General features: G+C 49.1%; 7 protein-coding genes and 1 long non-coding RNA gene across 11 annotated transcripts; 4 read left to right on the top strand and 4 right to left on the bottom strand.

Moving 5' to 3' along the window:
- Window positions 1–39,377: 39,377 nt before the first annotated feature.
- RAD54L (RAD54 like) lies at window positions 39,378–58,725 on the top strand. Its single transcript, XM_065841912.2, has 18 exons — window positions 39,378–39,463; window positions 39,552–39,632; window positions 40,631–40,750; window positions 41,505–41,565; window positions 43,286–43,421; window positions 44,179–44,248; window positions 46,579–46,867; window positions 47,332–47,456; window positions 49,261–49,411; window positions 51,252–51,378; window positions 53,457–53,531; window positions 53,935–54,065; window positions 54,172–54,282; window positions 54,424–54,547; window positions 54,858–54,936; window positions 55,028–55,207; window positions 56,566–56,729; window positions 57,824–58,725. Exons 1-18 carry the CDS (start codon window positions 39,461–39,463, stop codon window positions 58,023–58,025), a joined length of 2,229 nt encoding a protein of 742 aa, XP_065697984.2. The 5' UTR covers window positions 39,378–39,460; the 3' UTR covers window positions 58,026–58,725.
- LRRC41 (leucine rich repeat containing 41) lies at window positions 58,723–68,384 on the bottom strand. 2 transcript variants are annotated; one of them, XM_065841911.2, is made up of 10 exons: window positions 68,035–68,384; window positions 67,868–67,954; window positions 67,252–67,322; window positions 64,810–65,953; window positions 64,144–64,389; window positions 62,818–62,982; window positions 62,382–62,480; window positions 61,779–61,901; window positions 60,808–60,883; window positions 58,723–59,655 (listed from the first exon to the last, which is right to left on the bottom strand). In XM_065841911.2, exons 1-10 carry the CDS (start codon window positions 68,210–68,212, stop codon window positions 59,421–59,423), a joined length of 2,424 nt encoding a protein of 807 aa, XP_065697983.2. In that variant the 5' UTR covers window positions 68,213–68,384; the 3' UTR covers window positions 58,723–59,420. The 2 variants fall into 2 exon arrangements, with proteins under 2 accessions (XP_065697983.2, XP_071665997.1); XM_071809896.1 differs by lacking the exon at window positions 67,868–67,954.
- Window positions 68,385–68,435: 51 nt separating this feature from the next.
- On the top strand, window positions 68,436–69,823 carry UQCRH (ubiquinol-cytochrome c reductase hinge protein). Its single transcript, XM_065841913.2, has 4 exons — window positions 68,436–68,581; window positions 68,673–68,696; window positions 68,936–69,097; window positions 69,560–69,823. The coding sequence occupies exons 1-4, from the start codon at window positions 68,540–68,542 to the stop codon at window positions 69,590–69,592; spliced, it is 261 nt and encodes an 86-aa protein (XP_065697985.2). The 5' UTR covers window positions 68,436–68,539; the 3' UTR covers window positions 69,593–69,823.
- Window positions 69,824–70,875: 1,052 nt separating this feature from the next.
- On the top strand, window positions 70,876–74,662 carry NSUN4 (NOP2/Sun RNA methyltransferase 4). 2 transcript variants are annotated; one of them, XM_065842268.2, is made up of 6 exons: window positions 70,876–70,997; window positions 71,643–72,046; window positions 72,207–72,361; window positions 72,521–72,675; window positions 73,335–73,459; window positions 74,236–74,662. In XM_065842268.2, the coding sequence occupies exons 1-6, from the start codon at window positions 70,896–70,898 to the stop codon at window positions 74,507–74,509; spliced, it is 1,215 nt and encodes a 404-aa protein (XP_065698340.2). In that variant the 5' UTR covers window positions 70,876–70,895; the 3' UTR covers window positions 74,510–74,662. The 2 variants fall into 2 exon arrangements, with proteins under 2 accessions (XP_065698340.2, XP_071665996.1); XM_071809895.1 differs by lacking the exon at window positions 74,236–74,662 and adding an exon at window positions 74,096–74,228.
- A 1,197-nt stretch (window positions 74,663–75,859) lies between these two features.
- LOC136103733 (vitamin D3 hydroxylase-associated protein-like) lies at window positions 75,860–86,589 on the bottom strand. 2 transcript variants are annotated; one of them, XM_065842119.2, is made up of 15 exons: window positions 86,090–86,585; window positions 84,625–84,738; window positions 84,179–84,322; window positions 83,125–83,258; window positions 82,534–82,740; window positions 82,253–82,293; window positions 81,913–82,037; window positions 81,145–81,270; window positions 80,024–80,118; window positions 79,750–79,849; window positions 78,646–78,689; window positions 78,190–78,229; window positions 77,602–77,710; window positions 77,107–77,252; window positions 75,860–76,463 (listed from the first exon to the last, which is right to left on the bottom strand). In XM_065842119.2, exons 1-15 carry the CDS (start codon window positions 86,297–86,299, stop codon window positions 76,338–76,340), a joined length of 1,761 nt encoding a protein of 586 aa, XP_065698191.2. In that variant the 5' UTR covers window positions 86,300–86,585; the 3' UTR covers window positions 75,860–76,337. The 2 variants fall into 2 exon arrangements, with proteins under 2 accessions (XP_065698191.2, XP_065698192.2); XM_065842120.2 differs by having other exon boundaries at window positions 76,421–76,553; window positions 86,090–86,589.
- Window positions 86,590–90,561: 3,972 nt separating this feature from the next.
- Window positions 90,562–102,757, bottom strand: LOC136104063 (vitamin D3 hydroxylase-associated protein). The gene is made up of 15 exons (XM_065842701.2): window positions 101,762–102,757; window positions 100,699–100,812; window positions 100,218–100,361; window positions 99,753–99,886; window positions 99,221–99,427; window positions 98,636–98,676; window positions 98,064–98,188; window positions 97,169–97,294; window positions 96,336–96,433; window positions 95,616–95,715; window positions 95,009–95,052; window positions 94,321–94,360; window positions 92,155–92,263; window positions 91,153–91,298; window positions 90,562–90,864 (listed from the first exon to the last, which is right to left on the bottom strand). The coding sequence occupies exons 1-15, from the start codon at window positions 101,969–101,971 to the stop codon at window positions 90,736–90,738; spliced, it is 1,767 nt and encodes a 588-aa protein (XP_065698773.2). The 5' UTR covers window positions 101,972–102,757; the 3' UTR covers window positions 90,562–90,735.
- Window positions 102,758–104,561: 1,804 nt separating this feature from the next.
- LOC136103964 (fatty-acid amide hydrolase 1-like) lies at window positions 104,562–114,502 on the bottom strand. The gene is made up of 15 exons (XM_065842508.2): window positions 114,253–114,502; window positions 112,899–113,012; window positions 112,034–112,177; window positions 111,568–111,701; window positions 110,348–110,554; window positions 109,896–109,936; window positions 109,203–109,327; window positions 108,844–108,969; window positions 107,599–107,696; window positions 107,131–107,230; window positions 106,797–106,837; window positions 106,105–106,144; window positions 105,424–105,532; window positions 104,992–105,137; window positions 104,562–104,900 (listed from the first exon to the last, which is right to left on the bottom strand). Exons 1-15 carry the CDS (start codon window positions 114,418–114,420, stop codon window positions 104,772–104,774), a joined length of 1,722 nt encoding a protein of 573 aa, XP_065698580.2. The 5' UTR covers window positions 114,421–114,502; the 3' UTR covers window positions 104,562–104,771.
- On the top strand, window positions 113,949–135,769 carry LOC139828258 (uncharacterized). The gene is made up of 6 exons (XR_011739661.1): window positions 113,949–114,170; window positions 116,945–119,020; window positions 133,843–133,927; window positions 134,058–134,139; window positions 134,223–134,350; window positions 135,391–135,769. It is a non-coding gene; the product is annotated as an uncharacterized lncRNA (long non-coding RNA).
- Window positions 135,770–138,191: the final 2,422 nt, after the last annotated feature.

Genomic DNA, 138,191 nt, shown 5'->3' with positions numbered 1-138,191 from the left:
TTTTATTGCTGGATGGCAACAAGCTATTAACAGGAAAAGATATGGGAACACCCCTTGCTACTTTAGATTTATTTTTACTTGTCTCTCTGGGCCTGATTTGTCCTTTTGTCTCACCTGGGGCTGTCAATGGACCCATCACCAGCACCCTGCTCTGTTCAGGTGCTGGGGCATCCTGCCCACTCTGTGAGGGCCACCTCTTGCTTCCCTTGTTCCCCCCCAACACCCAGCCTGCTCTTCTTCCCAACTGGATTGTGACTGGCAAAATGCATAAATATAAATGTTAGCTTGAGTATTTACTGAAGAGATTAAGTGTCCTTCCACCTCCTCTTTCTTTGGCTGCTTCTATCCCATTACCTGATATAGCTCGAGCTAAGCCCCTTCTGTCAGTTAAATGTGTGCTGTCCTGCCCCTCCCTTGGGAGCAGGAGCTGGACTTTGATCTCCAAAGCTCGTTATTCTCCTTTGGGAGCTGATAGTACTTATTTTTTCCAATGTTCCTCTAGAATCAAGCGTGGGATGGGTCCAACCTGATTGTTCCTGGACTGATGGGAGTGGGTGCGTGCCTGGGATTGCAGGATGTGGAAGGTCATCACTCCCAATTCTCCTGTTTTCTTCACTGAGCCTTAGGCTGGGATCAAACATTGTGGCTGGGGCTTGTTCATTCCCACATGCCCTTCCCAAGGCTATGGAGCTCTAAGCTGGCCCAAAGTGCTCTGTGCCTGCTAAGGCAGGGGAAAGAGGTTATAGGCTGACCTCTACAGCTTTTGTACAAATAGTCTCTGCTGGCAGCCTGATCGCTGCTTCCTCTGTCCCAGAACTTGGTGTTCTTAGAGCATTTGGTGCCATGCTGATTTGTTAGGAGACAGATCACTGAAACACAGACGCTCCTGTTCTACCTGGGGAAATCATTTTGTGCATTCACACCCCCCCGTGCTCGTGGGTGTAGCTGTGGTCAGAGCCTCTATACGCTTGCACACATTTGGATTGAGTCTTTAGTTTTCCACTATCCCAAAGAGCCCTTCATATTTCTACACTCCAAACCTAAAATGTCACTTTTCTTAACTGAAACTTCCCAAACTGTCCCCTATGTGTAACGCAAACTGAGTTGGTCCCAGTCAAGAGGTTCTCCCCACATTCCTCCCCAAAGCACTTGCCTTTCTCTCAAGTTTACTTCTGTCCCCTGGTGTCCTTTGATCCCCACTTCCAGGGGATGCTGAGAGTCTGTTTTCTGCTCTTCTTTTTTCTTGCTATTAAATAAGTGTTTTACTTTAAAGTGAGAAGACAGGAGTGAGCAGAAAGGTTAAACCAGTGACTCTGGCACCTAGTGAGAAACCCATTCCCTATCCAGACCAGGGAGTGTATTGTTTTGACAGTTCGTTTCAGGTTGCTTCCCTTCCTCATTCCCTTCAGGGATCTGGCAATATGATTAGATGCTGCTTTGCAGATTATTCTGCGTGGCTTCCCTCTGGTCCCTGTCTCATAAGGTCCTTCATAGCTCGCAGCTGCAGTGTGACAGGAGGGACCGTGCACTGTGCTGTGCAACATGGCAGTCGGTGGGCTCTGAGTCACCAACTCCAGGCTCTTTCTGCTGTTGAGTGTATCAAACGTGGTGAAACAGAGGACCCCATCCAAAGCACAAGTCCTACACTTGAGCTTAGCTCTAAGCATGTGAACAGTGGGTCCAAATCTTTTTGAAAGGACCTGGGGGTTCTCCTAGAAGATGAGTTTGAGTTCAGACCCTACTCACTGGCAGCACAAGTGGGTGGCTTGGGGGAACAAGTTCTGCCTTTTTGGGGGGTGGGTTATGACTTTTGATAGGGTTTGTCTGACCCACCTGTTGGGCAAGCAAATTCTGTCTGCCTGGGAAAAAGTCCTGGGGAAAGGGGCAAGTGGCAAGGTACAAGTGGCGCTGAGGAGCTCAGCTTAGGGTCAGTTGGTGGCACATTGGTTTCCACGCATTGTGGGGTCGAATTCTTACAAGCCCTGGCTCCAGCGCTGCTCTCCAAGAGGCTCAGAAGGAGCAGATGTCATTTCAGTCCCCATAATGACCTGAGGGCATCTCCTTGGAGCTGACCTTAGAGATGCTTGTGGGACATGGACCACTGACTGCTACATCTGAGCCCCGTTGCCTGCCAGGTGAGGGGTGACCAGGCTGCCTGCTTGAGGGAGAGTCCCCGGAGAACTGGCTGCTGGCCTTATCCTGCCTATGCATGAGGGTAAGGAAATGTTATCTCCATCCTTCAACCATGCCAAGGCTTCAGCTCTCTGGAGTGTAGGAAGTGCTTCTTGGCTCTGAAGACCTCGTGGTGTGGCTTCTTGGTGCAGAAAGATTCTCTTCCTAGGGCTGCAGTCACCAGGTTTTAACAGGGCTGGAGCTTTTCTTCCTCAGGTTCTCAGCTGTTCAGGCCACAAAGACCACTGTGGAGATGAGACTCTTGTGCTCTTTTGTTCCCAGGCAGGTTATGTGAGGATCTGCAGACTTTTTCAAGTCAGACTCTGTCCTCGCTGTCTCTTATTTGCACCCAGTTGAGTTTATTGCTCACAGGCTCTCTGGTCTGAGACTCCTATCTGATTTTCTTTGTTATCCCCCACCGGGTGCTTTCCAGTGCCTCCCCAGCTCACTCTATAATCAGATCAGCTCCCTGCAGGGATCCACGGAGGGACACTCATTCTCAGTGACTATCTGATCGGGTTTGTTTCAACACAGGCTGATTGTGAAGGGGTTTTCTCAGGGCTGTGCTATAGCTCTGCCTTTGGAAATGGAAATTCTCTGCTATTTCAGCAGTTAATCACGGCCTTTTGCTGATGAGCCCTGGCTGTGTTTCGCACTGAGCTTTTTCTTTGGAAGGTTTTTATTCCGGGGGATGTGTGATTTTGTGTGTGTGTGTGTGTTTTTTGTATTGTTTTTCCCTTGTGTCCCACACTGGCTGCAGGATGAAACAAGAAAAGGAGCAGTCACCAACCTGTGGCCAAATGTCTTGGCTTGATTTCTGTGGTCACATTCCCCCTTTGGGAAGATGTGCCCCTGAGTCTGACTTAGTATTTTCTTAGTTTGCAGCTTGCATTTTGAAATGGCTCTCATCCAGATCAGAGTTGGTCGGTCACCTTTTTAGCGATTCCAGTGCAGGTTCCTTCCTGGCTCTGTCCTCGCTGGTCTGTTTTAACAGGTTTAATTCATCCAACTGCATCCTGACTCAGTTCCTTCGCATTTTCTGTGACACCTCCATCTGCTTGCTCACAAACCACCCAAAGGCACTAAGTGGGGACAACAGTGTTGAGCTATAAGCCCAGGCTCCAGCTGGGTAGAAGCTTTCTGGCAGGGTGGTTGAGCTCAAGTCCATGGTAGGTGACCAGATCCCACCTCAAGGGTCTCTTGGTGTTCCATGTGTAGTGGACTTTCTTCTTGCACTGGAAATATTTTGGTCTTCTAGAGGGTGGCAGAAATTCAGTCTTTCCCCCAAACGAGGATGTGTTTATTAAAACAGACTGCTCCATGCTCAGTCTCCAGCCAGATGTATTCCCCTGATGGGCTTTCCTATTGTTTAAGCCAATAGAGTCCAGACCTTCCCCCAGTAGAGCTCAATCTCCTATCTGCTGTTTCCATAGCAACCTGTTATCCTAAAAGAGCCTGAAATCCCTTTGTAAACACAGCTTGAGGATATGCCCACAAACACACGTGGGAGGGAGGATGGCAGGTGCCCCAGAGCCCAGGGGTGCACCCAAAAAGAAGTCAAGAGTCATCTTGTACCACTCAGGTTTTGCAGGCAGATTTGAGAGGTTTATTTTTGCCAGCCCAGCTGGTGCTTCAATAACTCTACTGCTGATCTGCACTCGGAGGAAAAGGTTCAAAACACCTGTTGTGCCTGTAAGTGGCTCTGGGCCACTGGAGGACCTTCATGGCCCGGACCTGGGCCCTGGCTCACAGCCCTTGGCCTCCTCCTGACAGCCTTGCATCTAATGAAGCCTTGATCCCGCATCCCTGGGCAGCAATGTAGACGTCTCCTTGAGTCACCAGAGATGGCTCACATGTGGTATGAGCAGGGCCCAGTCTGCTTTCCCTGCAAGATTGCGAAGCGAAGAACAATATGTCGTTGGGATAAAAACACAGTTAATAAACTCAAATATGATCCCCTATTTTTGATGGACCATAAATCCTTGTAGCTCCCCTGGTTAAATCCAGCATGGAGCATAATTCCTCTGAACACAACTTTGCTGCTGCTCTCCTGTTCTCCAGGGATCCCCAAATTCTTCCTCTGGCTGAGTCTCTGCATCACTAGTGCTAATAGTTATTATTCTTTATTTGCTTGACGGTGGCACACAAAGGGACCAAGGTTGGTGGCAATATCAACAGTCAATCAGACAGGTCTGCCTTCAGGGATACACACATTCATCTTGCCTTTGTCCATGTGTACCTGGTAACTACCGAAGTCCTTGAGTTCCTCAATGGCTGCATAGGACTTAACTACTCAAGGATATTTTTTTACCTTTGACTATGGTTTTTTTTGGCCTGGAATTTTCTAGAGGAAATCTCATGGCACAGGGAGCATGTTTTCCTACCTTCTGCCTAGGATAGGCAAAGGGGTGGCATAAAGCCCACACAAATGCTCTGAAGAAAACTTTCTGGTCCCTCATCATCACTGAAACTGGTAAGGAATGGATGGACATCCACAATATGTTTCTGGAATGGTTTCAGTGACACAGTAGAGGGCAACCAGTTTTCTTCAGCATGCAGGCAGTCCAAACCATCTGAAACTCAAAGTAAGTGTATGATGGCGATGTTTTCAGCATAAGCCAGAAGAGTAAATTGTCCTTCCTTGGGCATTTCCCGATAGCCACAGTGAGGACAGCTGAGAATGTCAGGAAAATGCATCTATGGAGATGTCAAATTCTGCTGTCCCCATGGTTGACCACACATGTGGGTAAGCTGATGGAGTCCTTTCAGAGCCACCTCAGAAGAGGTGTCCAGCCACAACCCCGTCTCAACAAGTCTTTCCTGGAAGTCCTCAAACACTGTGCCCAACTTTAACGTGCCGGTGGCCTTCTGAGGATGAGCTTCTGCCTCTGCCCGACCCTGTTGCAACACCAGTTGTGTGAACGATTTTGAGGATGTAGAAGTTGTGGTTTAGCACTTAATTTCACTGAAATGAGCAGAGGGGTTGGGTGGTAGAGCAGCAGAGAACCTCTGCGGTGTAGAAACACAAAACAATTGGCATGAAATTATGCTGATTATTCATGTATTAATTGGAAAAAGAAAAAGCTCTGGAGGTGGATCAGACTGCTAATTTCCCTTCTGAGACAGGCACAGAAAGGTCTCTTAGGGCAAAATCCCCCCCTGGGAAGCCCTCCCTCAGCCTAGCTGGGGCATTACTGATAACACAAGCCCAGGGAAATTGTCCTGGCGTTAATGTGACCGGTTAGACAGAGTGAGATCATGGTGTCTTCTCACATGTTCCATCTCCCCTCTCAGGATAAGGTCCGGGTGTAAACCTGCCTTGTTGACACTTGGGCATCAGCCCAGACACTGTCACCAGCTGCTCAGCGCTGGAATGGGGCTGGGGATCCTCACAGTCGGGGGTCTGAGAGATGACGGTTAGAAATAAACTGAGAATCATCACCTCTGCAGGTGAAGGGATCATCCTCACGCTCGACTGAAGCATCAGACCTTCCCAGGCAACCCTCGCTGCAGGGAGCCTTGTTTGTTCATCAGATCCCTGCCAGCTGTGAGAGGCTGGAAGGGCAGCAAGGAGGAGAAGACAGGGTTGTTGCTGGGAGACAGGGAATGACAACGGTTGAAGTCACTTCCCCGGCTTTTGGCGTGCATTTTATTCTCAAAAGCTTGTGACTGTTTGTACCTGTGAAAAATGGACTCTCAAAGCCAACACACAGGAGAGGGAGGTGTGAAAATCCTGACCTTGGAGATGCTGGGAGTGTGACTGTTATCGGTGACTTCATTTCTTTTGCTGCTTTACTTTAAGGGCGTGCTGCTGTGATGTTTAAACACTGGTCAGAAGTTCAGCTGGGTTTTAAGCCTTTGGTGTGGATTGATCTTTCGATTCCACTCCTTTTTCTTTATAGCTGTTTATTGCCAGTCCAAAGGGCCTGGTACTGGGACGTTATTTGGGCACTTGTGGTTTCTCACCATAAGGAAGCCGGTTAATCCTTGAACACTATTGTTTGTGCACAACACACAGCAATTTGACGTGGGTCGGGGATTAAATTGCTGGACAGAGTGAAATCATGGCAGTAACAAGTGAGGTTTTACTAGAGGAGGGGCAGTTATGAAGGTCTTAATCTACCTCACACAGACTCGCATCAGGGCAATCTTGCTTTCGACAAGAATCATGTGAAGTAGAAAGAGCAATGGCCCTCTGCTTATTTAACCAGATTATTTGCCTTAGTAATGAAGGAATAAAATATGAGCAAGAACAAACTGCTCCAGACCTGCTGTTTAGCTAAGAGCCTCTGTATGCATATTGCTACACAGTGATCCCATGGTGAGAAACCTGGTCACAGCTGTGTGGGAGCGGGCTGAAGTGACAAACACACGTGAGCTCCAGGTAATGGGTGGAGAGATCTCCCGGCTCCTCAGGGTTCTGCAGCGTGAGGCACAAGGATTCTTGGCTGAGTTGTGCCCGTGGCTTGGACTGACTTCAGCTTTCCATGGGAAACCCTCCCCGTGCTTGCCAGGCTGGCTGCTTGCCTGGGTTAGCGCTGGGGTGATGGATGGCGCTTTGGATGTCACCCAGGCAAGGAAACCTTGGTCTTGCACCTCTGGGCATGCAGCATTGCCTGTGGCTGTGTGTGAAGGCTCCATTCCCTGCTCATCCCCTGGGCTGTCAAAGGGGACCTCCCCACTGCTTCCCTGCTTCCCCAGGCAGCCCATGAGAAAACCGACTGTCCTCGGGGACAATTAATTGAAGAATATGGAGGGATGCGATGGAAAGCCTTTGAGAACCAGTGCCCAAATAGGTCTGACTGGGAACTGTGGTGTTAGCAGTGGGGCTGAGTTGTGTGGGGTTGGAGGAATGGCCATGAAGATGGCTGCTTGATTCTTCAAACCAGGACTGGGTCCCTGGAGGGGAGCTGCTGCGTTTGGGTTAGGGTGACTGGTAATCCCTGTTTAGCCAGCCCCATCTAGAGGTCCTGAAGAAGACCTCAGGGGTCTTTCCAGGGCATTGGACATGTCAGTACTTATCTCTAACCAAGGCTTTGGGAACTGTCTGCTGCCAGCACCATGGCAGGACAAATGGGGACAGAAGGCTGAGCTCCAGCCTCCCCTGGGTCTTGTAGCTTGATGCTGGCTCCATCCCAGACCAGAGAACAAGCAAGATGTTCCTTGAGCCGCACAGCTTTAAACAAACAAAGAACACATTCTGCTTCTTTTTATGTTTCCCTGGGGTCTTAAGAGGTATGAGGTGGAGCATGGTACCTCTCCCAGGGTGCTCTCTGGTGTCTAGTAAAGGGGCTGAGCTCTCCCTACAGCTCATCTTAGCGGGGTGGTCGCTGGGGCTCTGCTTCATCCTGTTCTACTGGCACAAACTGAGTCTTCTGGAAACCTCCACCTTTTGAGCTACGTGGGTTGAAATTAGCTGACCGATTCAAAAGTGGCAAGGGTGGGCTGACACACAGGTAGTTACACGTGGTATGCTGTTGCCTTTGTTTAGAAAACCTAGTTAATAACAGTAATAAAGCCAGTGGCTTTGCGGCTCTGGGGATGCATCAGCATGCTGTCATGCTCTGATGGCAAGACACTTCAATCCAAGCAAGCAGAAGGTGATGGTCCTGCAGAGAGACATATGTTCCTGCTCTATTATTTTTATTGCTCTTAATAGTAGTGTTTTTAAAAGCCTTCCATTTCCTGATCACACCTTTAAGTGACAAAAGCCGGTGTCTGTGTGGTGAGAGGGTAGGAGGGGTGACCTGGAGGAGGCAGGCAGCAGGGACAACCTCTCATGCAGTCGCCGTTCAAGATCCATGGGCAAGAGGGGGTTGTGCTGTAAAGATTGCAGTGTTCCTGAGAAACCATTTGCTTCACGCTTAACCCTCCCCAGCTACGAGCAGCAGGTTGTGCTGAGGAAGCCCTGCCACACTTGATCAGCTCCTCTCGGCACAAGCTGCCCTGAGGATGACCCAGCTCTCCGTGGGTTCCTGATGGCCCATCTGGACTGACTTGCAGGCAGAAGAAGCACCTGCGCTGGTTTCTTTGCTGTCATCCCTGAAGCCATCCTTGACACCTCTGTGATATCTGGGTACCCAGCTTCAGCTTGAGCGGCATCATGGACTAGAAGGGGGATCATTTAATCTCAGCCTGCTGCCCCCAGCTCCTAACCAAAGCAGAAAAGGGGGGTACAGCCCCCAGCAGTCTGTTGGAGTGGGATGCTCGTGGAGGTACAGGGCTAGCTTCCCCCTAAAACTGTATCTTTTGCTGAGAGTTGACCAATTCTTCCCTGCGAGGGGTGACCAAATGATTTAGCTGATCCAGGGGCTGGGGTCCCTCCCCACAGCGTCCCACCAGGACCCAGACACTGAGGCTGTCACCTCGGTGGGGCAGAAACCTGCTCTGTGCTCAGAAATCCTCAGAAGCTGCTAAATCTGGGATCTTTGGAGAGATCAGAAGGAACCTGTAACTTCAGCGCTGAGACTTCTGGTCTGACACCTTCTGCTTCTAAGCATTAGAGGAAAGTGCCACCCTGCAATGGCACCAGCGACTCACCTGGCCCTGGGCTGGTAATGGATTGCAAAACACTGGTGTTTTGTAATGGGGTACCTTCTCTCTCTTCTCTCCATCTGTGGGAAGAGACATCTCTCCTGCAGGTCAAAACCGATTGAAGAAAGAGTTAAAATGATGAAGCCTGTTCAGCCAGGAAACCCTGTAAATTGCTCTGCCACCTCCCTGGGAGAGCAGGGGGATACACTCATGTATTTGCTCTCCATTTCCAAAGAAAATATGATGCAGGGAGGTTCGGAGGCAGCGAGACGGAGTTCAGGAGAGAGCTGCCTGTGTGGGTGGAAGCGCTGACAACCAGGAAACCTCCAGTCTAATAGAAAATGCAACCTGATGGATGCATCTTACAGCAAAGAGATTTGGGGTTTCAATGCCTGACGATCAAATGTGTGTGTGTGTATGGATGGGGAATGCTGAGAAAAGAGGGTTCTGATCTAGCAGCTCCTGTATGCATGTGAGAGCAGGTTTAAAGCTAAGCCTGTGCTTAAGTGATGGTTTAAGCAGAACTGGCCATTGTAAGTGGGGTAGATGACCCAACCTTGCCCATCAGTGATTACTCTCCGCCAATAAATTCAGGTTATTTCCTTTCAGATGTGCTAGTACAGGGGTCCTTGCCCTGCTGCAGTCCCTCCTGATTTGCACCACTGCATCTGGGCCAAGCCTACCTGAGCCCAACATGCAGCATCTTCTATGTGACTTCTCTGACCTTCATGGGTCACAGCCAGGGTGTTTGGCTCTGTTTTTCCACTGGCCAATGCAAAAAATGACAGGTCCTTTGCTCTGCAGAATGCTCAGAGCACCAGCGGGAAGTGCTGAGGGAGGACAAAAATGACTTTTGGCTGAATGGAGAGACGGAGAAAGGGACAAAATGAAAGGACGCATCCCTGCCAATCTGTGAGCTGGGTTGGTTTCAGTGATCAAAGGTGACATTAGAGCGGTGATGGGAGAGGAGCTGCTTTAAATAAGTGGATTTCATCTTAATTGTATCTCTCTAAAACCAGTGTAGCTGCTGTGAGAGGAAACCGTTCTGAGCCGGAACCTGATTGACAGGATGGAAGAGGGAGGGAAAGGAAGGGGGGAGCACAGCCCTGTCCCCAGCCTGCAGTGAGGAAGGCTGGAGGAGGCTGAGACTTGCCAGGACACGCTGGCGCATGTGTCCCTGGCACTCTGCTGTGGTCTCGGTTTTGAGACCTCCTCAGGGAGAGCTGTCAGGGTGATGGACCCAGAGGGAGGAGCAGCAGCTTCTGCAGGGAGTCCCCAGGGACTGCAGGCAGCGCAGGGGGATTTTTGTCCCTTGTCACATCTGTGAAGGAGGAGCAATGAGACCAGTGGTGTCTCTTCTGCCTGCCCGGGGCCTGGCTCTTGGAGCTGCCACATCCATAGGGACACGGACAGGAGCTAAAGCCTCCTTTGGCTCCAGCACTGAGGGTCCCTGCTCCCTCCAGCTGAGGGGTCACGCCTCTCCAAGTGCCCATCCCAAAACATCTTGTAGATCTCCCATGGAAGCAGAGGTGTCCCACTCCATTGCTGGCAGGAGTGGGTGTCTGGGTCCCCCCATTGCAACCAGGCTTTGTGGTGCACCAGGCAAATCACCTGTGTCACCGTCCCCTAGCCCCCCCACCAAACCTGCTGGGGCTCTGTCCCTCTGCTTGATTTTGAGATGGCAATACACAGGTGCTCTGTGTCATATCCCTCTCCCTTCTTCTGAGATGTGAAAGCAGCTGATGCAGCACTTGTTAATTATCTCGTGTGAATTAGCAGGGGCTGGCAGGACATGGGGGTGTGAGGACAAGGGGAAGGATGGCACCTGCAGAGTACAAGCGTCTGGCTCAGCCTTCTGAAGATCCTCTTCTGGCTCCCCTCCTTGCAGGCAGACTGTTAGACCCAGGGTTCAAGCATTCTGGAGCAGCTTTGATGCCACCACAGACCTGGGAAGGCTGGTGGTGACAGAGGCAAGGTGGTGGCCACGTGGACCAGCTGCCCGGAGGGCTGTTTAAGCCGAGATGCCGTGGAGGTAGGTGGGGTTGGTTTCAAAGTGTTTGTGAGCGATGGGAAGATGGAAGAGGAGACAAGACAGGAGAACACACACTAGATGTGCAAACCAGGAAAGGAGCTGAGAAACAGGAGACACATGGAGACATGAAGGGAGTTTTGGACAGGTTATAAAGTATTTGCTGGCTTTTTATTTTTGCTGATTGGCAAAACTCTCCCTTACCAACAACACTGGTTTGCAGCAGCTGCACTGTCACTGGGGGGTTGGACTCAAAGCTGCCATGGAAGTGATGGTGCTCATGCTGCTCTTCTATGACCATCTGGCTTCTCTGCTGGCTGTTTTTGGGGTTAGAGCTGTTGGCTCTGTGGCTATCTACAGGTCCCTACAGGCTGGGCTGAGGGTGACCCATGGAGGCTGTGCTGGTAGGTAAACAAAGCGGCTCTTGTAGACCTGGCTCTGCCTTAGTACATTGAGATCTGTAGCACCTCTTGCACAACTCCCAGGCTTTGGTGACAGCTGTCCCCTGGAAGCCTCTCAGGGTCTGAAACTCCCTAGCTGAGACCCAGGGGCAAAGTGCTGGAGAGCCCTTCTCCAGCTGTGGGCAAAACCAGGTGAGGACGGCAACAGAGTTGGGGAGCTTCAGCATCCCCTGGTGTCAGAGGCGGCTGTGTGCCATGGGGCTGATGTATGATCAGCCGAAGCCAAGTAATACTAATGAGCAGTTGATTAACATAATCAGAGCTTCACCTATTCATCAGGGGAATGGGGCATTTCCTAATCAGCTTCAGGAGGGGCCCTGGAGCGTGGTCCAAGGTCGAGGAATTTGAGAAATAATTCAGCGAGGAGGAAGGGAACACTGTTCTTTGCACATGTTGGACAGAGTTCCTCCATTTTATTTTTGTTTAAGCACCCTGATAATGTTGCTGTAAAATTATTCCCTGGGTTAGGAACTGAGTGTCTACGTGAGTCAGCAGAGAGCATGGTGGGGCTTCAGAATGAGGGCTCTTTGGCAGGTTTGCGATGTTTGCTGGGTTGTTGATGGGGTGTGGATTTTGAGCTTGGAGCCAGAGATACTCCACAGATGACCAAGAGCATGGTGTTGGTACTTTAGGTTTGTTAGCAGCCTGGGAAGGTTTGGTCAGAGAGCACTTCTGCTGCTCTGTAACACAGTTTTGCTGAAGATGTAGCTGTGATCTGAAATGGGAAATGCTTTGCCAGCTGCAGGAATGCACCGCATTTCACATCACCAAGAAGCACTCAAAAATTGCCTTAAGATTAAAGCCACAGCACAGGCTGTGCAGTGTCCCCGTGCCTCAGTTTCCCCACGGGGTTTGATTGCTCCTAGAAGCTGTCCAGAGCTGGCCCTTCAGTCGACCCCACCAGACCTCCCATCCCTTGTAGCTGCTGCCCCAGGAACCCCTAAACTGTGCTCTGCCAAAGCTCAGCTGGGAGGGATGTGATGAGCCTTTTTCCCCCGGAGCAGCTTCCAATGCCTTCGCCCTCAGCGGTATCTGCTTTTCCCATTGTTTTTAGCTGCCTCTGGCTTTCAAGGCCACTCGTCCCCTGCCAGCCTGCTCCCCAGCCCCGCAGGGTGCGCCCTGCCAGCCCGCGGGGGAGCACGGGGACGGGGACAGTTGCATAAGCCACACGCTCTCCTCCAGCCCGCTCCCGCATCGGCATTCACGCCACACAGCCCCTATTATTGGGCTTGCAAATGACACTAATTTCCCTTCCCAAGCCCTCCCTGTAATTTAGCAGCAATGTCCTGTACTCAGATATTATTAGCTGCGTCTTATGCGAACAGTTGCCCTCTTCCTGTTGGCGGGGGGAGATAATGAATTTGATGGGGACAGCAGACCCGGACCGAGCAGCTTCATCTTTATTCTTTAATTGACCTGGCTGGCTGGGGTTGGGGTGGCATTACACAAGCTCTGCTTAAGCCAGTCTCATTCCTCCTTAGCTATCACCATCAGCTCAGAGGGGATCCCCAGACTTCTGTATCACAGGAGCAGGGTGTCTTAGGAAGCAGCCCACAAAGACAATGGACATAGGGCTTTCTAACCTCCAGGTACCTGTGATCTATTTCAAGATCCATCACTCCTTGAGAGGCTCAAAGCCATCTGGCTCTTTTGTTATACCCCGTTCATTTAAGGTTTTATTGTGCTGGGCTGAATACAAGGTGACCTTGAACCTGAGACACACCACACATGGACCCGCGCACGTTCTGTCAAGAGCAGAGAAAAAAACGAACTGTGGAAAGATGAATTCCAAACACAGTGACCTTCCCCAACCCACGGGTGTCCGTGCTGGGAGCAGCTCAGCCCATGCTGTGCTGCCTGCCAGTCCGCACCATTTCCAGCCCAGTACAAGACGCTATGTGGGGAATTCCTGCTGCCTCCACAACCTCGTAATTAGATTTGGCTTGGCCTCCAGTTCCTCCTACTTCTCCATCGTAGATCAGACATACACAAACAGCCACAGCGTCCCCACTTTCCAAGTGATGCTTTGCCCTTGCCCCATTAGGCAACAAGGTGGCCATGAGAGGTTTCTAATCCAGAAGAGTAGTCACTGGGATGCTTTTCTAGTCCACATCAAGGAAAATAACCTCCAGGCAGCAGGTGGGAGGAAGCAGGATTGTCTTCACCAGGGAGAGGATACCCAGGTGAGGGGTCTATACACCAGGCTGCTGTTACACTCTCCCATCTGCTCCTGACCATGCTTGGAGATGGTTTTGCACTTGATGCCGTTACTGGTTTTCTAAAGATCTCCTGCCTTAGCAAGTTTGCTGGCAGTGGGTAAACTCTGCTGCTGGGTATGGACAAGGGCAGGACTTGAACCCTGGGGACCCAAGCAAGCAGCAGCCCAGGAGGAGACCAGGGAATGAGGGAAGCCAGGAGAGAGAGGGAAGCAGTGAAGTGCTGGGCAGGATCTCTTGGTTAAGAACTTGAGACACTCAGCTTCATCTCCTCAGACACTGGGGAGAGAACACTTTCCTTCCTCTATGAGTTTGTAAAAGGGATTTGCATCTGGCTAAGTAAATATATTATACTTTCAGTCTAGTCTATATGGGAAGACTTAGAAGATCATCTTCTGTTGACCCCTCTCTTCCTGATTACCAACCTTTCCTTGAGCAGATGCTCAGCTCCACAGCAGGGATCAGTTGCTGGCTTTTTTATCAGCAAAGTTTCTGCAAGACTGTAATAGTCCTGATGATAATTAAAGATAAAATCCAGGGCTTTGCTACAGGCCATCTCTGATGGTGACCCAGGAACTTAATCTGAAGCTTAGCAAAGCTTTCCTAATTTAAATCCAGGAAGGGCCATTGGGCTGGGCTCAGTAACAAAGGGAGGAAGAAACCCCCAGCCGGAGTGAGTCAGATCAGCTTGTGCTGTCATTTCTTCTGGCTTTGATTCAGTTCTCCTGGGAAGACACCCAGCCGGGCCCTGCTCCTTCTCCATGTCACCTGAGGTCGCTTCGCCAGCTGGCTTCAAATCTTCAGTGTTTGAAGAGATCTCTTTGAAATATCCTGTGTTCACCTGAGACCACAAAAAGAAAAGAAAGGAGGAGGAGGGAGAAATCAAAGAGAAGAAAAAAACTCCATGAGCTTTTGGAAATGTGTGATGGACACGGTGGTGGTGACATCTCTTTTCTGGCCAAGATGCTGCTGGGGGTGTGGATTAGCACTAGTTTCACTGGTTCTTGGTATATTAAGAAACCTCCAAAATAAACAAGTGAGCAAGCGGAGGAGGTGAGCTCCCCTCGCTGGTTATCACCACTCTGATCAGAGACACTACGTTAACGAGGTGATTTTTATCACTGCTGAAATCAGCTGAGGTGACCAGTGGTGAGGGGAAGGATTGGGCAAACCCTGCTGCCTCCAGTGCATCTTACCCACTGGCCAGCAAAAGCAATTTGCACATGGAGTGCTCCATGTCCGGAGGTGCTGTGGTGTCCGTAGGTGCTGTGCATCCCTGTTCCGATACCTCCCACCCACTACCAGTGCCTGGCCCCTTCCTCCGGCAGCTGAGTTTTATGCACCAAGTTCACACTGCCTATTAACTTGTATTTTCCCACCAGTGCCGTGATTACCGATGCCTCCTGTCTCCTGGGAGCGGAGGTGGATATGCCTTCTCTATAATTTTTGGAGAAGGGATATAAGACAGGCCGCTACCAGGTGTGCATGGTGTGGGCCCTGGTGAAGGACAGGAGATGTCGCAGGGATCCATTGCAGATCCCCAGGTTTTACAGTTTGATGTCAGGACTAGGTAAACCAGAAGGTAAATCACCCTGACTCCAACTCTCTTTTCAGCTGGGGGCGTGAGGAAAGGAACGGGTCCCCAAGCTGGGGCTGGTGGGACAGAGGTCCACCTGCCCAGGGACAGCTGGAGCAGGAGGTGAATGAAGGCTTCCCCTCCTGCTCATTCCTCCACTCAACCTGGTGGCAAGGTGGTCCCCTTTGAGGAAAGCTGCTTAGAGAATGAATCCCTAGGAGCAGGGATGTAAAGAGACAAATGAAGGGAGCAGTGAGAACAGAAGAGTGTGGATTTATGCACTGAGGATGTGTCAGGAGAGCACACCAGGGAAGGGTGGTTGGTTGATCTCTCAGGATGCCTTCCACAGAATCACAGAATGTTTGGGATTGGAAGGGACCTGGAAAGCTCATCCAGTGCAATCCCCCCATGGAGCAGGAACACCCAGCTGAGGTTCCACAGGAAGGTGTCCAGGTGGGTTTGAATGTCTGCAGAGAAGGAGACTCCACAACCTCCCTGGACAGCCTGGGCCAGGCTCTGCCACCCTCACCATGAAGAAGTTTCTTCTCAAATTTAAGTGGAACCTCTTGTGTTCCAGTTTGAACCCACTACCCCTTGTCCTATCTGGTTGTCACCCAGAAGACATTATAAATATTATAAACATTAATGAGGTCATAAAGCGGTCCTCTCTTGCTTTTTTCTGTGTGCTGATACAAAGACCCTTCCCCTGTTCTCCTAATGACCAATGCAATCATGATCAACCATTAAAAAAAATATCTGATGACCTGGATTTTTTCAACAGCTATAAACAGGTTTTAATGTAACTCCAGACATTTACAGCAGAGTTTGGCCTTGTGTATCCAGAGTGGGGAAAAATAAAATAAATCCAAGCTTGCGAATATCGCTTCTTCCTTTGGTTGGAGGAGAGCAACTCCTCTCAAAGCAATCAGTGCCGTTCTCCTGCCAAAAGACTCACAGCAGTGTATGGGTCTTGCAGGTTGTCTTTTGATCCTTCTGGTCCTGACTTCTAAGCAAATATTTGGAGAGTGAAAATTAAGGAGAGGCCAAGAGCACCAAACCATAGGGGTGAGATGTGTGGAAAGGGACTGTTGTGCTGATTCCCAAACCCTGACATCTCATGAGCCTGCCAAGATTTCTGATAGCCTGACAGCAGATCATGCCCAGGAATATTGCTAATGAGACACCTTGGAGAAGTGTGGAAGGATGGGAGCTGCTGCATCTTCCCTGGGGGCTTCTGGAGATTACAGAAGCTGTGGGGAAATGGTCCTGAAACATGAAGTGACTTCTGCTGAAGTCAGGCCTGTGAGCTTGGGACTGGATCTCAACCCTGCTCCGTGGCCCTGAGGAGCTGCACGTGTTTGCAAAACACTCTTGTGACCTCTCCTGTTGCTGCATGAAGATATTAGGAAAGGACAAAAGAACAAAGCAGGGAATGTCTCTGAGCCTGTATAAACCCATGAACATGAATCTACACGATTGTGTTTCAAAGTCCTTCATCTCCAAAGGCATGGCAGAACTGGGAGAGGCAGCAAGGATGGCCACTGGTGTGCAATGTGCGTGTACAAAGAGCGAGGGGGACAGGACTGTGTTTGGCTTTGGAGAGTGTTTGCTGCACGCCGTGGTTGCACCTTGGCTGACCCCGTGTCCATTGTTCTCAACAGATGGGCAGAGTCCGTAGTGTTAGAACCGCAGATGGGCAGAAGATTCTCATCGCAGAGCTGGCAAGGGCAGAAATGGCCACCAGGCAACCAAAACTGGCAGGTGAGATATTATCATGGATCTCATTTGAGATAACAAAAATTCCAGCTGGGGAGGAGAAGGGGTCCAAGCGTGGCAGTCTTTGCGAGCATGTGCTTCTCTGTGGGCTTTGACACGTGCCATGTTCAACCTGAGACCTTTTCTCTTTTCGATGAGGAAATAAATCTCTCTCTGACACCTTCCTAATCTGAAATCAAATGTGTCTTGATTGAGCATAACAAGGAGAAAATGGATAGTGCATGGCACAGGACTGATGATAGGAAATCTCTCTCTTGCTCTGTCTCAGGGACTTATTTCCTCAAGCTTGCCAAGTACTGAGCTCCTCTGGAGAGGTGGTAGATGGTCTCTGCACCAGTCAGACAGGAAGACCTTAATGCCAGGCACATGGGTGCCATGTAAACAGCCCCATGGTGTCTCTGAGCTTGTCCCACTCAGGAGATGATGTCTGCTTCCCTATTCTGCAGCCAGAGTGTTTCAGGCAATGGAGGCCAATTACCATACACGCTGAGCAATTTGGGAGTGATTTCACGCTTCTCGGGTGTACCAAAGCCATGCCCGGAGAACCCGTCCTTTTGGAGCATGGATGCTAAACATCAAACAGGACTTGAAGTTTCCGGCATTTAATTTCCCATTTAGCCAAGGCAATTAAAAGCATCACCACGTAACACAGCTGATTTTCCCCTGCATTTTTATTTGCCTGTGTCCTTAAAGAGAGTGGCTCAGAAGCAATAACATCCATCCCACAGCAGTGTCCTACTGCAGCATGGTTGAGCCTGGCTGCTTGCTTTGTCAAGGGTGTCTGAATGTCTTCTCCATGATCACACAGCCCTGAAAGCCTGAGTTCTAAGACAATGCCCTAACTCACCTGGAGAAATGCTGTGCTAGCACATCTCCATACGAGATGCCTGTTCTGATGTTGGTGTAGGCAGCAGGGGACAGAGGATGAAAACGAACTTTGAGGAGAGGGCCAGTGACTGAGGTGGGGGAATCCTGAGAAATGGAGCCAGGCTCTTCTTGGAGATGCCAAGAGAAAGGAAGAGAGCAATGGGTGCAAGTTGTGACCCATGGAATTCCAATTGGATGTTAGGAAAGAAATTCACTGTCAGGATGGTCACTGGCCCAGGGGCCCGAGAAGTGGGGGAATCTCATTCCTTAGAGACATTCAAGACTTGGCTGGGTGAAGCCCTGGGCAACGTGATCTAAATTTGCTCTGCTTTAAGTGGTGTTGGACCAGAGACTTCCAGAAAGGTTCCTTTCAGCCTAAATTATTCTGTGACCCAATGAACAGGTCATGTCTGGGCATGACACCAGCAAGACCGAGGGACACAGTCTTGGTGTTAATGGGCAAGGATGTCCACAACTGGAGGACATTTGGGAATGTTTGCCTCAGCATCCTGCTGGTGGATATGTCCCACTAGAGAGAGGGTTGGAGTTCTCCTGTGCCTCTCTGGAGCTCGTGTGGAGTACCAGATTTCAGAGGGCAGAGTTGTCGCTGAATCTTAGTGGAGGCCATGGGATGCTCATTGCCTCCCTAACCAGTACCAGAGATGTGATGGGTGCTGGCTGGTCACCTTCCAGCTTTGCTGCCTGGGCTTGGGCAACGCTGCCTGTTGTCTTGTCTGGAGGGGGAGTGGGTTCAACCGCAGCACCAAGCAGGGTGATAGGGTTACAGGGACAGATGCCTGAAGATGCTGGTACTCCTGTTTCAGGCCAGACAAAGCAGGAGTGTCTCAAGGCATCATCTTCTCTCTAAAAAATGGAGTACAGCACAGATAACTAAAACATGTGATAGGTATCTGAATGGGATGGTAAAAGTCCTCCTGCAAGCAGGATACAAATAACCCAGCTCTAAACCAGTGTGTGAAGTTTGCTCCCAGTGCCGGTCATCCCTCCAGTCGGCCATTCCCCAGTCCCTGAGCATTCCTCAGGCCATGTCCAGGTATTTACTGTCAGCCCTGGCTCCTGGGGGACTTGGAAGTGTGTTACCTTCCATTCAATTATCTCTGAGAGCTGTGAAGTGCAGCAGCAGAGGTGACTGTATCATTCCATTTGTTCCCTGGCAGCCAACAGGTTTTTAACCAAGTAATTAAGGGTTGGTTTCCCTTGTACCTGAGAACCAACCAGTGAGGCAGAGATAAGGTAATAGCAACGCAGCAGGTCCTCTGCTATTATTTCTGGCTATGAATTAATCACAGACACTACAGCCCTGTGAATAAGTGCATTGATCATTCGCTACAATAGGGATTTCAGCCAGTTAGGCTCTTTTCCTCTCTATAAATACTTTGGAGACTGCAGACTTAATGAGTCCGGGCTCTTCCCAGAACACTAATAGCACCCATTAAAAAAAATCCCCCAAAACTCAGCCCTTTATCTTGTGTTTGTTGAAAATCCTGTCGCTGTTAATGTCCAAGTGCGGAGTCTACCGAGGGAGACTGAACTCTCCAAGCCACAGAAGGATCCGCACTGTTCCATGAGATAGCCTGGAAAAGGTTAAAAGCAGCTGAAAGCCAACCACGTTGGCGTGATGAAGGCTGTTTGGATGCAGTCGTGTTGTGGCTGCTGGCGCTTTCCTCCTTGAGAGCTGCCGCGTGGGTCTCATGAAACCTACTGCTTGGGGTGAAGCCTCAGGGAGTCATGGGGTGCACTGAGAATTCCCATCTTGTCTTCTAGTTTGGTTTTCACAGCTCCACAGTGATGGGAGAAGAAGACTGAAACTGGGAGATGAGGTCAGATGGCCTCAAAAGGATTGGAGGAAAAAAATATTGAAGCAAACTGGATTATTAGCTTTTGAAGGCACAAAATACACAGGCTAGTGTATTTTAAACCCTTGACATTCACTCTCTGGGGTAAAGAAAGGGAAGAAACTCAAGATTGGTTGTTCCTTTGCCCAGAGCAGGACAAGCCTGTATCTTTGAGGCTTTAAGGCCATGTATTGTTTAATTAATCATCCTGCTGCTGGTACAGGGATGGTCAACACAGCGTGAGTGCCAGAGGGACAGGATGACAAGTTATTTTCCCTCTTGGAGGAAGGATGATCTACTCAAAGGTAGAAATGGATTCAGAAAATCAAAGCCAAGTTCTGTACAGACTCTCTAGCTCTCACTGAAATAAATTCCAATTTTTAAGGCTTTGGGCTTTATTACAAACTTGGTGAAACGGATTAACAGTCCTTGGTCTGTGTATACACACCATAAACTCCTCAACACCAAGACATCATCCTGCTGGGAATTGGTGGTCTAATTTTCAGATGGAAACTCAGCACATGCTGTTTTGAAACAAACAGTATGAAAATTGCCGTATATCTCTATATGACTCGAATAGGCAGGACTATTCACTGTGGTTTCCCACCCAAACAAACAGAGGAAACAGCTGTCACAACCTTTCAAGAGCTGAAAAATCTTTCCAAGCATGGGCTGGATTGGAAAGCTCAACATTGACTTTCATTGCACTCCCAAACTGCTTAATTCCCAGCATGGGTTGAGTAGCAAGTTTCCTTTAGATAATCTGATAGGTTTAATTTTAACCTCTATTTGAACTTCTGTTTTCTAAATTAAATTGATTAAATGTAAAATCATTCTAAAAAACCGCTGATGTATGAAACTTTTGGCCCACTTTTCCCACCTGCAGATGGACCCTCATTACGACAGCTCATGGAGTTAAGGAGAATGAAGGTGAGTCCGGTCCTGGTAGGATTTACTGACTCACATTACTGATGTGAAGTTATTTCCTAGGCTTAACCAGAACTTGAACTCAATGCTAAATAAGCTGCCTTATTTGCCAGACAGCACAACCCAGCAAATTCCTTCACATCCAAGCGGTAAATATTTAAATACTGGTTTCACTATCAAATAGCCCCTGTGCCAGAAAGGGATTCCTTGGTTTATTTGTTAGATGTTTTCCTTTATTAAACACAGCTGCACAGAGAAAAAGGAGAGAACATGGTGATAATAAAGAGGTAGCTGCCCAGACATCCCTGGATGATCTGGACTTAGAAACTCTCTCTTATCATCAAACAGGAGGGATTCAAATGGGAAGTGCAGGTCCCCAAGATGCGGTTTTGACTTAGAAACTGTGAACACAGAGCTGAGCTCTTCCTGGTGACCGAACCAGGTTTTCCTCAAAGCCCATACTCAAATACATTTCTGACCCAAGAAGAGCAAGGAACTCGGATTTTCTTGCTATTAAGAGACAAAGAAGCATCAGATCACTTTATATCCATGTACCACAGGCTCCTAAATGCCACCTTGAACCAACCCAACTCCTCTCTGGCTTAAGCCTGCTATCCAGCTCCCAGTTGAAGGCACCCAGAGATATCGAATGCCGTTCTCCTTGAGATTGCTCTTCCCATTTATCTCCCTCACTGCTAAAGAGATGCTCCCTATGTCCTATTTGCATTTGTCTGGATCCATCTCTCAGCCACTGGCTCTTGTTCCAGCTTTCTCCGATAGATTAAAAAGCTCTTTAGAAACTGGTGTTTTCTTCCGCTGACAGTACTTATGCACTGTAATCAAATCACCTCTTGACCTCCTTTCTGATAAGCCAAATAGACTCTTTCAAAGCCTCATTGAAATTTTTTCTCTTGCTCTCAGATTCCTTGCAAGCTCTTTGCTGCAGCACTCAGTCTGGATCCAGCCCTCCCGGCCTCCTCCTGGCATGGGGAGGGGAGAAAATGGGTGTTTTAAAGAAATGGGAAAAGCTGTGTTGTAGCTGAGACTTTGGCTTAGGGTCTGGCTTCACCGCAAGGGCATCTACCTGGTCCACAGTCTACCTGGTACCCATGGCATGGTCGCCCTTCATCTCCACATGCCCAAGCTCACCCTTCATCAAATCAATGACGCTTTTCCCTCCTAGTTAGGTTCACAAATGGTCTCAGCACACAGCAGCCCTGACTCCCAGGTGGGAATGCTTCTCTTCAGAAAATGCACAAAGACTCGTGTACACCCGCCAAACAGAAGGGACCTGATGAAGTGTCTCTTGTGGACTTGGGACGGAGCACTTCTCCAACACACCTGGTGCCTGCTGCTCCTCTTTGGCTGTCCCCTTCAAGAGCACAACTTCTTCCTCGCTTCTTCTCTACCCTTCACTACTCCATCCCTTTATGGATGTGCAGCACTTTTTGGGACAGAACAGCAGCATCCTCACCTTGCATATATCCCCTGGGAGGTGTCTCCCCTCCCTCAGAGCCCTTCCTTTGTCACAGGATGGCCAAGCATCTTCTCTGTGGTATTACAAGAACTGTCAGGATGTGGACGATCCTCCTTTCCACAGCCAGAAGTTGTCGGCCTCTAGTTTCTAGCTCCATTGTTATTAGAGATCATCCTCTGCTCTGTGTTTTTTTGGTGATGAAGTCAGGAGCCCCAGATTTGAAGCCGTCCCTCTGTGTGTCAGACTTGGAATGACTCCACCATCTTTTCTGACTGCTCAAAGGCATTCAAAAGGTATTTAATTAAACCCACATCAGAGAGCTATTAGCAAGTTTTCTCCAATTAGCAAGGTGGAGAGTACTACATAGCATGGGGGAAAATGAGCAGACATGAAATGGTTTTGTTGCCTGTGCCTTCCTCAGTGTTGGATTAATTGGCACTTTCCTTCCAGTTTAATGCAGAGCTCTGAGCACAAACAGGTCACAGCATCGTGCTGCAATCCCATCCCATTTTCTAGTTTACTCTCCCTCTCTTTCTCTCTTTAAATATGATTGAAATTTTCCTTAGATACCTGAATCACGTTGGGCTCTGTCTGCCAGGGCAAAGAAAGAAGGAAAATTAGTGGCACTCAGATTGCTCCTAGATGTATAGTTCATTAAGGATTTCCACTCGTCTTCCTTACCTGTTCTGTGCACGTGGGAAACAATGGAAGAGTTGCAGGTTTCAGACTTGTCTGCTTCTACAACTAAGGCTAGAAACGTGTCATTTCAATAGGCTCAGTTCTTGTGGTGTATTTTGTCATTGGCACATTGCTGGTTTAGCTCTCCTCTAGAAACCTGGACTGTGATCATACACAAATACAGGCTTGAAAGGTACAGGAGCCTTTCCAGACCTACGCAGCTTGCTGTGTGGCCAGCATGACAGGGAGCAAATTTAAGGAGCGAACAAGCTGGAGTGTGATCGTGACAGCATTATGTGACATCGCGTGACGTGACATCACACCCCACAGCCTTGCATCCCACTCAGGACCCAGCTCATGATGCTGGTGCCAGGATGACTGGTGGTCAGCACAGGTACAGAGCAAGTTATGGACCTGTTGCTCAGGGGCTGGAGAGAATTATTTGGTTAAATAACCCATATCCTGCTCCTCGGGTCACGCTACATGAGTAATGACAAAGATCTGCCAAAGAGGGTGCATCCTTTGGGAGGAGAGGGAACCGACTCTCACTCCAGAGGATATAGAAACAAATTTAACAGCTCTTTCCTTTGACTCACAAAATCAAACTCAGACCTAGTCTGCATTTTCATCCTTGGAAATCCTTACAGAGCTGTCCTAAGGGTGTTGACAATCAGGTCCATTTTTCCTCCCACACTTCAATGCAGTTACAATTGCACCAACACAGCAAATCCTCTTCTATCAAAGCAGGGCACTGGGTTTTGTTCACTATTTGCAAATTGCAAACCAGCACATACAGAAGAGCCCTACCTCAGTGTGTGAGCCCACGATGGGGACGTGCTGCTATGACAACACCATGAGGCTGAATCATCCAGACAGACAAGACCCACATAATTGTGTGATCACCTGTTCCCGCTTGTTAAAAGGAAGTTTTATTAGTGCTGCGGAAAGTACATTAGATAAAAAAGCATAAAGCATCCACACATCAGTCAGGGCTCAGCGAATCAATGCAAGCAACCGCCTGAGCCCAGTGCCGTACTGTTCGGCCATTCAGCGTTTCACAGACTTCAGGACAGCACTTAGAGAAACTTGTGTCTACCTGTGAAATATTAAGAAAAGCTCCATTTCTACTGAAATGAAACATTTCTGGCTTTGGGGTCTTGCTGAGAACAGCAGAGTTTTGACTGTAGCGTGTTTGTGGTTTGTGGAGGGACAATCTGGATCCAGGATGGTGGTTTGAGAATGGACAGGACTGATGGAAAACATGCCTTTTATTTTATTGTATTTTTTTAAAATAATCCAATAATTAATAACAGCAGGTGGGAGAGGAGAACTGGTCTACTGTGCTACAGACAAACTGGGATACACAGGCTCAGAACTCAGCCACACATATAAATCCGTAAGTGTTTCTGCTGTGCAGGTGTATGAGCCACAGCATCCACTTCCAGCTGCTGAGAGAGCAGTTCCACTTGTTTCATTGCTCCCTCCTTTCTCCTAACATGAGGGTGCCAAACCATGACTCTAATCATCGGACTGCTTTGAATGTCCTTTTTTAGCCTTATAACCCCTGGGCAGAACAAAAATGACTTAATGTCAATTCCAGAATATCCCCAAATGTGAGTGTCCTGCACTCCTGTTTATGCTCTGTCCTTTCTGAATCTATTGGTGGTTTTCCTTCCTGAAGTCTTTCATACCTTAATGCCATTCACCCAGAAGACTCCAGCAGGTAGAAAGGGCTACTCAAGTGGAAAGAAGTCCTTTGTATTTATTAACTGCACTCAAGCAATTTCAATAGGGTATTTACAGCACTTGAAGGTTTTCTACCAGAAGCATCAATGGCATTTTTATGCAATTTGGGGAGTTTTCCGCCAATGCACCTTTCTGATACTGCCCAAATAAATATCAGTTGAGTCCACCCAGAAGCTGACGGGCGGCATTGTTGGCAGCAGCAATAAGAGCTGAGATGTTTTCCTCTGTAGGTATTGCATATGCATGTGTGCCTCACTGAGGACATTTCCATCTGCTCCGTGGTGAACGGAAGATGTGGGTGTTCCACAACAGCCATGCTGAGACCACTCAATCAACCACTAATAAAACCAGCCCCGGAGTCATCTGAAAACAAGAGGTTCAGATGCACAGACATGAAACGCTGCTGAACGAGCCTGTGCTACAAGCCGGAGCTATTCCCTTCAGTGACAGAGCAAATGATGGAAAGCAGCATCTCTCCCCACGTTCCTCTGGCAGTGGCACCAGGGTTCAGCCAGGTGCCAGCAGGGATTGTTTGAAAGCCAGCTTCAAAAGGCAGTGTGGAAGAAACAAACATCCCAATAGGGAACGATAGTGAAGTGTGACAACAGATTTGCTGACAAAAGCAAGACCTCCCCATCGCTGGAGGAGCAGACAGTGAGGTTCATTGCAAACTGGCTGAATGGCCATGCCCAGAGGGTGGTGATTAGCAGCACGAAGTCTAGTTGGGGGCCAGTAGTTAGCAGTTGTACCCCAGGAGTCAATATTCAGCCCAATCTTGCTTGGCATCTTTATGAATGACCTGGATGTTGGGGCACAGTGTACTCTCAGCAAGTTTGCTGGTGATACAAAACAGGGAGGAGTGGCTGATACACCAGAAGGTCCTATACGACCATCCAAAGGGACCTTGACATGCTGGAGAAATGGCCCAACAGGAACCTTGTGGAGAACCTTGAACCTTCAACAAGAAGTGCAAAGTTGTGCACCTGAGGAGGAACTACCCCAGGCACCACCAGTAAATCATGGTAACAGAGCACTGGAACAGGTTGCCCAGAGCAGTTGTAGAGTCTCTGTCCTTGGAGATGTTAAAAAAAATGACTGGACAAGGTCCTGGGCAATCAGCTCTAGGTGGCCCTGCTTGAACCATCTGGACAAGATGACCTCCAGAGGTCCCCACCAACCTCAACCATTCTGTGATTCTGTGGATGTTTTAAAGGGCAGGTAGAATATGTATCTTTTCAGACACTGTCAGGAGGATGGACCAACCTTGTTAAGGCTCCTCCAGCCCTGCCAAGATCCTGTCTGGAGCTGAGGGGACAAACTTCACACCAGGGCTGCACCAGCTCACAGTGTCTCAAAGTGCCGCTGGACCAGACCTGGCTGCTCAGTTTGCTGAATGACTCTGGGCTGTTAACAGCAATCTTCAAGATTGGATGGTGCTGTAAGATTTCTGCTTAAGAATGGGGGAAATCTTGATTACTCTGTTAATAATTAAACCAAAAGAGATGTGGAAAAAACAACAACAAACAAACAAAAACCCCAATAATCTGCCCTCTTTCTGATTTTGGATCCCCACGCAACTTCACCTCCAGTCAGGAGATCATAATCTTGCCGCACAGGTGCAGAAGAGCTGGGGGACCTGTGGGCATGGCTGTCACCTCTTTGCATGTTCTTAGCACTACAAGTTCCAGTTAGAGAGACAATTTCTAAAGCAGGAATCTAAAAAAACAACAACAAAAAAAGCAATCCTATGACCCTGCACTGCTTAGAAATCTGGGGGTGCCTTTGGTGGTGTCCCCTTGCCACAGGTGAGGAACCCTTTTTCATTAGCCTTTAAGCTCAGTTTCCTTCCAAGGCTTGGCAGATGGATTTCATGATTTGGAAAGGGCTGACTGAGCTGTAGATGACGGATCTGCCTCAGGTCTCGTCCTTGAGCCCTTCCCCTGGCAAACCAAGCTGGTGAGGGTGCAGGTGATGGACACAGCATGACATGTGGGGTGGTTGTTGTTCCGCTATGTCAAGTTATCAGGTCACCTCCTCTCCTCCACCACCCTGACTTTGGAGAGATGGGCTCCTTTCTACCTGCCTCAGTGAACAGAGACACACGCATACAGCAGAGAACAAAACCAACCCAGCCTGGCAGAAGGCAGACACACTGTCACACCTCCAAGGGGAAAATTGATACAGCCTCTTGCTTCTGTTTCAAAATCAATTTTGAGCCAGTTCCATGAAAGAAATGGCATAAAGGGCATTAGGTCTGGCAACAGAGCCTGCTGTTCCTGGGATGATGGATGGGAGATGAGTACAATTACCTGGACGCCTCGAGCTGGTACACAGCCTTTTCTGTTCAGCAGGCTCTGGCTGTCCTACTCCATCAGCAGAAAGATCAAAACAAACTCTGCAGAGCCTCTTATGGGGCTGGGCTTGTCTCTGCTCCAGCTCCCTTGGAGAACACAACAAGGAGCAGCAGTGGCAGCTGCTCAGAAAGGACCGTCTGTTATGTTGTATTGAAGATGCTCTGCTGCACTATTCCCCCGCAGAAAATGCAAGAGCAATTCCTACACACACCCTCTTGCAGGTGCCACTTTATTTCCTTTGGATGTTCATCTGGAGTTGGTGTGAACAGCGGGGCCACCGCGGGTTTGTGGGGAAAGAGGTGCTGAGGTCTCGGCATCACCCATGCTCCCAGTGTTCAGTGGGACACCCACGAGATCACAGGATGGGGACGCCTGCTCGGGCATTGTGTGATGCCCACAGAGTTGGCCGTACAGCAGGGAGAACCAGGTGCCCTGGAAGAGGCCGACATGATAGCAACAAGACTGGTGAAGGGACTTGAGCACAAGACCTATGGGGAGAGGCTGAGGGAGCTGGGCTTGTTCAGTCTGGAGAAGAGGAGGCTTAGAGGTGAGCTCAGCACTCTCTAGAACGACCTGAAGGGCAGTTCTAGCCAGGGGGGGATTGGGCTCTTCTCCCAGGCAGTCAGCAATAGGACAAGGGGGCATGGGCTTCAACTCTGCCAGGGGAAATTTAGGCTGGATATTAGAAAGCAATTCTGTGCAGAGAGAGTGGTCAGCATTGGAATGGTTGCCCAGGGAGGTGCTGGACTCACGGGCCCTGGAGGTTTTTAAACTGAGATTGGCCATGGCACTCAGTGCCATGATCTGGTCAATGGACTGGAGTTGGACCAAGGGTTGGACTGGATGATCTCTGAGGTCTTTTCCAACCCAGTCCATTCTGGGGTTCTGTGATAAAACAGCTGAACACCTTCAGTCCCTGGGTTTCACTTCTGTGGAAGAAGGAGACATGAAGGGGCACAGGAGGCAAGGGGTGATGATTGCAGCTTTCCCCCCCGATTAGCAAGGGCCTTCCACTGGCTTCTTAGCTCTGCTTTCGTTTGGAGGTCAACTGTGAAAGGAAATTCCAGAAAGTGGTGACTCAGAAGCTGTTACCAACTGCTGGCCGTGGTTTCTCTCAGGCTGACAAAACGGCAGGGATCTGTAGCCAGCTTTAGGAGAGATGGGGACCACAGCATCTCCTATTATTTGATAAAACTAATGAAGTCTAGTCTTTTTTTTTTCTTTTTCACTTGAAAATTGAAATGCTTTGGGAAAACTGTATCCTCTGCCTCGTGGCTGCAGGCAGCTCTCCTGAATAAGCTATTGTCAGGCCTCAGAGCTGTGAGTCAGAGCATCTTTAATCTCTGGGCGGGAGCATTCTCCATGGCTTTCATGCTTTGGAATAAATCTTCAGAGACATTCCCAAATTAAGCACGATTCCTTTCTAATCTCCTTGCACTTCTTCCACTCCCCATTTTATCAGCCGGGCTTAACCACATTCAGCATGGCCTACTTCGAAGCAAAGTGATTAATGCAATTGCTTCAGGTTTTAGGAGGGATCAGTGCTTACGGCAGGGGAAAGGGCTCCTACTGTTGCCAGCAGCCCCAGCTCCACAGCAGCTTGGGAGGCTTAGAGAGATCTGTCCATGAGCAGAGCTGACAGCAGAGGGTGGCAGCAGGGATCACACACTCACACAAGCATCTTCCAAACTCCAGCAGGAGCCTGCTCAATGTCCCAGTGATTCTCCGAGCCTTGAGAAGAGTCACACGCTGCACAATGTGGATGCTGCCTCCTGGGCTTGGAGGAGAAGGAGCGAGGAGCTGTCGGTCTGCAGAAGGGACGTGCTGTGCTACTCAGCATCATCTCTTCCCCTCCCACATCAGTTGGGTACCATAACCAGCCTGCTCCTGCAGCCAGAGGCAGCTGAGCAGGGGATCACAGCTCGTGCTGCTCAGCTGCAGCTGGCACACATCTGGCGTAGGACAGAGGTTCGGGTTTGCATCACCGCCAGATGGGATTCAGGCCTAGTGTGGGATGTGCAAAGCCTGAGCTGGGGAGCAGCTGTCTGGATGCCACGCTGCTGCGGGACAGGGGTAGAGAGGGATGTTGAAAGGGGGGCTGTGAAATGCTGAGGGAAAAAAAACCTAGCTCTGGATCCATATGTGTGTATTCATGTTGCGTGCTGGAGAGAAAGCCGCTTCTCCTGGCTTCTGTGAATCGATTTTTCTGATAAAAGATGCCATCTCTCACTGCCAGCCTTGCCTGGATTCAGCTCAGACAGGTCACCTTCTGTTTGTCTGATAGAGGGGCTTCTCACACCCCGTGTCCTTAGAGAGCCCCCAAGAGCTCACAGCCTAAACAGACAAAAGCTGCACAACGATGAGCTGAGCTTTACAGACAAGAAGCTAAAATGCTGAACTAAGAAGTCAGTACATTTTGGGTGGCTAACACCAAAATGGGACATTGCCTACGGAAAGCTGAAGCTCATGGAGCTTCATGGAGCTCATGAAGAACAGTGGATGGTGATGGTGGAGGGTGCAGGAGGGGCACAACTAAACCAAGGAAAAAGCCTTGAGAGACATGGGCCTCTTGAAGCTGCCTCACCTGCAGGGTCTCTGCCTTCACCTCCTCAAGTGGGTGGCTGGAGCTCTACCAGCTCCTTCCTTTGCAGTCTGGCCCGTGTGTCTACAGTCTTGTATTTTTCTCCTTGATTGACAAGAATGGAGGAGCCTTGTGCTTTAGTGAGTGTATAATGGCTGTCTTGATGTCATTTATTGAAGCTTTGGAATAGCTATGCTTTCTAATTACTTCTTCCCACCTGCCTGAAGAGCACTTTTTGCTTTCAGATTAACTTCTTGCTGTCTCTTTGAAGTTGTGTCTCTGTATTCCAACCACCCTGGGTTTCGTGAGATCAAGGCAAGCCTGGTTAAGGTAAAAGGCAAGTAGTGTTGTTCCCTTTTCTGCACACGAACGTGCCAGGTTTGCTGATTAGACTGTGTGTGGCACAATCAGTTGATGTGGGCTCCTTGTGCCTTTGAGAGAGACTCTCCAAGCAGAACAAGTTACTAGGCTGCCTTTGGAGGGGAAAAGCCTTTTTCCCCATGTTTGGAGGGGCATTGATGGTGTCCATGCACTGCACATCTATTTTGGACACGTACAGTGACCTCTTTGCTCTAGCAAGCAGATTTTCGGCCAGTGTGATAGGTGCTGCCTATGGGTGTGCAGTTTGACCATTCAAGCTGAAAGTGCTGATTTACTTCAGACAGTCAAATGTCCTGGACAGAAACGGCAAAGTCCACATCCAGACTGAAAATCTCCACTATATAGTGGGATAGTGGTTTGGCTGAGTTTAACAACAGTCACATTGTTGTTACTGAATACAGATTCACCAGTTTTTTAAAATGCTAGTTTAGTTGTGGCATGGAGGAAAGCCCCAAGGGTTTCCCGAATACAGATAGGCAATTTAAGCAGGAACGATAATGAAAACCTGGAATTTGCAGCATCCTTATTGTCCAGAGCAATGGGGCAGGAGTTGTCCTTGGGCTTTGCGCAGCACCAAGCACACCAGGCAAGCTGACAAACCATCATCCTCCCATCTAAGGATTGTCTCCTGCCCATCTATCTCAGGGAGTGCATTAAGCTGCCAGTGGTCTCCTCAGTGACGGTGACTTCCTTATGGAAAACTAGAAACTAGGTCAGCAGGGAGGTCTAGGGCTCAGCTCCACCCGAAGCATAAACCCGGCTGAAGGGTATATTGCTTGCTCTTAAAAACTGCAAAGGTGGAACTCCATCCCTGTTCAGCCAGGATTATTTTCCCTCTTGGCAAGATTTTCCTTAATTTCTAATCCATATCCTCTTGGGCTGCAACTGAACCCTACGGCTTCCTTTCCTACCTGTTGTGATCACGGAAATACTCCCTTCTCCACAAGAACCTCTTGTGAATTAGCACATTGCCTTCATCTTTCCCTTTTGTAAGACTAAAACCACCTCAGCCTTTTCAGTCTCCTTCTGCAGTTCTTATTTTCAAGGGCTCTGATAACGCTGGTCACTCTTCTCACCTCCTGCCACATTGCGGCTGGGTACCCAAAACTGGGCACGGTATTGCAGCTGCATAGAGAAGGAGGATGCTTTGATGCCTTGGTGCGTTTGATGGCTCACGGTGATGCACCCCAGGGCGCAGCAGAGCTCTTCAGCAGCTGCACATGGGGTGGCTCCAGCATCTCAGCACTAAAGAAGCCCTGAGCACAACCTCGTCCCGTGCTGGAAATCAACTCCTAATCGCCGCTTGTACACGAGCATTGCTCGGAGCAAACTGCAAAACCCCGCTGTGAAGCAGGACAACGTACCTGGGAGACAAACTGGACCAGTGCAACCCATTTCCCACAGGGTTATTCCTGGGGGCTGAGCTCTGCTGGAGCTCCACAGTGCCTGGTAAATGAGATATTTCATGCTCCGGTGTGACTGTTGGCAAGAAGCATTTTGCTCTAGCAGAGTTCCTCTCTCCTCTCCCCAGCTGCCTGTTTACTCCAGACTTGTCAGAACTACATCTGGTCCCCTTGTGAAAAATTTGGTGCAAGCAGCAGAAGGATTTAAAAGTTATTAAGAAAAAAAAAAGGGAGAACAGCGGCATAATTCTGCTTCCTTCAGAAATAGAGCTTAAAAAAGATGAAAGGCATTTGCCTCAACTCTCTGCAGGCTCTACCAGCTGGGGAGACTTTGGGAAAGCAATTCCAGGAGCCCGGAGCTCTCAGCGTCAGTGAAAGCTGCCGCTGGGACAGCCGAGTTGTCTCACTGCAATCCGCTCTCCTCTGCCTCCTGACAGCTCCAGGTTTTATTGAGCGGGTTTCGGAGCTGAAAGTCCCCCAGCAGCTCGATCCACTTCCCGTGCAGGGTGGCAAATGATTGCTCACAAACGACAAGCAAATTCCTTGCCTGGCAGTCCAGGTTGTGTCATTGAGGTTCTTCCTTTGTGTTTTGTTGCTGCGGAGACTCACAAATGGGCGCTGTGCCCCCCGAAATGCAATTGGAAGCAGACTGAAGAGGGGAGGTAACAAACAAGGGTGACAAACCAGGTATCCCAGCTTCGGAGTCCAGCTTGGAGGCCGTGTTGGAGGTGAATGAATGCAGCACGGCTGGTTTGGATGAGGTTGGTTTGAAGAGCGCTCAGACTCGATTACTTATCTCCCTACCGAAGGCTTTGGATGGAGCCTAAAGGTTTCAAAAAGCTCTGGTCCACACCTCTTCCTTTTCAAGGCTCTTTTCCCGTGTGGCTGTAGACACCACTGCATATGCCAACCCTACTGGATTTTTTCATGACAATCCCAGGGTAGTGAGAGTCTTCAGGACGTTTTTTCATCAGGGCACTGAACCTGGATGCTAAAAACTTGGGTGCAGATTCCCTTTGACTGGCATGAAGGTGCCAGAGTGTCCACCCTCAGAGATCTTCAAAGCTCAACCAGACAAAGCCCAAAGCAAACTGCTTTAATCTTTGAAGCTGGCCATGCTTGGAGCTTGGGGTTGGACCTGAGACCTCCAGAGGTCCCTCCTCACCTCAATGAGTCTGTGATTGCTGGCACGGTTTGGAGCACAACTCATCCTTCTGGTCCTCAGGTCTCCATCTCTGGAGGAAGGAAGAGTCGTCTTCCTAATTCTGCATCAGCCAGCCAGTCAAAATCAGAAAGTGGAAAGTAAAATACCCAATCCCTTTTTTTTCAAGGCTGGGAAGATTGTTGTGCTTGTCAGATGTTCCATTTTTTATGACATTTTCAGTGATTTTTTGTTTTCTCTTGAAAATGTTGTTGCTTTTGAGCTTGACCGAAAAGCCGGCTTTCAGACAGGAGAAATTCTAATAGCCATCTTCATAATGCCCTTTTTTTTTTGAAAGAAAAAAAGAAAGCTATTAAAAGCACTCATGACAAATGCTGAGAATCCCTTGCAGCCTGCCTGTTTGGAACCCTGCAAAATGAGAACAACAGATATTTCTGTATTTTTCACAAGATAGTTTTCCTCCTCTATTTTTTAAGTCTTTCCATTCAGGCTGTAAGCTTTTCAGGGTAAAAATTGCCTCTTTAACAATGTCATTTTCCAGCTCCCACTTCACCCAGGTTTTCAATTTGGATGGGAGCTCTAAGTCAGATAATCATTGAAGACCACAATGCCTCTGGCTCGAAGCAACGCTGCCCATTTTGGGTCAAAACTCCAAATGAAGACTTTCAGTTTATTAAAGAGCCAAGTTTTTGAAGGTGGCTTCTTTTCTTTTTCCCCAGTTCAGAGGTGCTCTGCTTGTTTTGTAAACTATTATAAAAAGTAATCATTTTTTCAGGCAGATGTTGTAAATTCCCTGCTTTTCATGAATTGTAGCTATCAGAAATCATTATCTCAGTGCCTAAGAAATTCGTCATGTCTGCCCCTTCCCTTAACACTTACAAACATGTATCATGTTGATGAATTTAGATGGTCATTTAAAGGCAAGTTGCTTGTCCTACTTTTTGCTTCTTATTGATTGTCATGTAATTAACGGATTCATTTTGTTAATATAACCCAGAGTGTCTGCAACCCACTTAATCAGCTGAGCCTGATCAGAAGACTAGGGTTTAATTAGACTGCGCTAATTGCCCCAATGAAATGATGCTTCCTCTGTCCTGAACTGTTGCTTATAGGAGCCAGATTTTGTTTTTTCTATTGAGATTTAATCAGGGGCAGAGAAAATAAAGGAAGGGCTTCTCTAAGCAAAGGCAAAGCGGTTGGGGAGAGCGGTCACACACAGGTAGGGGTGACACATCCCTTATCAGCTGAGCAATGTGATGGGCTGCCCGCCCCATCAGACCAGGTTGGATGGTCCATGCTGTGACCTCCCAAGTTGCCCATTGGAGCCATACAGGTCCTGGTGCCACTTGATACTGTGGTGAGAAGGACTAGGAAAGATTGTGTGCTGCCATAAATGGGATGCTCAATCAGCCCCTTCCACCCTCCTTTAAATAGAGGAGCTGAAGTGTGTGGGGACCACGCACACATCAGAAGGTGTATTCTAAGAGATGGGCCTCCACCACCCATCAAGCTGCTTTCCTCAAACCCAGGTCTCAGCGTAGCAAGCACCTCTGCTGCCAGCCTGCCTTGCTCCTGCCCTCATGGGTCATATGAGTCACAGAAATCATATGTGGGGGCCAAACTCTTCTCCCAAAGGCATCAGTGCTTGGTCCTCATGGAGCTTGGACAGCAGGGATGGAGCCGATTCCTCCTGCCCTGGAGAAAAACCCATTCGCAGAAAAATCTTTCTTGACCATGCAAGCCGGTAAGCAGATACTTTTAAATGTGGTGGAGGGTGCTCTGTGGATTAACTGCTTAGAAAGTGTGTGTATATATTTTATGCATCCATACATATTCTGTCTTTTAACTTCCATACCAACTGATTATGGTGTCTCTCTGTACATCACAAAAGTGATGTGGTGGAGGTAGATGTTTGAGAAGATGGTTGTAACCCTATTTATTTCAGACCCGGTCCTGCAACTGGTCTTGCATAAAGATATATTTATACCCAAGAGCAGCGGCCCTGAATGCAGCCCCAAATAATTCTGGTGGTGGTGCTGGGTGGTTGGTGAGGACTCAAGGGGATGGGGGCTGTCTGTGCTCCCTAAGGCCCAGATCTGCCCTTGGCTTTGTTCTGCAGCTCTCTGAGTGCTCTGTAAATGTCTGAGCTTGGCAAGGAAAATTGCAACTGATTGTAAATTTCTCGCAAAAATGGACCTTCAGCAGGGCCAAAACAATTTGCAAAATCAAGCTGAACTTGGGAAGTAATTTCAGCCTCCTCTCCTCCCCTTACGAAACGGGGGATGTGTTTTTTGGAAGTGCCGACACAGCTTGACTCTGACATTTCCTAAACCCAGGCTTTTTAATGTCTGCAGGTTGCGTTGCTGGCTTGCCTGTGCTTATAAAGGTGAGGGAGACAAGACTAGCTAATTAGCTTGCAAACAAAACAGAACATTTTGCTTTGCATCAAATGAAATATTTTGGGTTGCTGAGTCAGACTCATGCATGTTTAAAAACATTTTAGGAAAAAAAAAGAGAAACTATAAGCAAATGTGGTGCAAGGCAGAAGTACCCCGTGGGGACAGCCTTCCTCTTGGATGAAGGGCTGGCTCTTGAAAGCGGCCCCATGGAGTGGGGAGCAGCTGGAGCACTCAAGCTGCTGATGGTTTTTTGGAGTAGGGGGGGCAATGCCAAACCCAGGTTGGTGGGTGAGCCTCTGCTCCCAGCTCCTATTCAGCCAGTGCCATGAGCATGAAGAGGAATCAGCTGCTTAATGTCACATTGGTGCCAGAGACTGTGACTAGTGCTGGATGCAACAGGACTGATGGTGAAAGCTTTGTCTTTGGAGGAGGTTGTTGCATCACCTGGAGGTCACCCCTCCTGTCTCCCTGCTCATCCCGTGCCCTCCTCCTGTCTCTGGACCTGGCTCTGGTCCCTTCTCCACCTCATGGCTCACAAACCATGGCACGTGGCTCAGCATGGTGTGGAGGTCTCTGCCTTCGCGGGGAGGGCATCTCAATTTCCAGCACAGGGGCAAGGAGGGATTTGGAGAGGGATGCACAAACCCATGAGAAAGGATGTGGGTGTGCAGCCTTGCTGGGGCTCGGAGCTCACTGAAGTAGCAGCTGTGGAGATTTATTTCCCTGCTCCTTTTGCCTTTGCTGCTTTAAGGAAATAGGATTTTGTGCGTCGTTTTTTTTTGGTAGATAAACAACATCAGTGGAGATTTATCTTTTCTAACAGTAACAAGGATGAGGTACCACTGGGGCCAAAGGGACAGCAGTCATAAAGGAATCAAAAAAACCTGTGAAATTAAGTCTGTAATGTGTGATGGTGAAGGGCTCCGAGACCGGAGCGGGCAGTGGCCACCCCGCTGTGCCAACCCCTGCCAGACACCAGAGCTGTGTCCTCGGGTGGGCTCGGGTGCTCCATGGCTGCAATAGGGGGTTCTGCAGGGGTGGCTGGATGGGATGTGGGTCAGCACCACAGCCCTTTGCCACTGAGCACATTCGAAAGTGCTTGAGCGTCAGCCTGGGCTCAAGAGCCAAGTTTTCTTTTGGGTGATATTCACACAAACGTGCCAAAAGCAGCGGCACAGCCGGGATCCTGGCTGCTGAACCTCTGTCTCCATCCAGTGCCCAGCCCGGCTGCGTGTTGAATGGCACCTGATCTTCAGAAAGGAAGATCCTTCTTCCTGAAGTTAATATTTTTAAAGCACTTAATGCTTCCTCTCTCAATGAGTGGCTTTGATGGAAGGGCAGTTGAGCTGTCTCTGGCGGTGATGAGATGAGACCTCAACTCCAGCTGACAGCAACTTGGTCTGATCATACTCAGTTTCCCTCTCGTGGTTTGCAAAGGAATTAACTGGAAGGATATTTAACTAATTACTTTCCCAGCTGAATATGGGCAAGCTATGCAGGTCTGCAGGGGTCTCCATCCTGCAGTCCTGGTTCCTTCAGAGCTTCACCTGAGAAGACCCAGGTGGCGCCGCCGAATTTTGTTAAAGCTGTAGCTCTGTCCTTACCACAGATTTTCACCTCTGCTTTTCATTACAGAATGGGTGAAGCTGTTAGGCAAAGTCTGAGGTGTTCTTTCATCAGGAGACATTTTCTCATGTTATCTCTCTCTTGTTCTGTCTTCTGCCGGTCACAAAAGATCACAACCTGTCCTTTTTCCTGCTTGCAAAGAGCTGGATATGAGGCCCCAGTTCCTGCAATGCATTTCTTAAAAGTTTGTGTGGGGAGCTGGGGAGGGTCTGTGCTCCCCAGCAAAAGGAGGGACCCTCGATAAAAACAAAACGGGGTGTGAAAGAAGGTGTGGTGTTGACACCAAGGGAATGCCATGAGTTCGTACCGTGGTGGTGACTTGAAGAGGCTCTGTTTGATGATTTTATTTTTACTGGTCTTTGGTTTTTTGTTGTTTTTTTTTTGGCCTCATCCTGTAGAGTCCCTGAGGAAGATGTTTTGTGTTCTCGCCTTGCTGATGCTGGAGGGACTCAGCACCCTGCAGAGCCAGCAAGGGAAATCACAACATTATTCCCCATGGTGATTATCCTGTGATCTCTCAGGGCTGCATAAATGGGAGCTGATTACTGCTAGAAAAGGAGTAAATTGTGTAATTTAGAAAGGGGGAAGAGAGGAGGACTTAACCTCTGCCTGGAGGTGCCAGTTTGGAGAGAAAGGTTGAACAGAGAGCACCAAGCAGTGTCTGCGCAGGGACCCGCAGCACCCAACAGGGACATTGCTGACCTCGTCCCAAGCTGCTCCTCCCACCTCGGGCAACCCCTTTAGTCTTTTCGGCTGGAGAAAGAATATTACTTTCTGCTGGATCTCTTAGCCAGTTTCTTTGGGAAGAAAAGGGATCTTCATGCATGCCCACCATGCCCCAGGCTTGCAGTGTGGTTGGCTTATGCTCAGGCATTAGCATCACACTGAATTTCCCTTTGGGACTTGTCACCAATGGCTTGAAGAGAAAAGCTGTCGCAGGATGGAGTCCTCAGTGGCTCTGTGTTGGGTGAGAGATGACTGAGACCCATCTTGTTGCTGTAGCATTCTGCCTCCCCTTCCTGTTATTATTAAACCCAGCCTGGCCTGGGCCAGAAAATGTGTCTGTTCCCATTGCAGGCAAAATGCCCGCAGCAGAATTGCTCTCAAAGTCGTGGTGAGGGAGGCCATTAATGTGAATATTATTCTTGCCAGGAAAAATAGCCAATTACCTTCCTATAGAACCACTCTCTGCCCAGTGAGCCAGTAATTGCAAGATCTAACATTCGTCACTGAACTCTGAAAGCACTTTGGGAATAAAATACTGACAAATGGATTTGGACTTTAAAGACAGAGGAAAAAGTAAAGTTCAGGTACTAGATATTCAGGAGGTGTAAATGGCTGCAGGGAATCTATGCCCACTTACACCTCACATCTTAAAGATGTAAGAATTTGGCTCTGTCTTATATCCACTCTTTTATGGTCCAGGTTTTAAAGATGTATTAACATAGATGTTTAATAAACTGAGCAGACAAATAGTATGTAACCTGAGGTGGGGATACTGCCAAGGGGGCTGTTTGCATTTCTTGACGTTTAAGAAGGTCAGCTGTGCAACTGGAAGTGACCAAAGTGTATTTGTATTTAATTTATCTCCCAAGTTTACCAGTGAAACAACCAGCAAAAGGATAATCCATTCTTCCCCTTCTTTCCTTCCTTGGAGGAGGAGGGAAAGGCAAAGTCCTTTTAAGAGCTGCAGTGTGGTGCATGTTGACCTCTTTGCTCCGCTGGACTGCACTGAGGGCCACGTTTCACTCCCTGCCTGTCCCCATGTGCTCCATGGACACATCTGGAGATTTGAGGAGTTTCCCAAGATCTATTGAGGCTGCCAGCTGCTGAGGCCCCTGGCAACCCACAGATTCCATGGGACGTGCTCCGAGTCCCACCACAGGCACATCTTGTATCACCGGCAGTTTGGGAATCTCATCCTCGGGGCGCCCTCCCTGCCCAGCGCTGGGTGAATTACTGCAGATCAGAGGTCTTGACTTATTTCATGGAGTTGTTTAGGGTTTCCCCTGTGTAGCCAGAATGAGAATTTATCTGGGTCCCTCCAAAATGCTGTGGTTTTGCAATTTGTAAAAAGGCTGTCCTTTAAATGGCTTGGTGAGCACCAGTCCCCATTTATCATGTCAGTTGTGATCTGTGGAACAGGAACAGCCTCGCTCTTTTCTGAGGACTAGCCTGCCCTTCTCTTTCAAGAAAAACAAATCTATGCTCAAATTGCTGCTGCTCTGAGTTTGCTTTTCACCCTGAACCCCCTCAAATGCCATTTAGGATGTACCAAAAGGATTGGCCTTTTGTTCTGTGTGTGCACAAACTGATGCTGGTCCATAATCGAGGCTTTAGGGTCAGCCATACTCTGAACAGGTAAGTATAGAAAATAACACAAAATTGTGCAAAGTGTCAGTGTATTTTGAAACATGATTGTGAGGGGAATTCACCTCCCTCTCCACAACTCTCTTTACTCCATGTGAGCGGTGACCCAGCTGCTTTTGTCACAACACACAGTAATTTCATTCCTGCTGCCAAGAGTCACTACAGCCACAGGGCTCTGCCTCCAGACGTGGTGCTTAGCTTGGAATCATAGAGCCATTTAGGCTGGAAAAGACCCTTACGAACATCGAGCCCAACCATTAACCTAGCACTGCCAACTCCACCGCTAAACCAGGTCCCTAAGTGCCACATCTGCATGTGTTTTAAGCACCTCCAGGGATGGTGGCTCAACCACTTCCCTGGGCAGCCTGTGCCAAAGCCTTTTCAGAGAAGACATTTTTCCTAATATCCAATATAAACCTCCCCTGGTGCAACTTGAGGCCATTTCCTCTTGTCCTATCACTTGCTACTTGGGAGAAGAGACCAACACCCTCCATGCTACAACCTCCTTTCAGGCAGTTGTAGGCAGTGATAAGGTCTCCACTCAGCCTGTAGCACTGCCTGGGGTTGTTGTCACCCAAGCGCAGCACCCGGCACTTGGTCTTGTTAAACCTCATACAATTGGCCTCAGTCAGCGGATCCAGCCGGTCCTCTGTCCGTCAGTTAGTCCGTCTGTCCTGCCACCGCCCCCCCCAAGCCGCGCCCCGAGCGGGTCGATACGGCTCGGCGCTCGCTTGGCCGCGCCTGTTGCCTTGGAGAAGGGGCGGGGCGGTGGGGGTGAGGGGTGAGGGGCGGAGCCTACCCCACGCCTTTCCCGCCACCGGCGCGGCGCGCGTGGGCCGTTAACCGCTCCCGCTCTTCCCCGGGAGGCGATGGTGGGTACGGGGCTGCGGGGACCGTGGGGCTGTGGGCACCACCGGCCCCACCGCCCCCTCAGCGTGCGTGTGCTGTGCCTTCTTCCAGAGGAGGAGCCTGGCCCCCAGCCAGCTGGCCAAAAGGAAGGCGGGCGACGAGGAGGAGGAGGAGGAGCGGCACCCCCCGACAGTGAGCAAGGGGTCCCGGGACGTGGCGGGCCGGGTGGGGATCGCCCGTGTGCCCCTCGACGCCGAGGGCTGGGGCGGGCTCGGCCCGGTGGGACACCCGTTGCCTCCCCAGCCGTGGGGCTGGGGGCGCGGAGCTGCCGCGGCCCCGGTCAGCGCCCGGTCGGAGGGTGTTACCGGCCCCGGCTTCCGGGGAGCGAGGATCAGGGCCCAGATTTACACTGTTTTCATCTTTTTTGGGGGGGAAATTTGTGTCTGGGCATGTAGTTGGTAGAACAACATGGTTGTGTGTAGATGATGCTTCGCGGTTATGGAGAAAACTGTCCCTTGGAGAGCTTGCAGGGGGCTGGTAACCAGGGATAGGTGGGGATTTAAAACAAAACGGGATGATATGATATTAGACTCTGTCCAACAGGCCAAAGAGTCTCACCTAGTGCTTTACCTGCCAAATTCCTTTTTCTGAGCCTGCAGGTGGTTACAGCCATGCCTCAGCCTGAAGAGGGAGGTGTTAAATCAGGAAACACATCAATGACTTATTTATCTTCATGCCTTGCTAAGTACCTGAAGTTTAGTTTTCAGTGTGAGGCGTTTCACCTGCTTAACAGCAGATGCTGTAGGAGCCTCTGGGGACTTTCATGTAGTTTGTTCCATGCTATTGATCCTTCCTTTTTTTTTCCCTTCTGCTTTTTTGGGGTGGGGAGGCAGCCACAAGCAAACAAGCCCACTTCATTGCAGGTTGGAAGGTGGTAGCTGTTTTTTCAATTAGGAGAGTATTATTAGCCCTCATGCAGATTAAACATTAGGGCCTGGGGACCTTGATGGTGTTGCTGGCTCTGCCCTTTGGCAGTGGGGGTGAGTAATGGTTGTGTGTGTTCAGAGATGCTCAGCTGGCCGGGTGGGTTGTCTGTGTGGTTTGGTGCTCACCGAGCGTGACAGCGATGCATCTGCCCTCTGGTCTCACCAGGTGGCCCTGAGTTGTTTTGCCCGGGTTGTGTTTTTCAGACTCGGAAGAGGCAGAAGCCTGTCAGCGAGACAGAGAGCGGAGAATGTTACAGGTCTCCTTTCCGGAAACCCTTGGCCCAGTTGACCAACCGGCCTCACTGCCTGGATAGCAGTCAGCATGTAAGTGGGTGTTTCTGCTAACACACCACAGCAGGTGGGTTGTATGTGGCGCTCATACATCAAGGGAGTCCCAGCAGGGCAAAATTTCCCGAAATTTCCATGAACCTGTTTAGTCATAGGTGTTATGAAAGTGCCACACACACACAGAGTCTTGAGGAGAGATCTTTTGCTAGCTCCAACCATTTAATGTTGCATGGGTGGTTGGGGTACTTCCTATAGTGGAAATCCTGAATAAGAGAGCTCTGTTCTTCATGAAGGACAGTGCCAAGGGACATGGGAAGCTTTTCACACAGATGGATCAAGTGTTGTCTGCCTGTTTCTCTCTGGGCTTCCACTGCAGGAGACCAGGCGCTGGACTGGCTGATCCAGCCTGGGTGCTGATAACCCAGCTCATTTGCAGGGAACTGATTGCCCAACTGAATTACCAAGGCAGGGGAAGCAGTAGCATTTAAAGAAGTGAATAATGCCCGTGGACTTAAGAAGATGGGAGTTACGAAATATCAATTTCACACATTAGAAAACCCAAAGGAAAATGGTTTTGGAAAGCAGAGTTGGTGGGGAGAATTGTGCTGGTTTGTTACTTTCTTCCCTTTGGCTACTTTTGAAAAGAGTTGGGGTTGGAGCTTAAGTAGATTGAATAGGGGGACTCTGAGTGCTTGACAAAATTGAATTATTGAAAAATGTCCTGGACTTGCCTTCTTGAGCGGTCTCTGATCTCAGTCTTCTTAAGTGCGTTTTCTTTCTGAATTCCTAGGAGGCTTTTATCCGCAGCATTTTGTCCAAACCCTTCAAAGTCCCCATTCCAAATTATAAAGGTAAGATGAGGCTTAAGGATTGTCTGTGTTGAGTGACTCAAGTAAAACAGATGATGCTCAGGCCTGTCAAATATATCTGTGAGGATAGGATTATTGTTATTTTTTGCACTGATGCATGTGCTGTATAAATCCTGACTTAATTCCGAAAGAAAAATACTGGCACATTAGCAAAGCCTTCATATTTCTTTCTAGTGTTTAGTTTGGATAATCCTACATTTCAGAATTGGATTTTGTATTCTTACTGCTATGTATTTGATGTAGTGCCAGGAGATTGTACACCATATTGCAAATACACGTGATGAAGGTTTACCATCTAAATAATACCCGTGATACTAACAGACAGAAGGCTGTAGGTGAAACAGACAGTATGTGCCAGTTTTCTTTCTACTTGGTTTGGTGTGTTGAGTCTCAAGGTGATCTTCAAAGCAAGGCAGTTTTGAAGCTCAAAGCCTCAGCTGGTTTGAATCAGTGAAACAGAAGATCTCAAAACCAAATGTGCTTGTCCCCTTTTTCCCCTTCAGCTGAAAAATTAAAATGCAGATCAACCGTTTTCACTCAAACTTTAGTTATAGGAATATGTCTGTAGGTAGACACTGGCTGTGAAATGTCAAAGCCTTAAAAGAGCTTGACAAAGTCAGCTTGTGGAAAAGCAGATTTGTCAGGAGGCTGAAACAGAACTGTAATGGGGAAGCTGCTTTCTGTGGCTGTTATCTTCCTCCCTTAATTGCGAGATGAGGCTGTTTCAAGTGCTCTTTTCTTGGTGTGCGTGCACTGTTGCCTCAGCTTCAGATACGCTCTTGTTTTGCAAGGATCTTTAGCAAGCAGCAGGCAAACTGACCTTGCTTGAATCTTTCCCAAGCAAAATCAATCCTGGGAACACAGTTACCTGAGTTCTGATGGGAAAAAGGATTTCTGTGCATGTTCTTTTTATGTTCATCTCCATTCCAAAACTGTGACAAAAATATAATACTATGAAAAGAAACTCATCCTTGGTTTCTGCCTTTCACAGAAATTGGCTCCAAGGCCAAACATCTATTGCTCAGCAGAGAGAAAATAATAGAGTAGGTAATGGCAATATGGTGCTGACAGTGATACTGTAAAACTTCGTAACTTCAAAAGATCAATTCCTCATCTTGCATAAACGATCCAGCTCTGGTTAAGTCCGTGTTAGGTGATTCAAAATGAGGATTTGACCCAGTATATGCTATATATGTGGGAATGTATTTATTGAGCTGCTGAGACATGTATTCTGGAATCCTGCTTGTCTTCCAGAAAGCTAGGACAGCCACCTTTGGATACTGGGAGTAGCTCCGATGGCCAAGAGCTGGCTGGAGCAGACATTGTGCCTCTTTATGGCTGGATACCTGCCGCACAGGTCTGGGGTGAAGCCATCGGTCACCTCGCCAGACACATTGTACTGTTGCGTGCCAATGTTCATGGTATCTGCCACACAGAGTCATGCCCGTTTTGGTGCAGCCAGTGCGGTGGGCATTGCCATTGCTCCATCTGTGCCTCTGCTCCTTCATTCTATATTCCTCTGGCGCAGAGCTACCTGCTGTGTCCTGGCAGAGTGGTGCCAAACCGCTGCGTGGGTTTGCTGTCTGCACCTTCACTCCAGCACCCAATTAATTCACTGTTCCTAAATGTAATCAGATTCTTCTGCAAGGCTCTGCTGTCTTCCAGGAGGAAGTTGCTCTTTGAGTTGTGCCTTTGCTTTCAGGGCCATTGGGCTTACGTGCGCTGGGCATCAAACGGGCAGGACTGAGAAGTCCTCTTCATGACCCTTTTGAAGAAGGAGCTCTGGTTCTGTACGAGCCCCCGCTGCTGAGTGCCCACGACCAGCTGAAAATAGACAAGTGAGTCATCACCTGGCGCAAATGCTTCAGCTCTGACCTCTCTGTATGTGTGGGTTTGTGTGTTTTCTTCCCAAATGTGTCTGAGCTGGGGTCTGAACATCAAGGGAAGTTTGGTTCCAAGGATTCTGCCTCCGAATTGATTCGGGTACGGTAACAATCAAAGAAGGAATATACCGATGCTGGATTGTTTGCGTTTTCCACAGGCTGTTTCATCTCCTGCTCATCAAAAATGTAAACCTGTAGCAGGGAATGAAGGTGCACATGTTTAGAAGCTGCTTAGAAAATCTTATGGCTTATTCATTAGTCAGGAAAAAATCAGCATCTGGGACAAGCAAAGAGAGATGACTGAGAGTCAGATGTTAGGCTGCCTAATGGTTTTTATTCTGAAGGAGTTCCTTTTGTGCTGTTACAGCTTAAAAGGGCTGTCAGCTGGATCTTCATTGACAGAGGAACGGGCTCCTCTCTCCAGTAATGCAGTTACAATATTATTATTGAAACAGGAAAAAACAATAATTACTTTTTAACTATCTCTCTGAACCACTGCCCAAATACACGTTTTCACTGATGTTTTAGATTGCAGATTGGGCCCCTGTGACTTCATTCTCAAAACTGAATTAATCCATTTTTCACTTCCTTGTTGGCAGTTGCTTCCCTCATGCCATTGGGGACTCCTCAGTGAGATTTTTAAGAAAACCTAAACATATGCTGTGCAGAGTTCATTAACCACACTGTTTTCTTCCTTGGCTGCCTCCTGCAGGGACAAAGCACCTGTCCATGTTGTGGTGGATCCTGTCCTCAGCCGTGTGTTACGGCCCCATCAGAGAGAAGTAAGTTTTCAATTGGGACCTGAGGGTATGGCTGGAGGACTTGATGCATTTCAAAAAGCTCCAGTTTCTCTGCTGGAATGGTTACCCACCAGCTATGAGGTCTACATAGACCTCACAGGCTGACAGACTCTAGTCTGGTGCAAATGCAAAGTGAAACGTTTGTTTTAACCATCCTCTGGATGCTGCAAATATTCTCTGTCCTGTGTTAAGCACGAAGACATGGTGGGAGTATTACAACAGTCCTGTTTGTCCTTAAAAATGTGGAAATTTACTGCTTTCTTGTGGGTAAGAACTTTCTCTTCTCTTGCCTCTGATCTAGCAGGGTCAGAGCACTCCCAGCCTATACAGGTGCTGCCTGATGCCCAGGTGTGTTTTCTGTCTTTGTAGGTCAGGTCAGCTGATGGTGGAAACTGGGGAGTTTCTGTGACCGTGTCTGTTTGCGCAGGTCTAGGAAAGCACGTTGGCTGACTTCTGTGTCACCAGTGGTACCTTAGAAAACAACCACAGATTCCGTGGGGAGATGTGATCTACAGACTCAGGGCTGAAAGTAGCTTTTCTGAGTGGAACTCAGTGTGGAAGGTGATGAGATATAGTTGAAATAAATGATGTTGCAGCCCAGTCTTGAGTTGGGCAGGGCAGACTGTCCACCGCTGTGTTCTGTTGGTCAGCAGAATTAATTTGACCTGCAGTTTCTGAGCTGGGAAACAATGGAGCTCTTCTTTCTGCTACCATGGTTCCCAGCATGGTGTGGAGTAGATTGTACTTCATTGTGGTTTTTTTGGAAGCTGCCCTTTGTAAGTGTGAGCTGTCCGTGACCTCCATAGACTTGGAATTCACCAGTGGAGCGTGCTGAAAAACACTTTACATTGTAAATATGCACAACATCAGAATATCGACGCAGTGGGTACTAATCTCCGAATATCTAACATAGGTATCTGGACAGTTTGAAGTTCATTGCAGATATGGCGTATTATCATTTAAGCCTAGAGGCAGCGCAGATGGAAGCTGTGATTGTTGATGTTGCAGGCTGAGCAGGTCAAGCTGGATCTGTCCCTGCATGGGAGAACTTCAGATGGCTCTGAGAGCGCTGCAGGCTGCTCCTAGCTTGTGCTTTTATCTCAGAATTGGTACTGAACCTCTGACCCAGTGCTGCATAGCCAGAGGCACTCTGGTTTTGGGTAGGATACTGCCTGCTGGTGCTTTTGTCAAGTAATGCTGTCTGGTTTTTGACAGCTAGATATCTCTGATAAAGCAGTCGTACGTTCTAGTCTGACTAATAAGTCTTTGGATGCTAAGATTCCTGTGATGCTCCTGGACTGTTGTACAGCTTCGCTCCATCTTTGTTGTGTCTTTTGCCCACTTACTGAGAAGTCACTCAACTGGATCCCCAGCCAAATGCACTCTTGAAGTCAGTAATGTATTTCATAATTCTTAAGCTGGCTTAAATAAACTTAATTAACCTGTTGTTAAGGGCCCAAGAAGGAGAGAAAAGGACTTGAAAGCACAAGTGAAGGCGTTCTGTCTTCCAGTCCTGAGCACAGAGGAGTGAATCTGTCCAGGTGTGTTTAGGTTGTGTCCTTCACTCCCTGCTCTTTTGGCACAATGCAAGGAGCTTGTACATCCCCAGGACAATGCCCCAGTTTTCTCTGACTCCCTGTCCTCACATGATAGAGGAACGTTTTGCAGAGTCTGTCTCTTTTTAAGTTTTTTCTTCTTTTATCTGTCTTGGTGATGTGTCAGAGCCTAATGCAGGGCTGAGCTCTTCCCCCACGGTGTGACGTGGGTTATAACCTCAGCCCTGGGTCTTGTCTGAAGCTAAATCTGCTTTAAGCTTTGAGTCCCCAGGTGAGTCATTGTGCTTCCAGGCAGAAGCCAGGGGGGCTGCTGAGGCTATTCTGGCAGTTAATCAGACAGCAGAAGCAATTCTGCTCATTGTGTGATTCTGTGTTTTTCAAACTACCTAATTGGGTGGTGTGAAGATGATTAACCTGTTTGCAGTGATTGGCACAGGTTAGCGGATGGCCTAATGCAGCCAAGGGTAGAAACTTCTGGGAATTCACGTCAGGAAGCTGGTTATAATTATGCAGTTAAAATGTAGTAAGAAACTGTGCAAGTTATGAGGTATGTGTTGGCACCAGTGATGTTGTTCCAAACCAGATGTGGCTGCATTTTAGCTGCGTCTCGGGTGATTTCCCTCTGTCTCATTAGAACACTGCATGTCCCCAGGGCTGTGCTACTCAGATTTGCTTTTGGTTGTGTGCGTTGTGGTAATGAAGTTGTCATTCTGCTCATGTCCCCATCCTGCTCTGAGAGAACAATCTCTTTGGCAGGGAGTAAAGTTCCTCTGGGACTGTGTGACAAGCCGGCGGATCCCTGGGAGTCACGGCTGTATCATGGCAGACGAAATGGGGCTGGGCAAAACCCTGCAGTGCATCACGCTCATGTGGACGCTCCTCCGGCAAAGTCCGGATTGCAAGCCCGAAATTGAGAAAGCCATGGTGGTGTCTCCCTCCAGCCTGGTGCGAAACTGGTACAACGAAGTGGAGAAATGGCTAGGGGGGAGGATCCAGCCGCTGGCCATTGATGGAGGCTCCAAAGAAGAGATTGACCGTAAACTAGGTATGGAAATGTTTGGAAATGGTACTGTTGGCTGGGTTGGGTCAAAGTCTTGCATTGGAAGAAGCCACAGCAGCTGATGTGAACATCTCTGAACTGTCACCGGAGCTCTGGAGACTGATTAAAGTCTCCGCTTAGATGTTTAGATTGCATGTTTGGTAATGGCTGATCTTTTGGAATAATCAAAGTCCAGTCATGTCCTCAAGTTAGGGCAGTCCCAGCGCCTCTTTTTTGCTCCAGCCAGAATCCAGGAAAGGAGCGGGCAGAGATGGGAGCGGGATGGAAATGGGGACTGTTTTGAGGAAAGGAACATGGGTATGCATGGGTGGAAGGGATGCTACAGAATAATTGAAACTGACAGGTTTTCCTAGATTCTTAAGGCAAAAATTTTGACTACAGCGTTTGAACCCTTCTCTATTAGTTTTTCTCATCCCCCTGTTCTTCCTTTTCCCTCATTCCATCCACAGTTGCCTTTATGAACCAGCGTGGCCTGCGAGTGCCTTCACCCATCCTGATCATCTCCTATGAGACCTTCAGACTCCACGCCGAGGCCTTACAGAAGGGCAGCGTTGGGCTTGTCATATGTGATGAGGTACAGGGGAACCTTTAAGGAGAATCTGTGCCTGACGTTTTCTTGAGATCTGGGCAAAACCGGCTCTGCTTTCTTAAAAAGGGAGAGGGCAGTGGGAAACAAGGTTTAACTGTAGATAGCATGGTTCTTGTGCTTGAGAGGCTCAGGATAACTTGCTCATCCATCCTGCGTGAGCCTGAACAAGAGTGGGTGTTTTACAGACCTGAGATATGCAGAAAATCCAGGTGGTGACAACTGTGGCCACTTTGTAGGTCCCTGGTAGGGTGGAGGCACCTATGAGGGTCCTCTCAGTGTGAAATATGTAGCAGGAAGAAGGTCCATTGCCTGTCTCTGCCTTACTCTGGGATGGTAGTGCCCTGTCTCACTGATCTGTTTCTCGTTTGGTTGTGTCTGTGTTTGCTAAAGTGAGAAGTACCTTCTGTTTGGCCTGGGCTAGTGTTCTGCTCAAGTTTTTACCTTGGCTCTCTTGTGAGCAAGGGGACTGGAGATTCCTGAGGCCTCTCCCAAATTCAGTGATTCTGCAGTTTGATGTGTTCTTGTGTGTTGTGTGGGCTGCTGTCAGCCATTTGAGCTGACCATCTTTTTCTGTGCTTGGGGGACAGCTTGGAGGGCACTCCCATGGCAGGACCCTCTTCCCCTCTCTGTAACCTCCTGCTCGGGGCAGGCATGGGAGAGCTGGCTGAGGAGTTACCTCGTGTATTTCTTGTTCAATAAAAGACAGACCTGGCTTGATTCTCTGCTCACTGGTGGCTGGATCTAGCTTTGCCAAGCCTGTGTCATCAAGCTCTACTTTCACGTGGCTGAAATTAAGTTATTTTTTCATTTATTGTTCTCTACTTGTGGTTATAGTTAGTGGGAGCCAGAGATGCTCTGAAGGACGAAATAAAACAAGTGCCCTCTGCCTCCTTGAAACATCAAGCCAAGGGCCTGAGCCACCGTTGGGATGTCCTCTGCTGCCACTTGGAGGAGATCTGTTAAATAACGATGCCATCCAGTGGTTTTGTTTTGTGTTTGCTCAAACGGTGCTGAGAAAAGCTTAAAAAGAACGAACATCCTCACAAGTGGAACTCCCACACCTCCCAATGCCTCTGGGATGGGGCCAGCAGCTGGGGATACTGGGGATGCAGGTTCTTGCCTCAGTGTTTTCCATATATTCCCCATAAATACTCAGCTCTGCAGTGGTCTGACACTTGTAAAGTGTCTCGTCATATCCTACAGCATAGCACTTGGGTGCTAATGGAGTTGCTTTTCCCAGGAAATGGGACCTGTATTCAGCTTACCCCCGTAAGAGGTGCAGAACCTCTTTTTATTAGTGTGCAAAGACCTGGCAGTCCTGGATATAGGTGATCTGACTGGGTTGTGATCTTGACCTTGGGTGATGCAGTGTGTCCAGAGTTCAGTGCCCAGTGTTGGCAGCCAAAAACAGCCCTGTCTTTGAACAGGAAACAGGTCTTATAGTTGGACCATGTGGTGGTTGTTATTTTTGTGGTGGTTGTTATTTTCATGGTAGGCCCTCTTACCTGGGTGTGACTCAGATGTTCCTAGTCTGACATGCTTGTAATGACATGTTTCCACACATAATAGCTTCGGGTTTCCCACCAGATTCTTGCCTTTGGAAGAAGTCTGTCACAACAATTGAACACGTACAACACTTAATCCACCACCACGAATGGGAAAAGTGGTGAGATGCCGTGTGGGAGATGCAGCAGTTGGTGTTGATGAGGATCTCCAAGCTGCTTCCTGTCAGGGCCACTGGATTTATCAGCTTCATTCCTTTTATTCTTTTTTGTTTTCTTTTTCAAAGGGCCATAGACTGAAGAACTCTGAAAACCAAACATACCAGGCTCTCAACAGCTTAAATACACCTCGACGAGTCCTTATCTCAGGCACCCCTATTCAGAATGACCTGCTTGAATATTTCAGCCTGGTGCACTTCGTCAATTCAGGCATCCTTGGTAAGATGTGAGTGTGTGAGAGCTGTGAGGGATTGGGGAGTTGCTGGCAAGGCCTCCGCAGTTGCCAGCAGCAACATTAATGAGAGGAAAGGTCAGGAACAGGTTGGAGACTTATTCTCCTTCAGTTTATATCCAGAAATTCTAGATTGGGGTCTTCTCTGTTTGAAGAAGATCGTAATTTAAAGCGCACCAGTGTAACAGGTGTTCTGAAAGGGGAATTAATCAAGGTAAAATGAATCTGTGACCCCGAGTACTATGTGGCTGATGTCATGTAGCTATGCTGGTCAACCAAAATGTCCAGCTGATCTGAGTTCCTCTGACAATAAGCCCTTGGAGATACTGCAGGAGTTGCTGGGCAGGAAGAGCCAGCAGGTAATGGTGCTTCCCACAACACTCTCAGGCTATAGAAAACCCAGCAGTCTAAGCCAGAAATGATGTGTGTATAGGAAGGGCTCTGTGGAGAGGAGAGTTCGATGTGCCATGCTCTGTGTTGAGCACAGAAGCTGCGCTGAGCTCAGAAGAGACGGCTTTTCCCTGCTCTCTCTTGTGTATCCATCTGGGACCAGAGGTTGCGGTGACTGGTGCAAGGCGGAATGATGGACCTTGTGGCAGAGTCAGGCAACAAAGCCCGAACTTCTGGCAGTCTGCCTTCCCACTTTCAGATAATCTGAGAGAAAGCCAAGGGTGGTGTCTAACATTGAGTTAAGACTGCTGTTGTTTTTAAGGAAAATGAGGCTTGTGAATACAGAGTCAACTTCATCTGAGATAGAAAGAAAAGAGTCTGGAGGAGAGATACTGATTAGTGTGTTTTCAGGATCAAACACCTTCTACAGCTGCTGGTGGCAGACTGAACTATTCTGTCTCTGACTCCTATGCTCTGCAAGCTCTGTTTTCATTTTAAAAGCAAAGTAGTCTTTGCATCCTCTGCTGCATCACTGGGTTAGGAGCAGCTCTTCTGTTCCAGTGTGAGACAGCTTGGCTTTGTCAAGAGAGGTCATTTTTTTCTGTTGAGGAATGAAAATAAACCAATCTGTAAATAATTTCCTTGTTGCTGTAACTTGTCACCCATGTTTGTCTCAGATGGCTTGGTATCCAGTCCAAGAGGCTTCTCATTAATTTTAGTGCATGCACAACTAGTTAAATACCATCAGATTCTTAGTCTTACAAACAGCATTTGGGTTGTATCTTCTGTATGTTCTGCTCCCAGAATTTCTCAAGGAAAGGATGGGATGGGCTAGTAGATGTTCTACATCTGCTTTTTCCATGTGCTTCCATTTGGGTAGTTATTACAGGGAGCTAATGCGATTTCCTTTTCCCCCCTGGATTTGTGCTTCAGGCAAGACCAGACTCCCTGTACTTGCAGTTCGTTCTCTCGGAGGTGAGGTTAATGCTGTAACTACCACCAGCAAAGCTGCATGCTTGCTGTCATCATTTTGCCCTTTTTCAGCCTGTGAGCAGTAATAAGCAACTGATTACAGGTAATTTTGGAACAGGCACACCTAATGCCTGTGCTGTTGTTTGCAAGGACAAAATCTGGGAGTAAAAGCATAGCTGGAATGTGAGCAAAAACAGTACATGCCTGACAGGACTCAGATTTAACTAAAATTGTATGACCTTTGGCAATACATTGTTGTTGGAGTACAAAATGATTTTCTGTTGTACAGATTTGCCTGCTTTGTGTGTATCTTTCCTGGCTAGATAGGAAAACAAATCATACCAATGGGATGAGTTTGTTTTATCTGCTAGGCCACATTACTGTAGGATGATAACTGGGGCTGCGGGGTACTGATCCAAGGTTATTTGGTAGTAATTGCCACCTTTTCACTTCTCTTTTGTACAGGGACCGCACAGGAATTTAAAAGACACTTTGAGATTCCCATCTTGAAAGGCAGAGATGCGGATGCAAGTGAAGCTGAGCGCCACAAAGGAGAAGAGAGGCTTAAGGAGCTGATCAGCATTGTGAACAGGTGAACTTCATCCCCTTCTCATTGCAGAGCTTTTGCATAAACCCTTGGTGTGCGCTGGTATCTTTCCAAATTACGGTTGTAGCTGGAATGAGTTCTCTTGCCAGCTATATCTATTCAGCAAGTGATTGTGCAAGTATTTATTGCCTCAGAAATCCACGTAGCGTGCAGCTTTAGACTGAAAAATTAGCACATTGAAACAGCACAGTTATCTGCAGTCACCCCCCAGCAAATATACTCGGATACTGTGAATCATGATTTGACTCCTAAGTTTGTTTTCTCCGGGGATCTGACTAGACAGCATCCTTTTATTTGTGTTAAGGTAGCTACAGCATAAACTGGGTCAGACTTGAGATCCATCTAGCCCAGATGCTGAGTGGTGGGCAGAAAGAGCATAAGGAACATCACTCGGTTGTGCTGTTGATTGCTCAAGTCACAAGAGTCCAGCTCATGCTTTGATACCTGTGTTGGCTCTGTAGAGCTAATGGGATTAGACTCCTAGTGTCAGAGCTGTGACTTTTGATTGCCAAGTAGCACCTCTGTGATATAAAATGCCATCTTGTTTCCCTTTGGTTGATTTTTTTTTTGGTATTTGTTTAAACCCGGTTTCTATTCTTGAGTACAACCCATTTATTCACATCTGCTGGCAATCACTTGTCTCTCTGTAAGAACAACTTTTAGACACGCTTTTGAATTCTCAGCCTTGCTGCTGTCTTCATTTCTTTTTCTTTTATCTGAACTTTTGCAACTATCATGAATACAATCTGGCAGCTTATAGACGTGGTAAATTGAATTTTACACCAAGCACAGCCTTTCTAAATAGGCAGCCCTGACCTTGACTCAGGTCAGCTTGCAGAAGCCTAAGAGAAAGGAAAAGTTGGGAGGAGAAGAGCTTATTCCTTCTTGAGGTGCATTCATTTCTTTTTATAGTTGATGGAAAAGGGGTGTAGAAGCGTGTTCTGCATGCTTCTGCCTGGCTGTGTCAAGGTCTGTGTCCTTTATTGTGCAAGTCACTATACAAAAATAGGGAAGATGAAGCACGTAAGTAGTATCAGATGAATTGGTTGAATTTGGTAGGAATTACAAATGATAGAGCGATGCAAAGATAAATGGCATCATAGGCATAAGGCTGGAAGGACCCTGGAGAAGGTGTCTAATCCATCTTGCTGTCCCAAGGTAGAAAGTGTTAGACCTGAACCATCTCTTACTTAACCCCCACCCAGCACCAAAAACCTTACAAATTCCCAGAACACCTTTTCCAGGACATCGCTGTCTTTGCAGTTACAAAATGCTCTTAATGTGTAACATAAATCTTCCTTACTGCAGTTTAAGCCTGTTACTTTTCATCCTACCGCTTATGGGTTTGGAGACCAGATTAGTCCTTCCTTTGACAGATTTCAGGGCTGTTGCATATCTCTGCTGTCGTTCTTCTGTATGTTTCATAACATCCTATTTTCAATGTTTCCTGGCAGAACTGGGTTTCTGCACCTTTTTCTTATTTTGACTGCTCAGTTCACTGTTCTTTCTAGTCCATCTCGTCTTTCCTAAAGTGTGACAAAACTGCTCCATGGGGCATTTCTAGAGCCCCAAAGGATTTTGTCTTTAGCTGGGATCTTGGGCCAGACAATAACTCCATCTTGGCTGAGGATGTCTACTGAGTTATTACATGGGGAGCTGCCTGCTTGTACTTTGGGTTATGTCCATGGTATGTGGTGGTTAAATCCTACCTTTGTTTGCTGTCTGTGCCACTGGTGTGTTGTAGCTCAAGCTGAGAACACTGTTGGCAGGCTGAGGAAGAGCTGAGGTTCTCCTGTAAGGGACTGGGCTGTCTTAGGTGGAATCATGCCCAGTCCCTCCAAATCTCACAAACAACATTTGGAAGCCTCACAAAGACAGTGAGTTATACTGGGCTATATAGCATGGGCTGGTGGAGCCGCTTAGCATGGGTGGTGGGTGTGTTGGGCTGTCACAGGCTTCTGTAGCTATCAAAAGGACTTTGTGTTGAGCTCGTGAGGAATAATAGTGATAAAACAAGGTTTTGATGTCATCCAAGCGTTTGTTCTTCATTTGCCTCTCTGCAGGTGCTTAATCCGAAGAACTTCGGACATCCTGTCCAAATACCTGCCGGTGAAGATCGAGCAGGTGGTCTGCTGCAGGTACCGCAAAGCCTGCACTCTGCCTGGGAAATGGGAGCAGCAACAGGAAGGGCTAAAAAGTTGCAAAAAGCTTTTCAATGCTTGTGGCAACTGTTTCCCTCTAGAAATGAGACTGTAGCCAATAGCAATTTGTTGCTTTTCCCCCTGAAACAGGGGTGAACAACCCTCAACCAGGGGTTCTGCCAGCCAGCAGAGCCCTGGGCTGTGCAGGGTACCTGCAGGCTTCCCTTCCAGCTCTGGGCTGGGATATCAGTGCTCTACCACCAACCTTGGAGGCATTTCTAGGCTGTCTGTGCTGGAGCTAAAAAATTGGGCTAAAAGGAACCCACTGTGTAGATGGAGGTGGAAGGTTGGGGTTGATCTGAGGACGGGCAGAGACTTCTGAGCTCTTATTCTGTTTCAGACTGACACCTCTGCAGGCTGAGCTGTACAAGAACTTCCTAAAGCAAGCAAAGCCGGTGGAGGAGCTCAAGGAGGGCAAAATCAGTGTGTCATCCCTCTCTTCCATCACTTCCTTGAAGAAGCTTTGCAATCGTGAGTTATTCCACTCATGCAGTGGGTATGGTTTTTGCGCCGTTGGTGGGGGTTTTTGGGCCTCCTTCGTGCACTCTGCAGTGTCTGAGCTCTTTTTGTTCTCCAGATCCTGCTCTTATCCATGATAAGTGTGTGGAAGAGGAAGAAGGTTTTATGGGAGCCCTGGACTTGTTCCCTGCTGGCTACAGCACCAAATCTGTGGAGCCCCAGCTTTCAGGTACTGTGGAACTCAACAGTACAAATATGTTGCCTAATGCAGGCAACCGTGAGACTGTATTTAGCATCTTATCAAGAGCCCTTCCAAGGTCTGGAATTTGGGAACTTCTGCTTTAGCTTTCTTTATTTCCTTTTTATCCAGGAAAGATGCTGGTTTTGGACTACATCCTCGCTGTTACAAAAAGCACCAGTAATGACAAGGTGGTTTTAGTGTCTAACTACACTCAGACACTGGACCTTTTTGAAAAGCTCTGCAGGAACAGGAGGTTAGTCTTTGGGCTTAGTTTGTTTAATCCCTCCAGACTGTACTTGCAGCCTACACTGTAAAAGAAACTGGCTATTTTCAAAGTTTTTATCAGCAGGAACTTGTGAGATCTGTTTCTTACTTCAGATGTTCCTGAATTGGAACTAATGTGACTTGTGCTTTAGCTTCTGGGGTCACTCAGCAGAAAAGCTCTGGTCCTCTGCAAAGGGTCCTAAAGCCCAGACCCTTTCACTTATTTGTGAAAGACTTTTTCAAGTAGGATGTTCTAAAGGTTGCAGCAATCCAATTGTAGCAAATACTGTATGTTCTAGGTATTTATATGTCCGGCTGGACGGCACCATGTCCATTAAAAAGAGAGCAAAGATTGTGGAGCGATTCAACAGCCCCTCTGTAAGTAGAACCTGCCAGATGCAACCAGCTCTCCTGTGAGTAGAAGTATGGCTGCTGCTGGTTTTTAATGCAAACCTTCCTTTTTCCACAGAGCCCTGAGTTTATCTTCATGTTAAGCAGCAAAGCAGGCGGCTGTGGTTTGAATTTGATCGGGGCTAACAGGCTGGTTATGTTCGACCCAGACTGGAATCCAGCTAACGATGAGCAGGCCATGGCTCGTGTGTGGCGGGACGGCCAGAAGAAGACGTGCTACATCTACCGGCTGCTTTCCGTGAGTTCCACTCCTCTCACCTCCTCAACTCGGAGTTCTCGCTGCCAGCCGAGACTGCAGCTGCTGTGGCTGGGACCAGAAGGGGAAGAACCCTTTTGTGTCGGTGACCAGAATTGATTGGAACTTAATTGCTTCCTACCCTCAGATGTGTTGCTGTAGAAAGCCATGAAGTTTCAAGCCAGAGGGTCATTACTGCAGGCCTTGGTTTCTAATGGTGACTGGCTTCTGAGAATAAACAGCTGCAGCTTTCTAGATAAGATGCTGCTTTGAAGTCATTTAGGCATCTGACTTCTTTAATTTCATGGGGTGTCTGATGCCGAAGTTGCTGTTTTTCAGTCTGGCTGCAGTCTGGTTTGGTTGGGTGTACGTGTACTTAATAAACAGCAAGTACATTCCCAGAATTACAGCAGCTTTTGGAACAGGGCTACCGGTTAGCAGGTGGAGTAGCTGCTCTGTAAAGGAGAAGCACAGAGCAGACTGGTCTTCTCAGGCTGCTGTAACACGTTATCCAGCAGTGCCAGTAGTGGTTGCCACTCAGAAGTGTCCCCTCTGCCCTTGTTGGGGTTTTTTTTTTTTTTTGTAAGCTTGTCTTCCTTGAGCAATTATTATTTTACTTAGACAAAACAGATGTTATTTGCCCATCTCTTCCTTACGGTGTTCCACTTTTTCTTTGACCTGCCTGCACCTGGAAGCATGGAGGTCCTTTGCTTTTAGAACTAGCAAACCGGTCTGCAAACCATGACTGATCACCCCCCTCCTTTCTATTACATTTGTTTACAAAACAGACATTTTGCTCTTCAGATTTTTGCCTTACAAACATAGCATACTGGGCTTTCTGCACATTAGTTCTAGAAGTAGTCATCTCCCTCCTGACAGTGGATGTGATTGATCTGTGTGTGGGTGAACCAGCAGATACTGTTGATGGTTCTTTTGCTGTTTGGTGTGTTATGTGGGTTGTGGAGGTTTTTTTGTTTTGTTGTTGGGGTTTGTTTGTCTTTTTGCTGGGGAGTGGCTGTAGCTGCTCAGCTCATTCTCCTTCCTTCCCATCAGCCCAGCCTGGTGCAGTATATGAGCTCCAGCCACAGGTGGCAGCTCCACCTCCTTCTTCTCCATATCTCCATTGGATCCACTGCTGCAGCCACAGTGAAAGACAAGAGAAGCAATGCTGGGTTAGATCAGCAACCAAACAGGATGTGGTTGGAGCCCAGTAAAATGTGCCTGTCGTGTGTACTGGTTTGGCAAAGCGCTGCACGGTCCTGACACCTTACTGCCATTGGATCTGTGACACTTTCCCAACACAGTGCTCCTTTAACACCCATGTCCCAGCTGTGCTTCACCTCTGACTCTCTCTCCTATAGACAGGGACAATAGAGGAGAAGATATTCCAACGCCAGACCCACAAGAAGGCCCTCAGCAGCTGCGTGGTGGATGAAGAGCAGGATGTAGAAAGGCATTTCTCACTTGGGGAGCTGAAGGAGCTCTTCACATTGAATGAGACCACCACCAGTGACACCCATGACAAGTGAGTATACTGAGTGGAATCAGGAAAGAAAAACACACCCTCTGCAGTTTGGTCTATTGGTTCAGGGGTTCCTCAGGTAGCAGGAGGTGGCTCAGAGGGGAAGGCTCTCAGCTGTCTCTGCTTTTGAAGCTGTGAGCCATCTGGAGATGAGCACTTCTTGCTGTCCTCCCTTTTTGTTGTCTTAGAAAAGCTATACTCACTGCACAAGGGAGCAAACTGTCTTTGGAAATGAAGAGATCCATTATCAGAGCTGTTCAAATTGTTGGAGCACAGCTTGGTCCTTCCTTGCCACTGGTGGTTTGTGATCTCCAAATGCTGAGCTGCTTCCACTGCCAGGGCTACTCCATCTGCTAAGAATTCATGAGGCCAACCCAAGTGTTCTTCTGGGGACTAAAAGAAACTGGTTCTACATTGTCTTCCCTCTTCCTCCAGCCCTGAGACCTGTGGTATTGTAGCCATCAGAAAGACAGGGAGTGCAGGAAAATGCCTCACACTGAAAGTTAAGACTCTTAGTTCAGGCAAGAAGTGAAGAGGATTAGTTTTAAGCTGACTCAAAGCTTAGCTCTGTGTAGGTATCTTGTCTGCATGGTAACAAGCCTTGCTGGCCAGACTGCTTTTTGTCTCCTGGCATGGCAGCTGAGGAGGACATCTCCAAAACAGCCTGAGCACAACCTGGTTGCTGTGGTAGGAGCAGGATGGAGTGGTTTGGAGCGTGGTGGGCCCTCTTGAACTTGGGAAACCTGAGAATGTGTTAGTGGTGGGGGTGTTCACTCAAGATCTGCTTGAGGCAACATTGCTCACCTGTCAGGGAAACTCCTCCTGAACTTCCTCTGGGTCCTGCTGGACCATTCCCACATGGCTGCACATGGAGAGGCAATGCCATTAGAAACTTGTGGGAGTCGTTCCTTACCTGTCGCACATGCCAGAAGGTGGTTGCGTTTAAATGAAATGTGGTAGCAATTAATCCTGTCTGAAAATCCACTTGTCAGCATTGCAGTGGAGTTAATCCACATTACCGGTCTGCACTTTTAAACCACCTGTATGCTAGAGCAGTGGAGGAGCCTCACACTCATCTTGTGCTGACTCTGTTCCAGGATCAAGTGTCGTCGCTGTGTGAACGGCCACCAGGTGCGGCCGCCTCCCGAAGGCTCCGACTGCACCTCCGACCTCTCCCAGTGGAACCACTGTGCTGACAAGCGGGGGCTGCAGGACTCGGTGCTGAAGGCTGCCTGGGACGCTGCTGTCACCTTTGCTTTTCACCATCACTCCCACGAGGAGCAGCGAGGGATTCCCTAACAGGTTACTGTCCCCTGTGGGGGCAAGGGCAGGCTGCTGTGGCAGCCCGCCCCACTTCTATCCCTTTCAAGGAAAGGGGCGGTAGATATCAACACGCTGGGTGGTTGTGTGGCTGTGGAATAGCAGAACCCTTGGTTTCTGGGAGGCTGGAAGGCCCTTGGTGCTGTTCAGTCTGCTGCAACAGAAAGGAGTCTGTGTCTTTTTCTCTGCTGTTGTATTTATTGTGTGCCTGAAAAGCAGCCTTTTTGCAACTGAGAATAACTGGAACCTGTGCGCTTGATCAGATTCAGCACTAGTTCTTGTGCTGTTGGTGTCTGTGCCTTCTGCTCAGCTAAGTTTTGTCTTCAGGTTTAAGTTAAGCCTGCAGTTTTATAGCCCTTGATGTGCATAGTCATGTTGTTTTCCTTGACAGCTGTGGCTTGCAGCTGCTGAGCAGAAACTTGCAGGATCCATTTCTGTTGTGAAATGTGAACCTTGCTGATTACTCAGGAACAAGAGGATTTGTACAAGGGAAAAAAATTTCAGTGTGTTTCTTGAACATCTGGCTTGAAAAATCACACATGTGGTAAGAAATCAGGCTCTATTAAGGTAACTCCATTTCTAAACTTGCTTGCTTTGCTGTGGGCAGGATCCCCTGGTCCAGTAGAGTGTTTTAATTAGGTCATATCACAAGACTAATAAAACTCACACTGGTACATTATCGGTCTTAATTATATTTTTATTATAAAAAGTCTTACTAAAAGAATAAACTATTCAAAACCTCTGTAAAATCACTGCAGGTACGGGAGTGGGGCAACATGATTGCAAATAAACAGCAGGCTACTTGGGACATAATTTATAAAGTCAAATTTTTCCAAATGCAAAAGGTCAAGGCTGGGGATTTTTTTAGCTTGTTTTCTACTCCCTTTAAGAGGCAGGAGGAGTTCTGATTTCACAGATCACAGAATGGTTGAAGTCTGGAAGGGACCTCAAGGTCATATTGTCCAGTGCCCCTGCGCAAAAGCAAGGTAACCTAGAGCTGGTTTTTGAGTCTCTCCAGTTACGGAGATAAACTTCATGTTGTTTCAGCCAATATCAATAATTATAATGCCCTCCAGTGAAATAAATAACTGCTTGCCCAGTGATCTGCAGGAAGTTATAGAAGCTCGTTTGATATCTGTCCCACTTAAAATATTCAGAGTAAGAAGATGGTAGAGTTAAACCACCTGGAAATACAGCTGTTGACCCACATGGTCCTGCATGTCACTTCACTGTGGGACCTCTTCACATGAATAGCAAAGTGACAAGAACAGCTGTACCCTGCTTGAACTGGGTTCTATATGAACTAAATCTTCCTGGCCAGGGACTGAAGTGCTGAGGTTTAAGCCGATGGGTTTTCTCCCACTCCCGCATCCTTCACATGACACTGATGTAGTCAGCAAAGGCCTGGGACGAGTCCCACGAATCGCTCACCACAGTGCACACGGCTTTGAGACGCCGAAGCGCTTCTTGAGCTGTTTCAGCATCCTGGTCCAGCCAATTTTGGAAGAGACAGAGGTGCGTGAATTGAATCTGTCCCCCTCTCTGCTGGATATGACCTTCCAGCTTCTTTGTGAACTCTAGGAGCCCATCAGGTTTGATGCAATTTGAGCTTTCCAAGGAAAGGAGGAAAAACAAAAACAACTCATTAAGTTTAGGTTATAATTTGAGGAGTTTAAATTACTGTTCCTTGAGCAAGTTTCAATGCAAAGTACAACTTTCTTCAGCAGTACAAAGTAGGAATAGTCTTAACTTCAATAAAAAACCAAACTGAAGCACAGTAATATGAAGGGCTGGAAGCTTCTTAAAGCTAAGGTGGTAACTACTGACATGTTAAACTCATTATCCTGGCCTCCTTAAGTAGACTGAGCTGTGGCCTTAGAGTGGCAGGAGCACTTTGGTCTCACAGCAGCTTTCAGCTGCCTTGACCAAGGGGCCTGGCCCAACCTACAGGTCCCAGCACAAGCCTGAGCAATAAGTGATCATTTATCTCTTCCTTCTAAGAAGATCTGGAGAGCACATGTCAGGTCCCCATGTTTCTAGGAGATTAAGAGGTCATTTCCCCTGCATAAATATGTAAATAAATACAAAGTTGCATGCTGTACCTAATCTTGTGAGAGTTACATAACAATCAGGATTCCAAGTTGCTGGAGGAGTGAGTGGCCATGGTTAAATAAATTGTCAAGCCTGTGTCCTCTCAGCAACCTGAGCCATTAAGATGTAAGGTGACATGGGGATCAAGCAAAACAGGCACTAGTGTTGCAGAAATGCCACCCTCCACGTGCTTTGTGAGGGTCACTGCCTATCTTTGTGGCCATTCAGGTTCATGAGGAGAACAACAGTTCAGGCTGGAGACCAAAGGTGATTAAAGGACTCGACAGGGGAATTGTCGTGTTCTCTCCCTAGGCAGGGGCAGTGGGAACAGCTACTCATGCTGATATCAAAGAAAAACAGGACCTAGGTATCTTAGTTCTAACCTACAGCCTAGAAAGGGCTTGCAGCAGCCTCCCAAGGGAGCACTAAACCTAAGCTGCTTTTAAGATAGAGCTTGACTCATTGACAAAAGGGACCATGAGGTGCCTGAGAGATGCTGGAGGTCCCTGAGCTTGTATGTGCCCATTGTAGCATTCGCTAAGCTTTCCCTGGGCACACATTCCCTTCAGGAAGGAACAAAGCCATGCTCAGGCTTCTTCTGCTGCCATCCCAGATCAGCTCTGGCCCTCCCAAAATGGAGAAATCCCATGTGTTTAGAGCAGCAGCGTACCTGACATCCAGCCGGCAAAGGGAAGAGGAGGAATCTTCAGAGAAAATGCCTGCGAGGGCAACCAGCCTGTCATTCCCTACGAGGGGAGAAATGGAGGTGTTAGAAGCAAACTGGGAACTGTCTCAAATATTTAAATGGCCACAAGGCTGGGATAACAGCACGGAAAGCAGGCTGCGAGCATGCATGCAGCACAAAGGGCTCATCTCTGCACCCACAGCTCATCCCCCTCAGTGGCCTAAAGTGAGTTCACCCCCCTGAGCAGAGTATTCAGGGCACTGGAAACATTTGCTGATAGGGCAGCTCATTTAACTGGAAAAATTCCGGTTTTGTTTGAGAAGTCAATATGCAGCTTTGTTTTAAAATGGCTAAAAACACAAGGTTAAACACAAACCTTAGAAATCAAATGTATTTCAGGTGATTCCAAGCCTTCCCTTTTAAATTCATTAAAATAACAATATTCTGGATTTACCTGAAATTTATTTCTCAGGCATTTCTAATTGGCATGTGATCCAAAAAGCCTGTCATTTCCATAAATTCAGTTCTTCCCTTTACTTGTTCCCATCCCTCCAGTGGCTGCCAACAGCTTTTAACGCACAAAATCCCCAAACAGGCAAAATCTGTGCTTCTGGATGAGAGGCAGCGCATCTGCTGCTGGATGTGTTACTGTTAAAGAGTCTGAAGCGGATCCGTGTTCAAATCCGGAGTCACGCTGACAGTCATTTGCTGCAGAGAAAAACAACTGTAATGCCCCCACAGCAACCGAGCTCTTGGTACATTGCTGAATGCAACGGAAATTGTGCCTTTGAAAAATGAGCTCGGTGCTCCTTATTTTGTGAGCTGAATGTGCTCTGTCCATGCATGTGTTAAATTCAGCACCAACCAGCACCACTGGTCCTAACTCCAACCCTGAAGATATCTCCAAGAGAGCTGGTGTAAGGTCAAAGCCCCCTAGCAACACCCACAATACACACCAAGGCGATTCCCAGGCAGTCTGAGGCTCTTCAAAGATGAATTTCTTTTCACTGCATTGATTATTTCTGACAAAAACTCAGCGGTAGAGCTTTCAAAGAGCCGGCAGAAGGAAAATGTGATTTCTACAGAAGAAATGGATTGACAGTATGTTAGTACTCCCTGTGCACTTCGTTATTCCATAATTACATCCTGCAGACAGCTCCAGCCCCAATCCATGTGCAAGAACAAAGCTTCCCCAGCAGTGAATCGCGTACAACAGCACCGCTGCTCTGTCACAGGGAGAGGGCAGAGATGCCACCCAGGGAAGTGGCTTTGTCAGCTGGCCCACTGAAAGGCTGATGTGCTCTGCAGGTTAAAAACCTTTGTTTTATAGCCAAGAATACAGACTTCTCGCAGCACATGCCAGCTTTGCACCTGCTCCTCTCTGCCCTCCTGGCACAAAGAACCAGACACGTTCCCACTCTGCCAGTGGCTATGGATCTGCCCCCATGACATCTGACTAAACCTTGTACATCCAAAGATCATCTCTTAAACATCAGCTGGCCAAAAGCAGCCACCTGCAGCCCCCTTTCCAGCCACCAGCACCCAGGAGTTTGCTGTACCTTGCAGGACAGGATCCTGAAGCAAAAGCAGAACTTCTTTCTGGTGTTGAGCCAGGTTCACATCATAAAAGCCCATTTTCTTCAAATGTGGATTACACTCTAAAAGCAAAACAAGTTCTCAGATAACGTACCATATGTCCTTCAGGTAAAAAGACCCTGATCCAGCTACCACCCAGAAACCGAGTTGGACCGTGGATAATTTGTGCTGGATTGTGGGTAACTAAAAAGGAACCATCCTGCAGTGCAGGATCATTCACATGCTCAGAACAGAAAGTGGGTCGGCTGACACCCATCTCCTTTTCTCAGGAGACTTCGAGGGTGTCCACACTGAAAAAACAGACCTACCCAAGCTGGCATCATGCTCAAAGATGGAAGATGACAGCAAAGAAGTTGCTCTGTGTGTCACAGCAATGCTACCTACAGGTCAGCAGAGTACCTCTGAGGGCCTCCAAAAGGAGCCCAAGCTCCTGAGAACCAGGCAACGTGGCGCTCTCGAGGGACAACTGCTGGAGGGACTTGGACGCCTTGAGCACTGGCAGCAGGAACGCGGTGTGCAGAGGTTCCCTGGGGAATCGGATCTCCAGCTGCTCCAGGCAGCTCTCTACGGGAAAAGAAAGAAACAACAATGAAAGAGTTTGGTCTGGAGTGCCCATCTTCAATGTAGCAAGGCCCTAGGGCAGCAAGAAGTCTGTGTCCCTGACGTGACTCACTTAGGTTGGTAGGAAGTGCCTGTGTGACGTGCCCACCTCCCAGAGCTCTGTGACAACTCAGACCTGTGGTTGTGTAAATCACTTCAGGCTCATTTCAGGACTCCTGGCAGACCACAGGGCCACCAATTTCTCCTGTGGTGAAACAGTGCTTGAGAAAAGGTCACTGGTTGGTATCTTCCCAGAGTGCAGCTCTTCACTCAGGCTTTGTTTACTGCTTTTCTGGTCATTCAAGGGCTAATAAGTGCAACGGGAGACCTGTGAGCAGAAAACATGCTGCTGTAGCTCCCAGACTCTAATCCAGTGGCTCAGGCAGTGCTTTGCATCACCTGTGGTATTGTGATGATCAGGAGATGCTTTCCCTCTGCTTAAGGGTCCAAGAATTAGAGCCTCACAGGCAATAGAATCATAGAATCATTTTCGTTGGAAGAGACTCTCAGGATCGAGTCCAACCATAACCTCACTCTGGCACTAAACCACGTCCCTAAGCACCACATCTACACGTCTTTTAAACGCCTCCAGGGATGGTGACTCAACCAGCACCCTGGGCAGCCTGTTCCAATGCCTGACAACCCTTTCCGTGAAGAAATTTTTCCTAATATCTGATCTGAACCTCCCCTGGTGCAACTTGAGGCCATTTCCTCTTGTCCTGGTGTTTGGGAAAAGAGACCAACACCCCCCATACCACAATCTCCTTTCAGGTAGTTACACAGAGCAATAGGATGGAAACTCTCAACCAGCTTACAGATCTGGTAGGATACGGTCCCCGTGGGCTGCAGGACAGTTGCTGCTGGCAGGTTATAACTGCTCCTGCACAAAGCTGACGTTGCAGCAGGTTGGCATCCAACAATAAAAAGCTTTGCCCATGACTCAGGCTCCACAGAGCACATCATAGACTGGAAATGACAAACTGCAACACCATCTAAATCAGAGAGGTGAGGCTGTAATTGCTAAATCACACACCACTGTAAGAGCGTAGAGTTCAAATCTGCGTGCCAAGCTTTTATGGCTCTGCCTGCTGTGTTCCAGGTCATCACTCAGAATCTGTTCCCTACCTGGGATCTCTGCCTCACTGCAGCTTGGAATCCCCTCTGGCATCTGCCCCTCCAGCTGGGTTTTGAGGTCGAAGCTGACTGAGAGTGTGTGGAGCCGGGGAAAGGCGCTCAGGATGCAGTGAACAAGTTCCACGCAGGGCAGGTGGGAGGACACGTCGCTGAGGCGCAGCACGCGGAGCTGGCAGTCCGAGTGGCGGGAGAGGGCCCTGAGCCCGGAGAGGATGCAGGAGATGTTTGCATCCAGGCCTGGAACAGCATTTGTACAGAAACATATTAGCTGTGCCCCTACGGACACCCACCGCAGGCAGCTGGAGCTGCACCAACAGCCCAGCAACCTAAGTCAAAGCCTAAACTCACAGACTGATTTATCCACACGTTCTTAAGTTAGGCTGTGTATTTGGGAGATGAAGATCTGGCTCTTCCTTTCACCCTCTCTGGGTGGCATTTAAGCACAAGGCCAGGGCTGTTCTGGGGCAGGAGGGCCTCATTCTCTCCCTCAAACAAGTCCCACATTGATATTACATCTCTAATGATGCCATTCTCAGGATCGGGTACCAAAACTCCTACAGTGGCCATTCCAGTAAAAATAAAATCAGAGTAAACCTGAGCAATAAGTCAGATCATGAGACCAAGGCTGGAGGGAAGCAACCTGTTCACATCACTAACCGTTGTAACACAGAACCAGGTTTTCCAGAGACACCCAGGAGCTCAGGAGGTTACTCAGAGTCCGCCACATCTCCCCTGTCAAAGGAATGGAGAACAATTCCAGCGTGGACACGCTTCGGAAGTACTTAGTAGCTTTCAGAGAAAAGATCCCAGCAGATCCTCCTCTTTTCTTACAGCCAGCATGGCCGGTGCACAGAGATCCTGTGGACAAACTAGTCCAGCTCTCAGCGTTTTCTCCCCCTGTGGTGCTGTTTTTGTCAAATAACCCTGAATTATCCTCTCTAGCAACAGTAAAAACAAAATCATACAGGTCTTCTGGGTCAGCGTGTGGTCCCCTGCTTTGCCTGAGGCAGCGACGTTTCTTCCCTACCGCAGGTTTCAGCCGTCTACGTTTCTTTCGAAGAACACGCTGACAGGACAGCTGCTCCGAAATGCAATGAGAAGACCCTCCCTGAACGCTGGGGGGGTCACAGGGCACCTTGCTGCTTGACTCCTCGCTCACTGGGTTCTGCAGAGGACTTGTTGGTCCGGAGAGGACAGAATTGAGGCCAGCGTCAGCCCAGCATCCACTTGCCTCCGCCTCAGCCGGGGCCGCCTGGTTCTTCCCATCACTCCCCTCCCTCTCACTGCAACAGCCCCACTCTGCTCGCTTGTCTGGTGACTCCTGGCTTTGGGCTTTCTCCTCCTCTCTGCAAAGGCCACACGGGCTGCTGCGATAGGTGATGGCATTTCCCAAGCGGCAAAACCCAGCACTCATGCTCAAAATGAGGACGAGAAGAACCGTGTCAGGAACAGGCCAGGAATACATGGACACCTGGGTGACAGAGCCGTGGTGAATCAGCCGATGGAGAAGTAAAACCAGCGAACGCCTGACCGACTGGTCGGAGGAGAGGAGGTGCTGGAACTTGAGGATCCGCAGGGAGCCAGCCAGGTTTTCCAGCACTTTCTGGTTGTGCTCAGCAGCGAGCTCCAGCGCACCCTGCAGCGTGTTGCAGAGGGTCAGCTGGGAAACGTGCGGGGAGCTGTGGAGCAGTGGTGAAAAGTGAGGGTCGCTGAGACGCCGGTCAGAGGAAACATCCAAGACACCGTGAAGAACATTCGAGAAGAAGGTTTCAAGGAACTTCTTCCTCCAACAGGTTATATTCTGCAATTAAAGTACCTTAGAGTTAATCATGGTTAAACCTACTCAAACAGGACCTTGTTAACAATAAGTCAGCCACAACTTTTCTCATTCTTTTTAAGTTAAATTATTGCTACCTGCTAAACTAGTACACATGGTGTCCAGAAAATCCTACTGCTAGCACAAGTGAGACTACCTGCCTCGTTCTTAACATCCTTCCCCGTGGTATCTGTTGAAAAACTGAGTTACTCTCGTCTCTTCATCCTGCTTTTGGCCTCATTAAAACATACTCAGTGGTCTGAAGCTCAGCTGTTTTTTGCCTGTTAAAAACATCAGGAGTTTTCTTCCCAAGTGTCTATTTATAGGCTGTAATTAAGTTGGCTGTTAACTATTCCTTTGGGATGCTCAATCAATTGAGCTGTTTTGGTTTTCCTATGTAAGACCAGTCTTCCAAACTCACTGTCTTCTGTATTTTTCTAGCACTTTCTAAGACACTTTTTGTTTTGCCAGCATAGGTGTAAGCAAGATACCTAACACTGTTTTTATCCTCCTAAGAGCCACATCTCTAAAGTCAGGATTTATTCTTTTGGCAAACTTGCTGTTGTGAGATGAAGGATGTGGCTGTACATTCCAGTTCCCTTTACAAACCCCATTTCCCAAAATGTTTGTCATTCCAGGGTCATGCCTTGGTGCTGAGCTCTATGAATATTTATAACCAAGCACCAGCAATCACTCAAATACTAGTTTTTGTATTTTAATCCTGCTTTTGGAGAGGGATTTTTTCCAAGTCACACACAGTGGTTTTTGCTTAATTGTAGTTCTGCACCCAACTCCGAAAGGAAAAAAAATCAGCCGTAAAACTGCCTCTTAGTTTTCCATATTTAGTTATTTATCTCTTAATATTTTTCTTTCATGCCATACTAATCAAGATTCTTTTTTGAAGTTGATACAAGTTCAAAGTTTCAAAGCAAAAGAAGCAGTACTGTTTTCTAGTAAGCAGATGGGTACCTTTTATTAGTGTAGAATAAGGTATGACATTAAGTTGACCAACATATGCAGAAACTAGGAAATTACTTTAGCATGGAAGCATAGAGAATGACAGGGAAGTACAGAGAATGCTTTGCAGACTCTAAGTTTTAATTACAGCTTTAACTGAGGCAAGTGCGTTGCGACATTTTGTTACCTTAGACAAAAGCGCTGCTCATGACAAATAGGTGCGACTTAAACGTATTCTTTCCGTGAAGCACCATCGGGCTTCAAAACCAAGCTTGGCGGAAGAGACCTGCGTCGTGCCCCTTCTCCTGCCACCAGTGTCCGCTCACCTTTGCGTTGGGCGGCCTGGTCTTCATCACATCGTCCCACAGCTGGCGCCACACGGGCTGTGTGGAGAGGCCTGGGGAGGGAAAATCATCAACCTGGTACGTTCACCTCGACTCCCCGTCTGCTGCCCGGCCCCGGAGCGCTCCCCATGGAGCTACTTGGGGTGCTGGGCAGGCAAGGGGCAGCTCTGGGGGACACAGACCCAGAGGCAAACGGACGGTGCTTTGTGGCAAGGGGTTGATCCCCACCTCTCAAGCGATGTGACTTTAAAAACCAGCACGTTTTGTTGGTTCTCAAAAGGAGGAGAGTTACGGCCAGGCCTGCACTGCTGCGTGAACCTTCCTGGGTTTGGGAGAGTGCTGGAGGATTTGGGGGTAGGGGAGTACCACCCCGCTTTGGGGGTCTCACCCCTTCGGCCCGGGGCCCTCAGTTCCATCCGGGAGAGGCTCGTTCCCCGTGCTCGGGCTCCTCTCTCCATCTGGGTCCCTCCGGTGTCACCTCCCCAGGCTGGCGCATCCCCCCGATGTGTGCGGGGGTTTGTCCACCCGCATTTTGGGGGCTCATCCCTCCCGCCCGGGGTCACCCCCAAAGCTTTGTCGCCGTTCCCGCCGCTGTCACCTGCTCTGCGGGCGGCGGCCTCGGCCCGCTCCAGGTGGAAGACGCTGAGGAGCGGCAGGAGCCCCCGCAGGAGGTGCCCGGGCAGCGCTGCGGAGAGCCAGAGGGAGACATGGCGGCGGGTGCGGGCACAGCCCCGGCCCCTCCGCCCCGCGCCGCCCGCGCCTTACCCCAGACGTCCCGCTCCAGGGCGCCCATGCTGCGGCTCACGGCGGCCGCGCTCAGCTCCAACAGGCTGCGCGGCTCCTCCACCGCCATCGCCCGCCGGCGCCGCCGCCACCTTGGGAAGGGACACGCCCCGCCCGCGCGCCCCCGCCATCGTGGGAGGAGGAACGAGCGGGCGGCCATGTTGGGGAGGTCGCGTCGAGAGGCGTCCCCTTCCTAGGCGGCGCACGAAGAGCTGGTAGCGGCAGCCACACCGCGCCGGCTCCAAGGATGCGATTCCCGGTAAGAAGAGAAAATAAAAAGCCGGGAACGGGGCGGTAGCCGGCTTGAGACGGTCACAGCCGCAGCCGCTGCTGGCCGCCATGTTTGGAAGGGAAGCGCCCGGACCTGAAGGATCTCCCTCTAGGAGGCGATCCCAGCGCGCTGCTGCGCGCTTCCGCTTCCTGGGCGCGCAGCCGCGCTTCCGGCGGGTGACCCTGGCGAGTCCTTCTGTGCGGCGGCAGCGGAGCGATGGGGTTGCGGGACGGCGTTGTGCACGCCGGGGAGCCCGAGGTGGCGGCGCCGGGCCGGGCCGGGCTGGTGGGGCCGCTGGGGCCGCCGGGCGGTCGGTAACGGCTGTGCTTTCTTTTTTGTCTTTCCCCAGGAGGAAGAGGAGGAAGAGCTGGTGGTAAGACGCGGGGTGACGGGCCCGGGCTCGGGGAGCTGGTGGGGCCGCGGCGGGGGTTCGGCACTGACAGGTTGTCGGGGCTGGGGCCGCCGTCGCCGCTCTGTGCTCCGACCGGAGCTCTGCGGGGAGGCGCCGCAGCCCGGGCCCCGCTGCGGGTGTGCGGTCCCTTAAAGCTGATGACTCGGGGGGAAACGTCGTGTCGGGGTGTCCCCGTTCTCACGGCAGCCCCGTCCCCGCAGGACCCCTTAACCACGGTGCGGGAGCACTGCGAGCAGCTGGAGGAATGCGTGAAGGCGCGGCAGCGGCTGGAGGAGTGCGATGCGCGGGTGTCCTCCCGGTCCCAGACAGAAGAGCAGTGCACGGAGGAGCTTTTTGATTTCCTGCACGCCAGGGACCACTGCGTAAGTGCAGCACCCGTGGGTGCAGCATCCCTGCTGGTGCTGGGGGCAGGGCTGCCTTTAGCCACCCTTCCGAGCACAGACAGTTCAAGTGCGAGATGTTGTAGCTGCTCAGTCACAGTAAACTGAGGAACCGTGAGCCTTGGTACTTTTTCTTGTTAAATATTTGATTCCTCCTTATTGCAATGGTTCCAGCTGGGATTTGGTAGGTCATCAGACAATGAAACAAGTCAAACGTTGTTTCTGCCCTGCAAATGGCACTTTGCTGTTTCACTGTTGGTTTTGCCATTTTAAAGTCAAATCTTGTGAAACATTGTAAGAAGCCTCAGCCTGTTAGTTTTCTTGAATGACTTGTTGCAAGAAGAGCGGAGGCTGCGTGGCCTAGAAAACCAAGTGGTGGGTGGTAACACCCAGCTGATGTCCAGCCGTAAGCTATGAGTTACTGAATGCTTTGCTTGTTCTCAGGTTGCTCACACACTCTTCAAGAAGCTGAAGTGAAGGCGGGTGCGATTGTCCACCAGCTCCCGCAGCCCGTGTCCGTGGTTCCTGGGCTCACCTACCGCTCCGTGCCCGTTCCTCGCCCAAGTATAAATGAAATGGTCTCTTCGCAGTGACCGAGCATCAGCGCGTAGCTGTGTCTGTTCTCGTGGAAGATGCGCATTCACGCAAAAAACATGTTGTTGTTCTGTAATTTTCCATATTAAACATTTTAGAGTTCTCATGAAAATACCTCCTGTTTATGTGCTAGCTCTCTTGCTTCTGACTTATACTGGGTTAAGATGAAATAAGTGGATGTCAGGGCTCAGTCTGTGGGGGGAGACTTTTCCTCGCTTGTGGGAATGTCCTTTTTGTGCAGCTGTGATGCGCAGCGGCAGGAGTCCCATCCCACAGGGAAGAATTTGTCTGTTGGAGCCACAAAGATTATTTCCAAGCCCTACATAACCAATATTGTTCATGCACGAAGTTCTGATTGGATTAAAGAGAGTGACCCTTTTCTAGGAGAGACAAGTCAGCTGTCTCTCATTGTCACCTGCTGCTGCAGGAAGAGTCTCCTGGCTGGGGTTGGCTTCGTGTTCTTGTCTAGATGGGAACAGTGGTGGTTCCACCTCCTTAAACCCCAAACAGAACATGAATGGTCACCTGGTGGAATGGAAGCCCCTTCTGCTGAGCTGGGACTGTCCGGCAGAAGGGTCAAGTTCATGCTTTGAGTGTTTTGCTTCAGGGAGGATGTTCAGTAGCAGGAAAAGCAGGATGTCTCGCAGGGTAGCAAATACTTTTTTGGCTGTCATTCAAATTTCACAGAACTGTAGAATAATTTGGGTTGGAAAGGACCTCCAAAGGTCATCTAGTCCGACCGCCGTGCCATGAGCAGGGACATCTTCAACTAGATCAGGTTGCTCAGAGCCCCATCCAGAATGTCTCCAGTGATAAATTTGGCTGTTCTGTATCACCGGAGCAGTCTGTAATCTTTTTGCTTTCAAGGTGTTTTTTTTTATTATTATTTTAAATTTTGTTTGTTTGCTTTTGTTTTGTTTATTTCTTGTTTCCCCCTCCCCAAGTTTACCCCTAGAGGTTTGCAACGGAGCTCTATTAGGGACAGTGCCACATGTTCCTTTCACTGGGGGCGGGTCCAGCTGCGCGATGCTTCTCCTGCTGCGAAGCCCCTTCTGTCGCCGGATCCGCATCAGCAGCCGATGCCCGAACCGGCTGCCCCCGCCCCGCTCCCGGTGCAGGGCCGGGCGGTGCCGGGGGGCGGTCCCGGTGCCGGTGCCGCCCCGGAAGGCAGCGGGCGGCGCGGGCCATGGCGGCGCTGGGCGGGCGGGCCGGGGCTGCGCTGCTCCGGCGGGGGCCGCTGCCGGGGCTGGGAGCGGAGCCGCGGCGGTACCGGTACAAGGAGAAGTGGGTGAGCGGGTCCGCGCCGCGGGGGCGGCTCTGCCCTCCCTTCCCGCACCTCGTCCCGACCCCCGTACTGCTCTGCACCCGCTTTTCTCCTGCAGCCCGTTGCAGCCCCTGTCTCCCCCGCCCCTCCTGTGCTCTTCTTTCCATCGTTCCCCCGCTGTCCCCTCCTCTCTGTCTCCCATTTCCCCACCACACTCGGGTTACGCCTCTGCTGCACCCTGTCCCATCTCCCCGCTCCCACTCATGCCTCTTCTGTCCCTGTTCCACACCTCGTTGTACCTGGTCTCCCTCCCCATTTCACCCCAGCTGCTTTGCAATTGCACCCTTCTAATTGCTTCATTTCCTGCCCTTGCACATCTCATTGCACCCTACAGCACTCCCTCACCCGTTGCACCCCACATTCCCCTCCTTGCATGCCCACCCCATGTCTCCAGCTCCATTCAGCCATTCCTAGTCCTGAACCCTCCCCAGGGGACCATGGGTGTCGGGGGCACAGTCACTTTTGGGGGCTGCAGAAAGGTCCCAGAGGCTTTTGGCAGCGCAGAACCTGGTGCTGGATTCTCCCAGAAACCCTTTGAGGCTGGTGGGGGTTCACTGGGATGCCGAAGTATTTTGTCTTTTAATATCTCTGATATTATTTTCCCCCAAGGCTGCCACGGCCCCCCGCATCCCCCCCACGCGCCTGGCCCTGCACCACTTCGACATCAACTACAGCCTGCAGCTGAAGGAGCGGTGGCCGTCTGTCCGTGCTGGCCTGCTCTGCGAGCAGAAGTACGGCGCCCTCCTCAACAACTTCTCTCTCCCTGACCACGTCACCCAAGAGCTGGAGCTGCTGAACGCCACCGATTTTATTGCTGAAGCCACCAAAAAGGTGCGGAGTGTTGCAGCTGCGGAGGAAGCGGGGAGAGGGCAAAGCAGCGCGGGCAGAATGGTGATGCAGGCGGAGACAATGACACAGGCAGAGATGTCACCGCCACTTTGCGCCTCCATGAGCTCCAACATCAAGTGCTACACCTTCCCCAGGGGCGACATCACGCGCTTTCGCCCTGCACGGTGAGACATCCCTGGGACGGACGTCCCGCTGTCACTGCCAGCCTTGGGGGCTGGGCGTGCGTGAGCACCCGCTGCTCTGCACGTCCCACCCTCACTTCCACCTGCTGTTTTCTTTTCCCCTCGCACGTTCGCTTTTTGTACCCAAACTGGTGCTTTCCAGGCCAAACACTCTGGGTATCCTCGACTATTATCTGATGGATGCAGCGTCTCTCCTGCCCGTCCTGGCGCTCAACGTGCAGCCCGATGACTTTGTCCTCGACCTCTGCGCAGCTCCAGGTGGCAAGACTCTAGCTCTGCTGCAGACTGGGGCTTGTGGTAAGTGGGTGTTCCTTGTCTCTGGGTGTGAAACAGGGCTGGGAAGGTGTGCCATGCCCATGAATGTCTGACCGTTCATCATTTCTGGTTATAAGAGTTGGGAATCAGGTGTATTTTTGCAAGAGTAACATTCCCATTGTGCCTGTTTTGTCCTCTCAGGGCATTTGGCAGCCAATGACATCTCCATTTCTCGAACAAAAAGGCTGCACCAGATTCTCCATAGCTACGTGCCCAAAGAAATCAGGGAAATTGTGAATGTCACGTCCTGTGATGGAAGGGACTGGGAGCGGCTGGAAGGTGGCACTTTCCATAAGGTAGGTGGTTGGGAACTGGGGGAGATAAACCCATCTAGTTCACTTTCCTCCTATTTCAAATAATTGTATAGTCTTCCATGATCTTAAATGCAGAGAAAGAGAGAAGACTGAGCTACATATGGAGTAATATTTCCTCCTGCTGTACCCTTCCTGCAGGATCTGGTGTATATGGGTATCCAGAATTGTACCTTGATTTAATAATACCCTGTAAAAATCCTGTTCTAATCCATCACCTGGAAGGGGTTAAATGTGAAGATAAGATAGTTTGTGTTTCTCGCCCACTTGCACCTGGGTTTGTTGCTCCGGGAGGTGTCACTGCAGGAGCTCTGCCCGTGCGTGGCTGCACCCGTGGGTGCTGCAGTAACTCCTGCCAGCAAGATGCACAGAGTAGAAATGTTAAATGAGGACGCATGGGAGAATGTGTTGTTATCTGCACCATTTCTGTCTGTGTGCATGTTCCCAAAACGCAGATGGCACATTCCCAGCAGTTACAGTTCAGTGTGGGTGCACAGCGATGCTCTGGTAGCATCACCTGGGGAAGGTACCGAGAGCTGGTGGGTGGTGAGGGTAGAGAAGTTGGGCAAGGGGCAGGTTGCACTGGGAGACTCGCTGAGCTTGACCCGGGCCCAGGACCGATGCAGGAACTTCTGCTGCTGCAGGTACTGGTGGACGTGCCCTGTACGACGGACAGACACTCCGTCATGGAGGACGACAACAACATCTTCCACAAGAGGCGGACCAAGGAGCGCCAAATGTTGCCCATGCTGCAGCTGCAGCTACTGATGTGAGTGAGCTCCGTGCTGTGTTTTGGTGCTGTTGGTGCTACGGTAGCAGCTCTCCATGGCTGGCACTGAAACCTCATCTTACTTTGTGTCCTCAGCTGGGAACTGGGGAAACCTGGTGCAGTTTTATGGTGTGGCAGTAGCTGAACGTATCAAATCATAATAAGTGTAAGAAGTTGCAAATGTTCTTGTTCAGATCAGTTGTCTTTCCTGCCCCCAGCTGTAGCCATAGGAGGTGGGGAGGAGGGTCTAAGGAGCAGGATGGATATAGTGTTGTCCTTTGGTGTGATGGTCTCCAAGGTCCCAGCAGGCGGTCATGGGGGATTCCTGAGTGTCCACATCTCCCAGCACGTAGGAGGACATGGGGATGCTTCATCACCCCATTTTGCTGGGAAGGCTATATGGACTGACTGCAAACTGGGGCAATAAGGGCACAGATCAGAGAGTCCCATGGCAGTGCTTGAACCGCAAGAGCCTCTTCCCCTGTCCATGCTCTTGTCCCGTTCCTTTGGGGGTGGGTGCAGGATTACTCCTTCCGGCTGCTCTCCAGTAGCGTCTCTCCCACATTAAGTACTTTATCAATCTGAGCATCTGTTTGACTCATATTCCCCTGGTCTAAAACAGTTCTCACATTGCAGTGACACCGTGGGACTGCCGAGCCTCTGGAGCACGAGGAGATTTGTCCCTCTCCTTCTATGAGTTACTGTGGGTGGGAATGCTGGTGTCCCACAGAGTCCTTTTCTTCCCGTAACGGTGTGTGCGCTCGTCTTGCCTGCAGGGCTGGGATCCTCGCTACCAGGCCGGGAGCAGAGGTGGTGTACTCTACGTGCTCCCTCTCCCCGCTGCAGAACGAGCACGTGATCGAGAGAGCGATAGAAATCGCAGAAACCCAGTTTAACATCGCTGTCCGCGTTGAGGACTTGAGCCACTTTCGGACGCTCTTCCAGGACACGTTCTCCTTCTTCCCAGACTGCCGGCTGGGGGAGCTGGTTCTGCCTCACCTCACAGCCAACTTCGGACCTATGTATTTCTGCAAATTATGTCGGATGTAGGAGGAGTGACAAACTATGTCTGCTGGCTGTCAGGAAATACCCCAAATGTCCAGGGGAAGCAAAACTGCTTTATATTTATTTTTCTTTTTAAAATGTCCCAAAGGAAATCTGCTTTTTTACTGCAGACATAGAGAATAAATTAGAAAGACTCACTGTGGAGTCTCCTAAATATTTATCTGTTTAATAACGAGGTGTTTAATCTAGGAAAGAGACAGAGGTCTTATTGGAAGGAGTGATTTATCCACCTGTCTTGGGATGGGGTAAACAGCCCTGTGTGGATGCTGCTCTCTCCCTCCTGTCTGATTGCTTTGATCCTATGAGAGCAGCTTCAGGTTAACAGACACCATCTGGGGAATTTCTGCCTTTCTGTCCTGGATCTCACCATCTGTATAACTGAGTTGTGTCAGTCTCTGCTTATCTCCTCCCTTCAGAGCAGCCTGAGGTCCTGAAATAGGAGGTTCGCAGTGTCACAGTATGTTTGGGATTGGAAGGGACCTCAAAAGCTCATCCAGTCCAATCCCCCTGCTGGAGCAGGAACACCCAGCTGAGGTCGCACAGGAAGGTGTCCAGGTGGGTTTGAATGTCTTCAGAGAAGGAGACTCCACAACCTCCCTGGGCAGCCTGGGCCAGGCTCTGACACCCTCACTGAGAAGAAGTTCTTTCTCAAATTTAAGTGGAACCTCTTGTGTTCCAGCTTGATCCCATTACCCCTTGTCCTATCGTTTGCCACTGAGAAGAGCCTGACCCCATCCTCGTGGCACTCACCCTTTATATATTTATAAACATTAATAAGGTCACCCCTCAGTCTCCTCTTCTCCAAACTAAAGAGCCCCAGCTCCCTCAGCCTTTCTTCATAAGGGAGATGCTCCACTCCCTTAATCATCTTTGTTGCCCTACGCTGGACCCTCTCCAGCAGTTCCCTGTCCTTCTTGAACTGAGGGACCCAGAACTGGACACAATATTCCAGATGGGGTCTCACCAGGGCGGAGTAGAGGGGAAGGAGGACCTCTCTCGATCTACTGACCACCCCCCTTGTAATACACCCAAGGATGCCATTGGCCTTCCTGGCCACAAGGGCACAGTGCTGGCTCATGGTTCCTGAGAACGTCCCTGCTGTGAGGTTGGAAATGTGCATGGGGTGCTCGAGATGTGGTGGTGGAAAGAGTTCGGTGCTGGGGAAAGGCTGGCGAGTGTTGCCATCCCTCACGGAGAGGAAAGCTGTGGTTGAGAGGGAAGGTGTGAACACTCCTGCTCTAGATGCCATTTAATGTCCAGTGGGAAGGTGTTTGCTTGTTTTGACTAATAACTGCATTCCTATAATCACAGCCAGCAGTGAAGGATTACTGGAGGTGCTTAATAGCTACATATTTATTTTTGTGAGGAAAGTACAGCAATGGGGAGGGTCGGTGTGGCTGTATTCCTTACAGGGCAGCCCATAGTTACATCCATATGAAGTTACTCCAATGCCAGCAAGAAAATACCATTGAGCTGCTGTAATTCTTTTCTCTTAGCATCACCCTGCTGCCGCAAGAGGCAGCGTAGATGAAAATGAAAGTGAACCCCCACCCACTCCATATGTCCATCCTTACAGGAAGGTGCAGTTCATAGATTTATCAGCATTTGAACCCAGCTAAAGCCGGTCGCGCTGTCTTCGTGGCATCTCGATTCTGTACAGGATCTGTGCTCGTTGGCAAGGAGCGCGGTCAGGAAATGGCTTTTCCTTCCTCCTTCCCTCCTCGCCATCATCTTTGTGCTTCCGATTGCAGAAGAGAAATCCTGCAGCGCTGTCCCTTTCTCCCCCGGCCCTGCAGGCGTGGGACTGTGGATCCTACGCTGCTCTCCTCTGACGGCTGAGGGTCTCCACCTCCTTCATGAAGCGGAGGCACAGCTCCTCCTGCCACGGCAAGGCCACGCACTGCACGGCCACGGGCAGCCCCACGGCTCCTGTCACAGCCTGCAGCGGGGACACGTGCGGTGAGAGGGCACCCGGGGGGCTCAGACCTCCAGCAGCTTCTGGAAGCTTGGCTTAAGCAGGTGGCTCATCCTGGGGAGTGGGAGGTTGGAGGCTGAGCCGTGCCCTTCAAGCAGCATCAGCATGCTGGGGCAGAGGGAAGGCTCTTGCTGTTCTCATGATGGAAATAGTTTCCAAATCTTGGGTAGCTTGTTTCAGACACCCCAAACCCATCCCACCCAACTCTGCTTGGAGCTGTCTGGCAGCCAGATCCCTTTTCCTTCAGCATCCTCATTGCTGTTCCATGCTCCACTGGCAGCCTGGGACTGGTGAAGGCATCATGGAGCAGGAGGAAGGTGCAGTGTGATGCTGTGGCTGTCACCATGGACCCACTCCAAGAAGCCTTGCTGTGTGGCTCCTTTCTGGTGTCAGCCTATAATGCAGCCTGGGGGTGCTCCCCTAGATCCCCCCAAAACTTAGCGACTTACGGTTTTTGAGACTTGGGAGAAAAGGGATTTGCAAGGGGTATATAAAGAAGAGTTGCGTTTTTTTTTGATGGACACATTTAGGAGCCCTTGATTTCAGTGAAACTATTACTTGAATATCCATCAGCCGTCTCTGCTCCAGCACTTTCTGTGTCACATACCTGTTTCAGCGTCCTGTCCCAAGGGTCATTGCAGCATCCTCGGTAAAGCTTTAGCTCTTCCTCATCAGCCTCTGTCACCATGCTGACGGGTACAACCCCAGCAGGGAAGTTCAGGAGGTTGTACAGCATCGTGGAGGAGATGGCATCTGGGAGAAGCAGAGGGGAGAACGTAGGTAGTCACAGTGTCACATCTTCCTTCAAATTTACACATTACATGTTCACCAAAGCCCCTGAGAACCAGCGGCTGCTGGGAGGAGAGATTGCACGGGGCTGGTCATCTGCAGGTCCAAGTTCTACTGCAAAAACCAACTGTCATCAGGTCACTTCATCCATGGGTCTATCTCCATCTGCTCAGGTAGCTTTATGGTAGTCATTTTTCCTTCCCTCGTGCCCATAAAATGCTTAGGTGGGTGGTGAAACTCCACAGTAGTGAGTGTTCGTGTCCAGTCTCAACCACTGTGGTCTTCTACCCTCCCGAGAGGGTCCCAGACTCACTCAAGAGTTTCCCAGGGTATCCTGTGTTGAAAGCAGGTCCCAGGACAGGGCACAGCACAACGTCCAGCTGGAGTTCCATCCACCGGGTGATGAACTCAGCGCGGTACGCCTTGGGGAGGAGAGGGCAAGAAACATGGCGGCCACGTCCATGCCTGGAGCATCTTGGCTTCTCCATAGTATGCACCAGGCTCTGGCATGGCCAAGGGGGCAGCAGCAGGCAGCTGTGCTTGAGATAAGAAGCAGGGAAGTGTGTGTCTGCCTCCACAGCATGTGGCCAGGAATTGGAAAGGTCCCTTACACTCCCAGGGCAACTTTTGTTGTGTTGGGACCATCAAATGTGGGCATTTGGGCATGAGAACTGTGGGCAACCAATCAAGTCCTGGCTGGGTTGACCTAAGAGCCTTTCTACCCTATTCCCATCTCTCTTTAGTGCCTTTCCCCGCATCTGGTTTCCTCCCCAGCAGCCCCCTGCACAATCCCTGTCTGAACTGATAACCCCCTGACTGATAACCCTCTGACTGATAACCCACTTGCCATAAAGCCTCAACTCGTATCATGAGGCCAGAGAGAAAAGTCCTCAGAACATACCTGTATTTCATGGTTATGATTCCACATCTCCTTCACTGACCTGCAAGTGGAAATCATAGCAACATTTTTAAGCTTTAAGAGGAGGAATTGCTTGAATAACCCTCCAGGTTGATAAGCCCCAGTGATTTTAGCAGTTATTTAAAACAATGCATCTTTCACGATTTGTTTCAAGTTTCCTTTGGCATTTGGTCAAGCGACTACGCAACAAATGTCTGGAAGTGGTAGAGAGGTTTCTTTTGTGAGCCTGGATTTAGTGCCAAAGGCTTCCTGTACAACCTTAGGACATCCCTAGGGCCGTGCAACACTGGGGAGACGTGTTCCTAAAGGCTGAAGCCGTGTCCAGGATGGAGGGACAGCCCCTGCAGAGGTCAGGTAAGAGCCTGTTGTGATCCAGTTCCCCCCACAACAGACGCTTAGAGGAGGTACCGTTGATCTCCATGGACGATGCCAACTTACCTCATTCCACACAAGGTGCTCAGGTAGTCAGCCAGGCGGGGAAACTAGAAAGGCAAGAGGCTCCTGTTAAGGACATGACTTGGGGGTACAGTAACTTGTGCCATCCCAGGAAAGCCCCCCACCCTGTCCTGTCTGCATCCCTCAGGATGCTGCACTGAGGGTAAATGATGATGGTTAAAAATGCTCCTCATGGTTCTAAATTTACTTTCAACTTCCGTTTTTTGGTGCTCAATTTGTTTCTTACAGCCCAGTATTCCCTGCTCATAGAGGAATGTACTGACTTGAACCAAGTCACCTTTTGTTGTTTTTGATAAATCAAACATTTCTTAGCTTGTTATCTCACAAAAACAAGACCTCTACAAGCACTTGGTTTGCCTCTCACTCACTGCCACCTTTTTGATCATGTCAGCTGAGAACAACCACACAAATCCCATGGTAGAGAGAAGGTTTCTCTTGTGAGCCTGGATTTCATGCTCATCTCCCAGACCCATACTGGTGCTCACACCTGGTGCTTTAAATGTCATCTTCAGACTTAAAACATCTCCACTCAGTCTTCTGAACTACAGTGGAGACGTACTATGTTTGGACTCGATGATCCTGAGGGTCTCTTCCAACCGAAATGATTCTATGACTCTATAATGAACTGGACAGAGAGGCAGAGAAAACGGAGAATGGAGGAGAGAAGCCCTGCAAAAGGATGCTCAGGTGGTGAAAAGGCTACACTGGGGGCCAGCCCTTGTTAATCCCCGAGTCCCCATGGAGGTGTGATCTTTGGGAGGCCTCCAACACTGAGACAGAGCTTCAACTTCAAGTCTCTCTGCCATGGTAATCCCGATGGTGAATCTGTAGGAAACTGGGCACTGCTAGGTCTAGCATTTGAAGAACCGCTTGCTGTGGGCTCTGCATTAATCTTCTGCAGCTCTTGGCTTGTCCTGCTTTTATTTCCCTTTTGTACTGGATAAATCCCAGCAGGGGTCTAGAAAAGACCTCCCAAAGAAATCCCATTGTCTCTAGTTAAAGGTGTCTCCCAGTAACATCACGCTTTTGGACATCTCAAGGTCTTGCTGTCACCACTCTGCTTTGAGCCTGAGGCCAGGGACTCACCAGAGGTTTAAGAATTAGAGCCAGCAGCTTCTTCCCCAGCCTTGGGATCTTGCAGGAATTCACCTGTGATTTCAAAGTGGGATCTACAATATTTCCTGTGCTGAGAGACAACAAGAGGAGGGGATAATGCCAGAGCAGCTGTTTGCCCTTTCTCAGATAGCCCAGTATCTCCTGTTGCAGTGGGAGACATGGGCTCGTTTTGCCCATGCATTGTGCTCATGGGTGCAGGGATGGAGGTATTTTACAGCTCTGCTGCCAAAGGGCTCCTACTTACAACACATCCAACCAAGCACGGCCTCCATCAGCAAAAAAGGTCTTCAAAAACAGTTTCATGACATCATGGATCCGAGGTGGAGAAAAGGGTACCAGCTGCACCAAAACACAAGATTACGTGGCAGCCTGGGGATGTGAATAGTTTCTAAGGCATGACTGTGGATGTATTTCAAAGGCAGAGCAGCACCTCCCTGGGCTCCACACACTAACAGAGGCCCCAGTTCAACCCTTTACTACCCCAGGCATCTCCCGATGGGATTATTCCTCCTTGACAGCCATTTGGCTCAGCTCTGAGATCTCCCTGCAGCTGTTTCCTCCTCCATCCTGCTCCAGGCAGTCACTGACCCAGAAACTGCACCAGCTTCCCTCCTGTCCCAGCAGAATTGACATATCTCAGACATGAACTCACTTTGCTATGAAAAGCACCACTAGCATGTTTCCACAAAGTAGGTCTAGATGGAGGGAACAGCATTTCCCATCTCATGTCCCACAGTCCTTTTCCCTCAGTAGTCCAGGAAAGACAGAGGTCTCCATGGGCATTGGGGAGGAAAGAGGAGAACACCTCTCAGAGCCTGGCTGGGGAAGGACAGACCTAGAAAACACTGGGGCAACCTTCCAGGGTCAAATACGGCACTTGGTGGATGCTGCTGTCTGGTGTGGACCACAGCCACCAGGAGAGCAAAACCAGATTTTACACAATGAGGGTGGCGAAACGCTGTCACAAGTTGCCCAGAGAGGTGGCAGATGCCCCATCCCTGGAGACATTCAAGGCCAGGCTGGACAGGACTCTGAGCAACCTGATCTGGTTGAAGATGTCCCTGGTCATTGCAGGGGGTTGGACAAGATGACCTTTGAAGGTCCCTTCCAACCCAAACTATTCTATGATTTGTTCCACCCCTAGCCCCTTGCAGGTGCAAGTCTACTGATTGCTGGTGCTCCTACCCCTTGTAGACACATCTGCATTGCATATCTGGCTGTAGTAACTTAATCCCATACCTCTGTGAGGTCATTTATCCCATAACTTGGCTGGGGACGATGTCTGGTTTCTAAAGCGCGATTACAGCAGCGAGGAGCAAAGCTGGGGACACCTTGGGGAGAAGACCACGGGGTGGTTATGCTCACCTGGTGCCCGGCCGCCTGCAGAGCCTCCCGGGTCTCCTGCACTGCCCGCCGCATGCAGGGGGGCAGCGGGAAGTACCCGTCCGTGTCGAAGTACCCGACCCGCAGGGGAGCAGAGCTGGAGTACACCTGGAGCAAAGAGCCGCCAGCTGAGCATCACTGACCCTGCTGGGGTGGGACTGCCCCACGCTGAAGCCCACTGCAGAAGGGGATAAAAGCTCCAGATGTTAGGGAGGAACTAATTTTCTGGCTTGCTGCTTCTAATTTCCACAGGTTACCCTTTCTGAATGTCCACCCCCACCTTTTCCTCCAGTGTCCCCTTCGTCCCTCCCTTCTGATAGAACACAGTCGCTCAAGACCAGCAGATTCAACCATTGCTACAAAGGATGGAGGTGGAAAAAACTCCTGCACTTCAGTTGTTGCAGAGGGAAAGGAAATGTCCTCAGTCTAGAGACTGGCTGCAGGAGTTTCTGATCCTGCCTCATCTTCCCCTAAAAACCTCCAGCATTTTGCTCCCGGTGTTGCCTTCCTCCTCTCTCTTTTCTAGGGTGTCTGGATTTGATGAGCTACATGCTAACAGGGAAGTCAGAAAGGATAACTACTTATTAACCATTTTTTTTCCTAATAACTATGAATTGTGCCCTCAAAAAGAGCTGTCAAGTTATTATACTAGAAACTAGTACTGTAAAGATAACCAGACCCTTAAAGAATGCATATGTTGAGCATGCAGAACCCTCAAAAGAACCAGGGTTTGCTGATTTAAGGATTCACCTCCTCATTGAAGGGGATGGGGGGCACAGTGGGGTCCAGGCGGAACATCTCCTGGCAGAGCAAAGCCTTCATGCACAGGGCCAGGCTGTCCACATCTCTCGCCATCGGCCCCAGCGCACAAGGAACTGGTGTGGGACAAGAGCAAACATCCATGTCAAACAAATGGGTGCACCAAGCACTGGTCCATCCTCTGCATGGCCATGTTGGCTGCAAGGAGTGATCAGGCAACGAGGTGGGATGTTTCGGATGGACTCTGGACAGATCTTGGTTGTCTCAGGCCTAGAGAAAAACATGGGACTCTTCACAGCACATAGAGAAAAGCAATTAAAGATTCACGTACTTGCCGTGATCCCACTGACTGGGCCAGTCATTCCGATCAGGCTGCAAGAAAACAAAAAGAAATACATCGTCATTTCAGTAATGGTGAGATATTACCGATACGTTTGAATAGCATAGTGGAGTCTTCAAGTCAGAACCTGAACCAGAAGGAAGTTGTTAAAAGTGTTTAAGTCACGTGAAATGGAAAATGTTGGTCAAAATGAGAATAACAACCAAAACACCAAACCCCAACAAATCTTAGTTGTGGTTTAACAAAAAAATGCTGCAGACCCCAGGACCTACCTGAGCCTGTCGGCCGTGGGTTTGAGCCCGCACAACCCGCAGAAGCTGGAGGGCAGGCGGATGCTGCCACCAATGTCCGAGCCGATGCCCAGGATGGAGCCTCCACCTGCGATCAGAGCTCCCTCCCCTCCCGAGGAGCCCCCGGGGCTCTTCTGGTGGTTGAGGGGGTTCAGGGTCTGGCCGAAGATGGGATTGCTGCAGTCATAGCTGGGGAGAAGAGGAACAGCAATCGGTCTATCAGGAACAGCCTAATGCCTTGAGTTTGTTGTCTCTCTCTTGCAGTGATCCTATGTGGCATCGCCAACCCCATTCTTCCATCCCGTAAATCCCTCGGGCTCATTCCCATGAGACTCTGCTCTCCCTCCCATGCACAAGCGCCCTTGATTCCTCTTATGTCACGGTAGGTGTTTTTCCTCTTAATCTTATCTGAAGGCTATTCTCAGTTGAACTGAGGTTGTTGGCAGCTGATGGAAGAGGGATTCATCCAGACAACTTCTCAGGAGACAGGGAGGAGCCTGTCCTGGGGCCTGCCGACTGGGTTTCAGCTTCAAGAGCAAAACTAGAGAAAAGATTTCTAATGACGGATGTCACCTGAAGAGGGATTGTGGCACATTGGTCATTGCGAACGGGATGGCCCCCTGTCTCTTCAAAACCTTGACTAGGACACTATCTTCCTGCATCGGGGTGCCCAGACATTGCACAAGCCCACAGGTCGCTAGATGTCCCTGCAGAGAGGAGAAGTGACAACAGACACAGTCAGCACAGTTACCTGGTGGTTTTGGAAGGATGTCCGGTGTCCCCTTTGGGGTGTGGGCACTAAACCACTCCTGTGCAAGCCCTCACATGAAGGGACAAGGATTCTCCTTCCACCCTTGGCAGAGGGCTGCCAAGCACTGACAAGGTTCAGGCTTCTGAAGCTGTCCTTGCTCTTTTCCATGTTGTTACCTCCCCTGACCCAGATGCAACTCTACAGGAGCTCTAGCTCAGGATCAAACCCAGTACCCTGCTGCTCAAGTGAAGCCACCAGTGGATGTTCAGGGAGGGAATATATATCCCTGGCAAACACAGTGTGATCATGTTTCAGTTAGCCCTGGTGTTTGGGGCTTGCTTTGGGCTTAGAGCCCTCTTAACTGTGTTGGTAAATCAACACAGAGGAAACTGCCTAACAAATTCAGCTCAGGAGTGTGTGGTCAGTCCTCACTGGGGCTTGTCTGTGAGGGGGTCCCTGGTGCATCTCATGCACAGGGTCTTTGCTAAGGGGTTCAGTGGCCAAGCAACAGCACAACAGGGATTCAGGGTTAATGGTTCCTGCTACTAATGACTGAGCCACATTCTTATCCCTGATACAGCAAACCTCTGAGTAAAAACTTGAATTATGGCCCAAACAACCACGTAGCCCAGCCTGTGCTGTCTCACGTATCAGAGAGGAAATAATTTGGGTGCGTAACTATTCACATATTTTAGCTGATAGAGGCTTCTAACTGCCCGGGTTGCAGCTGCCATGAGATGTGGAGTCACAGCCTCAGACCCAGCCAAGCTTCCCATGGTGTACACAGGGAGAGATTGGGCCCCTTCTCTGTGTCCTACCTCTTCACCACCCAGCCCAGCTCACGCAGGAACACTTCACGGGCACAAAGGGAATCACCTTATGGCCGATGTGATCCTTGATGCTGACAGGGATGCCATAGAGCAGCCCTTTCTCCCCCCGCCGTTGTATTTCCTGGAGCTGCTCCTCACACTCTGGGATAAAATGTCGCAAGCAGTTCGTCTGCTGGGTCACTTCCAGGGCCTTTGTGGGAAGTTAATTAAGCACATCATTACACAGCTGCATTTGGTAGCTACCTACATCTTTAAAACAAGGGCTAGCGGCTCGGCATGAATAGTGACCCCCCCTCCCCAAAGCATCCCAGCTCAAACCATCTCACAGGACTGTCCAGTGATGGATCTGATCCAGGAGACAGAGATCCCAGCCATTTAATATCCTTTGATATCTGCTATATTAAAGACTTATCCTAATCACCAGCTCAAATAAGTCTTCTCAGCCAATGGCCCACACACCATTTGCCTATCACACTGCAGACAGGCACTCACCTTCTCTAAGTAGGTGTAGAGGACAGTCTTGGGGGACAGAGACCCTTCCTGCAGTTTCTTGCTGAGTTCCAGCAGAGGCAGGGACAGAATGGCATCTGTCTGGACACGGGGGACCTGCAAGGGGAAGATGAAGGGGATGCCAGGGCAGGATCAGAGGGGATGAGTCTCGTAAGTTTTGCCGACATTGTCAGCAGAGCTTGCTGGAAAGGCAGATCCTTCACGTGGAGGTTCAGACCCTGAGCTGCCGAGCGTTTCATCCTGAGTTTCCACTGTTCTGTGCGCTCCATGGATCTCATGAACATGATGCAAACACAGGAGCCCAGCTGTCTCTGAAGACATAGAAGGGCTTCACCCATCCACTGCAACAACTACACATACAATGCGTGACATTGGAGTCTTCCTCCTGGCACTGTGGGACTCACGCACTGACCACTCTCAGCTGAGCAAACACCATCCTGGGCAGAAGGTACCAAAGTCCTTGCACACAAGCCTTAGGTTGGCCCTTCGCCCCTCGGAATGGGCACAGGTACTATGGGTAGGCCTGGTCTGATGACAAACATCTCATAGCTCAAGCCCAGCAGAGCAGTCAGTAGGGACTCACAGGTAGGAAAGGTCTACTCAGGCAAAGACAATGCAGTTCTCAGAGCCACCAGCTTTGTTTAAGGTGGTGGCATTAAGAAAACAATGTTGTAAAGCTATGCATCACTAGTAGCTTGTATGCTTTACCTCCAGGTATGTTACCTGTGTAAACATGAGCTGGTTTAACAAGTACTTACTCGGAAACAAACAGAGCAGGGAGGAAAAGCAGTTAGAAAACACTGTTGCAGTAGGAATTCAGGGCCAAATCCATGCTGGTTGGGTGCCTGCCTGATTTGTCCCCATGGCATGTCCTGGTTGCTCCCAGGGGACACCAAATGCTTTGGTCTTCATTAGTGCTAAGTTAGGCCAAGCATCTTCTGTACAGCCTGCTGGTCTGGGAGGTCTCACTTGTTGGGAATCCTAGTGACAGCTCTTTTGAAGACTCTCCCTGAACCATCCAGAAGCTAGGTTTCAGGGACAAAGATATAGGGGTGTGGACAAATGTGTAAACTTAGAGTTAGGAAGATAAAAAGCTTTCTTGCTTCTGCTCGTAGAGGCAAGAGACATTTCTAGATCCCTAACAAACTTGGGTTTGGATCAATAAAGGTCCAGGGTTCCATCAACTGTTGTTGCCCACAATCTCTTCCCAGCGTGTAATTCACATCTCTCTGGCTGTAGCCTCCCACCACATCTCATCCAGCTTGAGGAGAGCCATGATGTCCCTTCCTCCCAAGCCAGCCTTTCCTCTTGTTGAGGATTATTGGCACATCTCCCTCGGGGTTCCTCATTATAAAAGCTATGGAGGCACAAGCTGGAAGGAGGAGCTGAAGAACAACATCAGCAGACAGCCTGGTAGGACCCAGACCCTGCCATGAGGAAAGGTTACCTGCTCCCTGAACTGCTGGACAGCCTCTGCCATTTTCTTCAAACCCCCATCCCGGGTCCTCCGAGCCTCTTCCATGTTCTTCTGGATCTGCCTCTTGCCCAGCCATTTCCAGACCACCACGGCCGCCGCCGAGCCACCGAGCAGGGCGAGGGCAGCAGAAGGGTTCACCTCCCTCTCTGGTAGCAGCTGTCTCAGCTGTTGCTGGATCATAATGTGGTCCTCGGGTCTCTGGGGACAGAGTCAGAAAGAAAAGCAAAGCAGGAGACCTTTCCTGCCTCCCCAGACCAGTTCCTCTTCCCAGCACCGCCCCTTCGGGTCAGCAAATAGTTTGTAAGTCTAAAGATAACCCTTGCAAAGCTGCAAGGAGTGGTGGAGTGCACAGTGGTGAATGATTGACCAGGAAACAGAGAAGTTTGGCCAGTGACGCATAGGGCGATGGGTTTGTAGAGGCTTCCTGACATACGGGAAGTTCTGTGCTGGAGAGGAAGGGCTGTGGGATCAGCTGAACAAAAGCAGCAAGGAAATGGCTTCTATTTCCTGCATAGCCTGAGAGGACAATGGGGGAAAGGGAAAAAACATCTTGAAATCACAAGACTTCCCTGCACGAGGATGTGGAATGGTATGACAAGAGGACACGTAGCTGTGGGGCACACACTCACCAAATCCATTAGCCCACGCTGGTCTCCTGGTGGTCAGAGACTGTTTGTGGAGGCTCATAAGATGATGCTCTGCACTGCCACCATGTCTGTATGCACCAGAAGGAGAGGCTGGTCCACTCCATGACAGAGCAAGCTGGTGTTGCCTTAGGAGTGGAAAACCCCACAGGGCTGCAGCCCAGAAGCAAACTATTTCCAACAGACATGGGGACAACTGGTGCCTGAGGTCTTTCCAGCACAGATGCTGCTCACTACAAGCACACTGAGCTGAAAGCAACAGCCCAGCCTCAAAACAAATGGTGTGGTCTGTCTGTGATCTTCTCTGCTGGTTTTGGATGGTAGGTCCTCCTATGTGTCCCACCTTGAAAATGGTTGTTGGGCAGCTGGATTGTGCATTGCAAGACTTTGCAAGGTTGCATTTGATGTCCAGAAGCACAGAACCTGATCCTACAGAGTGTAGAACTGGCTATGGAAAGGAAGGTGAAGAGCCTTCTCCCATCAGGGCGAGGCAGTCTTCTAATGCTTGACTTTCTATGTCGTAACAAATCAAGCTGGCCTTTTACTGTGTTCCCTTTCAGCGGCATCCCTGCTCAGAGGCTGCCTCTTCAGCCAAGGCACTGCTGGCTTTACAACAGCAGTAACATGGACACATTCCTGCAGCCCATCAGCTTCTGCCCCATGGTGCTGGCCACAGTAGGTGCCTCCAGAAGGTCCATGTGAACATAGTCTAGCATGCAGCAACACCCAGCCCTCTCCCAGCCTCCAGGAATCCATGCAAGGGCTTCCCAAGGCAGAGATGGGCTCTTTTCCTATGTGACAGCAACACAACCTCTACGATGGGCTGAGCAGACCTGGGAAGGTTTTTCCCCTGTGCTGGGAAGTATCAGAGCATTGACTTCCCGCATTTGCTTGTGCATGGGGACCTGCGCTCCCATCCTGCCCTTTAGACACTCAGCAATGTTTACTGGAGATGGAGCCAAAGCCAGCTGTGTCCAGCCTGACCTGGCGTTTCAAAGGGCAGATCTATCAGTAGGCACAGCTGTGTTTACAGCTGGCCAGACCCAAGGGAAGGGGAGTTGAATCCACCTTTAGGACTGGGATGGTTTCAAAATCCAAGCCAGTTTTACACCCTCCGGGTAGACCTGCTGAGGCACTCCAAGAGCCATATGAAATTAAAGAGTCTCTGCCATGGAGGCGAATGGCTACGTGGATGCAGATGTTCACGGTGGGTGGGTTTGTGTGGACCCACATCTAGGCAAAGGGGAGCAAGTGATGCTTGGGAGAAAAGACTGCTGAGAAAGAGACCACTGTCCACATGGGGAAACTGAGTCAGGAAAGCAAAGGGATGTCCTAAGTCAAACCTCAAGCCCATAATAGAGGTGGGCCTGCCCAACTCACAGATCAGTGTTCAGTCCTCCACGCTGCACCGGGGTGCACTAAACAACCAAGGCCAAGTGCAAAGTTTTTGCCATGTTTTTCTCACCTGGCTTCATTTACAAAATGAAGTATGTTAACCACGCTGCTCTGAAAGAATTTTACAGAAGTTTTATAAAATGCTGAAATCACAGTGAAATGAGCTGGTCCCCTCTAAAGAAGTTGTTCCAGTTGGCTCAGAGGACTGAATTAAAGCTTTCTGGGAATTCTCCAGTTTCTGACTCATTTCAGCCTGGAATATCTATTGGAAGCATGAGACTTTCCTCAGTTCCAGTCCAGCTCCACCAACACTCAAAGCTGCTAAGAAACTATTTAATCTGCGCGTTTCCAACAACCAAGAACATCAGCTGAGAGATGAGAATCTGTTTCTATCAACGCTTTTTTTTTGCATTGCTCAACCAGGACCCTGTTGGGGCAAAGACGCTGCAGAGAGCTGTTAGTTCTTCACCACTTACATATGCACACACAGGTATATGATTAAAAGCCTAACTACAAATCTATCAACACACACATACACACTTTAATCCATGGATACTTGAATATTTGTGGAGGTACGCCTATGCCAAAATTTGTCACTTCAGATTAGCAAATTACTCACTTTTAATGCATCATCACTTCTCAATGGGAAATTGTCGAGTCTTGAGAAATCTGTCTTTGCCTATGGCTTCGTGGAATCAGTTTGTCACGAGGTGACTCTGGGGACATCCCAGCCGGAGGGAGATGCAAAGTGGCAGACCGTAGAGTTCGACAGGTCCCACTTTAGGATCGCTGTTTATAGGGTTGTGAGATCATTGAGTTCAGTCCCACTCTGGCCACACTTAGGATGAGGTAATTTCTAGTGCTTTCCACCATTTATCTACATCCAGAACATTTCGGATCGTATAGTTCTGTACTGTCCTGCTCAGGCTACGATCAAATAGCAGGTTTCCAGGAGTAGTTGGTCATTGCTACCTTTCTCAGGCAAAAGGAGGGTCTTTTCCCATACGACAGGAATTTTGAGAGCATGGAGGGGTGGCCTCAGTGCTTCGTCTCACAGCACTTGCATAATTGGAATTGTTTTCCACAACATGCCATGTTTGTCTGGGAATCCAGGTGCTCAAATGGCTAGGGGCGGGTTGCAACCACCACACCTTTCCTTGCAAAACAAGGTCTGTGCATGCTCAGCTCCAGCCAGGAATACAACCTGGGCGGGTTACCTGCTTAAATAATGAGGTCCCAACTCAAAATCCTTTGCTCCTGGCCTGAGACAGCCCTGGTTACTTGGCAGAATTCCATCAGATGGGAGCTCTGTGGCTGGTGGCACCAGCAGCATCCTGCAGAGATGGGGCATCCTCTGGGAGCAGGGCTGTGCCATGGACCTTCTCCCTGCTCTGTGCTGAGCAGAAGATGCTAAGTCAGGCTCAGGAGCCAGGACTTTGTGTAATTCAGACTTGCTTGTGACCTTGCATGGCCGCTGGATGACAGCAGCATCTCCGCACAGCCCCAGGGAGGCAGGTAAATGACAAGAATGGTGTCACCCTTTGGGTAGCGGCTTTCTCCTCCTGTTGGGGAAATACCGACTCCAGCCCTGGTGCCTGGAGAGATACAAAGGCTTGGAGAAGACATGGATCATCGCTGATGCTGATGCCTTGTTTCAGGGCACACTTGCTTATTTAAAGCATTTTGGTCTCTGCCATCACTCCCACCTCCTCTTCCAGCCTCTTCCTCCACGTTGAGAGCGAAGGATGGATTGAGAAACAGCACACAATTGTCATAGTGAGGTTGGAAGCACCAAACAGTGCAAACAGTCTAAATGCAGCCACAGAAATGCTTAAACTCAGTTTTCCCTCAAGTGCTCATAGGCAATAAAAAGAATCCCCAGTCTTCTTTTCCCATTCCTTAGCTGGAAGAAACAATGAGGAACAAGAGCGAAGACAGACCACTTACCACTTCTCATAGCTTATGCTTAAACAAAGACAATTAAGTTTTCCACTATTCACTGCACAATTAAACTGCAGAGCCCGCTGCCACCGGACCGCGTGGAGATCAAGAGAGTAAATGAGTTCCGGAAGAGGCCCCACAAGTTCACGAAGGAGAGCTTTCTTGGCAGCTATTAAAAATGATGCGCCGACCGCAAGTTTTTGCCAAAAAAACCTCTTAGCAAACCCATGGCACAGCCAGAGAGGGAATCTTACACTTACCAGTTTATATTTTCCCATAAACATCTGCTCCTGTTTGCTGTTGGAAGTAAAATATTGGGGTAAACAGCTCCTCAGCCTCATATCATGCAACAGATGTTGTTATACTGTAGTTATTAGATTCCTTTGGTCCAGCATCAACCCTATTCCTTTTTTTATTTTTACGCAAATTAACTCTAACAAAGAAGGACAATTTGGACAGAGATGAGATTTTTGCTAACTATTTTTAAACAGTATTTATTGCCAATTTATCAAAACAGTGATTCAGAGTCTGCAAATCACAATCTACTTTGCTTTGTGCACCAGGTAGAAGGTGGCTGGAGGGAAGGGCAGGGAGTGAAAAATGAAGTGAACCATAGTGAAGGCAGGTTCCCAAAAGTCACACATTTCTCTTTGTGCCGTGGGTAAGCGTCTCCACCTCCTTCATGAAGCGAAGGCACAGCTCCTCCTGCCATGGCAAAGCCACGCACTGGACGGCCACCGGCAGCCCCACGGCTCCTGTCACAGCCTGAAAAATCAAGCATGGGGCCAAGTCAGAGACAAAAGAGAGAACGCTGTCTTTTGACATTACAGAAAGAGAAGATGAAGGAAGACATGCAACGGGACAATGGCCAGGCTGATGTACACCAGCCTAGCTGTACCACATGCAGGGCAGTAACATGGTGTATGCAAATCGCATTACTAAAACGCTCCCATTCTCATCAGGACGTGTAGACAAGCTTTGGGACAATGTGCCAGAGGCACCACTGTGCCAGTCATAACCTTCTGCTAAGGCTTAAGCTCTTTCCCCACTGACCTCTTTTAGTCTCTTATCCCAAGGGTCTCTGTAGTGCCCTCGGTAATGCTTCAGTTCCTCTTCGTCAGCTCTTGTGACCGTGCTGACCGGCACCACCCCGGCAGGGAAGTTTAAGACATTGTATAAATTGGTATAGGAGGTCGCAGCTGGAAAAGATCACACAGAGCAAAATGGTAAAATTCAGTGCGCTGAGCCAGCGATGACTTTTGGATGATAATTTGGGTTGCAGGATCTCACACTGGAGTGGCTGGACCTGAAGAGACCACCAAAACACGCTGTTTTTAAAGGGGCTTTTGATGGAGAGCTTTGAGGACCACATGGCTGCTGAGATGTGAGAGACACCCATGCCTTCACCTGTCAGTCAGGTGCAGGTTAGACCTGCTCCAGGAGAGAGATACCAGGATTGGATCGAACTCAGAGTCTGCGTCTATGTCTCCCATACCCCAGGGAAAAATCCCAGTTACCTTTTCAAGATAATCCATATGCTCAGTTTTGTAACACCATCTTGGGGATTTTGGAAGCCAAAGGGCCATTGTTAGAGATGGAGGACCCTGACTGTTTGCTGGAAGCTATAAAAAAAATGCCTTTTTTCTGCAAATCACAGGCAACGAGTCTTTCTGCTCTCTGTAAAGTCTTGGGAAATGTACGATGGCCACATTCAGAAGAGCGTGGCCTTGTACCAAGGTCTACCAGCCCTCTGACAACTATCCTCACAGTCACAGCTCTTGGGCTGTTTACAGGACAGACAATGCAGGGGAAACTCACCCCTGAATGAGTGGACATACGTGACACTATTTGCTGCCCCATAATTATCCAAACACCTGCAGCTCAGATGAGGTGGGGGCATGAGAAGACCCACCCAGAGGAGACCTGTCCTTTGCTTTCTTCCCCAGAGGGAAGACCGAGCAATGCTCATGGTTTAGGCAATGTCCAAAAGACCAAAAGGTCTTGCTCCAGCTCTGCCCACAAGCACCGCCACAGATACAACTCAGTGGAGATTACCAAATAGCTTCCCAGCGTAGCCATGGTTAAAGGCTGGACCCAGCATGGGACAAAGAATCACATCCAGTCTCAGCTTCCTCCATTTAGCAATGAATTCAGTGCGGTAAGCCTGGAAGGAAAGACAGAGGATACAACGATGTCTGTTGGACAGCAGTGGCAGATCAAGGCCTACAGCATAGGAAAAGGAGGAAAAAAACCTTCCTGGACGCAACTGAAAAAATCAAATAAAACCCAAGCTGTGCTTTGAAAGAGCTGATGGATTTTGTTCTTTCACCCTTAGCTTTCCTGTCAGAAAACCACGTGCTGCCAAGACCTGGACATAAATGCTAGATGGACGTTTCAGAGTTGATTTCTTCCCACAAACAGTTTTGTCTTTGAGTTTTATTGAACGGAGATCAACAATAGTTTGAAGAATTACACCTAGCTGACTGTAAGTCAAATTTCCTAAAAGCTTCGGTTGTTTTGGTACATGAATCTAGAAGATATGAATTCAAATTCTTCTTTCATTCTGCATCAGGACACAGGTAAGAAAAAGCAGCAGCAAGAGGCAGTTGCACAAGCCCAAGATCTGCCCCCCACAATGCAGGAGGCAGCTTTAGGCTTGCCCTGTAGATCTAAGACCTAGATTTGTAGTCTGGTTTACCACAGCTTTCCTGAACATCAGACAATGAATGAATCCATCCTCAAAGAGATGTTCCACTTTGTCTTAGGAAATAAACGCGGATGGACCACAGCACGGCTGCTTCTACAGCCGCATTCTGGTCACAGGGACACATTTGTTCGCCAGTCCAGCCCCTGTTCCACACAACTCTCTTACATTTTCTGTACATTGTCCACATCTCTCACGAAGGACCCAGCTACGAGGCTGCTTTTCAGTCTGACCTCAATTTCCGTCTGCAGTCTGACATCCTTCCTCCAGAAAGTGTAACACATGAGATGCGTTTCCAGGAAAAACAGTCAGTGTAGCTAACCTGATTTTTCTTCTGAGAGGAAATCTGGTCGCTAGCCAGAAGTTTTGAATCAGCTCTTGTTTGCAGTGGATGAAAAAAATGTGAATATGGTTTCACTGCAGAAAAACAACTCAAAAGATCTCTGAGGCCAACAAAACTTTTTAAGAGTTTTCTTTTCATTTGGGTCTTGTTTTGCAAGGGGGAGAAGAACCTGTTTTCAAGGGGAAAAAAAGCCCATTTCCTTCCAAACACTCCAATCAACCCAGTGACCAGGCAGGTTGGTCCATCGAGCAACTGGCACTGATGGAGGCTGCGTGGTGTGGGCTGGGGACACCTTTCTCCTCGGGGAGGGTTGCGAGGGTGTTTAAGGACAAAAAGACCAGGACACCCAGGGAACACAGATCCTGCCTTATGGGAGGACACCAAACAGCTCAGCTTCTCCAGCCTTGCGAAACACCAGCTGAAAGGGGATACAACTGCTCTCTATAAATAGATCAAGGACGAGGGAGGCAGTGGAAATATCAGAGAGGAGAGGTGCTTTTTAAAGCTCAAGGGCAGGAATAAAATGAGGATACACTGGAAGTGAATAAACAGCACGGGAACTATGAAGGTTTCCAACCATCAGAGCAGGGAGGAGAGGAGCTGGCCAATAAAAACAGATACACGCATAAAACTCAACTGGCTTTAAAGAGGAACCTGATCAGTTTGCGGGCAGCATGCAGCTGTCCAGAATAACGCGTCCTGCCTTATGTTCCTGATCCCAAATGAGTTCAGACAAAATCCACAGAAGCCAAGGAGCTCGCAACCACAATTTCTGGCTCCTAAGGACTCTGCTTGACAGTTCAAGCATGTGACAATAACGCCTAATGTCTGAAATGAGGGATTTGAACCAAGAGACAGAAAGAAGGAAAAATTAAGCCTCGTCTTTAGAGGCTGTTCATATGCTATTTCTGCTTAGCAAATATAGGGCAAAGGATAATCTTTCTTCCCCATCCTGCAGTAAGCAGAGACCTCCACATAAACATCTATTGCCTTAAGCTCTTACCACTTCTTGCAAAGCTTGACTTTCAAAGAAAAGCCTAGCTGCTTTATATCCATATGATCCATTTCCAACCCTGAATCCACCACAGAGCTCAAAGCAATTGCTTAGAAACTTTAGGGATCTCTCAGTATATTTGTTAAAAAAATGAAAAATAATTAAGAAAAATCACATTACCGCCACTGCTCCGTGCTGATCCCAGAGGTTTTTGGCAGACCTGGAAAGGTGGCAGAATTAATCAGCTTTGAGACTGTGGCAACAGAAAGCAATTAACAGAATGCACAGAGAGCCCCTTGTTCTGGAAACCACACAACCCTTCTGGGAACGAGCTCTAGTTTCACCCAGCTGATTATGCTGGGTTCACATGTGCCTACAGGTACATCAAAGAAGCTTACAGCAAAAGCATGCCAACACCTCTAGGTGCTCTGGCACCTAGACAAAGATCACGAGACTTCTAAATTCACTTGCTCGCAGCTTGGTGTGTGTCTGCCTCTCTTGGAGGGGCAGGTACTTCACCCCGTGCTGCACCTCTGCATTAACATGACATGTGATGATCTGGGTACCAGAATCCACCTGTTGGGGAAAGCAGTCTGTATCTCCCTGTGCCGATCCCCATGGAGACAGCCCTGCTGTGATGAGCATCCTTGAGCTCTTAAAATAATCTCTGGCTGCACAACCCTGGATAACACTGTGCTAAGTCCAGGTGGGTTCTGTGATTCTGTGATGCTGAGACAGCACACATTCATCTGGCCCAGCCTGTGCCCCATGACAGGGCTTTGCACAGTGAGCTGGCATCTACTTGCATGAACTGGTGGACACATCCATGTGCATCCCCTTTCTCTAGAGCTGCTTTGGCGCATCTTACCCCACTCCACAGAGAGCGCTGAGATCCCGAGCGATTCGTGGGTACTTTTGGAAGAAAGAGAAAAAATTCGGATTAGTCAACGACAACACAGCTGACATAGCTGGCTAGCAGGTGGTTGCGTTTTGGGCACACTTCTTGTCCTGGTAGAAGAGGCTCTGAAGAACAGACGTGGTGTCCAACGAAGTAGATTTACTCCCACATTAATTTGTACATTTAATCACAAAAACCCATGCAAATAAGGCTCTAGACAACACTGCTAGCCCTGGAGAGCATCTTCTGGATGCGGGGATGCTGTTTAGATCCTTGCTAGCAACACCCAGTCTCTTGGAGCCCATTGCTGGATGAGCAGTGTGGCTCATGGGTTCCTGGTCATATTTTGACCTTCCCAGGCAACACACCCACAAAAGGCTGCCAGGCTCACTTGATAAGCTCAGCCTGGGTTTAGGGACTAAGTGTATTGAAGTGTATTTCACTAGGAAGCCCATCAGGCACTTAACATGAAGCAGCAAAGCACTGCCAGAGAGGAGCAGCTTCTCTCCCTGCATGTGGAAATCTCCCCACCTTGCGGATTTCCTACAACACGGAGAAGACACATCCACACACTTACTATGGGTTTCAAGAGGATAGCAAAGATCCTTTTCACCAAAGCAGGAAGCCTGTAAGTATTGAACTGGGATTTCAGGTTGGGATCCACGATGTCTCCTTTGCTGGAAGGGCAGAGAGTGAAGGAGAAGTCAGGACAAGCCATCTATGCTGTTTCCAAAGCAGGGCTTGTCTTAGAGGGGAGCTGCTAGAAGACAAAATCAGCCCGTTTCAATCCAAAATGCTGAACAAGAGGTGCTCATGTGGAGTTTAGATGCTCAGGTGTAAATGCTCACCGTAGAAATTATAGAGAAAAAAGTACTTTATTGCCAACGTTGACAGTGCCATAAAGGCTCTGGTGGGGCCACATACAACTCTGGCCATGGTTCCCCTTGAAGTGAGCGAGCGGCTGCGTGGCCACCAGCCAGGGCTAAACCACCATCCCTCCATGGGGAGTTCTAGAATGTGTGCTGTTTCCCAGGGGCCAGGGACTAATCACACACACAAAACCAGTTGCCACAGTGCTGCGGACACACGGTATCTTATCACCCTTCTGCATTACCCATGTGTGTGAACTGCTCTTGTGAATTAGCTGGTGCTCACGCTAAATGCATCCTTCCAGAAATCGCTCCTCTGCTGCCCACTATTCAGTTTGCACTCACAAGGATATAAACACTCCGGATGCGCCCACTGGCTATAGAGTGTCAAGTCTCATGACCCACACTGAAATGAGGGTTTTACTCACAAACAGTCCACCATGTGAGCAGCACCATCCGAGAAAATCCCTCTGGTGAACAGCTCGTCTACCACGTAGTCAATCTTGGGCGGTGCAAAGGGAACAAGCTGCAAGAAAAGCATCCTGTTCAACAAGCAACAGATGAATGATTCTGCAAACCTCCGTGACCCGCTAGTGAGATGTGTGGGAAGTGGTGGGAAGCTCAGACCCTCCTTGCTGCTGTAGGACCCCATTTTCACAGGGACCTGGGTCAGTAGCGTCTGCCCACTCTCCTTTCCCATCTCCAAGGCATTAATGCATATTGTGACCTGGCACAGGCTCCAATCCTCCACAGGTTAGAGAAGAATTTTTAGAGGTTTCAACATACCAAGTATTTTTAGCTCATTTGCATCATTGGAACAGCTCCCATATAGAAATCCCCACTGGTGGAACCACAGAATAATTTAGTCTAGAAGAGGTTCCTGAGGGTCAACTGCTCCAACTCCCTTCCCCCTTACTCGCCGAGAAATTTGTAAAGTGTTTTTAACAGCTGAGGGATCATGGAAACTGTTGTGAGCTTGATGTTTATGGGAACACAAAACATGATAGGAAAAAAAAAGGTGCTTTAGAAAAGAGGTGACTTGGAGATATCTGAAGGCGATTCTCCTATCTGCCAGGCCAAGAATATAAGCAAGATCGGTTTGGGAAACAAACTGTTGTATTTCCCTTCCTCTTGGTGATCCTTGCAGTAGGGAAGGATGGTCCCTGCTTTATAAGCAGCAAAAGCAGAGCTGGGAAATGATTTTTCAAACTCTGAAGGAGCAGGATAACAGCTCCAGGCAACCACAGGCATGAAAACCCACCATGTGCCCTGCATCCTGGAGGAGCTTTCTTGTCTGCTGGACGGCTCGTTTCATGCTGGGTGAGGGCTGGAAGTAGCCATCTCCTTCATAATAGCCAATCCGAAGTGGCTTTGAACTGGTGTAAACCTGTGAGAAAGAGGAGCCATCACTTGTACACACAAGACGTACAAGACTGGATCATTCCCAGGACTCAGGGAGGCAGCAGCTGAGGTCTCTTGGGCTGGAGGAATGATAGGAGCAACAGGGCTGGTGGAAAGCAGTGTTGTCCAGAGCATAGGTCTGCAGAAGTGGTCCTTGGTCTGGTCTTTCTGACCTCCTGCCATGGGAACATGTGCCAACTGTGGGACAGTAGGTGTGATGGCACCTGCACAGACCACATGCCTGGGGTGCCTGGCTACGGACCAAGTTTGGGGGCCTGTTCCTCCAGATAAGTGACTGGTTTGTATTGTCTGCATGTCAGGGACAACTGATAGATCCTAGGACCTGAGCCAGAAAGACACAATCGGATGGCAGAGGCAGAGAGCTAATGACAAAGGGCAATGATTTCTTAGGGCAGTGACTGTTAAATCAGGCTTTCTGACTAAAGGTGTGAATTCCTCTGGTCAGTAGAAATCAGCTCCTTTAGGGACTGGGCCAGGATGGGGACAACAAGCTTGTTTTGGACATTGCCGGGAAGGGAAGGGGTCAGTGTCTGACAGGTCTTATCGGGGGAAGCCAACAAGGATCTGCCAACTCTGCTGTGTGGCTGCTTCTTGTGGTTTCTGATGCTGAGTGTCCTCTGTTCAGAAGGATGCTTGCTTCCCTGGGTCATTCGAGATATGAAAACAGATAGGAATCTCCCAAGGTCTCACTTTGTTGCTGGGCAAATAGAGACCTGGGTTTGCCTGAGCCTTACCTCCTCATTGAAGGGGATGGGGGGCACGGTGGGGTCCAGCTGGAACATCTCCTCGCAGAGCAGAGCCTTCATGCAGAGGGCCAGGCTGTCCACATCTCTCGCCATCGGCCCCAGCGTCCCCGTCACTGCAAGAACAAAGGTCTTATCACTGCGGGCAGATGGGCTGGTGCTGTCTCAGTCACTGGTAGGGGTTCAGCATGGAAGAGTTTCCATCAGGCCAGGAAATTGCCCACAGCAATGCCACCTGGCAGCAGCTGAAACCAGCAGAGTCTCCTGAAAGCATCTCCAGTGAAATATCCCAGGCCTTTGGGATGCACAACTCTCATTTCCCATAGCTACACGTTGCGTCACCTGAACAGGTAGGGCTTCAATTCCACTTGGATTCAGGTAACACCTACCACCATCCAGAATAGAATCAATGGTGCAAAAATGTAACAGCACAAGGCAGGCCCTGGTCTAATAGATCACTGAATTTAACTGGCCAGGAGAGACATAATTGAGCAAGCACATTTGCTGGCACTTCAGCAGGAGAAGGAGATGCAAGAAGCAAGGGTTTGACAAGATGGACTTACCTGAAGTCATTCCTACCACAGCAGAAATCGAACCCAGTTTGCTAGGAACAGAATGGGAGAAACAGATTAGCAGCAGCTCTCGCTGTAAGGCAGGTCACCATGGCGAGCTGCAGACTTCCCATTTGCCCCAAGTCAACATCTAGGAGGGCAAAAGGTCCTGCAAAGACTTTACACTTTCTAGGCCAGGAGAACTTCCATGGTCTGTAAGCTGCTACAGGTTAGAGACAGTTTCTATTATCTCCCTTCCCTGGTCTTTTCCTCATCTGTGAACAAACCATCTCTGATAAACAGAAAACTCTTACAAGCAAAGCATCTGAAAAGGAGATTACCCTGTAGCATTTGCTTTCACCTTCCTGGGCCAGGCTATTAAAAATTGAGTAAGTCTTTGCTGCGTTAACAGATGGAGGTCATCACATGTCATTAATAGAGCCCTTAGGCTGGCTGACACAAGGAAACAGGCAGGTTAGGGGGATAACTTAAACCTGGAGGAAACCACAGACACTACTGCAAAGTCTTGATACACTGTGGGGGACACTTTGCAGTATCTGTGGTGGGTGGAAAGAGGAGACAGATGTTGGCATGTACCTGATCCTGTTGCCTGTGGGTTTGAGCCCGCATAACCCGCAGAAGCTGGAGGGCAGGCGGATGCTGCCAGCTACATCTGAGCCGATGCCCAGGATGGAGCCTCCACCTGCGATCAGAGCTCCCTCCCCTCCCGAGGAGCCCCCGGGGCTCTTCTGATGGTTGAGGGGGTTCAGGGTTTGGCCAAAGATGAGGTTGCTGCAGTCATAGCTGGGGAGAAGAGGAACAGCAGGTAAGTGAGGTACTTTGGTCTCTACAAACCATAAATACAGCGCACGGAGCATCCGTGCAGAGATGTGCGTGGAATTAATCCCAGCAGGTAGAATCAGCATGAAGTAGATTTGTTGGGACAGCTGAATTTAAGAAGAAAGAGGCATCAAACGTAAGACAAATAATTTCAGATTGAAACAAGGAGGCAATTAACTCAACGTGCATGATTGAACAAGGGTTGGAGCTTGTGAATGTGGGTCAGCCCTTTCTCAGATACCAAGAGTCACACATCACAGTGTTTTCGTGAAGGCGAACACGTTATTACTTTATCATCGTCTGCGGGATGTTGGTTTTCACGAAGGGAATTGCCCCCTGGCTCTTTAGAACCTGGACGATGACGCTGTCTTCTTCCTTCACTTGGCCCAGAAACTTGACCATCCCTCCAGAGGAGATGTGGCCCTTGGGAATGGGAAGCAAAGCTCTTTAGATAGCAGGAGAGCTGTGACAATAACAGACAACATCCTGATGCCTCCTGTGACAAAGTTCCCACCTAACTTTTCTCACGGGCAGAAAAGGACCTGACTACCTCAGGGAAAACTACATCAAAGCAGGTCAGAAATTTCTGCAGGAAACAAAATTTTCAGCAGAAGAAAAGGCAGGTTTGCTAGTACCACAACATTCGGTCCAGAACACCCTCGTCTGAGGCAACTCTCAGCCAGTCCTCATGAGGATGGGACATCTTGGCCTGTTCCCAGCCCCAGGCCAAGAGACGGGGCAATTTGGGATGTACCTTGCAGTCAATGTGGTCCTTGATGCTGATGGGAATGCCATAGAGCAGCCCCTTCTCCTTCTGCTTCTTCAGTTTCTGGAGCTGGTCCTCACAGCCATGAATGAAGTCTGTCACACAGTTCACCTCCTGAGTCACCTCCAAAGCCTCTCCAGAACAGAGAAGAGCAGCAAGACAGATGAATGGATGGAAGGAAAGAAACAGTATTTAAATTGAGTTTTCAAGCTGAAAGTTCAATCTCCTCAAGCCTCCAGCATTCATTATTCAGACCTTACTATAAACTTTTCTTCTTGCTGGAATAATTTTCTGCCCTGGATCTCTGTCCTGCTTATTTGCCCATGAGCCACCCTTCATACATCACAGTACTGATAAATTATAACCCCCAGCATTGCCAGTTCTCAGCAAATGAGCTGGTATTGAAGTTGAAAGCCCTCGCTGCAGAAGAGCCCCACAGCATCTCTCCCATGCTGGAGGTATCACTCACTTTGCTCATGTAGGAGTAGAGGACACTTTCTGGGGATAGGGACCCCTCCTTCAGCTTCTCCACCAGCTCCACCATTGTCAGCGAGAGGATGTGTGCAGTCTGGGTGCCTGGATTCTGCAAAGGGTTGGAAATTAGGTACAGAGGGGAGAAAACGACAGAAAAGGCTGCAAATACTCAGTTCTAACAGCTGCACAGAAATGACCTTGAATGGAGAATTTTAAGAGACATTCCCTGTAGAAACGCAGGCAACCCACATGACACTGCATGTGTTGGAATGGGGAATTTGCTGACGGGGAATTTGCTGAGCCTTAGTTCATAAAAACAGAACAAAACCGGGCAGAAAACTGCTTATTGAGTGGAGACTTGCCTGAACATGTAAGAGAGGTTCGACGTGTCTCCATTTACTCTCCTGCAAGCCTTCACCCCCCCTTCTAACTCATAGACAATGTGTTGAGTAGCAGTTCAACCAGCTGAAGTTTTACGAGATTTATCATTAACATGGGGAAAAGAAAAGTGTGTGCTGCTTGCAATCTTCCCACACAACAAAAAAATAGCAGTAGATATTCATTATGTGTTTAAGACAAATCCCAAACCCAAGGACCTAAAATCCAGGCACTTCTTCACTTGGGCATGTGCAGGAGGAAATGGGTTTTGGTCACTGATGCTGGAGGGATGTGAAGCCCCCCTGTGCTTTGAGGAAGATGAGGCAGACAGGGTCCTGTGGGGGGGCAGAAGTAAGGAGGATGGGAAAGGCTTGGTGGCAGGGACAGAAGAGGAGAAAAGGGGACAGGGAGGTCTGGGTTGATCTGATTTGGAGGGTCCCAAACTCCAGTCTTCAGAATTCCCTCAACATATACGTATTAAGAAATGCTTTCTTTATGCTGTCTTTATGGGAGGTCTTTTGTGACAATGGAGGGTGGTGATCCTCAGAAAAACTGGTAATGCTCCAAAACATGCATATGCCCTAACCACTATTCAAAGGGGGATTGATCAGCACTGCCCCATTGCTTTGGTTATCCAAAATGCAAACCCTTCCTCCCCAAAACACTGTCCCCCAAATTACCTCTTGCTTAAACATGTGAACTGCCTTCTCCATTCGCCCCAGGGCCAGATCCCGTGCCCCCCTTGCCTCCTCCATCTTCTGCTGGATCTGCCGACGTTCCAGCCATTTCAGTAGCACGACAGCCGCAGCTGAACCGCAGAGCAGAGCTGAGAGGGTGCGAGGCTCTCCCCACAATGGATCTAGGACCTCCCAAAGTCGCTCTTGGGTCATGATTTCTCTCCCAGTCCTTTACGTTCTGGTCCAGCTGCAGACAGGACCTGAGTCTCCCACCTTCTCCTGAGGAGGGCTGTTGAATGCAGGCTGTGCAATCGCCCGCTGTGCAAGATCAGCTCTGAAGCAGATTTGCATTAACAAAGTCCAGGAAAGGAGTTCTTAGACCATGGACTTTGAAAGGGGTCTGTCTGCCGGAGAAGCGCTGTGGGTCGGGCTGCAAAGCAGCGTGCTCAGCTCACACTGGTTTTGGGAGGGTGTCCCCCAAGGCTGTGTGTTCCCACACGGCTGTGGCTGCTGAACCTGGCTATGCATGGGGGACAGAGATGATTAGCAAAGCTGAATGTCTGCAAAACCCAGGTCTGGATTATCCCTACTACGTCTAATAATTAATTTAACCCGTCAACGGGACGTGCTCAGGCATCGCCTCTGCCCCCCAGCAGCAGCACATGCAGCCCTTTGAGCCTGGGACATTTCCCTGCTTGTCCTGGAAAACCTGGTGCAGGGGGTGAAACTGCACCTATTGAAGCTCAGGAGAACCAAGAGTATGAAGGTGCAAGCAGGACACAGTGGCTCTGGAAAGGCAGTGTGCAAGGAGCTCTCTGAAGATGCCTTCGAGGATTACGGCTGCCCCTGTCATTTTCAAATCAAGCCCTTTTGAAAAGCATCTTGGCGACTCAGGTCAGGGGGTGAGCACTTTCGGGAAATCCCCTCTGATGGGGTCCAGCATCCTGTCTCTTCTCCTGTTTCTAAGCCATCTTCCAGCCAGCACAACGCAAAAGGAGCTGGACCATGCAGCCTTGCCAGCCCCAGAAGCTGCCCCTGGCCACGCTGCTCCCCACCCACGGGACTGTCCCCAGGAGTATAAGAAAGGGATGAAAAAAGAGCCAACCAAATTTCTCTCAACCCTCCAGGGTCTACAAGCCTGGGTGAAGCAACAGATGTCTCCGAAAATTCATTGCCAAGATGCAAGGCAGTGTTGCCATATCTGGAGAGATGCTGGCTCTGCTCCAGTTAGAGTAGCAGAGCTTGTAAGGAGGCTGCATCCAGGGTGATCTTTGCTCTCTGATGGAGGTCTTGTTTGGGGCTGAAAGCCAGTGCTCATGCTGTGATCATGTTACCTTGCAGACGTGTTACCTACAGACACATCCCGTGGGATTATTCCTGGGGCAGCAGCAAGGCAGCTCTGGGAAGAAGCAAGACCTCGTTGAGAAATTTGTTGCTGCCTGGCAAGGAGAATCCTCCCTGTTCGGCCAGGATGGGGAGCAAAAAGCAAAACAACACTGATGTCACCAACCTCTCCCTGCTGACTCTGGGGACTGATCTTCATTGCCCTGTCCCAGCTTTTCACACTGACATCCCTCTGCCCAGGCTGGGCTGGGAGCAGAGTGCAGCTGCCACTTTTTGGCAGCCTTATGTCCCCAAAGCTACACAGCAGCTTTGGCCCTGCTTGGTGCACTGTCCCGTGGTCTTCACTCAGGTTTTCCAGTGAGGAGCATTTACTGGCTCAGGTCCAGCGGTGTCTCTGTGGTTTTGACTCCTGGACCCCGCTCATCTCTTTGCCAGGGAGAGCGAGGTTAAAACAACAGAGTGCCACAGTGGGCACGAGTGGCATTGCCTTGCTTGGGAAAAGCTCCTTCATGCTTCAATTTTTAAATGCAAGCAGACAAACCCTGTCCAACATTTTGTGTGTGGGCAGGGAGCACTTGCAGCTGGTGAAAAACCCCACCCAAGCTCTTCTGCTTTACATAGCATTCGGTCCTGGGATGCCTGGAACTCTCTCCCTCCTCCTTTCAAAGCCTCCTGATAAAGAATCAGGCTGGTGGGGGCTGCTTTCTCCTCAGCTGGGACAAACTTCTCTGCCCAGCCCTTGAAAAGACCTCATGCTTTTGAATGACTCTGGTTTAAACAAAAACAATACATTAAAATAAACCCAAACAAATCTTGCCAGGGCTTTGTTGCAATCCGCTTGTGACATTGCTGCCTTGGGAAAACACTTCTGCGTAGCGGAATCCCTTTCTGTAGAACCTTTGGAAAGATGCCGGGAGCAGCCAGTGCTGCTGCCAATCCTGGTGTCAGCATCTGGAAAATCCTACTGGAAAACCTGACGTGGCCCCTGCACCAAATAGGAGGGTGTGCAGGGCCCTGACATGCTGCTTTATAGATGCAATACCGTCAGCTGAAGCACTTTGTATCTTTGCCCTGGGGAAAGCAGGTGCCTACAGAGACAGGAGTCCATGATCACTCCAGATCTCCCCTCCGTGTGTGCCGGGTGCCAGCAGCCCTGCGCCATGGGAAGCCATCCAGCTCCTGCCCTGCTTGCTGGAGCCTGCAGGCAGGCACAGCTTTGACCTCAGGTTGCTGCTCCGCAGCAGGGAAACCACCACATTTTGTCCTCAGGAAGCTGAGAACGGAGGGGAAAATCCCTTTTCCTAGAGCACTCCAAGTAGGAGTCTGAACGACTCAGACAAAACCAGTCCCGTGCCTCAGTTTCCCCATTTATAAGTTCTTGCACTTCCTGGAGGGTGTTGAGAGGGCTATTAAAATCCATCCCAATCCCTCACACAAACACAGACCTGAAATAACAGACTTTCCAATAACAAAAAATACTGTATTAGAACAATGATTGGAAGTGCTCCACCACTGTGGAGCTCACCCTGCTTTCCCCTCGCACCCCAGAGCCAGCCCAGGCATCAATGCGTCCCCGCGGAGGGCAACACAAGTCCTGCGGGTGCGGCAGACCAAAAGATGACCTGCGCTGATGTTGGCTTGGATCCCATTCTGGGCGAGTGTGCGGGACTCAGACGATCATGTTTTTCTTCAGGCTGAGGGTCTCCACCTCCTTCATGAAGCGGAGGCACAGCTCCTCCTGCCACGGCAAGGCCACGCACTGCACGGCCACCGGCATCCCCACGCTGCCGCGAAAAGCCTGTGGCACAAAGAGAGGGGCAGAGGGCAGGGGGACGCCCATGGCAAGGGATGGGGATGCTCGTGCCGCTGGGGAACCTGGCGCCACTCACCTTCGCCAGGGTCCGGTCCCACCAGTCCCGAAAGTACCCCTGGTAGCCCTTCAGCTCCTCCTCATCCTCATCCGTCACCAGTGTGACGGGGACCACGCCGACAGGGAAGTCCAAGGCATTGTAGAGCATGGTGTAGCTGACTGCCACTGTGGGAGAGGGGGAGCTTGCATCACCATCCTGATGCAGGGAAAGCCTTCACCCCCCTCTGCCTAAATGACCTCCCAGCTACCTGGGTGTTTGTACTGGGAATTCAAGGGCTGCAGGATGTAAAACTGCCCCTTGGCTCCCACATGTCCCAGGGGGGTTCTCCTGGGTGTACTCCATGGGCTGGGGCTGCAGCTGCCTTGGGGTGAGGAACATTTCTCATCAATACTGGTGGAGTGCCACAGCAGGTCCACACTGCAGGCAAAGGCCCCCCATCGGTGGTCCTACCTGAGAGCTTCCCAGGGTAGCCAATGCCGAGAGCCGGGCCCAGCATGGGACAAAGCATGACGTCCAGATTCAACTTTTTCCACTGGGCGATGAACTGGTCGCAAAACTCCTGAGGAGGAAACACACCGGTGGTCGGTGGGGCGGATGTTCTGTCCCACGGCTGCTGGCTGAGGCTCTCCTTGGGTGCCCAACTGGGCTTGCAGCCCTTCTCCAGGAGCAGCCATCAGGCTACATCAGGACAGATCCTGCTAAAATCCAGCAACCCTTTGCTGCTTGGCCAACAGCCCTCCCAGCCTACAAAGCACCCTCCCCTCTGCTAAAGCTGGAGGTGGGGATTGAGCGTGGGGGCACATAGCAACCTGGGACACGGACATGGGTCTTGAGGAAACCAGAATGGAGATAAAGGCAAGTCTGCTGCAGCTGATGGCCAGTGTTTTCAAGCGTAAGACCGAAAAATTCAGGTCTGATTTGGGATCATGAATATGTCTACGTGTCATCCTGATCTTTAAATGTGCTGAGAACTTACACGTCTAAGGCACATTTGCTGAGGAATGATGTTATGCTTCCTACTTCTCATCACCAGTGACTTCATCATCTCCTAACCTTGGTGGGTACTGAATCTGCCTCTTCCCAAAGAGAAATAAACCAAAAACTATCAAACCCCGAATTGCAATACTTTACCTCAATTTCGCAGTGAAGACTCCAGACTTCATCCACTGTGCTGAAAAACAAACAAACAAACAATGAAAGACAAATGAAAGCGGCAAAGAGCAGCTTTAGGGGCAGGGAAGAGCATCAAAAGGCAGATGCGCACAGGTTAGCTCTGCTCCTGGAGCTGCAGCCAAGGGAAGAGAGGACTTTGGCAAAGTCCTGGTTTTTCTCTGAAGCACTGGGGGTCTTATATCTCCTTCTGCCCATGATGGAGGGCTGAAGACTAAAGGCAGATCGGTGCAGGGATTTGAGTCCTTTCTCACCACTAACCACCCAACAGCAGCAAGGAAAAGCAAACCTTCCCTGGGCATTTACCCTTCTTCTGTCTTAGGGTGCCTCCACCTCATGGCATGACAGATGCATTAAGCAGTGCTGAAGCTGACACCCTATTTCATTTCCCCAAGCTTCATCCAGTTCCTAAGCAAGACGCTGTGAGTCCCCACCCTCCTTCCCATCCTCAGCACTAGAATAGTTTGCCAAACCCTACAGGGTTATGGTGTTGACATAAACCGCTCTCAGTGTGCTCCCACCCTTGTGTTTTCTGCCTTATATTATCTCAGATGCACGCAGCTGGGGCAGTGCTCCTAATGCAGCAAACACTGCTGCTTTCCAACAGAGAAACCCAAATATTCACACATTTGCTCAGGCTCAGATCTACTCACTTTGGTCTCATACTTTTTAGGATACCTGAAAATCGAGGCGCCTGAGAAGAAGAAAGAAAGAAAGAAAAATTACATTACTACCAGCCCTGTCCTCTGAGACAACTGTCACAAATACAAGGTGTTGGCTCTGTGATCAGACAGGACTCATGGATTTTGCCCAAAGTAGGCAGGGGAGGAACAGAAATAGCATCACTCCTGTTTGAAGATGTGTCTAAGCACAGCCAGGCAGCAACACCTAGAGACTTCTCTATGAGAAAGCCTTACTGCCACGGGAGATAAGTTATTCTCCACCTATTGCTTAACTTAAACTACACTAGAAAGAAATGGACCTTACGAAGGGTTTGGCAATCCAGGAGAGGGCAGTTTTTAGCCAGCTTGGTGACCTCAACAACCAGAACAACGGCCCCACGCTGCTGTTCTCCAGCTCTCCTTTGCTGAAAGAGAAAAGGGTGTTTAGCTAAGCAGTGTTAGGAAGCAATCACAGTAGATCATCTTTCACAAGGCCAACCCCTCTAAACAGCACATTTAAGTGACAAAGTTTTGCTCCATTCCTCTGATTCTCACAGTATTTACAGGGTACCAGCGCCCAGTTTCCTTTTGTCTGTCAAGGCTGGTAACAATCCCAAAGAGACCCAAGGTTCATCTCAATCATTTGATGGTAAGTTCCCCAGTAAATCCCAGTACATATCAACCAGTATCTAGATCCAGCAGATCTGCTACCTGTATCCCGGTGCTAGCCAGACCCTAGGGAGGATTTTCATAAAGGCACCGATCACATCAAAGTGTTGCAGACTATACTTACAATTTCCTGAGAAAGGAGGAGCCCCCATCAGCAAACATCCCCCTGATGCAGAAATTAAAGACCACATGGTCCACATTGGTGAGTTCAAAAGGCACCAGCTGGAAGGACAGTGGAAGAGGAGTCAGTGGCACAAGCACGAGCGGGCTGTGTGGGATAAGCCATCAAGGGCTGGCAACAGGCTGAGCTGGGCTGAGGATTTCCTGACAAGCCCTCAGAAAAGCCTCCAGCATCTGAGGACACCGGGTCTTTCCCATCCCATCCATCCTTCCCTGAAAACGCTGTTTTCCCTTTAAGCAACAACTGATGATTTGAAAGACAAGAGGACGGGCTTGACCCCCTGACCTCCAAGCAGCCCCAAGGCACAAATGTCCCTCCAAAGCTGGCAGTGGGTGACAAAAGTGGGGAGTCTGTGCTCCCCACTTCACTTGTACAGGGGTAAGGGGGAGGCTGCAGCCACGACCATGCCTCATGCACAGGAGGTGAGGAGGCAGAGAGGAGGAAGGAGACCACCTCTGCTCTGCACCCCAAAAACTGAGACCCTAGAAACAGGTCTAGGTCAATATGGGGCTCCTTTGCTATGAAAGATTTGCCATCAGCAACTGCTCTTTTGCTTTCTCCTCAGGCCCTTGTTTCCAGATACAAAAAGATGGGAGGTGGCTTTCCATGCATTGTGCAGTAGATCTGTGGAACTGCTTGCCAAACGCTATGAGGCAGAAGAAATGAAATTGGCTTGAGAATAGGCTAAACAGGTACTTGGACACAAGCTTGTCATAGCCACTGAAGAGAAGTGGCCCATCAGGCCCAGGAAACAGGCTGAGCTGGCAGTAATCACACACCACTAGGACTGTAAGCTCCACACGGGCACTGCCTCAGGACCTGGGTTGTACAGCACTAAACACAATGTGGATCTCGGCCATAGTGTGAGTAAATGCATCCCCACTACAGATAAGCCATGCAGCAGTGTACGTGCTCCCCAGCGTGTGTTATGGATTGGGGTGGGCTCCCTTTTGTGTTTGCCAGCACCTAAAGAGCACTGAGATCCTGCTGAGAGCAGAAATCAAGTTGCAATATGAAGAATTTCTCATTTCCAGAAGCAGCTGTCTACTTTCATTAAAGCTGTGGGATGCTGAGTGGATTCCAGGGTTACTTTCCTTGCCAAATTTGCTTGGTGTTTACCCATGGATCCCAAAGACATGGTAGGAAGAATAGATGCAGTATGATTACCGGTTTCACGCAACACCCTACCGTGTGACCAGCATCCTCCAACAGCTCCTTCACCTCCCGAACGGCGCGTCTCATGGCAGGGCTTGGCATGGTGAAGAAATCGGTTTCGTAGTAGCCAATGCGGAGCGGCTGTGTGCTGGAATACACCTGCAGAAAAAGGCAAAGTGCCAGCTGGAAGGACATCAGTGGTGTCAGGAGCCAAGAGCACGCCCATGCTGCAGGGTGAGTCTGGAAAGCGGCACTTCTTGTGCCCACATGTCCACCCGCAGCATTTGGTAGGTTGGAATGGGTCATGGAAGGCTCCCAGGAGCCACTGGCGTTCTCGCCCTGAGCAATGGCAGCTCTTCTCAGAGCCCTTTGTCCCCTTCGAGGTCCTTTACCTCTTCATTGAAGGGAAGGGGAGGCACTGTGCTGTCCAGGTGGAACATGTCCTCGCACAGCAGCGCCCGCATGCACAGCGCCAGGCTCTCCACGTCTTTCGCCATCGGCCCCACGGCAGCAGCCACTGGAAGAGACCAGAAGAAAGCATTCATGGTTGAGGGTCTCTCAAGGGCATGTCCTGCAAAAGCAGGACTTCTCGGCATCGTTTTGACTTAATCTAGTGTTGGCAACAGATCCTCTTGGAGAATTGAGCTTTGGATGCCTACAGGTGCTTTCCCACCAGCAGGCCCCTTGCTGTGGACCCGGAGTTTTTAATCCATCAATATGTGCCCTGATGTCTCCATTTCATGATTTACAAAATTAAACAAAAAGCTTTGTTGATTACGACACAAGGACAACACAAGACACCAGTTTTGAGTGCTAACCTCTCCTCCCATGAAGCAGTGACAGACAGTGTAGCAACCTGGGGCTTACGGGGTGTGTTGAGGTTTATATGTTACACAACATGCTCCTCTCAGCTCATGCATGTTCCAGTTTCTCAGGAGTCATATGTGGGAATGGCTCTCTGAAAGAGACCCTGAAAGGGAACCTGCTCCTCTCTCTGAACGTGTTTGGGATCTCCCACAACCAGCTGAGGGTCCTTCTCAGCCCTTCCCCACTGCTCTCCCTGGAGGACAACTACCAATTCCTACCTGACTTCTGCCCAAGCACACCAGCAATGACTCCTTTTTTACTGTGAAGAAAAGAGACACATGAAATACATCAGCTGAGTAGTTTCCACTGAAGGGAAAGGCTTTAAGCAGTAGCAAGGGGTAATGAAAACGCTACCCTCCCTTTGCAGTGTAGAGGTTGGCAGAAGGAAGGGCCAAGGGGAAGCCCAAGAGGGACCCAACCTAGGCGAAAATGATTTATGTCCTGTCAGTCAGGAAGAATCACCCCCTTAGCATGCAGATGGAGAAGTTCCCCTGTCTCTGTTCTGGGGGAACTGATGCTTCCCTCCATACAGGCTCCAAAAAAGGCTGGGCAGGAGACAGAAACAAGCCCTTCCCAGTTCCTTAGAAGTCTCCCCTTGTCCACAGGAGCATCTCAGCATAGCTGGTAGGCTGGGTCTCACCCAGAGACATCCCTGCATTACTCACAGTACCTGAGTCTGTTCCCGGTGGGTTTGAGTCCACAGATCCCACAGAAAGCAGCGGGGAAACGCAGGCTCCCTCCTACATCTGTTCCTAAGCCCAGGATGGACCCACCTCCTCCTATAAGTGCCCCTTCTCCACCAGAGGAGCCTCCGGGGCTTCTGGTGTAGAGCAGAGGGTTGAAGGTCTGGCCAAAGATCAAGTTCTTGCAGTCATAGCTAGAGAGAGAGAGATATACTGGAAATGAGAGGAATGTAGTTATCTGTCGGTGTGGACCCCAGACACTACAAAAAGACTTTCGGAACGTAATTAGGTAATTCACTAGTTGTTACATCACATCACTTAGCTTTTGGAAGCTCCCATGAAGACCACTAGCCTTTTTGTGGCGGTCCCAGGAGCTGGATTCACTGCCAGCTAACTTCAGTGTCACCAAGCCTTTCCCAGACAGACTCTGTGACAGCGCAGGTACATCAAGCCTCCTGGGAAGGCTGCCCATTCCCACGGTCCTGAGTGCCACAGGACATCCAAACCAGCCCACCTGGAACAGGTCCAGGTTCCCCCACCCCAGGAGGGGGTAGCTGAGCCTTGGGAATGGCCTGAATGCCAGCTGCAGTGATATGCAAACACCAGATGCTCCCAAGAGCTGGTGCAAAATCTGATAATGCCTGGAGCAACCCTTTTGTGTGGCTTTTTTAAAACCTGGTCAGTCATTGCCATGTCACCTTACGGATGCATTTCACACACCCACGGAAGAGCTTTGCCAGAGTTTACTTGTCAGGACACAGGGACACTTGCTGCCAGCAGGGCACACCTGACCCCACTCTGTACCAATCATGTCAAGTGTGGTCTTGCTAGATACAGGAGGAGGTTTCAGAGCTGTATAATTTAAGGTCCTTAGCTTAACTAGCTTCACCTTCCATTAGTATGTCTTTGCACTGTATAGTTAGCAGGACCACCCCGAAAGGTAAATTAAAATAAAGTGATTTTAAAACATCCACCACAGGAAAAAAGTGCAGTGATTTCTCTCTTCTTCTCCTCCTCTTTCGCTTCTTTATTTCATTTGGAACTAGAGTTAATTTTCATCCTTAAAAAAATAAACACATTTACACTAAGTAAAACTTACAGACGCTAAGAATGGGCACTGGGTGTTGTTATTTAAGAAGTGGGAACTGAGAATTAGACTTGGTAGAAACCCTCACCTGCGATGAGGGAGGGAGGAGCGCCCACCTACCTGATGAGGGACTGGGGAACGTTGGTTTTGACAAACGGAATTGCCCCCTGTCTCCTGAGCACCTGCACCACCACGCTGTCCTCCGCTGCGGGTTTATTGAGGTTTTTTATAAACCCTAATGTGGAATCATGGCCCTGAGAACACACGAAAATCAGGTTTCCAAACAGAGGATTGCAATTCCCTCTGCCCCCCTATTTTTATCTATACATATATATATATAAGGATGTATGTGCATATGCAACAACACATCCATCATGCACACACTGCAGAGTGTACTGGTAGTAAATTTGACCAGTTTTCTATTGGCTCATATGGGAGACAGGCAGCAAACCCCACCACTTGCCAGGGTAGGCCACCTCATATCAACTATGACAAGGTTCACTAGAGCTGAGGTCAAACCTCCTCCCACTGCTGAACTTCAGCCCACAGTAATCCCAGGGTACACACATTATTGTGCTGGCGGTACCTGGCAGTTGATGGAGTCTTTGATGCTGACAGGCACCCCATAGAGCAAACCCAGCTTCTCCGTCGGCTTCGCTTTCTGGATCTGGGTCTCACTTTCCTGCAGATACTCCGTGATGCAGTTGGTTTCTGTAGCCATTTGGAGGGCCTTCGGAAAGCAGGTAAGCACGCAGGTGAGACACAGCCTGCAGCGTTGCACAGCAGCTTTCTGCTTTGCAAAGGACACCTGCCTTTTCCCCTTTTCCACTTCCCCATCTGGGCAGTCAGTATCAGGGCAGCTCTTCCTGTTCCTTTCCAAGACATTTTCATATCAAACTCCAAAACATTGTCTGGACACAGGGAGGCCACAGCACCGGCTGGGCCATGATGGAGTGAGGCACTGAGCCCGGCAGAATAGCAGAACCTGTTCTCTTGACTGGGCTTCTGGGGTGGCATAAAATGATAACGCTACAACATGAAGCCAGGAGGCCATCAGGGCACTTTGGCAGCAGTAGAGAATGGAAGTGGACGTTGAGTCTTCGAGACTTACCAACCCATTTGGAGATGGAGGGGAGGCAACAGCAGCACTCTGCAACTTCCCTATAGTTATACCTGCCCCTGGGAAGGTATAGGCTCCCTTAAGGAAGTATGGGCTCTCCAGATGCTGAGCTCGCTGCTCTCCTCGGTTCCAAACCGAGCCAAGAGCCATGGCAGCCAGGCAACCAGCTCTCTTTTTGCTCACAGAAATGCACAGGAAAGCCCAGCCCTAACCAGTGAGCAGTGACAGCTCAGCAACGTTTGAACCAGCATTTGAACCTTGTATTGAACTTCTCCCCAGAAAGCCAGTCCCACCATTGACAAGATGCTGCCCCACCACCCTCGGTCCTCACCTTGCTCACGTAGGCGTAGAAGACGTGGTCCGGAGGGAGGGAGCCATCCCGGAGTTTCTTGGAGAGCTCCGGCAAAGGCAGAGAGAGGATGGGGACCATTTTCACAGAAGGATGCTAAGGGAAAGGTTGAACACGCAATAAGACACCTCTACCACAGCTGGTGGGCAATTCCTCTTCCTTTGTCGCCCACCCTAAGAACACCTGCCATTTGGTGACCCAATGCAAGATCTGCCTCAAGACCGCAGTTCTGCTCATACCCTGATACCAGTGAGCATGGGGTAAAACCTGCAGGGCCAGTAGTAACCCAGGTTTTCTAGAGTCTTGCCTTCTTGGCCAGACTGATTTCACCAAGCACCTGCTGTTTTGCCCAGCCTAGTTCAGACAGGTCTTGGCCAGGCCTGGGGCAACTGCTTGGTGCAATGCTCTTCACTGAATTACAGTGAGAATTGGCAGCATGGTTATAGGTATTGCTTCAGCAAGAAACTAAACTGGACCTGACACCAGGTCTTCTCCTGGCATCACCAAGGCATCCTGCAGAGAAGCACACAAAACAGGGAGACCCTCGGCTGACAGCAGACAGGTCATTCTTTTTGGCCAGTGGAGATTTACCTGCCACTTGCTAAATGTAATGAAAAATCTTTAAACCTCATCCCCCAAGCTGGACTCTGACCCAAGCGAGTCCACTCCAGCCATAGGTCGAGCAGCCTGACAAAGATTGCAGGGGGTTCCACACGGCTGGCACCGGTGGCATTGCACCCAACCCCAGGGACACCGTCCTCTGGGGCTGGGCGGCTTCAATTTGGCCTCGGCTGATGGCCCTTTGGCCTCGGCTGATGGCACGTTGCCTCTTGCCTTTTCCCAGCGGCCCCTCAGCAGCCAGGCTGAGCCTCCAACCATGGCAAAAGAGGCCGGGAAGCTTCGGGACAGGGAGACGCGATTTTTCCTCCCCTCCCTGCCGGTTACTGATCGCTGGCGCCTGCGCCGCTGCCCGTTCTGCCCCGCCGCACCGGAGGCGTTTCCTATTTCCTCCCCATCCCCGCTACAGAGGGGATGGCAGCATTGCTGGTGGGGGGCTGTGTGTGCATGCATGTATAGATTTAGAAAGGCAAACAAACCAACAAACCCAAACCAAACTAAATCCCTATAACTCCATATTAGGAGCCGGGACGCCGCCTGGCAGCCCAGCAGCTGCCCCTTGCAGGCAGACACCCCCCCGCCCGCAGGAGCTGCACGGCTGATCTCCCCGGGGCTACGCTAAGGAAAGGGGTCGGGGTGAGTGAAGCCATGACCGTGCGGAGCCGGCTCCCCCATCCCCGGTTGGGTGGAAGGGAGCAGCGCGGCTTATCGCACCCACCTGCTCCCGAAAGCGCTCTACGGCCATCTGCATCTGCACCAAGCTCCGCTCCTGCCTCTGCTGAGCCTGCTTCACCTTCTTCCAGAGCCCCCTCCGCCGCCGCCATCGCAGCAGCAGCAGCAGGCTGGCGACCGAGCAGCACAGCAGGGCGGGCAGCGGGACCCGCATGGCTGGGCTGGCTGCGACCGGCAGCCCCGCTCCTCCCGCGTCCGCTCCCGGCCGGGTTCAAGGGCAGCCGCTCGCTGATGGGAGGCGAAACCTGGGGAGGATTCCTGGGCGGGAGAGGGCTGGGCTCTCTGGAAATAGATTTAACCCTTTTGCTGCTTTGCGAACAGCAGCGCGGGTGGGGAGGAGGAGAGTTGAGAGCAGGAAAAGCTGGATGAAAGCTCAGCTCTCTCCGTGCTGGGTGGTTCCTCTTTGATAAGGTTTGTTTATGTTGCTGTGCTGTTGTCTAATTGAGGCTTTAATCTCCCCATAATTTTTCAGCGTCTCTGGGGGTAGGCTTGGTTAGGAGCATCAAAGAGGCAGCGGGGGGAGCCCCAGAGATACCCGGCTCCTTTGCATTTCCTGAGGCTGAGCAGCTGCGTGGGAGAAAGAAACATTAAATGCCCCAGCCTGTGCCCAACAGAGTCCAGTTCATCACTGGCAGAGCACGGGTGTGCCTGTGCTTTGTGATGTGCTGCAGCTTCCAGCAGTGGAAATCTGGCATCCCTGCTCAGGCAAAGGAGGGCTTGCTGGGCCCCTGGACGCAGTCGTGAGGGAAACTCCAGGATAACTTGTCAGCAGCTCCACATGGGGTCTGTCCTTAAAAACTCTTCACTGCTTGCAAAAGTTCGTGAGCAAATATTTCAAGATCTCCAGCTTCGATGCTGCCCCTAAGGTTGTGGAAAACCTGTTGGGAAGGATTTAGGATGTCTTCTGCCTCTCCTTACCTCCCAGCAGGACAAGCTGTGCCCGAGCTGTCCCTGGCAGATGCTGAGCTAGAAAATGTGATGAAGAGTTACATGCCCCCAGACCTGATTTTCCTGGTGTTTTCACTGAGGTCACTGCTTTTACTTCAACCTCCAGGCCATCAGGGCTCCTCTGGCAGGACCAGGGCAGCTTGTGCCAGAGCCTGGCTTTCCTGGGGAGAAACGCTGCACTGTTCATGGGACTGTCTTTGCTGAAGGGTTTTGAAGCCCTGGAAATATCCAGCCCTCACTTGACTTGTGCCTTATGGCTTCTTGCTCTGTAAGATCAAGATTCATGAAAGGAGGTGGTGTCATCCCTAATCTCCTCCTTCCTTCTTTCTCTTGCTGTAACCTTCACACACTCCTCATCTGCACTGGTCTCACCCCGTGGCAGCACAATGTCAAAACAGGGATGTTTGTCTGCAGGCAGTAAAACCAGGGGCACCTGAAGTCTTTTAACAAGAGAACAAGAAAGGTGGTGAACTTTGGAGAAACAGAAGTTAAAAACTAGTTCTGCTGGAAGAGAAAATTACTTCTTCAACTTTCTTCCCTCTGGTTTAAACCCTACTGAAGATGTCTCCTGCAGAAACAATTTTCAACTTCTGCAGTTCAGCTTGTCAAAGGGAAGAAGCCAAAAATATGAGCTTTGTGCCTGGAGCACCTGCACCTCCAGGAGCTGCTGCTGCAGACCCCAATTATCCCCTCTCCTGGGCAAGTGTCTGGGGGAGAATAAATGGGGGTGAAGCATCAGGCAGGGTCTCTGCAGGGGCCAACCAGCTCCGGGAGGTGAACCCAGCACATGGGAACCCCCAAAATGAAGTATGTCTCTGCCGTGACCCAGCTGCCAGCAGAGTTGGGACGGGGGGGCTGCAACACAGGCTTTGGGACACTGGCTTGTCCTTGCCAGATGAGCAAGTGGAGATTTTCTGCTGTTATATCCACACAGCTGCCCATACATTGCAGCAAAGCGGGCTTGAATCTTGGGGTGCTGGAAATAAGGGGGGATCCTGCCCCTGCACTGCCTGGCAGGGCTGGAGCCTGCGGCTGAGGGCAAGTGAAAGGATCAGCTGGACCTGTTAATCTTCCTTTCCCATTGCTCACACCCCTGTGTGTCCACAGAGCTGCGGCTGGGTGGGTACCTCCACACCCCAGAGATGCTGTAACCCTGTGGTTAGCAGAGGCAGAAAGCCAGAATCTCCCAGCCGTGACACGTCACACGGAATGAGCCGAACTGGCTTGGGTTGAAGGACTAGCTAGCCCGTGTTCCTCTGACACCAGAGCAGATGCCAGGAGCATGGCAAACACACAGCAACGTTTTCCTTAATGCCGTCTCCTGGCATCCGGAGAGCTGCGGCTTCTCAAAGCAGAAATTAGGTTTCAGTGACTAATGGTTGTGTGCTCATACAAATATTTTTGGTGTGAAGCAATCCAATTCTGGCACTCACAGCGTCCTGCAGCAAGGAGATCCACAGTTTATCCATGTTCTACAGGGAAGTGACATCTCCTGTTTGCCGCTCTCAGCTGATTTCATTTGCTGCCCCTTATTTCAGAAGAGGCAATAAGCAATTGTTTGCTGTTCACCTGGGAATTTCTCCATTTCACCCTACTGCTTTAGACTGTTTCCTGGAGGTTAACAAGTTGTACCTGTCACCAGCTGTCACCGCCCTCCCAGGATCTGGCCCTCTGGAAGAGGATCCAAGCTTCATTTACAGCATCTTGCTCCATTTCTCCTCTCCTTGCAGGTTCCTGGCTCTTGAGTGGGATTCTTCAACGTGATCTGCAAGAAGGGGAGGCAGCTCCTCTCAGAGCTGGACTTTAACCCCAGCTCTGTCTCCATCCTGGTGTGCAGCTCCACAGCAGCCCTACTACTGCTCACCTGGGCCACGAAGGGCCTGATGAAGAGAAAATTTGCCCAAGCTAAGCATTATATAGAGACTCTGGAGGTGGTTGTCCAGCAGCTCGGTTAAGAGGTAGTGCATGTTGGAGTGATTCCTTTTGTCCCTGCAAGAAGATGGCATGTTTCAACCAAGTTGTTCACTTGGTGACACCTTTGTTGTTCCCTTTGTAGTCACCTCTGCTTGTAGAAGGTGCTCATTCTCCTCACTGATTATGCTCCAGAGCTCTGCCAGTGGGAGGGCTGATCAGTCCCGATCTGCTTCAAGCTGGAGTATCTGAGTTGCTATTGCAAGCAGATTGAACATATAGTTTGTGGCAGCTTTGTGGACTCTGCTCTGAGCAGATTAGGGGGTGCTCATGTATTTCCTACACCAGCAGAGTGGAGGAGCAGATAACCTGGAATTGGACCATGTGCAACTTACACTTGAGCAAGCTCTTTTTGCTCCTTGTGCACTTGGCAGATATTGTGCGGTAGCTTGATGGAGAGTAAGGAAAAGTTGAAGAGGTCACAGCAGTGGGGTCCCCAGGGTGTAGAGCACCTTTGGCAGACCCCCTAAGATTGCTGAAGACCCCTTAAGTGAATAGTGCGCCTTGTAAGCGCTGGGATCAGGCTCTGAAAACCTCCTCTCTACACAAATGGGGGTGTGGGAACTCATGTCTAGTAGTGCCTGTGTTACAGCAACCAAAGTCTGAACAGCTTTGCATTTCATGTGAACATTAAAAAATAAGGAGACAGAAAAAAAAAGGAGAGAGAGAGAAAGAAAATTTAAGTGGCTAAAATTACTTCTGTAGTTGTTTTACACAGCTGAATGAAGATAATTGTATTGGCAATTGTGAGTGATTACAGTATTATCTGCCATCAAAAAAGTTATTTTTTTTTGAATGCTAAAGGAATTAATGACACATAAAACTGTGCTTAGATTGAGTGCATTCATCAGCAGAAATGCCTTGTGTTGGCACTGCTGCACTGTAATTACTCCAGCCTCTCAGAGAAGGAGAGCAGGAGATGTGGGGGGTATTGTGGGTAGTGCCAAAGATTTACATACATTTACACACTGAGCAGCTCTGGAGCTTGAGGAGGGGGGGACAGAGCCAGAGCAGCAAAGCTGGTGAGGGGGGAACAAGTTTGGTGCCCTATTTTTCTTTATTGTGCATTACAGAACAAAGAATAGGGGGTCATATCTGTGTTTAGAACTTTACAGGGTGAAGCCAGCATGGAGAAGATGGTTAAATGTTCCTCAGAATAGCAAGGGACAAGCCCAGGCTTTACAGGATGCTGCCTCATGGTGTGTTGAATAGATAAAACATTCCTGGTGTCACAGGCAGTGGTTGTCCGGCCCTGGGACACCACTGGTGGTGGTGGGAATGACAGAGGTGTCCTCAAGGGACATTTGCTGCGCCCTGTGCTTTAAGTGAGCCTGCCATTCTGGGGCTGGGACATTGGGTGCATCTCAGTGGGGACAAGGTGAGGAAATCTAGAAGAGACGCTCACTGGCTGCTCCACACCTTGTGATCCTTCAGCACAGAGATGTGATATTGGGGGGGATGTTTACAGACTGGGACAGCCCAGGAAAAGCTGCAGCAGGGGTTGTGAGCACTCTGTGTGGAGCAGCAGGATGTTTCCCACAATGCAAAGAACTTAGAAGGGTTTTTAAAGGAGGGGAGGTGGGTTGCAGCCCCTTTATGGAACCCACGGTCCCTCTCCACCAATGAACCCATGCTCTGCTCAAGCAGAGAATCTTAAAACCTTTCACGATCTCCACCTTCTTGTGCACAGCTGTCTTCTGAGCTCTATTTAGAGCTCAATTAATTAAGGAAGAGGAGCGCAAACCCTTTCCAGCCCATGAGGGAACACCGGGCGAGGGACGGTGGGGATCTCACTGCTCTGAGAAGGAACCTGCTGGATGCATTTGGCTTTTCGGGTATGAGCCACCAGAGAGCAGGATTGAGCTGCTCGCCTCGCAGAAATCTCATGCTCAGAGGCTTTTGCACCCTAAAACCCTGCAATATGTACTCTGAACTTTCAGTGAATGTTGAACGAAGCAGAAAGCCCTCTTCTTGCTCTTTGGGTCGTGGTAGTACCTGAGATTTTGTGGGGAGCAGTGCTTTGATTTCAGGTGGTTTTAATTGCTCTCACAAACTGATGAGAGTTTTGCTCTTGGTCCATCTGGGCTGGGTTGGTTTTGCTGAGGAGGACGTCCCAGCCGGGCTTGATCCTGCAAACCATCAGTGTTCAGGAGACCTGCAGCTCTGCTGCTGCCGGGGATGGTTGTGGTGCCCAGGACCATGCCTCAAACCTGGCAGGGTGCCTGTGCTTTCCAATGATCAAGGGCATTTCTACCCTATCTACGTGTTGCAGAGACAAGAAAACAATTCATATTATTTGAGTTTGAAGTCCAACAGGCCAGGTTTTGAGGCTAATAGGGGCAGCCTCAGGTTTAAGCCTGACAGTCTTCCCCCAAAGCAATGTTATTCCCTGGTTAGGGGTCACGATTTAAGTGGGGTCCTGAGTCGCAGCAGGGTCCTGAGCCCTTGTGCATCTCTGAGTGTGGACTGGGCTGAATCTGACCTACTTGGCTACTGGTACTGTGGTTTGTCTTGCCTGTAAAAAAGCACACAGATCCTGAGTTTTGAGTGAGCTTTGCTTTCTGAACAAGCCAGGAGAGGGAGACAGACAGTTACTGCACAGCCTGGATTTCACACTCTCCCTGTTTGCAGTGGGGTGGGAGCAAACACGCTTAAATACACACTTCGGTTTTCCCAGAGGGAAGGTTTGAACTGTGCAGGCCCCTGGCTGACCTGCAATTTACATTTACACAAGCAGGATGGGCACCAGGCAGGAGGGGAAACTGAGGCACAGAGCCAGCCCATGCCTTGAAAGAGTTGGTTGCTAGCATCCTTCTTCTTGAGAACCTCCTGGGCCCTACTGCAGGTTGTGTTTGCTCTGTGTTGACCAGTGTAAGCATCCCTGTGGTCTGGGGTGGGTCCACCAGGTGGGCTAAGAGGGGACTGTTTTATCATCACTGCAGATGTCACCCCTATAGGGACACAGAACTCACGCATCACCGATGCACCTGCTGCCCTGTCCATGCCCAGTGTTGGTGCAGCATCCTGCACAACCAGTAGTTTGTCCGTGGTTCAGACCCCCCTATGTAGAAGCGGTGGGGACCCCTCACCTGTGGGCAAGCTGTTGCTGGTGGGGTCACCCCAACACTGCGGAGGTACAAGGGGCATGAATGCAGAGGCAGTGTTGGGGATCACTGTCGTCCTCCCAGGATGATCAGGAAGCTGCAAAGCACCACGGCCCATGCTCACAGCAAACAAGTCAATGGATCGATCGGTCCCTCCCGTCACCCATGATTTCACACCCCCTCTCGTCTCTCCCAGGCCGGCACTACCGGAGGACTGGTGAGATCACCCCTGCGTTGAAGAGAAATAAATAAATAACCAAATAAAAATGCTGACGTGGAGAAGTCAATCAGCTTTGTGTGGCCTTGTAATATCTCATTTTATCCGCGCCACGCTTTATTAAATTCTCATAAACCTGTCAATGAGGACAGATACCATTTCAGTTTACCCCATTAGTTCTACACAATGACATCGGGGGAGAGGAAGATGGGGAGGTTGGAGGGAGTCACTTGGCATGGAGAAAAGAATGAATCTAAAAGAAGACAAAAAAAGAGAAAACCAGAGCCAAACTCGGCTTCGTGACAATAATGTAATAACATCAGCAGCCAGGGAAAGTAATTGAATTAAGTGGCTTTTGTTAATGGTTTTAAGATTAAGAAGTGTAAATAATAGTTAGAACTCTTTAATGGGACTCTGGTTTTAGGTAACTGCAGCCCTGAGAATAAATGCTTTGCTGTTTAATATGATGTCAGATAGTTTTGTTATTCCTCCAGTTTCATGCCTGCAAAGCATATTTTGCAGTTTTAAAGCTGGGTGTGTTTATCATCTTTCCTTTCTAACTTCAGACGGAGCTTAATTCGGGAGTATTTGCATGAACCCTTCTTAGCCAGTCCAGTCCCTATCACTTATTTGCACCACCAAGGAATAAAGTATTATTTCTCCCGAGCTGCTTTGGAGAACTTTCTGACTGCAGGGCTGCTCTGCTCCGAAGCCTCCCGTCTATTTACATGTTCATTAAAGGCAGGCGACAGCGGGTGCTCTCTGTGCTGGGGCCAGACTCAGCTCCCGGGAGTAAAGCCGCTGGAACCAGTGATGTTACACCAGGCTTAGGCCAGTGGGGATGGAGAATCCAGCCGACAGGTAGGATCAGCCAGGCGATTTAGAAATGACTTTCATGGGAACTCGTTCTGCTTAAAATGTTATTGGATTTTCATTTAAGGAACCTATCAAAGTGCAAGAATAAAGCCTGAGCTGCCTAACCCACATAGGTCTAAACAAACAGTCCTCCCTTCTGCTCCAGGATCTGGCGGCTCGCGGATTGGAAAGGGTCCGTCCTTAAGGCATGGGCCAAATCTCAGGGAAACTCACTGTGCTAGGCAGAAGAGGGGGCTTTGCATTTATTCAGGCTGAAAATCTTCCCCTTTGCGGGATGAAGGAGCTGCCAGGGCCGTGTCACAGGGATGCTGCTTTCCCAGCTTGTCCCCTGAACTCTGCCCATCGCTGCCTGGGCAGCAGCCGCACGGGGACCTGCAGCTCCACTCCTGCCATGCGGAGAGGTGGAAGCTCTCTGATGGCTTTTGCTCCAGCCCTACAGCGAATGAGCAGCTCTGCACCCACCAGGTCACTCTAACACGTCCTTGGTGGAGCTGCCTTTCTGGTTTGCTTCACCCATAACCTGCAGCTATCTCTGCTGTTGATGGCTTTAGCTCAGCTCCTGTGCCTGGAGAGCCTGCCCCAGGGCTGCAAGCTGTGCTTCCCAACCAGTGTGTGCACGGCCCAGGTTGCCAGGACCTTCAACAGGTTGTTTGGAGAAAAAAACCCCACAAAATGGTTGTTTCTCCTGGAGAATTTGAGCAGAGGTTTCTTATTGCTGTCCATTTGCCATATTGCTGTACTTGAAATGAAGCTGGGGTAGAACAGAGGGGTTTGTTTCTTCCCTTATGGAAAGATAAAATAAGAACAAGAATAATATTGCAGTTAAAACAACAAATCCTTCACTATTCTCCCTGCGTTAGAAAAGAAAACCCAAGCACCCTATTAATGACTGAACTCTTAAAAACAGCTCCTGACTTAGCAATTCCCCTGTGGCAGGTCCCCTTTTTCTGAGTGTGGCACTGTGACACTGACCGAGGCAGCTGCAAAGGGGATCAGGGGCTTTTCCTCCTCTGCAAACAACAGGGAGACAGATGCTCTGAGATTTGAGGGCTTGGTGTCTTCTGTGCTTCACCGTTTCCCAGCAGAGGGGGGCTGCAGGCTCAGCTCCTGCCTCTGTATCTCGCTGCGATGCTGCTGTGTCCTCAAGCAGGACTTCTCTCCCTAAGCCAGAATCCTGCTGTCCTGCATCCTTCCAGGGGACAAGCGACCTGTGCTGGCGGAGAAGAGCTGGGGACATGGGAGGGGGCTTGTGACGCCCCCCTACCTCCAGCGGTGCGAAGGGCAACGCTGAATCCCTGCTTGGAGGAATGGGACAGCTGCGGCTGTAGCTTATGGCTCTGCTTTGCAAGTCAGGGTGTTCACCAACACGACAGAATAGCAGCTGGAAAGAGATTTATACAGCCTTATAGACAGGTAAAGACTATTTAATGCTTGGAGAGCCATTAAATAATTTGCCATGGTAAGACCCAGGCGATGCTATTTTCTGCAGATAAAAAGCAGGTTATTCTTCATTAGCTGTAAAAAGGCTGTTGGTGGCATCGAAAAGTGCCACTGGGTCTGTAGCTCTGCAGAACGTGAGCAGATGTGAGAAATATCCTAAAAATAATTGAAATCCACCGAGGGCTGTGTAGAACTGCTTTTTTGAAGTGTATCACATGAAGCAACGAAGGGATGGGACAACCCTGATTCAGGAAATGGTACCGATGGACAGGGAGGTGCATACACACTGAATGGGAGATGGGAGCATGCTGGAGCTGCTCTGAATCTGCCAAAACTGCATGTGAATGGGAACCTGGCCCTGGCTGCAGCATTTTGTCTGATCAAGACTGAATTGCAATTGTTTTTGTGGGACTTTCTTGGGATTCTCTTCACCAATGAGCTCCCTGCTTAGCCGGGAGCCTGTTAGAAGCAGATGAGGGAAGAACAGCCCTGCAAGCCAAAGAAAATGAACTTCAGATGATTTACATGGAGCATGAGGGGCACCAGAGGGGCAGCCAGCCCAGAAAATGAGATTATAAACTATCATCCCCTGTTACATGCTGGGACATGGTTACAGGGTGGCCCTCTGGCATCATTCAAGAGGCAGACATGGTCTAGTGGTGAAAGCAGAAGGCTTTTGTCTCCTCAGATTGGAAAATCCCCCATCGTGAGGAGCATCGGAGAACATATTTGGGTTTCTGCCTTCTCTCTTGCAGCCCCACCCTGACCTGAGTGCAGTGCCTGACACCTGTAGAGCCTACAGGAACATCCAACCGGTCATGGCCACATCTTGCTGTCCCCATGGTGTGGTCTGGAGGTGTGTGGAGTCAGTGCAGGAGTCTGGTGGATTGAGAAGGTAGAAGGCAAGAAGCCCTTTCTCCAGCTTGCCAGGTCCTGCCCCCAAGGTGGACCCACTCCTGCAGCTGAGCTAGCAGCTCTGGGGCTGGTGGTACCATCAGGGTATCACTCTGAAGGAGCTTCATGTCACCTCTTTTGGGGGAAGGAAGGGAGAGAAGAATGTGGAGAGGGGATACAGGAGCCCTAACGTGGATGCACCAAGCTGTTTAAACTCATCTAGGGTTCAAGCAAGGCCAGTGTTGCCCTTGAGCTAAGAAAATGCAAAATAGCCCATCTGCTCACAGAAGTGTGGGACCTGCTGGTAGAGGGTTCAGGTTTGAATGTTCCTCACCTCTATAATGTGAACTGATGGGAGGCGGAAAGGAACATTGAAAGGAGTCCTCGGAAGAGGCAGAGCCCAGTGTTTAATCTGTGCTGGCATGGAGGTAGTTAATAAGATAATCTCTGGGCCCTCTAACACAAAGAGAAAGTGAATTTTCTGATCCATAAAGGATCAGTCTGCAGGAAGCCCCATCAGACTCCTCAGCGTGAAATTACACCACAGCAGGGGGGTACAGTCCTGCTACTGTACAACATTAAAGAGATGAATTAGGACTTAACATTCATGTGCTTAATATGCCTATTCCTGGCATTATCCCACAAGGACCAGTCACCGCCAAGGACTTACGGTCACCGGGCCTAGGAAGGTATTTAGGGTTGCTCATTTGCTGGCTTCCAGAGCCAGGCTATCTGGCTTCCCCATCTAATCTCTCAGCGTTAGGAGCAGGGGGGAGCACAGCCCAGTTCTTCTGTCTTGCAGCAATCTGGTCGGGTGAATAAACACCGGGTGCACCCTTGTCGCTGAAATAAATCACAGTGATCCTCTGGACTGGTGAGTGACAAATGAGGGAAAAAACATGATGCACATAAAATCACGACTTGATCCTCCAGAAGCTGAGAAACGGGGGAAAGAACCAACCCTGAAAGTATGTCTCTCGGTAGCTGTCGCTAACAAAAAATAGTTATTTACTACAAAGGAAAACCTCAGCGGATCTATATTAGAAATTATTTGAACTGGGTTAGCCTGCTGTCGCAAGGGGCGTCGAGTGCATCCGTCGCACGTCCCCAGTGCTAAACTAGTTGGAGATGTGCCTTGGACAAACGTGGGCACTCTGAACTGCTTTACTGAACTTGACTTTGCCAAGAAGCCAGAGCCTTTCCAAGCCCCAGGTCTGGGCTGTGTGAAAGTTCCCGCCTGTTTGAACTCTGAGCCAGGGCAGAGTGCTTTTGGTTTGCTTTTTATCCATGAAATACTTCGTTGAGAAGAAAATTTTAGGAGGAGGGAATCTACTCCAAATTCTGGAAGAAATAAAAAGGAAACTGTTGGCTACAAGGCTGAATATTTCTGGTTTTGAACTGATCATTTTCCAAGAGAAAATCCAAATTTTATTTTCGGGAAGTAGCTGTCCTGCAGGAAATTCCTGATTTCATGGGTGTGCGGCACTTTTGGCAAGAGCACTCGTGATCAAACTGATTGAAAAGCCATTTCATTGGGGTTTTTCAAAGAACGAACTAAAATTTTGCAAGCTTCGTAGGGAGGAAGCGTGGACGGGCCCAGGAGAAATAAATGAGAAGCAGAGTCCACCCAGACGCCAATTTTGCAATGATCTGTTTCTACAGCACTTTGAATACGGACGTGTTCTTGCTTGAGAAAGGATATATTGGGGAGGTCACTAGGCAAACACATGGAAGAAAAGTGAATTGGGCCTCTAAAACACAAAGCTGCGGTGTCAATTCAGGGACTGTACCGTGTCACACCTTTTCTGGTTTCTCCTCCAGTCTGTTGAGCTCATGGGAGTGAATGTGAGGATTTCTACAAGGTATTTTTTACTTTAGGCACAGACTTTGGTGGCATATTTTTCTACTTAAATGTAAACCAGAGCTAACATTGCCATGGACGAAAAATTCAATGATTTATACCCAAATATCTACTCTTTTCCATATGGTGGAAGTTTTAGTGCTGGGCTTGTTCATCCTGACATCAAGCCAGGCATGGAGGTGCTTCTAGAACATATAGAACAGTCTCTGGTGAATGCGGTTGGCATCAGATAAACAAGAAATAGAGCTGATGGTTGAGGTGGCTGAATACCCCATTTCTCTGTATAGGATGGGTTCCCCTCGGATATTTTCTCTGCCTAGTGACACCATCCAGGTGAGTGCCCCATCTCCCAAATCTTCAACAAACTAGTCCTCAAGTCCAAATAAACACTTTCAGAAAAGTCCCCAGGAAAGGAGCCTTGGATGCTGAAAACTGCTCAACATTTTGGTTGTGCCATTGTCCAGACACGTCAGACACCGACTGTTCCCAAACCCATTCTGTTGATTTAAAATAAATCCTAAGAAAAACATCCCTAAGTAAACTAATGTGTGGAGGCTGATGGAGCGCTTCGCACCTGAATGATAAATCCCCATTCTCCAAGAGAGTGACAATTTTTTTCAGTGGGCTTGGCTTTTGTCTTCTATGAAATTAGAAGTCTCCTGCTGAGGGTTGGGTTTCATGTCTGGGTCACAGTTTCTGCAGAAAGGAATTTTCATTATGGTCTTGGAAACACTTAAGCCTCCCTCTGCAACTGATCTAGCTGAGCTTTTCATAACCAGCAGGACTATGGATGCCATCAGCAATCAGGGGTGAAATCTCAAGCAACCTGAGAAGGAGGTAGGAGCCTTAGGATCTCATAGCGAGATTAACATGGACTGTGAGGGTAATTAAGCACAGTAACTGCTTGCTGAAGGTGAGCTGGGAGGTACCTCCTTGTTGGCAGACTTTGCAGCAGCAGACGGATTCCGGGTTTCAAGGGGGAGTTAATTCACCAAAATCCTTTGGCTTGTGTTGTGCAGGGTGACAGACTAGGTTATGAAGCTGGAACGGAGGTTTGGGGACCAGTCTAGCAATCACTGAGTCCCCAGGCCACACAAAGTGTGAGAAGTAGATAACTATTCCCAACATATCAAATGGCGTGGGAGAGAGCATGTATCCCAAAGAGATACGAGACCGAGGAACTTCTCATAGGGTATAAAACCCCAGATATACTCTGATCAGTAAAATTTAAAAAAAAAATATATTTTGAATCTTTGGGCTTGCGCTGTTTTCTGACAACACATTGAAGGGACTCATTCCTGCTCTATAACAGCCCTTCCTGTAGTTAAAGCAGGAATATATCTGAAGCTCCCTTTGCTTTTCTCTCTCCAGGTTACACAACATCAATCATCTTAATTTTTCTTTATGGATGCTGTATTCCAGTTTTTCTCATTGTTTTTCTCTAGACTCTCTCCAGCTAATACACATATTTCTTGAAGTGGTGCTCAAAACCAGACACGGTTTTCCATCTCAGGTCTAACCAGAGATGAACAGAGAGAAGGTGCATCCCCATGTCCTATGGGCTCTACCAGGGTTTTCCGTGGTTGTCGAAGTACCTCATGAGTATCATATGGCTTAAATCAAGCAGCTACACTGAAAATCTGTGACAGCAGTTGTGTAGGCCGAAAATGGCACACTCGTTGGTGATTTTTGCCTCTTGTTGAGTGTTATGAAAATGTGGAATGTGTCTCCTCCCTCCACGCAGCTTTCTCTGCAGCAATGAGATGCTAAAACCACAAAATGAGTTAAAAGAAAGCAAAATAACCAATATAACGTGGCCATCTTCACCAGTGTGCTGTATCCAAAGGTTTTTCTGCATTGACTAAAACATTTTTTGACATGTAAGTGCAAGAGAGGAGAACTGTAAAGACTCTACTGTAGGTCATACTCTCATGATCCATTGCAATCCAGCTGGGTTCTTGAGGTTTGACTTAAATCTGATGAGTTGTGAACCTAGAGTATCAATGAATGTACAACGACATGCAGCCTCCTTTGACAAACAAAGAATGCAAAGCCTTTTCTCCAAACCACACATAATAGGGCAGCGGAGACAGCAGTGAGACAGGCATTTTGACTTGCTCAAGGTCAAGTCAGCTCTGTTTCTTAAAATGAAATTAATCTTTTAGTGTGGGTGGTTGGAGCTCTATTTTAGGTCTCTCTATTCTTTTATAGATGATCAGATTTTTACTCACAGTAGTGCTCTTGCAACAACTTCTTGTTTTTTTTTCAGAATAAAACTGCTTTTTAAACATTTGGCCCACAGGCAACTGAGGGACTTGCTTGGATGGTGCTGGAGCATCTCTGGGCTCTTCAGACCAACTTCCTACCCAGAGCAAGGCTGTTACCAACACTGGGTCATGTTGACCACGGCTGTGTCTAGCCAAGTGTTGAAGTCATCCAAGCACGGAGATCCCCCACCTCTGGTGTCCTGCCTCAGGGCTGTACAACTGTCACAGCCAGGAATTCCTAATGTTCGGTCCTAATCTCCCAAGCTGCATCTGGTGTCTTTTGTCCCTTCCCATACCATCATCTTATACAAGAAAAGTTTGACTCCATCACCTTCGTGTACTTCTTGGAGCAGCTGTCAACTGCAGGTGCTAGCAAGGACTAGGAAGAAGGCGTTGATGGAGCTTGCGTGAACGTAACTGGGAACCAGAGACACCATGGAAGATGGTGGTTCTTGGAGAGTTAGTTAAGGGGTGCTTCTGCAGTGCTGGGGTTAACTTAACTCTCCCAGTTATATGAAGTCTCTTTAATGATCCAAATTTTCTGTGTCTTCTTGTAAGGCAGTTCCTCTTGAATCATAATATGTAGAGCAATAATTTGGATTGGGAGGGGTCTCTGGAGCACATCTAGTCCATACCTTACCTTGGTTGTGCTGGACAGCGTCTGAAGTTGGGGTTGGTAGGAACCCATCCTTCCTCATTAACTGTACAGTAAGCAGAAAGCCAGTCCCTGGTTTCTAAAGGATGGAAGTGAGAAGGATGGAGACACCAACATTGTTCTCAGAATCCTACCTTTTCCTTATTCATGGAGACACAGCACACGACGCTATTTTAGGGCGGGCCATGGGACTTATGTGTCTTTGAGTGCTGAAGGCTTCTGCTTCCGACGGGAATTACTGGGAGCTCCCAAATCGTGTTCACTTATTTAATTTCTACAGCAGACTTCTTGTGTGCTGCTGGGAAAGAGAGAGCAGTGTAGGGGAAAGGAACCTGGGGGTCCTGGTGGACAGCAGGGTGACCATGAGCCAGCACTGGGCCCTTGTGGCCAGGAAGGCCAATGGTACCTGGGGTGGGTTAGAAGGGGGTGGTCAGTAGGTCAGAGAGGTTCTCCTGCCCCTCTGCTCTGCCCTGGGGAGACCACACCTGGAATATTGTGTCCAGTTGTGGCCCCTCAGTTCCAGAAGGACAGGGAACTGCTGGAGAGAGTCCAGCGCAGCCACCAAGATGCTGAAGGGAGTGGAGCATCTCCCGTGTGAGGAAAGGCTGAGGGAGCTGGGGCTCTGGAGCTGGACAAGAGGGGACTGAGGGGTGACCTCATTCATGTTTACGGATATCTAAAGGGTGAGTGTCAGGAGGATGGAGCCAGGCTCTTCTCAGTGACAACCAATGGTAGGACAAGGGGCAATGGGTTCAAACTGGAACACAAGAGGTTCCACTTAAATTTGAGAGGAAACTTCTTCACAGTGAGGGTGTCAGAGCCTGGCCCAAGCTGCCCAGGGAGGTTGTGGAGTCTCCTTCTGTGCAGACATTCAAACCCGCCTGGACACCTTCCTGTGGAACCTCAGCTGGGTGTTCCCGCTCCATGGGGGGATTGCCCTGGATGAGCTTTCCAGGTCCCTTCCAACCCCTCACATTCTGTGATTCTGTGATTCTGTGAAAGTCCCTCAGTGTCTCCCTGTTTCTACTTTCTACTAGGAAAGTGTCCTCTCCTTCTCCTACCTCCATCTTCTCCAGTTAGGTGATGCACCTCTCTGAGGAAAGGCTTATTTTTACACACCATGAGCTACGTACAGTGCTTTGCACCACCGGGCTCTCATCCTCCCAAGAAAATAAAAGCCTCAAGCAGGATAAAAAATAAATACTAAAAAACCCCAGACTGCTGAGCAGGTTTGTGGGGCCACTCTGCAGAGAGCCAGCCCTTAGGAATGCCACCAGAAAAGGACACAGGGCAAGAGGAGAGCCAGCCCTTGTCACCGGCCCCCACCTGCTCCTCTTTCCCCTCCTGTGTGAACCTACTGTAGATTTCTTGAATTTCCCTTTGATGTTTATCTCCCCCATAGTAATTCTATTTGGGGGATTTGCTAAAGCGACTGGTAGAAGAATACAGCCTGGAATAGGGCGGCCGAAGGGCGAAAGAATGTTAGAAACAGGATTAAGATCATATTCTACAAGCGGTTGTCAACCGCTGAATAGGGCTAAAGTTTCTTATCGGGCTGGGGTGCCAAAATGCCTTTGGATTCTTCTCTCCTCCTTCCCTCCCCTCCGCAAGGGGCTTTCAGCCGGCCAGGGAGAGGACAATCGTGGCCCTGAATGGGGAGGTGGGTTCTCGCAAGCCCCGTTGCTTGGGAAAAATAATAATAATAATAAAAAAGGCAATGGTGGTTAATGCTGAAGTATCTGGAGGATTCTAAGGTGCAAACCTCTACATTAAGGGGAGAATATTCTCCTTTGAAAGTCCCAAGCTCATTTTCTTGATTTGCTGATTGTTTTTTTTTTTCATGGGATTTCATGGCTTTCATTGGACATGCTTGTTGTTGTTATTGTTGGTTTTAATTTTCCTCTCTTTTTTAAATGGGATTTGCATTCTGGTGGGAACTTAATTGGAAATATTTGGGGTTTGCTTCTGAATGTTGCAGATGATAGGAAACAGAAGTTTGAGAAAATCAGAAGAATTTGGACATAAGGAGGGGGGGATAAAAGGGGTGTATTTTGAAAACCAAGAGAGGCAAAAGTGCTTCTGAAAGAGAAGAGATTTTGGAAACTTTTGAAGCTACTTTCATATAAACAGGAACACAAACACACTAAGCTTGCCTGGGCAATGTAATCAAATAGTATTGAATTCCCCTGGGAAATAGTTTTGTGCTCATTTCAGAAAGCTAAGGGCATACAGACTGTTGGTGTTTCCACCTGTAAGATGCTTTCGTCTCTTTTTTTTTACAGTTTAAGACCTTATAATAGTGAAGATTTTAAAGGGGTCAGTGTCCTCACCTTTCCCAACATGGGACGCACCAGATGCACCCGTGTATATGCAGAAAGAATTGTTTCTGGTGAGATACTCAGATTTATTAAGGGAAATCTGGGTTTCCTTTGACTAATGAGGGCATGTAATGTTTTTCACACAAAGCAAACCTCGCCATCATTTCTATTTAGTGTTGGAAAGGGAAGCCTTGCAGGTAATATAGTTTCTGGGCTAATCAAAATAGCTGGGGAAAGGAACAAATCAACTTTCTGGATCATGACTACACGCAGCTATTCTATAACGAGGGTTTGCATTTTTCCATAGCCCTTCGCTGTTTGAAAGTATCAGGAATAATCTGTCAGGAGACCTGTTGACTAACAAGCGCTCAGCAGAAGCAACAGCAATTCAGCAAGGTGAACTGTTTCCCCAGAGTCTGCAATATTTGGAGAGTGAGGGGCATGAAACCAAAGGGGTTAAACCCCAGATCCTGATACTCTGTGAATATGAAAGCATCTCAGCTTTTAGATACATTTCTCCCTTGTGGTTTACAGAAATTCGACAGCCGAATGCTGTAATCAAGGAGTCCTCTATCCTCATGACACAATCTCATTAATTAAATTAGGGACTCAAGAATAACTTCCTTGATGCTTGTGATTTGCAATACTGTGAAACTTGCATGAAACAGGGAGTGAATGACATTACCATGTCCAAAAGCAACAAGGTTTGGGAAAGTTAAATAGCCCACAAAAAATGATGTAAAATAAATCAGATTTTTTAAATCGCTGCGTTTTTCACAGTCCTTAACAATTAATGCTTTCAAGCCAAACTACGAGGTTACATCCTGTAGTACTTATTGATTTCAATCGAAACTTACTCCATTACTCCTGGACTTCGTCATGTCGCTCCCCACTACAATCGGCCCTTGTTGTGTGAGGACTGTCTATTTGCACCCCACAAGAGCTCCTGTCCCCAGGAGCTGACAAACCGCTGTATTTTTGCAATTAAAACTCATGTTTCCAATAAACTTCAGCCAGTTAAAGTACCAGAATATGAACAATTGCTCCTCATTCAAGGCGAGCACAAAGAGATAGTTATGAGAACAGAATGGAGGATCGTGAGGGCTTGTTTGGGCAGAAGATGCTCGGTGGTCAATGTCCAACTGTATCACTCACATATTCCTCCTCCCATTCTGGTCTTGGGTCAGTGTTTTTCACATAACTCAAGGGTTTTTACAAGTGGAAACAGGATGGTGCTGGTTAAAAGCGGTATCATCAGCTTCCTTTCACAGCTGAGGAACGTAGAGCACCTTCAAAGCCATGTCAAAGCGATACCAAGTATTTATTCTAGAACACTTAATAATCTATATAATCTGTTTAGCCTTTTTAATCACTTTTTTTTAACCAAGATTGAAACTTCACACAATGATGGATGGTACCTTTGAAAGAGGAGAAACCTTTTCAAGAATTTATGGGAGATGGGCTGTTAGGCCAGATTCCTAAAAGAAAAGATGAGTGTGAAATATTCTTCTACCTCATAAATTTATGGTGCAACCATCTGTCATTAGCTCCTGGTTGGTTTGGCACTGCCACTATGGTGCAAAGTGCTCTTCGTTGTGTCACTCCAAGCCACCGCTAGACTCATCCAAGTAAAACTCAAATATTGAATTCTTTACCCGTGATGCTGGTCTCTTGTGTGGTCATCTAGGCTAAGGCAGGTGAGCTTAGCAGTGTCTAGTGGGGGCAGCAAACAGCTTGGTGGCACTGGGTGACAATCAGGGTGACAGCCGGGAACCCACGACGGGGACAAGCGACTCTAAACACATGCTTAAACATGGTGCTCTTTGCCCAATAATCAGTAACAGCGAGAGGGTGACATTAAACAAAGTAATAAATTTTGCGCTGGGCTTTAAATTAGGTCCCTTTTTTTATTTGATGTTGGTAGGATTTATTCCATTTGACAAACCATGCTGTTTAGAATACAATAGCAGCATAATCACAGCCCGGGGCCCTCATTCTTCAAGATAATGGGATACTTATTCATCTAAGGCAGGTACAAGTCTGTCCTTGGCTTTCATTTTACAAGATTACTTGTATTTCTGTCTTGTTTGCAATAGGTGATATCTGTCAGAAAGCAATTTTCACCCAATTTGGAGTTCTTAATATTTTGTCTTTAAACTCCTTTGGTGTTGATTTTCCCTTCTCACCACCGCTTGACAAGCACTTGGCAAGCAACCCGCAGACAAGCCGCTTTCTCCCCACACTCCCCCTCCTTTTAAACAAATAAATAAATAGCATCTCTGGCCCTGTTTACATAGCTGGACGATTTATTAGTTAAGCGTGACAGCACAGGAATTTTTCAATGTACAAGACGTCCTGGCTGGTGTGTGTTCTACTTCATCCGCAAGAAAAAGAGCCGTGCTCGCTTTTGTTCAGCCTGACAGCCTGAAAGTTCAGCAGACTGGAGCCCCTCATTCCCCCCGAGATGTCCCAAAAAGCAGGGTTTTAAAGGCCAACCAGAGGGGCTGCACTGAAGTCCCAATTCAGGCTTTGAGGGCTTAACTTCAACATTTTTTTCAAGTAAAGGTGAATGAAAATAAGGGGTTTTTTTGTTTTGTTTTTGTTTTTCTGGGATGATTTTTTTGGTTTTTGACTGGACTGCAGTGATTTTTTTTCAGGTATTGTTGGGAACAGAAATAAGAAATGGTCCTCTAGCAAGGTTTTCCTTAGTGATATAAGAAACAACTTCTTTTTTTCTTTTTTCAATTAAAATTTAAGTGAAATGAGGAAAAATATGTGATAATCTGTTTGGACCTAACAAGCATTTAGATAAAATTCTGGTTACTTGGGATTTCAGCCCTTCCAGATTCCCTATGTTCTTTTCCTTTCCCTGCATTCCCATTCCCCATTGCTTACCCCTGCACCCCTCTCTGCCACTTTTGGGTACCCTAGGTTAATTTGTCCTTAAATTTCCAGTTGTGAAAATGTGAGAGCTCCGTCTTGGTTGACGCTTTTATTTCCTTTCCCCTCTCATCCTCGCTAAAAGCTGCAGGAACATGGGCAGATGTGAAGACCCCCCCAGCCCTGACTCTTGTGCTGAGACCTGATGGAGCTGTGACACATTCCTGCAGGTAACAGAGCCCTGCAAGCGTCCTGGGAGGTGGAGGGACTTGAAAACGCAGGTGGAAGCAAAGCAAACAAACAAAATTGGGGAAATGGGGCTGAAATCAAAAGCACATCTCTCATCTCTCTTCGTTTAAGCCGGTCAGAGGAGCTCCATGCAAAGAGGAATTACTCTGAGACAGCTAAGACACCTTTCTTTTCTCTGTGGGTGCCTCCAAAGGTAAAACTAATTCACTTCTTCTGCTCCATCAGGTCTCCCCTCCATTGTTCCACGCTAATGTAATATTTTTTGTCTTAATTCAGAAACATTCCTGCCTGATAATTGTCTCCAGCACAGAGAGCACGAGAGGAAATTAAGATGTTACTGAGGGTTTGCGAGATATCTCATGTTTCAGAGTGGATCTCTTGTTTTTTTGGTCCTGTATGGGGAGGTGAGGCAAATACATTGGATGGTTTAGCTGGGGGGAGAGGGCTGGTCTTCAGGAAGCTGTGAGGCTTCTCCTCTTGACACAGCAATAAATATGTCCTTAATTCCATGTGTGGGTCTGTCTAGGGCTGATAATCGCTCGGGGAAAGAGTTTAATCTTCGGTGGTCTCCACTGGGCAATCACAAGGAGCTTTTACTTCATGGTTCCCAGTTCTGCTTGGGGAAGGGAGGAGGCTGGACTACAGGAGGTGTCAGAAGAGACTTTTTTTGTTAACATGAAGCAAAACTAAAGCTGATGCGTAATTTTTGAGTAGTTGGGTTTGGTTGTTGGTTTTGGTGTGGTGGGGTTCTTTTGGTTTTGTTTGTTTGCTTGTTTTCCCTTCAACGACCACAAGCTGAAGGGACCTGAGCTGCTTCCACCAGGCAACTGATTTATCTTGTTATAGGAAAGCTCATTTTTAAACCAAAAAACGAGACTGTACACATGAAAATCCATCAGCAAAAGTTTTTCCAGGGTAGCTGCGGAAACCTGCATAGAGATTTTAGGCCAGCTTCAGAACTGCTTTGTTTTTCTCTGCTCCTTCTCATGACACCCTTGGAGAGACGTTCTCCTGTCCCCAACAGCCACCCTGGCCATGGCCACCAAACCACTGAGATGGACCAGTTGGTTTAACTCACATAACCTTTGTGGTACTCGTGACCTATTAATTGATGCCATAAGAAAGAAATAATGGGGAAATTAGCATAATTATTGTACTTGGGATTAAACTGTGATTGCAGATGCCTTTGCAGTAAGCGGTGGTGTCAAGTTTAACTGTGAAAAAATGAGAGCTCCATGGTCAGTCTGGGAATAGCAGGGACCTCACCTGAGCTTCCTGATGTTGATGTGAATCCCATGGGCATTTTTTCATATGGAAGAGCTTCAGTCAGATCCAACCCCCATGTCCAATACCATGTAAACTTCGACTCCAAGTGTCCTATGGAAAGGAGTCTCCCAGTTAATGATGCACTCTGTAAACGAGACCTACTTGTTTTGCTCTGCAGGTGATGGAGTGACCTTGGCTTTGTTCATTCAGTGTCCTGGTTCTCCCTTGTGCAAGAACAACCCCATAGTCTGGGGGGCTTTGCAGACTGTACTGGGAGCTCGACAGTGGTGGAGTGGAAACCAGTGCTGTCCAGACAGTGTCACCAACACAGAGCACCTTATGTCAGTTTAAATCAGTTTATGCTGGCTGTTATGAACCTACTCAGATTTCTCAGTTATGTCCCAGAGCAGACCGCTCATTGTGTGACGTATTTTTCCACTACAATACCTATGAAAAACAGAAGGAGGAAGTTGGATCTCCAAGGAGATGAAAAATGCTACCAACATAATCCCTCATTGGACTTTTTGTTATGTTTATTGAAATAACCTCACACTCTTTATCAGTTTGTCCATGTGTTTTCTTGTGGATACAGTGCAGCCCAGCACTCTGATATTTCGCTTTACTAATGCAAAGAGAATGTGTTTGAGAAAGGAAGCCAAACTGAGGGAAATCTGTACCTTGCTGATTTACTGGATATGCTTTCTTGGCTCTGTGTGTGAGTGAATTAACTTTGCTTTAGGTCTCTGCATTCCCTACACTGCACTTGTCAGGAGGGTGTTTTGCAGAACCCTGCAGAGTGGATGCTGCTTAAAGCTCAGAGGTCTGGGAACACTGTCTCGGGTCAGGTGGCTTCCAGAAAAAGCAAAGTTGAGGAACACACTTGGCTTGTCCCAGCACTGCCCTGCGTCTGCCAGGAAAACAACTTGGGGTGCAGGTTTGTGAAAAAGAAGCAGTATTAGGGCTGCAAGGGTGCCATACAGACAACCCTGCTCCCAGTCCTGCAGCAAGGAGCTGAGACTGGGACTAATCACAGGTCTTGGCTGAACTGCCCAGATGGGTGAATCGGAGCTTGGAGAAAACTCTTTTACTGACATCTGTTGACTTCCCTCAGTGCCAGAAGGACAGGGAACTGCTGGAGAGAGTCCAGCGCAGCCACCAAGATGCTGAAGGGAGTGGAGCATCTCCCGTGTGAGGAAAGGCTGAGGGAGCTGGGGCTCTGGAGCTGGAGAAGAGGAGACTGAGGGGGGACTCATGCATGGGGATCAATACGGAAAGGGGGAGTGTCAGGAGGATGGAGCCAAGCTCTTCTGGGTGACAACCAATGGTAGGACAAGGGGTAATGGGTTCAAACTGGACCACAAGAGGTTCCACTTCAGTTTGAGAAGAAACTTCTTCATGGTGAGGGTGTCAGAGCCTGGCCCAGGCTGCCCAGGGAGGTTGTGGAGTCTCCTTCTCTGCAGACATTCAAACCCGCCTGGACACCTTCCTGTGGAACCTCAGCTGGGTGTTCCTGCTCCATGGGGGGATTGCACTGGATGAGCTTTCCAGGTCCCTCCCAATCCCTGACATTCTGGGATTCTGTGATTCTATGGAAGTTAGACAGCTAAACACCTTCCAGGCTCTGGTTCTGATCTGAGAACCCTCGTGTAGGTGAGACGCAACCCTACCCCTTCTGCACTTGGACACTACCCTACCACTACAGGAATGAAAATATTTTCCCCATCAGCTGCAAAAGGCAAAGGATGGGCTGCAGTCTGATGGCAGAAAGGCTGAGCTTCATCCCACTGGGGAGTCACCCTCGCCTGGAGATGCTGAGCTGACCATACCTGGCAGTGGGAGAGACCAGAGGGATGGAGCTGAAAAATTTCCCAGGGCTGAGCAAAAAGCCAGAGTTCATCAAAAAAATGGGGCTACAAATCCCGAAGACACCGAGTGAAACGTATGCAAGTGATGCACGCACAAAAGTTGCAGGTATTTAAGTCACTTAGGCATTACTAATGTTTGCTTTGTCAAAGGCGAGATAGGGTTCTCTGACATGTGCCTTGCAGCAGGTTAAAAATAAAAGACCAGCGTGGTCCCTTCTGGACTTGCAGCTCCTGAAAACTGCGCCAGCCCCAGTGTGTAATAGGATCTTCACCGCTATTCCAGGGCTTGAATAACATTATGGTGACTTTGCATAGATTTTTGCCCTTAATGCAAATAAGGAAATGATTTTCTAATCAGGTAAGATAAGGCTGAAACGTGATAGATAGGGTTGGGCTTGCTAATGAAATACAGAGAGGCAGCCTGTAGCTTCACAAACTATTCTTAAAAATAATACAACATTTTAAAAAATGAGTTTCTTTGGCTAACAGTGGTGTGGGAGAGCCTTGATGCAAATCTTTGTAATGAGTGCATTTCGATGAGCATTTGAAAAATATATATGTATTTATTTGCATTGATGTGTTTATATGGCTTTACATATCAACTTAGTCAGGAAAAATTGAATAAAATGTCTCAGGTCTGGGAAATGAGAAGAGATTATGAAAAGCAGATTTAATATAGCACCATTTTTTGATGTTTGTGGCACATTTCATCATATTGCCAGAGACACCCAATTACACAGCTTGCAGAGTAATCAGCAAATGGGGGATCCGAAGGAGAATATTAACTGTGGTCTTTTTTTTCCCCTTCCTCCTCCTCCTTCTTTAGCAAATATTATGTTATGCTTTATGGAAATGGATCAAAATGCCACATGTGCAGTTAATACTGAGCTCTGGAGCTCTTTCAAATCTTATTTTTTCCCCTCACATTGTATTTTTCTGGAACAAACCTCCCCATAACTTTAGGACATGGTCTTTAAGGCCAAAACACCACCTTAAACTCCCTGCAAGTTTGGGTTCCAGTTTTAGCAGGTTGTTGACTTCACCTCATCGACCTTGTGTGTGGGGAAAAATCAGGTCTTCTTATAAATTGCAGACAACCACGTGCAAGAATGTG

This window comes from Patagioenas fasciata, chromosome 6, assembly GCF_037038585.1.
Source record: "Patagioenas fasciata isolate bPatFas1 chromosome 6, bPatFas1.hap1, whole genome shotgun sequence".
Taxonomy (NCBI): domain Eukaryota; kingdom Metazoa; phylum Chordata; class Aves; order Columbiformes; family Columbidae; genus Patagioenas; species Patagioenas fasciata.
The sequence above is the reverse complement of the archived record's forward strand: the minus strand, read 5'-3'. Positions and strand labels throughout refer to the sequence as shown.

Excerpts from the sequence above, each read along its gene's own strand:
- RAD54L (XM_065841912.2), top strand. Across the intron at positions 49,412-51,251 it reads CGTCAATTCAGGCATCCTTG|GGACCGCACAGGAATTTAAA; the intron begins GTAAGATGTGAG and ends TCTTTTGTACAG. Across the intron at positions 55,208-56,565 it reads ACATCTACCGGCTGCTTTCC|ACAGGGACAATAGAGGAGAA; the intron begins GTGAGTTCCACT and ends TCTCTCCTATAG.
- LRRC41 (XM_065841911.2), bottom strand. The coding sequence starts at position 68,212 with ATGGCCGCCCGCTCGTTCCTCCTCCCACGATGGCGGGGGCGCGCGGGC. Across the intron at positions 60,884-61,778 it reads ACTGCCTGGGAATCGCCTTG|GGAATGACAGGCTGGTTGCC; the intron begins GTGTGTATTGTG and ends CTCCCCTCGTAG. Across the intron at positions 59,656-60,807 it reads CTTTGCCGGCTGGATGTCAG|CTCAAATTGCATCAAACCTG; the intron begins GTACGCTGCTGC and ends TTCCTTGGAAAG.
- UQCRH (XM_065841913.2), top strand. The coding sequence starts at position 68,540 with ATGGGGTTGCGGGACGGCGTTGTGCACGCCGGGGAGCCCGAG. Across the intron at positions 68,697-68,935 it reads AAGAGGAGGAAGAGCTGGTG|GACCCCTTAACCACGGTGCG; the intron begins GTAAGACGCGGG and ends CCGTCCCCGCAG. Across the intron at positions 69,098-69,559 it reads TGCACGCCAGGGACCACTGC|GTTGCTCACACACTCTTCAA; the intron begins GTAAGTGCAGCA and ends GCTTGTTCTCAG.
- NSUN4 (XM_065842268.2), top strand. The coding sequence starts at position 70,896 with ATGGCGGCGCTGGGCGGGCGGGCCGGGGCTGCGCTGCTCCGGCGGGGG. Across the intron at positions 72,047-72,206 it reads ACGCGCTTTCGCCCTGCACG|GCCAAACACTCTGGGTATCC; the intron begins GTGAGACATCCC and ends GGTGCTTTCCAG. Across the intron at positions 72,362-72,520 it reads GCTGCAGACTGGGGCTTGTG|GGCATTTGGCAGCCAATGAC; the intron begins GTAAGTGGGTGT and ends TTGTCCTCTCAG.
- LOC136103733 (XM_065842119.2), bottom strand. The coding sequence starts at position 86,299 with ATGATCCAGCAACAGCTGAGACAGCTGCTACCAGAGAGGGAGGTGAAC. Across the intron at positions 82,038-82,252 it reads AGTCAGTGGGATCACGGCAA|TTCCTTGTGCGCTGGGGCCG; the intron begins GTACGTGAATCT and ends GTCCCACACCAG. Across the intron at positions 80,119-81,144 it reads TGCAGGCGGCCGGGCACCAG|CTGGTACCCTTTTCTCCACC; the intron begins GTGAGCATAACC and ends GTTTTGGTGCAG.
- LOC136104063 (XM_065842701.2), bottom strand. The coding sequence starts at position 101,971 with ATGACCCAAGAGCGACTTTGGGAGGTCCTAGATCCATTGTGGGGAGAG. Across the intron at positions 100,362-100,698 it reads TCTACTCCTACATGAGCAAA|GCTTTGGAGGTGACTCAGGA; the intron begins GTGAGTGATACC and ends TGTTCTGGAGAG. Across the intron at positions 98,677-99,220 it reads CCCACAGGCAACAGGATCAG|CAAACTGGGTTCGATTTCTG; the intron begins GTACATGCCAAC and ends TTCTGTTCCTAG.
- LOC136103964 (XM_065842508.2), bottom strand. The coding sequence starts at position 114,420 with ATGCGGGTCCCGCTGCCCGCCCTGCTGTGCTGCTCGGTCGCCAGCCTG. Across the intron at positions 109,328-109,895 it reads TGTGCTTGGGCAGAAGTCAG|TGGCTGCTGCCGTGGGGCCG; the intron begins GTAGGAATTGGT and ends GGTCTCTTCCAG. Across the intron at positions 105,138-105,423 it reads CTACCCTGGGAAGCTCTCAG|TGGCAGTCAGCTACACCATG; the intron begins GTAGGACCACCG and ends CCTCTCCCACAG.